The sequence below is a fragment of the Pleurodeles waltl genome, chromosome 9 (assembly GCF_031143425.1).
Source record: "Pleurodeles waltl isolate 20211129_DDA chromosome 9, aPleWal1.hap1.20221129, whole genome shotgun sequence".
NCBI classification, from domain to species: domain Eukaryota; kingdom Metazoa; phylum Chordata; class Amphibia; order Caudata; family Salamandridae; genus Pleurodeles; species Pleurodeles waltl.
This window is the reverse complement of record NC_090448.1, coordinates 1,048,782,829-1,048,927,007: the sequence shown is the minus strand read 5'-3', so window position 1 is coordinate 1,048,927,007 and position 144,179 is coordinate 1,048,782,829. Positions and strand designations below refer to the sequence as shown.

At 43.4% G+C, this 144,179-nt stretch overlaps 1 protein-coding gene across 2 annotated transcripts; it reads left to right on the top strand.

Moving 5' to 3' along the window:
* The first annotated feature begins 46,574 nt into the window (after positions 1 to 46,574).
* TMX1 (thioredoxin related transmembrane protein 1) lies at positions 46,575 to 127,050 on the top strand. Of its 2 annotated transcripts, none has more exons than XM_069208648.1 (8): positions 46,575 to 46,770; positions 63,289 to 63,404; positions 63,525 to 63,570; positions 79,957 to 80,085; positions 110,347 to 110,392; positions 110,494 to 110,595; positions 117,687 to 117,756; positions 121,971 to 127,050. In XM_069208648.1, the coding sequence occupies exons 1-8, from the start codon at positions 46,616 to 46,618 to the stop codon at positions 122,225 to 122,227; spliced, it is 921 nt and encodes a 306-aa protein (XP_069064749.1). In that variant the 5' UTR covers positions 46,575 to 46,615; the 3' UTR covers positions 122,228 to 127,050. The 2 variants fall into 2 exon arrangements, with proteins under 2 accessions (XP_069064749.1, XP_069064750.1); XM_069208649.1 differs by lacking the exon at positions 46,575 to 46,770 and adding an exon at positions 47,101 to 47,135.
* Positions 127,051 to 144,179: the final 17,129 nt, after the last annotated feature.

Below are 144,179 nucleotides of genomic sequence, written 5' to 3'. Positions count from 1 at the left end.
TTGGGGAGATTTGGAAGTCTGGCCTTACTAAGCCACTGTCTCATGGGAATACTTTGTATACTATATGGCCTAGGCAAGAGAGCAGTTTTGACGCTTTACATGGCCTTGCTGGAGGTAAATGGTATTCCTTACCCCCGCAGTAAAACCAGGTTGGATGACTGCCTGGGCTAAGTTTTGATGGCTAAGCAATGTTCTATGGCCCTGGAATGGGTAAAACATGTCTAGCACAATGCAGATATGAAATGTACACAGTTTCACTTCACACATCAAACTTACCTTACGCCACACTGTTTACACAAAATATTCCCAGGAACATTATCCCTCTGTCCCAGATGCTGCCATGATTATGCCACCTTTACCCACATGACATGGGGGTGCCCATTGTTCCGAGCTGCTTGATCCCAAGTACTGGAGCATGTCTCTGCGATAGTTGACACCCCATTCCCTTAGGAACCACTCCTCTGCCTTCTAGGGGTCACAAAGAGAACTAAAAAAATTCTCATCTTTTTCCCTCCTTCCCCTTTTTTCCCCTCCATTCTTGGTTTATTTCAGCGTACACAACCTCATTCTCAGGCACTATTATTCTGTCCTGATGATGGTCCCATGCGTATTGCTCTAAGGGTCCGAAACGTCTACAGGTAAGCTTAACTCGCTTGTTACCTCAGGATTGGTTCTTTGTACGAGTATTGGTACACTACTGATTAGACAAAGTATATTATATTTGACTGTGTATGTTCCTCATGTCTGAGACCGATATTTGTAATCTAATTCCATTGATATTTGATAATCGGTTTGTTGTATGATGATTGGTACACTACTGAACAGGCACAATACAATATATCTCATTGTATTGTTGTTATTTTATCTTCGAGGTTAATTGATACCATGCTTCGCTTGAAAAATTATTTTTTTAATTCAACTGTGTATGCATAATCATGCATTAGTCAGAAAATTGGTAATTTTCTGGTTTTGCCAATTCACAAGAATTGCTGAAAGTTGTCCCCCTTTCATTCTTACTTTTTCTTGTTTTGATCCTGTTTTCTTTTTTTAAAGATTGTCTGTAAATAAACAGTTTTAAAGTATGTTGACACAACTTCATTCTATCTCTGTGTGTAAATCCTCTTTAAAATTGTATGGTAAGGGACCCTTGTTCTCTAAAATGTACTGTTGGGGATGCTGGCTAAATAATCAAGCCAGAGCTTTTTACTCATTCTAATTAACCTTCTCCAGAGGTTGGGAGGCAACTCCAAAACTGAATTGAAATTCTCAGATCAGTGGTAGCTCTTTCATGGTCGCTCCATATTTACAAGGAGGTGTAATGCCATTTTTTATGGTGTTACACCTCCTTGTAAACATGGGCGTCTCCTACGCAGTTTTCTGCATCAGAGGGGTGTGCAATGAGTGTTGCAGTGGGCGTTCCATCGCAACATCCATTGCTTTTGACGCTACCCCAGATTTGTGAGAAATCATAAATCTGTGGCAGCTCCAAAGACTAACCCCACCCAGGGGTGGCGCTAGCATGGCAAAACGAGGAGGAATGCTTTTAGTCCTCCTCATTTTTTTGCTTTTTCCATGTGTGCTGCATTCTGCAGCACACATAGAGGAAGCAACGTGCCATGGATGATTGTTTATGTGCAGGAAGGTAAACATATTTTAACTGAACAAAACAAAGTTTCAAGTGACTTTAGAGTAATGCATGATAATAGTGTCTATCTTTGCTTTTTTTTTTTAACTGAGACATTCACTGATAAAAATGTTATAGTTAGGTGAAAATATCAGTTAAAATCAAAACATTTTAAACTCAGAAAACACACTGAAATTTTCCAGATATAGTTTACACAGTTAACTAGAACCTGTGCCTTACCATGCGGTTGTGGGTACCCTAGCACATCCAAGAGCTCAATTACAGTAAGATGCTGCTGCTTGCCACATTCAGAGTTATTTGGGTATATTCATTACATCCTTGAATATCAAGTTTGAAATAACCAATGCCTATTAAATGTCTCATTTATTATAACCAATGCTTGTTGATTATGCACATTGTATTCCACCTGTTCCAACTGTAACAGCCAAAACAATGTGATCTGTATTGAACATGTGCCACAATCAGAAGGATAATTGCTAATTTCCTTAACAAGCAACCAACTGCCTTTTCACCTGCTGCAATTGCAACTGCCCAATCTTGTGTTCTTCACAATATGATCTGTATTGATCATGTGCCACAATCAGGAGGATAAGTGCTAATTTCCTTAACAAGCAAACAACTGCCAAAAGGCACATATGCACATTTGCTTCTTTAAGGATTCTTGTGAGTCTGAGGGCTTGCTTGTTTTCATACCTATTGCTCCGCTCACCTGTTTCCCGTCAAGTTCCTTGTCCTCCAGCCTGCCTCCAGTGGAGTTCCAGTGCAAGTCAGGTTCCTTGTTCTCAACCTGCCTTCAGTCAAGTTCCAGTGTTCCTCTTTGTTTGACCAACTTCCAGTCAAGTTCCAGCATTTCTCGTCCTCTGGACAGCCTCCAGTCGAGTTCCGATGATCCTCCACCTCTGTCGGCTTCCTGCAGAGTCCCCATCTCCTCTCTGTGTTTCCTGTTAAAGAGAGAAAATAAGAAAAGTGGAGAAAAAAACCCAGTTTGGGTTCTTCTGAAAATTTAAAGCAAGTAACTTAATTTCAAGATGAAGAAAGATTAATTGCTTAAATGAAACAAAACAGAGCTCTGTCTTTTAAATAATTTATGACAATAAGAACTAGCGTGATTCATTGTTTGGGTGGCAATCTAAGATACAGCTAATCAGACATTAAGGAAAGATGTATTTCTTGTAACAAGCACTCCCCTGAGAATTAGAAGATTGGAAATAGAGCAAGTTTATCAAAACTATTATTGGAAAGAGGTTACACCAGAACACAAAGAAGTCCTTTAGTCAAGTTGATTGTTTTTGAGTTTGGGCAGTACTTCAGAGACTCTGAAAGTATTGTAAAAAGAGGAATAGACTTGTTCAGCCTGATAGAATCGTATGTAAAATATATGTCTACAATGTGTAATTTTTCCATAGTTTATGCAAGTTCAATGTATTAATGAAGTAATTATTTTGCAAACCAGAATCCTAAAAACCAGGAGCCCAGTATTTTGAGAAATCAGAAGTCCTGACTTCCAGCATGACACGCAGTCCAGGGTCTAGCAGTCTGATTCTGCTGGCCACGAAGCAGATGCTGGTATTTTCTCTTTTTCTCTTCCCAAAATCCCCTTCACCTTGAGGACTTGTGAGAGGGCAATGTACTCTTTTTTGCGGTCATGGTAGTCTGCACTGGGATTGGGGAATTATCACTGCGCCATCGGAATGCGTGGAATTCAGGTGAGTGGCTCGCACAGAACACATGCCCAGAGTTGTTATCAATGATGTAATTTGAAATTTTATGAGTGATATCATCAATAAAGTCATTGTACATGTCATGAGTGATTCAATCTTCAAGGTCATATGCAATGTCTGGACCTGCGTCCAACACCCTGTGGGCGACCCCGCTCCCAGTAAACATGATGTGAAGTTGGGTGCAGCACCAAACCCCCTGCAGAGACAGCTTTGGCTGTGTCAGTGTACAGCAGTGTACAGGGCATTGCACCCCACAGACACCCACCTCACTTTTTTGTGTTTTTTTGGGGGGGGACCAAGTCCCAGAGTCCTGTAGTGGCACCCACAACATTTCTTCTGATGTTGTGGCCCACCAATCGGCACGATCCCTCCTGCTGGACTGATCATAGTCCCGTAGGGGTGAAATGGCTGACTAGAGAAACAGATTCTTCGACCAGTCATAGCACTTTGTTTAAGTCTCAGCCCCATGGGAGTTTTGTAAATGTATATGCATAAAGGTTGGACATTTGCCCTTTCTTCAAGGTCACTATTATTTCTTTAAATAGTTTTATTATTTGACCTTCACATTGCAAAGCCATGACAATTAAATAACAGACAAACAAAAACATGTGGCAATGTCTGAATACATAGTTCATCAGACAACTTAAGTCAAAACTGTTGTTCTGTGGTGCCCTAGGGATCAAGCATCTGTTCCCTAATGCCATCTTTTGCCCCACATCTCAGCCTCCTACAAAATCTCTTCCCACTATATATACTCAGATCATCTTGTCCTGTGCCCAACGACATTCTATCCTTTTTGTACCTTATCATGCTCTCCTGCAATGGACAGTGTTGTCATAAATAATGTCATTTCAGAGGTTATCAGTGATGGTTTTAATGCTGTTATTGAACATGTCATGTGTGGTGTAATATGTGAGGATATAAGCAGTGCATAGCAAGGTTGGGAGTTATAGTTAATTTATTAGTGAGTTATAGTTACTTCAGTTAACTATAACTGGTGAATTCCGGTGTTTTTAGGTTTAAAATGTGATGTTGTAAGTGACATTTTCATCTAACTATAATGTCACTTTAACTTTTTTTCTATGACCTTTATGTTTTAATAATTACACTTAACTATCACTATCAGTTTAACGTTTGCTGTTTTCAATGATTTTCTAGGGTTTTTCGTAGTGTAACTTCGCCACAATATATCAACTTTGCAAAGGGGTGACTACTTCAAAATAGAAGACAAGCCTGTTGGCTTTGTCAGAGAGTCAGGACATCAGGTCAGGACATCGTTGCAATATCTGTCAATAAGCATTTAATGAAAGAATTTGTAACTAAAACAACATTAAACATGTGTTGCAGTCTTTCTTTTACAAACCTCAAACCACAAATGTAGCAATAAGACCAACCACAAGGGGTTCCTGCATTTTCATGTTGAAGACCAGAAGCTGCAGCTCTGGGAATGCTTAAAATATCAACTTTTTCTGAGGTCATGTTATGTAGACACCATAAAACCTAGGGTTAACTTCTGAAAATTATTTTGGGGGGATGCTGCGATCCCTGCAGCACCCTCACAACACTTACATAACATGCTGGTGGTGCCCCGGCCAGATTGGGGCACCATCATGAATGTCAATATATGTTAATAAGCCCATGAAGGGTCTTGTAAGGAGCAGCGAATAAGAAATGAGCATCTTCGGTTGCTCATTTATTATCCCTTCCTGTGTTCTTAATGATGCATTTTTATGGGTCATCTAGTCCTACCAGCGACATCCACAGCTTGTTTTCTTTTTGGGGGCCTGTAGGGGGAGCCACGCCAGCTCCCCTGCCAGCACCCATCCCAAGTGCAGCAGGAGATAGCTTGGATAGATTTCTTCTGCCCAACAGGAGCAGCTTTTGTTTTTGATCCAGCTGGGCAAGACCAATCTTGTGTTTGGAGAGTTGATGTGTGCCAGCCCATCCTCTCTCAGGCAAGGAACAACAGTGTACCAAGCAATGGCTCTCCGGGACGCTGTTATGCTGCAGGCCCCAGGTGATGAGGTACCTGGGACCATATGATGTGTGTGGGGCCCCGAGGTCTTTAGGTTGCTAGGAAGGGGGGCACAATGCGCCTGGTCCATTGCAGGGGACTTATAATTAAAAGAGTGAACCCTCTGCTGGACCACAATATTGTTTTTTTGTAACAAAAAGTGTTTTTGGCCTCTATAGGGTCTCTTTTGTGACCCCTTCCCCCCATACACACACACACACACCTAGACCCAGTCCTAGGGGTCAGGGTATCCATATCTGTCCATGTTATGTGTTTTCTTCAATTTTTTTCAGACGAGGCAACTGAGTCCTAGAGCTCTAAAATAGCTGCCACAACATCCTTGTTGGTGTTGAGGCAGCCAATCAGATGTAATCTTTTCATCTGTCTGGATCCCCCACAGCATGAAATATACATACATGTGGAACCTTAATTTCTCAAAAATACGGAACATATTTAAATCAATCCACAAAAAGCACGCTTTTTATGTGTGGAATTCTCCTCCCTAACTGTGGAGTCTCTGCAGTGGTAAACTTACTATTAGCTCGTAGCTGGTGTATCCCAAAAAACTTAAACTTGCACAAAAGTTTAAGTTTATCTTTGTGAATCAGGGCCCTAGTGCACGGTACTTTCGCACACAATGTAATACTGATTCAGACACAAGCTGTTATCTGTGTCTTATCAGGATTACTGACGCCCTTTGGATACGGCTGTAGATGTACTATGAACTATCCATGTTTACTTACTCCTTGAGGTTTTACATAGAAAGAATTGGCCACTTCAGAACGCTCTAAGACATTTGAAACATGCAGAAAGATATGTTTAGGAGTGGAATTCAGCAAATACATACATAGCGATCATCAGGGATCAAAGTAAAAAAGTGCAAAAAAGTTGACACTGCGCCCAAATACATATGATGTACACTTTGCAAACTGTGTTAAATTCCATGAGCTTCGCGTTCTCAGTGACCGCTTTATTTCCTAAACCAAACTGTGCCCAAAAATACCATTCTCTTACAAATAAGTCTGAAAAGAATGAGAAGTGTTGGCGCATACGCGCGTGGATTTAGAAACAACCAGAGATGAAATATTCCCCTGATGCATGCCAATTCCTCCATCTGTTCTTGCTGCTAATTGAAAATAGATTACAGTGAGCTGCGAGATCATCAGCTTGCATGTTTGCACATTGCCGTTTTGAAAATGTTCTCAGGGTGCCTTTGTTTCTCCCTGCATCTTTTTTCATATTATTCCCTTCATTTCTCTAAAGGAAACGGATGGCTTTTAAGTCTACAAAGGAGATAGAAAAATCACATTTTCAATGGTAATTACCATCATTATTAATACTAATCTGAGTGAAGAAAGGCTGCATGTTTGTCGAAGATAGCGTTTCTTTCCTTTCATTGAAGAACATGTTGAGTAGCTCTTATTCATGGCAAGTCTTGGGGGATAGTACAAGGAAACCTTGCCTATCCCTGATAGTGGACGGGCACAGTGAGTGCCTGCTGAGCATGCTCTATGCTTGGTACAATATGATTACTGTTCAATGCTTCACACAGCATAGTTTGGAAAGTCTACTAAAATCTCTGACACATAGGGGGTCATTACAACCCTGTTTTGGCGATTGCACCGCCAACAGGCTGGCGGTGCAATCTTGGGTATTGGTCGCACCGCCGGGGCCGGCGGTTTCCCGCCCCTTTTGCCCCAGCGGTGATAATCCGCTGCCTAGGGGATTACGAGTCCCCGACCGCCAGCCTTTTCCTGGCGGTTTGAACCGCCAGGAAAAGGCTGGCGGTACGGGGAGTCGCGGGCCCCTGGGGGCCCATGCAGCTTTTCACTGTCTGCTATGCAGACACTGAAAAGCACGACGGGTGAAACTGCACCCGTCGCACGGCCACAACACCGCCGGCTCCATTTGGAGCCGGTTCCTGTGTCGCGGCCGAGATCCCCGCCGAGCCGGCGGCGGAAACCAAGTTTCCGCCCGCCGGCCCAGCGTGGATCTCATAATGACCGCGGCAGGAGTGTGGCCGCATTGGCGGCCGCCCGGCGGACAGATCTTGACGGGTGGCTGTAGCCGCCCGCCAAGGTCATAATGAGGGCCTTAATACTTTGTTCAAAGGTGTTAATGGGAGATAACCAGTGGCAGCAGTTGATAGACCTTAGGTATTCCTGGCACTGCACTTGCCACCCCTTATCTCAGGGGTCTTGAAGATGGAGTAGGACCGACATTGAAGTGGCAAATTACAGAGCTATGGGAGCATCTTTACAAGCCCCTTGCGCCTTCTTGAGCCGCCCTAGCATCATTGTTATTTTACGCTAAGGAGGCGTTACGGAGGCCCCACTGTGCACCATATTTACAAAGTGGAGTAGTGCATGCACTGTGCCACTTTGTAATCTCTTGCTCCACATTATACCTGCGTTCCCACTCAGGATTCACAAGATTTCACTGCACAATTTTTTCTGTCATTTTTAACGCCTGCAAAGGGCAAGCATTAAAGTGACGCTCCCATAACAACCTATGGGCCTCCCTGTGCTTTGCTGGACGATATTGTGCTAATGTGTGCCATGGTGCACTGTGTAGTAGATACAGCACTATCATAGTGAAGTTAGGGGGGACGCAGAGCGACACAAGAAAAGTGGAGAATCAGAGCTGATGTGCCACTTTCTTGTAAATATGCCCCTATGTATTTATTTAGTTTCCATTCCTTGCCATTTCTCTAGACCTTTAGCAACAAATAGGAGGATACTAAGGAGCCAAGGGTGGGACCAGTAGTCAAAGGGTGTATGATACTACCTTCAATACCCTGGCATTTTGATGAATTGATGTCCAGTTTTTTTCCCCTTATAATTTTAGGAGACTTAATTGATGTATACCTGCATTTTGTAAGAGGATCACATAGTGGGTAGGGTGGAGTATAGGGGTTGAGTCTGGTTAACAACTCAGACAGGAACTGCTAGGCTGTAGCCAACATTGGGAACCTGGCCAAGTCAAATCTTCTAGGATCAGATATTGAGCCAGTATCATCATATGATTGAGATGAACCGCTTCCAATGTATCATCACTGGACAAGATTTGTCAGAAAGTACTAACTTTGTACTCTAGATCAGAAAACAGCCTTTACCACACCCTCTTTACCACTATGTCTTACTGCGGAGGTAACTATTTGTACCTTTGTCACACAGTACTTTACCACGCAGGTACTTTTAAAATAAAATCAAACATAATTTTTATGTAAGTTAAAAAAAGTGGTTTAGGTGCATGTAGAGGTGAAGGGAGATAAAGGTGAATGTAGGAGTCAGGCGTGGGTAGAGGTAAAGGGAGAGAGGGGTGATTTTAGAGTTCAGGGGTGGATAGAGGTAAAAGGAGTTAAGAGTAACTTTATTGTTCTGGGGTGGGTAGAGGTAAAGGGAGGTAAGGGTAATTCTAGGGTTTACATGTGGGTAGCGGTAAAGGGAGGTAAAGGTAATTTTAGAGATATGGGGAGGTAACAGTAATTTTAGGGTAAAGGGGGTAATAGTATTTTTTAGGGATTAGAGTGGGTAGATGTAACAGGAGGTGAGACGTAAAAAGGGGGTGTTTGAAAGGGTTCCCTAAAAAAAAAAAAAAAATAATAGAGATCACAACCAGGAACAGTTACAAATAACCCAGGGCAACCTTTTCCAAGCTCCTAAACTGGATCTGGAGTCATTAGGAGCAGACAAAAGTGGGGAAAGTGAGATTATTTTAGTAAAACCAGGCTGAACAAATCACATTTCAGGATCATACAACATCAGCTATTGCCATCATCCTCACACTATCCCTTAATTATATTACTGTTCCCTCTTCTGACCTTACAACGTTTAATGTGTCAGTACAAATCTAATTACATAAAATGATGGAAGTCTGAAGAAGGAAGAGATTTACAGTGTTTCTGGCAAGAAGAGGCTTGAATGTTGTGAAAGGCTTCCCCTGGAGTTCTTCGAGAATGGCATGTCAAATGATGCATTATACTGATGCACATTTTGTTATGTGTGAGGAGGGAAGAAGTAAAAAAACACACATCATGACTGCGTTAGGAAAGAAATAGTGTTGAAACCTAGTTAAGATCTAACTGAATCAATGCTTAGGAAATTACAGTTCTGTCAAGTGCAATGTTTTGTTTTACTGCAGAAATGCTCATAATGTTAAGCACAAATGTTTATTAAATCAAAATCAAGTCTTACACCTTCTAAGGACCCCTGATGCAGCCTGCGCAAATTCTCATCCTCATTTTGCCTTCAGTTCTTCTACCGTTGCAAACATGCTAACATTTAGGAGATTTAGAGATGGAAATCGGGAAAATTTTATTTTCTCATTAATCTGCACTGGAGTTTAGGGGGTTAACAAGGTTTTAAGGGGGAGACTTCTAAATTAGTGTTTTTGCGAAAATGTAAGAGTATAGAGATTACATCCAGTGCTGGCATGTAAGCGTTTGTATTGGGTATTCCTCCTGCGCCCTCCGGTCTTCTCCATTGCACCCTGATCCCCCATTCCCACATGCCAACACTCCTGATTTTGGCCGACAACTTTTTTAAAGCCAAAAATGGCTTCATTTAGTTTACTCCCTCCTATAACGTCTTCTGTCTCGATGTAATTTAATGTGACAATGAAATTCGCCACGATTTTATTCTACAGCTCCTTCATATCTGTTGCCACATGCTGCCATATATATAAAGGTGTACACCAAGCTGCATTGGCATACACCACAGAGGCAGCGTATGGAGCAGCTGTGGAAGTTCCCCTTAACATCAAGGCAGCTTACACGGCTGGGCAGAGCACTGTATGCCTGCACCTACACACAAACATCCAACAAGTACCAGTGCAGCAGCAGTGTCACATTACATGTTTGTCGGAAATACATGACCTAATCTGCTTTCCATGTGCTCGTTTTCTATATTTTTAAACGAGCTTGTGAATATCCTTTTACCATACATAACCAAAAATCTGGCCATTTCCAGTGCTTGCTTTTATACAGCACTTGCTTATTGAGACTTTTAGGCCCACATTTAAGAAGGGCCTATCTCCACCTAGTGTCACATTAGCGTCCTTTCTTTACTCTAATGCGGCGTTAGGTTGGCAAAAGAGCTATGCCAAATTTACAAAGTGGTGCAGTGCACGCATTGTGCCACTTAGTAAACCCTTGAGCAATATTACCCCTGCGCCAGGGATAATGTATGCAAGGGGGAGTTCCTCCAATAGAGGCCCAGAAAAATGGGGCAGTGAAATCTATGAGAGTCCACTGCACCATTTTTCTCGTCATTTTTAACACATGCTCAGTGCAGGTGTTAAATTGTGGCACACCATTGTTTATACTGGGCCTCTATGTACTTTGTAGGATTAGCACCAACATTTTTGGCACTAATCCTGCAAAGTACCACAATAGCATCAGAAATGATGATGCTATTGATCCTAACATGCGCCATTGTGCACTGCATTATTAACAACACGGGGGCGTAATGGGGCGCAAGAAAAGTGGCGCTTCATGTAATGAAGTGCCACTTATCTTAAATCTTGGCCTTAATGTTCTAACTAAGGTGGCCAACCATTTTTCATTTTGCAGATCTGTGCTCCTGCCCTGCATTTGGTTCCCTTCGCTCCTGGCCCCCTCTCAGTGCAAGGGAGGAGGATTGGAGCTACCACGGGGAAAACATGAGTGGGCAGTAAAGGCATCCAACTCATACTGTTTCAACCCTCTGTGAGCTGTAAAACAGATGCCTGTTGGTGGCTGGATGGAAGAGCAGCAACACAAGAGGTAAACTGCACAGTTCATCTTTAGAAGCTAATTCTACTATGGAGATGAAATACAGCCATAGGGCATCCCTCAGTTAAACAAACCTGAATATGTGAAAACCGTACTGGAGTTCTGCACTGAGAATATGCCTTTAGTGATTATTTTTCCACTTAAGTCTGTTTCAAAGTGCTCCAGTATATTCACATTATCTGGTAGGGGCACAGAGAGAGCATATTTTGCACAGGATTACCTATTTTGCAGATCAGACATAAGACTGCAGCACACTGCAACTTACCCAATGCCTATAAGCTTACTGCCATATCGCATTTTGGTGAGGCGCTGTCCTCACTCGCCCATTTAACAGTCAATCCTCTTTTTTTCTATAACACACTTACTTATTGGCATCTTTTCCACTGATTCTAAATACTCCTAGTCTTGCCAAAAAAGGAAGCTGTGGAATGAGTTCAAAAAGTGATTTCCCAAGAGCGCATAATTTGATCAAATGGGTAGGCCTGGATCAAAAACCATGTCTCCTGGTTCAATAGTTTCTGACTAGCCCTCTAGACCAGTGCTTCCATTGTAAAAGAATAAGTGCCGGGCCCAAGGTTTTCTAAGAAGCCCACCTGCACCACTTTCCCAATGTTGGGGATGCTAAAAACCAAGCTGTCTAGTATTTATTTCACCTCATGCCTCTGTGAACTCTGAATTTATTACTAATTGATTTTACGTGTTATGAGTTCTGAATTTGCATAGAACTAAGCTATTAGAGAAAATAATGTGCAACTTAAAAAAATTTGCCCACTTGAGTGCCCGCTATAAAATATGTAATGCTTTTAGCAGATGCATATTAATTATAATTCAAAGTGTATGTGTAGAGAAAATTCTAGTAGTGTGCCACCTTAATGAATTTATGTTATGTATTTGCTCATTAATTGTAGGCCTTAAGTTAGCGAGGTTTGGGCCTAGTTTGCACAGCCTCATGTTAAACTGAAATGTCTGAATAAAATTGTGGGAATGTATGTTCAGTAGATTTAATACATTTATTGTTCACACTGTGTTCACCAAATGTTTAGCAGGTTTCTTTAACTTTTTCATGAGAACTGCTTATTAGAATGTCTTGTATTAGTATTTGTTACAATGTTAACTTGATGCATGAGACAGTGATGTTCCCAGAAACCAACAATGGATGCACTGACTGGAGTACAGAGTGTTACCAAATTGTTACCTGATGAGCCTGACGATGGAAACAGGAGAAGAGGAGCCAATCATCGACGTGGGAAAGACAGTTTAGTTATATCTTTGTTTTGGGGTTTAATTCTTACTTGATTGATGGTAAACGTATGATTTTCTGACCAATTGTAATGTGGGAAGTTGTTTAGGTGATTTTAACTTAGCCCGACAGCACAGAGGAGACTATTCTGTTTTGGGAGCTGAGCAGTTCCTGATTACTTTATTCTTAACTTTAACTTTAAAGTTTGATGGCTTAATGATTGATGCTAATCCTTTACATCATGCTCCTTAAATGGTTCCGATTGCTTAGAGTCCCCTGTATCTGGACCATTCCCTTTCACTGTCCCTTGTTGAAGAAGACCAGACGGCTGTCCAACTGATGAAGAGAATCACAGCTTGCCGAACCATATTAACGAGAGGTATAACAAAATGCTATTGTCTTGGTTGTAGATTTGATATTTGTTTCTATGTACCAACTGCTAATTAGTTAGAGCCATAGTTAGATGTTTTTCCAAATTACTTTTGACTAAATTGTTTTTGCAGGCAAGGCCAAATATACTATTCTAATCTGAAGATTAATTAGGGAGACACAGAAAAGGCTAACAAATCATTACTAAAAGAGTTGATGTTGCTCATTTGCTGAACCTAAATGTATGTCAATTCCAATGTGCAGTTATTCTTGCTGTTAATTTGTACTGTGATCCTAGAATGTCTAATAGCCATTGGTCTAGCTAAATTTAGATTCTTTAGAAGATTTGGTCAACCGCTGTTGTTTGTGTATGTATACCATTTGGTTTTGAGACTAATTTACGTGATTTATGCATTGTTAATTTAGGGAAATAAACATTTTAACTTTTACTAAAGGCGTGGTTATTCATGGCCGAATAGGTCATGGTGCATGAAGATTATTGAATCCTGAGATATATTTGTTGATGTTTATTGATTTTGATGATGTATTTTCATTAAAGTTTGGACTTATGGTGGATTCACTCTAAGCATAGTCAAAAGGTCCATCGACCTATAACACGTCCCCTTATAAATTAATAATAAAAGACCAAATAAGGACTGACACTCTAACACCTCTTTCATCCACCAATAAACTCTCCCATCCTTATCCAGAACTGCTGTAAATTCGTTTCCATCCTTGCTTTCTCTTTTAGCCACAGTTTTTCCATATTTCTATTCTTCCCTCTTTCACCTATTGCTGGTTTTGCTTTTCTTCTTGGTCAAAGTCTGATAATTAAAAAAAAGTCCCTGTTCCCCAAAAATGTGTTGGTGCCCCCTCTAGCAACCACTGGCTCAAATAAAACCCACTAGACCACAACTGTGGTGGCAGTGATTGTAATGTGAAAGCCCAAAATTTCCTTTCCCAGGAAAATGTCACTGTGTTGTGGGCCTGGCCCAGCATCAGAATATAGGGCTTCATTACGAGGCTGGCGGTCATCAGACCGCCAGCCTCGCCTTGGCGGTCTTACCGCTGCGGACCTGGTAGTAAAGACCGCCACATCACGAGTTGTGGGGCTTGGCAGATGCCAAACCTCCACAACGCCGCCTGGCCTGCCGGTGCAGTCGCACCACCACGGCCAGTTGTGAGCACCTCTAACCCGGTGGCAGGCCTCAGCCTGCCGGCCGGATTACATTGCTGCAGACTGCCAGGCTATTCGTGGCGGGGAACCCTCCGGAAACGCACCAGGCGACAGGAATCCCCATTCCTGTCCCCGGCACACAGACCCCCACTCGTCCACACACATGCACACATCCCCCCAACCCATCCATACACTTACAAACGTCCCCTCACCCCTTCATGCATGCATGCATTCACATACACACCCCTTGGCATATGCATACATCCACACAGACACCCTCACTCACTCACAAACATTCAGACACTGTTAGAAATTGGGTCTTTTTTTGGTTGGCAGTCAGGTTACCCCCTGTCCAAGCAAAGTCCCTCACTCTAGTCAGGGTAAAGGAGAATCTCCCTCAGTTAACCCCCGCTCACCCCCTTGGTAGCTTGGCTCAAGCAGGCAGGATTAACTTCAGAAGCAAGGTGTAAAGTATTTGTACCAACACACACAGTAACTCAGTGAAAACACTACAAAATGACACAGCACAGGTTTAGAAAAATAGGTAATATTTATCTAAACAAAACAAGACCAAAACAACAAACAGGAATGTAAAACAAAGTCCAGTCTTTGTCCCCTTTCATAGGCAGAAGCAGCAACTGCTGGATAGCTCCACAAAGCACAGTCACAGGCAGGGCAGCACTTCTTCTCAGCTCTTTAGCGCTTCTCCTTGGCAGAGGTTCCTGTTGATTCCAGAAGTGATCTAATTTCCAGGGGTTTGGGCGCTCTTCTTATACCGATTTCTGCCTTTGAAGTAGGCCTACTTCAAAGGAACGTCTCTCTTGTTTGTGAGATCCTGCCTTGCCCAGGCCAGGCTCCAGATACACACCAGGGGGTTGGAGACTGTATTGTGTGAGGGCAGGCACAGCCCTTTCAGGTGTGAGTGACCACTCCTAAACTCCCTCCTAGCACAGATGGCTCATCAGGATATGCAGGCTACACCCCAGCTCCCTTTGTGTCACTGTCTAGAGCAGAGGTCTTCAAACTGGGGGGCAGGCCCCCCTAGGGGGGCATCAAGTGTTCCCCTGGGGGGCACCAGGCTCTTGTCAACAGACAGATTATGCAGATAATAAAGCAGATACATGTTTATTGCATTTTTTGAAAGTTAACAGAACTGCAATATTTAAATAAGTCTAGACTTATTTAAACATTGCCAACTTAATCGAATACTTTTGAAAAATTCTGAGGGGGGCCCGGTGATTTCATTTTTCCCACTGGGGGTGGGGTAGCATTAGCAAGTTTGAAAACCAATGGTCTAGAGAGAGGTGCAAACAACCCAACTGTCAAACTAACCCAAACAGGGAATCCACAAACAGGCAGAGCCACAGAATGGTTGAAGCAAACAACAACTTTCCCCATTTTCAAACACACAGGTGGTCATTACGACCGGCGTCCGTACCGCCAACAGGAGGCCCTTATTACGACCGCGGCGGTAGCGCCGCGGTCGCACCGCCGGGGCCGGCGGTTTCACGACGTTTTAGCCCCGGTGGTGATAATCCGCCAGGGCAGCGCTGCAAGCTGCCCTGGGGATTATGACACCCCTACCGCCAGCCTGTTTCTGGCGGTTTGCACCACCAGGAAGAGGCTGGCGGTAAGGGGTGTCCTGGGGCCCCCTAACAGGGCCCCGTGCTGCTTTTCACTGTCTGCATAGCAGACAGGGAAAAGTGCAACGGGTGCTACTGCACCTGTCGCACGGCCGCAACACCGCCGGCTCCATTAGGAGCCGGCTCCTATGTTGCGGCCTCATCCCCGCTGGGCCGGCGGGCGCAAACTTGGTTTGCGCCCGCCGGCCCAGCGCGGATGTCGTAATGGGGGCTGCGGGAGTGCAGCTACATTGGCGGCCGCACGGCGGTTACCGCCGCCCGCCAAGGTCGTAATGACCCCCACAATCTCAAAACCAACATTACTAAAAGATGTATTTTTAAATTGTAAGTTCAGAGACCCCAAACTCCACATGTTTGTCTGCCTCCAAAGGGAATCTATGCCTTAATCATATTTAAAGGCAGCCACCATGTTCACCTATGAGAGAGATAGGCCTTGCAACAGTGAAAAACGAATTTGGCCGTATTTCACTGTCAGGACATATAAAAAACATTAGTATATGTCCTACCTTAAACATACACTGCACCCTGCCCATGGGTCTCCCTAGGGCCTACCTTAGGGGTGCCTTACATGTAAGAAAAGGGAAGGTTTAGGCCTGGCAAGGGGGTACACTTGCCAAGTCAAATTGACAGTTTAAACCTGCACACACAGACACTGCATTGGCAGGTCTGAGCCATGTTTACGGAGCTACTAATGTAGGTGGCACAACCAGTGCTGCAGGCCCACTAGTAGCATTTGATTTACAGGCCCTGGGCACCCCTAGTGCACTGTGCTAGGGACTTACCAGTAAATCAAATATGCCAAACATGGAAATCCAATTACACATACACTTTACATAACAGCACTTGCACTTTAGCACTGGATAGCAGTGGTAAAGTGCCCAGAGTAACAAAAACAACAGAAACAGAGTCCAGCACACATCAACAATCTGGGAAACAGAGGCAAAAAGTTAGGGGAGACCACGGCAAGGATCTCAAGTCTAACAGGCAGATACCCCACTCATTCGCAAACATGCAGGCACACACCCCCACTCGCACTCAGACATCACCATACACGTGCACATACACGCACACAAACATTCACATTCAATCTCATACATGCACGCATTCACCACGTAGCTTCAGGGGGGTGTTTGGGGTGTTACATCCACTCTAATAAATGCATTTTCAGATAAATAGTTGGGCATGTGTGCTTTCAGCTGGGTATGATGAGATATCTGTCAAATTTCACCAGGAATGTTTGCATACACACAGACAAAAATGCACACACTCTCTCCCAGAAAATGTTGTGTTTTGTCTCTACCAATCTGAATTGCTCTCCACTTGCACTTTCCAGTAAGCCCCTCTCATGCACCCTGCTTGTCGTATTTCATCATTATGTATCAGCCTGATGGTTGGAAAATCTGAAGCTCACCACAACATACACACGCACAATCTTACTGACCAGGCCACGCCCCTGGGTAGAGATGTCAGCCACAAACACAGAGTTAGTGGAGAAAAAACGTTATTATAGAGCGACTCCGGCAACAGGGAGCTGTGCCTCCTTCATCAGCTTCAATCAGTCTGACAAGACTACTGATGAGAATAAAGAACACAAGCGCCTGTTTGGTAACAAGCAGGTTTAAAACCAAACACAGTTAATGTGAAGAACATTAACAAGAGTGAGCCTGTGTCAGTAGAGCCACATCTAACAATATGCATACAACCCCATAAAACTCTACATTACAACAGACTCACTGCCTGTACTGTACTCCCCAAATATTTGTATATAATTGGAAACAAGCATTTGCAATGCAATAGGTCTTGTATTTTCTTGAGTTAGAGCTATAGGCATTATAAATTCATAACTGGACTTTTCTTGCCACATAAATTGGTCAACCCTGCCTCATAATTTCACCTTTTCCTAACATATAATTCCAGTGGCCCAGCATTTAATTAAAGCACTTCCATTTACCCTTTTCTTCTATCTAAAAACATATACAATGATCATCCTTTATCAGAAATAAACTTTTGGCATTAGAGTGTAATGCTCAAGACACCATAACAAAAATAGAATTTGGGACGGATTGGAGGGTGAAAGAAAAGAGGGAGTTGGGAGTAAAGATGGAGAGGACAAGTGGCCTTGTAACTGTGTCATTGGCCCTGCAGTAGGAAAGGCAAATGGTTGACTGCTATTTCAGTAGAAAAATACAGCAGTAATTAGAGTTGAGTGAGGTCCATAGGTCTCTGAGCCTCAGTGCTGCTGCACCTGTTGCTCCATGGATAACTAGACCTTAGGAGAGACAGCAGATGGGGCAGAAAAAGAGAACGAAAGGAATACAACAGACAAAAAGAAAAAAGAGAAGGGGTCGCAAAGAAATGCAAGAAGGGAAAGAAAGAACATGAATATGTAAACCAACTAAGAGAAGAAATAGAACAAACGTGTGAGACAAAAGAAACAAGCATTTGCAATGCACTAGGGTCTTGTATTTGTCGGAGTTAGAGCTGTTGTAAACTCCCAACCGGATTTTTCCTGCATTTAAAGAACAAAACAGCGCGATCGCGATGTACAGTTCACACAAAGTGCGTTTATTAACGTAACCGGCAAAAATGCGATTAACGAAGCGCTCGACTTCTGCCTAGCAAGATCGCGCTCCAAAAACAGAGAAAAAGTAGTCCACAACCACAGCGACCCTCGCAAGTTTTCCGTACTTGATCGCTGCGCTCGAGGAGGGCTAACCACGGAAAAGGCATGACGTATGCGTGCCTTCCACTAATCAAAAGAAGTGGATTCTAACAGGCAAGCCAACTTGCCAATGAAAGGCACTGACATGACATTGACGGGGCTCCGAGCCCTTTTCTAATACCTAAAGCGTCTCGCTAACGATACGCATGCGCTAGCGCATGTGACGCAGGCTGGACCCTAAAAAAGGAAGAAAGTTAGCGAACAAAAGATTAAGAGAGGAAAAAATAATTAAAGAAGTGTGAAAAGGAAGAGAAAAATGAACATTAGAGAAAAAGGAGATGCTGAGAGAAACAAACAGAGAAAGAACCAGGGCATGTATATACTGACACATTTCTCATCGACATAGAATGGGAAAACCACTTTGACACTACAGGTTCCAACATGTAACTTGTGGCTTCCACATACAGAAGGGAAAAAGAGGGATTCATAGTAAAACGTGAATTGACAGATAAAGATAAGAAAAACACCAAAGAAAAGAAGGAAGAAAGAAGAAAGATCTAAAAAAAATAAAGTCAAAGGAAAGAGCAAATAAAAAAGACAAAGAAAGAATGAAGGGAAGAGGAGAAAATATTGAAAGAATGAACGCCTGATGAAGAAAAAAGAGAGGAACGAAACAAGGAAAGGAATAACCACGTTTTTGCGGTTTTGAAAGAAGAGGTAGCAAGAGGGAAATAAAAAAAGGGAAAGGAGTAGAAAGAAAGAAAGAAAGAAAGAGCAAAACTGTTAACATGTGGATTTTAAGAGCTGGAAAGAGAAAAGTGGGTGAGAAAGAAAACATTGAGAGTAAACAGAGTAAATGAAAGAAAGGAGTGAGATAGGTGGAACAGACCCTCCCCAATAAAGATGGCAGCTAAGAATAGATGTAATTGGCTCCCCCACATCCTCAAACAGAAGTCAGAGTGTGGAACAGAAGATGGCACTGCAGAACAGCAGAAGGTGCAATAGCAGCGTTGTATTTGAATCCCAATACAGCAATATTGGGGCACTTCAGATCAGGATTGGGGGTATAGACAGAGCTGTGTCCCAGCCCAGTGCCGAAATAACAGAAAGTTAGCGGGTGAGGCACGAGAAACGGAGTGCCGTGCAATTCTCGGTTTTGGAATAATAGGGCACTGCGATTTAGGGTTGAGGTGCACTGACAGAGTTGTATGTGGGCTGCAGTACTGGAACAGTAACGGGCACACAAGGTTAAAATTGAGGTATGTTAATGGAGCTGTGTGGAGCCTAGTATTGGAGTGCTAGTGTTGCCGAGTGTTAGCCTTGAGGTGCCCAGGTGAAGCTGTGAGTGGGGCCCAGAATGGGAGTGGCATTGCCTCTGAACCACAGAAGCGAGGAGTCCTGAAGGACGTGTGTGTGAGCCTTAGTACTGAGAAGAAATGTGCACTGAATGTTAGAATTGATGGATTCTGGTGGAGCTGTGGTGGTTCCCTTCAACAGTGGCGTTGGATGTTAGACTTGAGGTGCTCTGTCTGAGCTGTGTTTTGCTCTTTTGGGTCCAGTATTGGCTTGGCAGTGGGACTGAATATTAGAATAAAGTTGCTGTAAGGGAACTGTATGTGAGCGGGTTCCCAGTACAGTAAAGGAAATGACCTTTACAGGGTAGAGGATAGAGCTGCGCCAGAGTGTAATGACTGTACGAACTGAGGTGATCTGGCAGGCAGTGTGCATGCTGTTCCGGCATGGGCACGGCTGCAGGCTTGGAATGTGTAAACTGAGGTACAGTGATGGAGCTGCGCCGAGGTCCCAGTACTGGAGCAGCAGAGTGTACTGACTGCAAGAACTGAGGTGCTCGGGCACACAGCGTGCGTGGGGTTCATGGCACTGACACGGCTGAGGTTTGGACCTTGAGAACTGCAGTGCACTGATGGAGCTGTGCCCGAGGTCCCAGTACTGGAGCAGTAGAATGTACTGACTGTGAGAACTGAGGTGCTCTGGCCGACAGTGTGTCTGTGGGGTTCCTGCACTGGCTCGGCTGAGGGCTTGGAGTGTGTGAACTGTGGTGCACTGATGGAGCTGCCCCTGAGGTCCCAGTACTGGAGCAGGAGAGTGTACTGACTACAGAAACTGAAATACTCTGGCAGACACTGTGTGGCGCTCCTGGCACTGGCACAGCTGAGAGCTTGGAGTGTGTGAACTGCAGTGCACTAATGGAGCTGATCTTGAGGTTCCACTACTGGAGCAGCAGAGTATACTCACTGCAAGAGCTGAGGTGCTGTGGCATACAGCATGTGATGGGTTCCTGGCATGGCGGAGGGCTTGCAGTGTGTGAAAGGCGGTGCACTGATGAAGCTGCACCCGAGGTCCCAGTACTGGAGCAGCAGAGTGTACTGACTGTGAGAAGTGAAGTGTTCTGGCAGACACTGTGTGTGGCGTTCCTGGCACTGGCACAGCTGAGGGCTTGTAGTGTGTGAACTGCAGAGCACCAATGGTGCTCTGGCATACAGTGTGTGATGGGTTCCTGGCACAGCGGAGGGCTTGAAGTGTGTGAACTGCGGTGCACTGACGGAGCTGTCCCCGAGGTCCCAGTACTGGAGCAGCAGAGTGTACTGAATGCGAGAACTGAGGTGCTCTGACAGCCAGCGTGTGTGGGGTTCCTGGCACGGCTGAGGGCTTGAGGTGTGTGAATTGCAGTGCACTGATGGAGCTGAGCCTGAGGTTCCAGTACTAGAGCAGCAGAGGGTACTGAATGCGAGAACTGAGGTGCTCTGACTGACAGCATGTGTGGGGTTCCTGCCACTGGCACGGTTGAGGGCTTGCAGTGTGTGAAAGGCGGTGCACTGTCCCAGTACTGGAGCAGGAGAGTGTACTGACTACAGAAACTGAAATGCTCTGGCAGACACTGTGTGGCGCTCCTGGCACTGGCACAGCTGAGAGCTTGGAGTGTGTGAACTGCAGTGCACTAATGGAGCTGATCTTGAGGTTCCACTGCTGGAGCAGCAGAGTATACTCACTGCAAGAGCTGAGGTGCTGTGGCATACAGCATGTGATGGGTTCCTGGCACGGCGGAGGGCTTGCAGTGTGTGAAAGGCGGTGCAATGATGAAGCTGCACCCGAGGTCCCAGTACTGGAGCAGCAGAGTGTACTGACTGTGAGAAGTGAAGTGTTCTGGCAGACACTTTGTGTGGCATTCCTGGCACTGGCACAGCTGAGGGCTTGTAGTGTGTGAACTGCAGAGCACCAAAGGAGCTGAGCTCGAGGTTCCAGTACTGGAGCAGCAGAGTATACTGGGAGTGCAGAATTATTAGGCAAATGAGTATTTTGACCACATCATCCTCTTTATGCATGTTGTCTTACTCCAAGCTGTATAGGCTCGAAAGCCTACTACCAATTAAGCATATTAGGTGATGTGCATCTCTGTAATGAGAAGGGGTGTGGTCTAATGACATCAACACCCTATATCAGGTGTGCATAATTATTAGGCAACTTCCTTTCCTTTGGCAAAATGGGTCAAAAGAAGGACTTGACAGGCTCAGAAAAGTCAAAAATAGTGAGATATCTTGCAGAGGGATGCAGCACTCTTAAAATTGCAAAGCTTCTGAAGCGTGATCATCGAACAATCAAGCGTTTCATTCAAAATAGTCAACAGGGTCGCAAGAAGCGTGTGGAAAAACCAAGGCGCAAAATAACTGCCCATGAACTGAGAAAAGTCAAGCGTGCAGCTGCCACGATGCCACTTGCCACCAGTTTGGCCATATTTCAGAGCTGCAACATCACTGGAGTGCCCAAAAGCACAAGGTGTACAATACTCAGAGACATGGCCAAGGTAAGAAAGGCTGAAAGACGACCACCACTGAACAAGACACACAAGCTGAAACGTCAAGACTGGGCCAAGAAATATCTCAAGACTGATTTTTCTAAGGTTTTATGGACTGATGAAATGAGAGTGAGTCTTGATGGGCCAGATGGATGGGCCCGTGGCTGGATTGGTAAAGGGCAGAGAGCTCCAGTCCGACTCAGACGCCAGCAAGGTGGAGGTGGAGTACTGGTTTGGGCTGGTATCATCAGAGATGAGCTTGTGGGGCCTTTTCGGGTTGAGGATGGAGTCAAGCTCAACTCCCAGTCCTACTGCCAGTTCCTGGAAGACACCTTCTTCAAGCAGTGGTACAGGAAGAAGTCTGCATCCTTCAAGAAAAACATGATTTTCATGCAGGACAATGCTCCATCACACGCGTCCAAGTACTCCACAGCGTGGCTGGCAAGAAAGGGTATAAAAGAAGGAAATCTAATGACATGGCCTCCTTGTTCACCTGATCTGAACCCCATTGAGAACTTGTGGTCCATCATCAAATGTGAGATTTACAAGGAGGGAAAACAGTACACCTCTCTGAACAGTGTCTGGGAGGCTGTGGTTGCTGCTGCACGCAATGTTGATGGTGAACAGATCAAAACACTGACAGCATCCATGGATGGCAGGCTTTTGAGTGTCCTTGCAAAGAAAGGTGGCTATATTGGTCACTGATTTGTTTTTGTTTTGTTTTTGAATGTCAGAAATGTATATTTGTGAATGTTGAGATGTTATATTGGTTTCACTGGTAATAATAAATAATTGAAATGGGTATATATTTTTTTTTGTTAAGTTGCCTAATAATTATGCACAGTAATAGTCACCTGCACACACAGATATCCCCCTAACATAGCTAAAACTAAAAACAAACTAAAAACTACTTCCAAAAATATTCAGCTTTGATATTAATGAGTTTTTTGGGTTCATTGAGAACATGGTTGTTGTTCAATAATAAAATTAATCCTCAAAAATACAACTTGCCTAATAATTCTGCACTCCCTGTACTCACTGCGAGAACTGAGGTGCTCTGGCATACAGTGTGTGATGGGTTCCTGGCACAGCGGAGGGCTTGAAGTGTGTGAAGTGCGGTGCACTGATGGAGCTGTCCCGAGGTCCCAGTACTGGAGCAGCAGAGTGTACTGAATGCGAGAACTGAGGTGCTCTGGCAGACAGCATGTGTGGGGTTCCTGGCACAGCTGAGGGCTTGAGGTGTGTGAATTGCGGTGCACTGATGGAGCTGAGCCTGAGGTTCCAGTACTAGAGCAGCAGAGTGTACTGAATGCGAGAACTGAGGTGCTCTGACTGACAGCATGTGTGGGGTTCCTGCCACTGGCACGGTTGAGGACTTGCAGTGAGTGAAATGTGGTGCACTGATGAAGCTGCACCAGAGTTCCCAGTGCTGGAGCAGCAGAGTATATTGACTGCGAGAAGTGAAGTGTTCTGGCAGGCAGCGTGTGTGGTGTTCCTGGCACTAGCATGGCTGAGGGCTTGCAGTGTGTGAACTGCAGTGCACTGATGGAGCTGCGCCCGAGGTCCCATTACTGGAGTAGCAGAGTGTACTGTCTGTGAGAACTGAGATGCTCTAGCAGACATCGTGTGTGGGATTCCTGGCACTGGCACGGCTGTGAGCTTGGAGTGTGTGAACTGCAGTGAAGTGATGGCGCTGCACCTGAGGTCCCAGTACTAAAACAGCAGTGTGTACTGGCTTTAAGAACTGAGGTGCTCTGGCAGACAGCGTGAATAGGGTTCCTGGTACTGGCGCGGCTGAGGGGCTTGCAGTGTGTAAACGGTGGTGCACTGATAGAGCTGCCCACAAGGTCCCAGTACTGGAGCAGGAGAGTGTACTGACTGCAGGAACTGAGGTGCTCTGGCAGACAGTGTGTGTGCGGTTCTTGGAACTGGCAGGGCTGAGGGCTTAGTAAATTTGAACTGCTGTGCACTGATGGAGCTGCGCCCCAGGTCCCAGAACTGGAGCAACAGAGTGTACTGACTGTGCGAACTGAGGTGCACGGGCAGACACCATGTGTAGGGTTCCTCGCAGTGGCACAGCTGAGTGCTTAGAGTGTGTGAACTGTGGTGCACTGATGGAGCTGCACTTGAGGTTCCAGTACTGGAGCGGTAAAGTGTAACGACTGCAAGAACTGAGGTGCTCTGGCAGACAGCGTGTGTGGGGTTCCTGAAACGGCTGAGGGTTTGGAGTGTGTGTACTGCAGTGCACTGATGGAGCTGCGCCCGAGGTCCCACTACTGGAGCAGCAGAGTGTACTGACTGAGTGTACTGACTGCGAGAACTGAGGTGCTCTGGCAGACAGCATGTGTGGTTTTCCAGGCAGTGGCACAGCTGAGGGCTTCGAGAGTATGAACTGTGGTGCACTGATGGAGCTGCACTTGAGGTTCCAGTAATGGAGCAGCAGAGTGTAATGACTACAAGAACTGAGGTGCTCTGGCAGATAGCGTGCGTCGGGTTCCTGGAACGGCTGAGGGCTTGGAGTGTGTGAACTGCGGTGTACTGATGGAGTTGTGCCCGAGGTCCCAGTACTGGAGCAGCAGAGTATAATGACTCCAAGAACTGAGCTGCTGTGGCAGACAGCATGTGTAGGGTTCCTGGCACTAGCACAGATCAGGGGCTTGCAGTGTGTGAACTGTGGAGCACTGATGGAGCTGAGCACGAGGTCCCAGTACTGGAGCAGCAGAGTGTACTGACTGCAGGAACTAAGGTGCTCTGGCAGACAGTGTGTGTGAGGTTCCTGGCACTGGCAGGACTGAGGGCTTAGTAAATCTGAACTGCGGTGCACTGATGGAGCTGTGCCCGAGGTGTCAGTACGGGAGCAGTAGAGTGTACTGACTGCGAGAACAGACGTGCTCTGGTAGACAGCATGTGTGGGGTTCCTGGCAGTGGCACGGCTAATGGCTTAGAGTGTGTGAACGGTAGTGCACTGATGGAGCTGCACTCTAGGTTCCAGTACTGGAGCAGCAGAGTGTAATGACTGCAAGAACTGAGGTGCTCTGGCAGACAGCGTGTGTGGGGTTCCTGGCACTGCACGGCCGAGGGATTGGAGTTTGTGAACTGCGGTGCACTGATGGAGCTGTGCCCGAGGTCCCAGTACTGGAGTAGCAGCGTGTACCGACTGCCAGAACTGACATGGTCTGGCTGACAGCGTATATGGGATTCCTGGCACTGGCACGGTTGAGGGCTTGGACTGTGTGAACTGCGGTACACTGATGGAGCTGCACCTGAGGTCCCAGTACTGGAGCAGCAGAGTGTAATAACTCCAAGAACTGGTGCTCTGGCAGACAGCGTGTGTGGGGTTCCTCGCACTGGCACGGCTGAGGGCTTAGAGTTTGTGAACTGCTGTGCACTGATGGAGCTGCGCCGAGGACCCAGTACTGGAACAACGGAGTGTACTGACTGGTAGAACTGAAGTGCTCCGGCAGACAGCATGTGTGGGGTTTGTGGCCGTTGGCCGGCTGTGGGCTTGAAGTTTGTGAACTGTGGTGCACTGATGGAGCTGCACCTGAGGGTCCAGTACTGGAACAGCAGTATGCACTGACTGTAAGAACTGAGGGGCTCTAGCAGAAAGCATGTGTAGAATTCCTGGCACCGCTGAGGTGCTTGGAGTGTGTGAACTGCGGTGCACTGATGGAGCTGCACCTGAGCACGTGGTCCCATTACTGGAGCAGCAGAGTGTACTGACTTCAGGAACTAAGGTGCTCTGGCAAACAGTGTGTGTGTGGGGTTCCTGGCACTGGCATGGCTGAGAGCTTGCAGTTTGTGAACTGCAGTGCACTGAAGAAGCCACACCGAGGACTCAGTACTGGAGCAGTAGCATGTACTGACTTTGAGATCGTAGGTGCTCTGACTGACAGTGTGTGGGGTTCCTGGCACTGGCACGGCTGAGGGCTTAGAGTGTGTGAACTGCAGTGCACTGATGGAGCTGCGCCCGAGGTCCCAGTACTGGAGCAGCAGAGTGTACTGACTGCGAGAACTGAGGTGCTCTGGTAGACAGCGTTTGTCGGGTTCGTGCACCGGCATGGCTGAGGGCTTGGAGTGTGTGAACTGCAGTGCACTGATGGAGCTGCGCCCGAGGTCCCACTACTGGAGCAGCAGAGTGTACTGACTGCGAGAACTGAGGTGCTCTGGCAGACAGCGTCTGTTGTGTTCCTGGCACTGGCACGGTTGACAGCTTGGACTGGGTGATCTGTAGTGCACTGATTGAGCTGCGCCCAATGTCCCAGTACTGGAGCAGCAGAGTGTAATTACTGCAAGAACTGAGGTGCTCTGGCAGGCATTCTGTGTGGGGTTCCTGGCATTGGCATGGCTGAGGGCTTAGAGAGTGTGAATAGCGGTGCACTGATGGAGCTGCACCGAGGTCCCAGTACTGGAACAGCAGTGTGTACTGACTGTAAGTACTGAGGGGCCCTGGCAGACAGCATGTGTGTAGTTCCTGGCACAGCTGAGGGGTTTGGAGTGTTTGAAATGAGGTGCACTGATGGAGCTGCACCTGAGGTCCTAGTACTGGACAGCAGTGTATACTGACTGTAAGAACTGAGGTGCTCTGGCAGACAGCATGTGTGGGGTTCCTGGCACGGGTGAGGGGCTTGGAGTGTGTGAAATGTTGTGCACTGATGGAGCTGAGCACGTGGTCCCAGTACTGGAGCAGCAGAGTGTACTGACTGCAGGAACTAAGGTGCTCTGGCAGACAGTGTGTGTGGGGTTCCTGCCACTGGCAGGGCTGAGGGCTTAGAGAATGTGAACTGAGGTGCACTGATGGGGCTGCAGTCGAGGTCCCAGTACTGGAGCAGCAGAGTGTACTGACTGCAAGGACTGAGGTGCTCTGGCAGACAGCATGTGTGGGGTTTCTGGCAGTGGTACGGCTGAGGACTTAGAGTGTGTGAACTGCATTGCAGTGATGTAGCTGCACTCGAGGTTCCAGTACTGGAGCAGCAGAGTGTAATGACTGCAAGTACTGAGGTGCTCTGGCAGACAGCGTTTGTGGAGTTTCTGGAACAGCTGAGGGCTTGGAGTGTGTGAACTGTGGTGCACTGATGTAGCTGTGCCCTAGGTCCCAGTACTGGAGCAGCAGAGTGTATTGACTGCAGCAACTGAGGTGCTCTGGCAGACAGTGCATGTGGGGTTCCTGGCAGTGTCAGGGATGAGAGCTTAGTAAATTTGAACTGCTGTGCACTGATGCAGCTGCGCCCGAGGTCCCAGTACTGGAGAAGCAGAGGGTACTGACTGCGAGAACTGATGTGCTCTGGCAGACAGCATGTGTGGGGGTCCTGGCAGTGGCATGGCTGAGGGCTTAGAGTGTGTGAACCGCAGTGCACTGATGGAGCTGCACTCGAGGTTCCAGTACTGAAGCAACAGAGTGTAATGACTGCAAGAACTGAGGTTCTCTAGTAGATAGTGTGTGTGGGGTTCCTGGAACGGCTGAGGGCTTGGAGTGTGTGAACTGCAGTGGGCTGATGGAGCTGCGTCCGAGGTCCCAGTACTGGTGCAGGGGAGTGTACTGACTGCGAGAACTGAGGTGTTCTGGCAGACAGCATGTGTGGGGTTTCTGGCAGTGGCACAGCTGAGTGCTTAGAGTGTGTGAACTGCAGTGTACTGATGGAGCTGCATTTGAGGTTCCAGAACTGGAGCAGCAGAGTGTAATGACTGCAAGAGCTGAGGTGCTCTGGCAGACAGTGTGTGTGGGGTTCCTCGCCCGGCTGAGGGCTGGGAGTGTGTGAACTGCAGTGCACTGATGGAGCTGTACCCGAGGTCCCAGTACTGGAGCAGCAAAGTGTACTGACTGTGAGAACTGAGATGCTGTGGATGACAATGTGTGTGGGGCTCCTGGCACTAGCATGGTTGAGGGCTTGGACTGTGTGATCTGCGGTGCATATATAGAGCTGCGCCCGAGGTCCCAGTACTGGAGCAGCCGATTGTAATGAATGCAAGAACTGAGGTGCTCTGACAGAAAGCATGTGTGGGGTTCCTGGCACTGGCACATATAAGGGGCTTGGAGTGTGTGAACTGCGGTGCACTGATGGGGCTGTGCCTGAGGTCCCAGTACTGGAGCAGCAGAGTGTACTGACTGCAAGAGCTGACATGCTCTGGCAGACAGCATGTGTGGGGTTCCTGGCAGTGGCACGGCTGAGGGCTTAGAGTGTGTGAACTGTAGTGCACTGATGGAGCTGCACTGTAGGTTCCAGTACTGGAGCAGCAGAGTGTACTGACTGCAGCAACTGAGGTGCTCTGGCAGACAGTGCATGTGGGGTTCCTGGCAGTGTCAGGGATGAGAGCTTAGTAAATTTGAACTGCTGTGCACTGATGCAGCTGCGCCCGAGGTCCCAGTACTGGAGCAGCAGAGGTACTGACTGCGAGAACTGATGTGCTCTGGCAGACAGCATGTGTGGGTGTCCTGGCAGTGGCATGGCTGAGGGCTTAGAGTGTGTGAACTGCAGTGCACTGATGGAGCTGCACTCGCGGTTCCAGTACTGAAGCAACAGAGTGTAATGACTGCAAGAACTGAGGTTCTCTAGTAGATAGTGTGTGTGGGGTTCCTGGAACGGCTGAGGGCTTGGAGTGTGTGAACTGCAGTGGGCTGATGGAGCTGCGTCCGAGGTCCCAGTACTGGTGCAGGGGAGTGTACTGACTGCGAGAACTGAGGTGTTCTGGCAGACAGCATGTGTGGGGTTTCTGGCAGTGGCACACCTGAGTGCTTAGAGTGTGTGAACTGCAGTGTACTGATGGAGCTGCATTTGAGGTTCCAGAACTGGAGCAGCAGAGTGTAATGACTGCAAGAGCTGAGGTTCTCTGGCAGACAGTGTGTGGGGGGTTCCTCGCCCGGCTGAGGGCTGGGAGTGTGTGAACTGCAGTGCACTGATGGAGCTGTACCCGATGTCCCAGTACTGGAGCAGCAAAGTGTACTGACTGTGAGAACTGAGATGCTGTGGATGACAATGTGTGTGGAGCTCCTGGCACTAGCATGGTTGAGGGCCTGGACTGTGTGATCTGCGGTGCATATATAGAGCTGCGCCCGAGGTCCCAGTACTGGAGCAGCCGATTGTAATGACTGCAAGAACTGAGGTGCTCTGACAGACAGCAAATGTGGGGTTCCTGGCACTGGCACAGATGAGGGGCTTGGAGTGTGTGAACTGCGGTGCACTGATGGGGCTGTGCCTGAGGTCCCAGTACTGGAGCAGAAGAGTGTACTGACTGCAAGAGCTGACATGCTCTGGCAGACAGCATGTGTGGGGTTCCTGGCAGTGGCACGGCTGAGGGCTTAGAGTGTGTGAACTGTAGTGCACTGATGGAGCTGCACTCTAGGTTCCAGTACTGGAGCAGCAGAGTGTAATGACTGCAAGAACTGAGTTGCTCTGCCAGATAGCGTGTGTGGGGCTCCTGGCAATGGAACGGCTGAGGGCTTGGAGTGTGTGAACTGAAGTGCACTGATGAAGTTGCGAGTGGGATCCCCGTATGGAGCTGAAGTGGGCACTCTCTCTAAGGACTGCGGAGCCCTGGTATAGATGGGTGCCTAGGCTATAAGCAATTACAAGCAATCCTCTGCCCTTGCTCTCAGCACACTGGCAGGTACAGTTGTTAAAGAAAATCCAAGCCAAGGAAGGGCGGGAACAGGCAGCTGAAAAAGGGTGCTGAGAGCCCAAAAAGACCAAATGTGACCAAGATAACAGCCTGATTGATAGCCTTGTTTACAGCTAGGTTTAGAGGAAGAATGCTCTGCAAATGAAAAGAGAAGCTTCCCTGGACAGGAGCAGGAAACAAAGTAAAAATGAAAGTCCCCTGCAATCCAAATAAACAGGACAAAGTATAATTATAGAGTAGTTGGTCCCTGCTCCCACGCAGAAGAAGGAGGGACAAAGAGGTTTGTATGACCACAAGCAAGCAAGGATTTTTAAATGACACTGAAACTAACAAATGAAATAGCTGGAAGTCCACAGAAGATGTATACCCAAAAGTATACAAGAGGTTGTACGTTTACACTTAACCTAAAAAGTGCATAGATTGTGACACTTTTTCAGGTCCTGTGACAGTAGGTTGTTACTGGTCAGTATCCATGGTGGATAATTGTGTTTACCATTGGGTTTCAGGGTTTAAGGCTATTTCATTCCCTTTGGATAACCAAGTTGTTCATTTTGTAAATGTCTCTCTCAAACGCAGTGAGCAGTTAATGTGTACTACTGGATGCGGTAAAGGGACTGAACATCAAATCCAGTATGATTTTCAATCACACTCGACAAGCTCAATCTCTGGTGGGATTAGATCTTTTTAAATGGCCTGATTTACAGGTAGCCTTAAAGAAAGAACCCCATGAGTGTGCTAAGCAACACATTGCCCCTCAACTCCACAACTATCTTCTGATGTCTTTGCATGCACAAAGGGGCAGATTTAAGAGCCTCTTGCGCCACTTTTGCATCAGTTTAGCATCATATTTTAAACGCTAAGGCAGCGCTAAAGTGGCCTTTTCCCTGCGCCATATTTACAAAGTGGTACAATGCTTGCAATGCGCCACTTTGTAACCCCTTGTGCCACATTATGCCGGCGCCAGGAACTTTGGATGTAGTACCACTTTTCTTAAATTCGGCCCAAAGTGTTTCCATGTGTACACACTGTCCAAGCAAGTGATAAAGAAACATTGAAGAACCCTTTTTCTACCACACCCCTGTCAAGTACATTGCATCAGGGGTTAGAAAAATACATTTTAGTGTAGCGTCTGCATCACTGCACTAAAATGCATTTGTTAAGCATTTATATTGCCCCGACCTGTCTCTACGTGCGAGGCACGTTCACGAGGAGCTTTATTTAAGCACTAGGTGCACTGATAGTAAGTTAGCTCTGTGATGTCTGCAAATCTGCTGACTCAAATACACTGTGGCCTTAACTCAAAAGCCGACTGGCACTGCATAGTTATTGGCGCTGAGCTTGCCGGCCCCTAGTTTTAATCAAGCCGCTCCACGCTTCTTGCTCCATGGTACCACGTGGATTATCAGCCTATTTGTAGTATAAATAAACATAGCTGTGACCGTCCACGCAGTGCTTTGATTGGCCCAACATACATTGAGGTGAAGGGTGGCACCTATTTTCATTGTCGTGTCACCGCCAGTGCAGTCAGACCACCAGGGGTAGGTGTGACAGATCAGTGTGAGAGCTGACTTTTTCTTTGGCTCTTGTGGGCCCATTGGGTCTGGTATACTGAGTTTCACTCTTGATTTCCATGATATTACTGCAAACCATGTGTTTCAGCAAGCATAAATGCATGCTGTCTCCCACACCTTGAGCATCATACATACAGAACGTCTTCAGTTCAAATTGCCCGAATTACACATGTAGACCATTCTTTTAGCCATTTCATTTGCTTATGAGGAACACTTTTATTTTCAGTACTTGGGTTTATTTTCCGAGCCAGTCCAGGCCTGGCGGGGGAGATATTTCCTCTACGGTCTGGCTGCCAGACTGTGAACATGTATTGCTATGAATTTTCCTATAAGTTTGAACAATAACCTGTGTTTTGCTTAGGACAACTTAGGCCTTTGCAGCTATCCTTACAGTGACATCTCAGTCTAATATGTTATCAGAGCTTCTGATTTGCATATGGCTGGGTCCAAACTGGAATGGCATGGCAAGCAAAAAAACTGATGGATTAAACCCAGATTTGTGACTGTGGGTGAGTGCTTGATTTGTTCTGCATTCCGTCCATCATTTGTTGTTTTTGCTTAAACCAAGCTAGCACAGAATGGGGGAAGGAGAGTTTAAGTATGACATATATGGATTTTGACTTTGATGATACCAGTTGATCAACCATGTTAGAGGTCACTACGCCATATGCAGGAAACATGCGGTTACAGGGAAGAGGTCCTTGGACTGTGAATGTTACAAACATTAACGCTCTAAAGAAAGTCACCTCATATTATATCTGTAACTAGGCCGGCCATTGAAAGAGGGAATGTTGTTTTAATACAGAATTGGGGCAGGCTAATGCTCAAGTACCAAGCTCTATGGCACAGGGGGGCATCCCTCAGATGCCCATGGCTCTAAGTTCTTGAAACCTGGCTTGCCCTGAGCACTTATGATGCACACACCGATGCAGAATGCAAACCCCTACTTTCAGCCCAATATGCTAAATCAACAGGTCCCATTGCAGAATCAAACTTGACAGATTCCCCTCATGTTTGAGCACTCGGACAAACCTGAATAGGTTCAATGACGGTGCCTGAAGGGCGAGGAGGACTGCATACTTTGCGCAGTTCTGTACGTCGATCAGAATGGCCAATATGTTGAGGGAAAAGTCAGAGGTCATCCAGTGTTCTTTTTTATTGATACCAGTGCCACTTGTCAAACCATATAGATGGTCCCAAACCAACCCCCTTAGGGAAAAGAAGTCCAGGTTGTAGACATTTCCAATCAGCAGCACACAAAGTGTCAGCCCCTGTTCCAGCAAAGATAGGGACTATTAGGGATCATCAGTGATTTGTCACCTGCGACTCCAGCCCGGTGACTCTCCTTGGGAAAGGCTTGTTGTGCAAGCTCAGTTGCATAATCTATTACTCGCCAGATGAAGTCATATTGGAAACTCATGTGGCAGATGCTGAGTGTATCCTAAAATTACAGGAATATGAAGTTTGAATATTTCACGTTTTCACTAGAGAAGAGTTACCTATTGAGCTAAAGAGAAACGTCAATGAGGCAGTCTGGGATTTCACAGGGAGAGAGAGTGATCTGATAAAGGACGCCGCACCTTTAAAAATCACATCTAAGATTTGATGCGTTTTCCACCAGACTCATCCCTACAAATTGTCACCTGAAGTGATAGGATGGATTATGTCAGTCATCAAGGATATGTTAGAAAAGAACATTTGGAAGGAGGTCATTGGGACGTCCAGGTACTTCTTCAATTGTAGCCTTGCAAAAAGCGAACAAAAAATGCACGATAGTTCAGGACCTTTGAAAGATTAGAAAAGCCTGGGAGGTTCACTGTCATTGATTTCTGTCAGGAATTTTCTGAATTTTTCTCCATTCTCTTGCACTAAGAGAGTCAATATCTCTTTGTCTTTTGTTTCTAAGAGAAAATTATTGCATTGTGTTGCGCTCCTCAAGGGTAAAAGAGCCCTTTTTACTTTAATCAGGTCTTGAAGAAGAATCTAGAGACACTGTAGTTACCTTGTAGTTACACCTTACTCCAGTATATATCAATGACCTGTGTTACAAATAGGGTCTCTAGTTGGCATTGGTTTGCACCCTGTCCAAGTAGGGACCCTCACTCTAGTCTGGGTAAGGGAGTCACACAGCTAAGATAACCTCTGCTCACCCCCTTGGCAGCTTGGCACGAGCAGTCAGGCTTATCTCATAGGCAATGTGCAAAGTATTTGTACACACACACACATACACACAAACACACACACACACACAGACACACACAGAGTAATACAGTGAAAATACCACCAAAGTATTCCACACCAGTTTAGAAAAATAGGCAATATTTATCTGAATAAAACAAGACCCAAACGACAAGAATCCAACATACACAAATAAAGATATCACTTTTACCAAGTTGCAAAGAGTCTAAATTCAGAGGAATCAATGGTTGTCTCTTTTTAACACACAGTACCTGGGATGCATCAAAAACAAAGATGATGCAGGGAGCAGAAGAGGTGCGGTGCCAGAAAACAAAGCGATGCTTCAGTTCAGCGAGGCGGAGGAGATGTGTTGGTTCTCTCACCGCAAGAGAGATGATGCATCGGTTTCCGGTCATGCAGCCTCGGTTCCTTGCTGCTGTGCAGGGTCAATGTGAAAATGATGCCCAGGATGATGTGTGGGAAAATCCAGATGCACTGTGATGATAGAGCCGCAGTGGAACAGGAGCTACATAGGTTCTACAGACGCTGCGTTGGTTTTCAGCCACAGCAATCCGATGCCTGGATTTTCTTCCTCAGGACACCAGTTTTCAGGGACTGAATTTGGCACCACTTGGAAAGTAAGGACTCTCAGCAGAAGATGAAGTCTTTGATGTCACTTAGACTTATAACAGGAGGCAAGCTCAGTTGAAGCCCTTGGAGAACCTTGGAAGCAGGATGTAGAAAGCAAAGTCCAGTCCTTTCACTCCCAGGACAAAAGCAGTTGGCAGCAGGCCAGCACAACAAAGCAACAGGCATAGTGGCAGTCCCTCCTACAGCATCCAGCTCTTCTTTCTGGCAAAATGTCCTCAGTCCAGAAGTGCTCTGAAGTTCTGGGCTCAGAGGCCCAATACTACTCATTTCTGCCTTTAAAGTAGGCAAACATTAAGGAAAGTCTTTGTAGTGTACAAGATCCTGCCTTTCCTGCCCTGGCCCCAGGCACACTCCAGGAGGTTGGAGACTGCTTTGTGTAAGGATAGGCACAGTCCTATTCAGGTGTATGTGTCAGCTCCTCCCACCACTCTGGCCCAGGAAGACCCATCAGGATATGCAGGGCACACCCCAGCTCCCTTTGTGTGACTATATAGAGTGAATTCACAAACAGCCCAATGTTCATTCTGCCACAGACGTGTATTCCACAGCCTGGCAGAGGGACATAATGGTCAAGGCAGAAAGGGCCAGATGTAGCAAAGGGTTTTACCCATTATGTGTCTATGGGAAAATTCGTTGGTACATATGGCCCAAAATGCCCACTTTCTAAAAGTGGCATTTTCAAACTTACAATTTAGAAACCAACTTCACCAAAAGAGGTATTTTTAAATTTTGAGCTTAGACACCGCAAACTGCTCCCAATAGGAAATTACACCTAAAAGATATTTCAAGGCAATCCCCATGTTATCCTATGGGAGGGATAGGCCTTGCAATAGTGAAAAACGAATTTTGCAGTATTTCACTATCAGGATGTAAAACACACATGTCCTACCTTTAAAATACACTGCACCCTGCCCAGGGGGTTGCTTGTGGCCTACCATATGGGTGATTTATATGTAGTAAAAAGGAAGGTTTGGGCCTGGCAAGTGGGTGCACTTGGCAGGTCGACCTGGTAGTTAAGACTGCCCACACGGACGCTGCAGTGGCAGGTCTGAGGCACATTTACAGGGCTACTCATGTGGGTGGCTCAATCAGTGCTGCAGGTCCACTAGTAGCATTAGATTTACAGGCCCTGGGCACACATGGTGCACTGCACTATGGACTTATTGGTAAATCAAATAGGCCAATCATGGATAAACCAATTAACAGTACCATTTTAGACCTGAGAACTTGAACTTTAGCACTGGGCAGCAGTAGTAGAGTGCCCAGAGTCGTAAAGCCAGCAAAAAAGAAATTCAGCACAGGATCAAAACAGGTCAGAAGCCAAAAAGATTGGGGAAACCACACCAAGAGCTGACAGGTACATAAACCTGCTTGTGGCATTGATGACAAAGTAGGCTTGCAGACAAGACACAATCGCCCTACTCAACAATCTTGCTGAGAATATGTCCAAGGTTTCTCCTGAGAAATTACAGTACTGTCAAAAGAAAGTAAAATAATTAGAACATCAGATTGAGAACGGAGCCAGGAGAATGTCTTGCGAGCGCACTGAGGTAACCCTTAAAATGATATTCTTGACCACAGAAAGAAATGTGTCCCTTTTTTGGGGTATGGTTGGCTACTGCCAACAGTGGATCCCCAATTTCTCTCTTGTTGCAATGCGCTTACATCGGCTGATGCACACGGATGTCAATGATCCAATGAAAGCATGGAAGACTTCCAAGAACTCAAAGGATTACCCTGCAGTCATGAGCACAATGGGTGCGCATTGTCTTTGTTGACACAGACCCACAGAGATTCAAAAAGACCTACTGTCTACCTGTAGGCGGCACTTGATTCTGTTGCTGCAGATTTAACCGTTTGTTTCAAAGCAGTTGCAGGCGTTAGTCTAAGTATCCAACTAACCGAGGGCATTGTGAGGAATCATCTGTCAATTGCCATGGTATCTTACTCCATTGAATTTCTCCTTACTCGGACCCATATGCAGTATCTCACAAATAGTTGTCTAAACCGCTATGAGAGAATCATCTTGGCTGCAGAGAATGTGTCTTTATGATGTTGCAATGTTCTTAACCCTGAAGCCCATTTGCCCACCCCTAATGAAGATGACAATTGCGAGTATGACCACAGTTGCGTGGATTTAAATGAGTTCGGCACAAAGACTTGACATACTGGATGTCTACCTTGTAGAGTCATTTCAGACCCCGTTTGATGATGGCAGCTGCTTAAGAAACAGATGTGGTGTCTTAAGAGCAGCTTATTCTGTCTGCACCTTGAGTGGTGTTGTTGAAGCATCTCACTTGTGCCATGTTACTTTAACCCAAGTAACCAAGATGATTGCCTTTACCAGATTCTGTTGTACCTTTGACAGATTAAGAGTTGCCATTTACTCTGACATCCAGTATAGGCTGGGTATTATGCATGATTTTGGCCAATTGTGCTCCTAGAGAAGACTTTTGACCTTGTCTGGATGGTCTTTACAAAGACGTACATTCTGAATCTGTTAAATGCATTGCAATTACCCTGGCAGATCGCAGTTGTGAAGTGAGCTGCCCATGAGAATGGTGATGACTTTGTCATACACGGATATTGCTATGCGGGTGAGATGTCATTCTGTAGTGTTCTTGAGACAAGCACATTTCACTTCGGTGAAGCATGTAATGAGGAAGACATTATTTCAAACATAAGTACTGTTCAAGCATTTCATAACTTACGGGAGTTATAACATGAGGCTCCAACAATGGAGAAGGAAAAATGGGAGAAAGCTGGATGTACAAAGGATGCTAGTGGTGTATAGGTGTCAAATGATGGGACCTGATTGCATGCCTGATTGCATGCTGCCTGCCATGGTGAAGCACATGCATGGTCCAACTCTTGTAAGGAAGGATGAAACATGCTTACATTTAACCATTATTGGTATAACTCTCATTTTCGAAAAATGGCTGAGAGTTTGTACACACAATGTGTAGTGTGCCACAGACAAAGGGCTTGATTTTAAATCTAAATACCATAGAAATCAATGTTATTTAGACTTCAGCAGACAGGATGTCCGTTACTGTTGGATGGAGTAACCCCTCTGCAGAGCTCTAAATCAGGCCTAAAATGCTGGCAAAAGGTAGTAGTGACTATAAGTCACATAGACAAGTCTGATGGGCCTTTACATCAACTTCAAGTCAGCTTCATCAAGATGCCTCATTGCAACCAGCTGAGATTTGTGTTAGTTATTATTTGTTTGTTCTCTCATTGGGTGGAGACATCCCCCACCAGGAGATATCGCAGTCCGACGGAACCAGAGCTACTACTATTGAGGAAATGAATCCTCTGATTCAGTATGCTAGTCCATCTCGAATCAGATCAAGGAAGTCACTTCAGGAACAAAGTGATGCAGTTGTTATGCGCTACACTAGTAAGGGACCAGATATTTAATTGCAGTTATTAACCAGAAGCATCAGAGATTGTAAAAAGGATTAACGGGCGATCAAAGCAAAACTGGCCAAGGGAGGTTCGTCTCCATCTCTTCTATGGCCTGATGCCCTCTCCCTGCAACTGATGAGCATCAGAAGCACTCTTTGTAGAAGAACGGGACTCTCTGTCAATGCAGTTCTGATGGGAAAACTCTTTATGTTACAGTGGCTGCCTTTGTGTATTTCACAGATGATTTAGTGCTTGAATATTGAAAAGGTGATGTGCTGTGTTCTGTCTCTCACCCAGGGGTGTGGAATTTTATAAAATATCTACTTGTCCATGGAACAGGTTGCTTCTTAAATCTATTTGTCCTATAAAAACATCTACTTGTCCCTTTGGAGAGCTCTGATTTTGCCAGAGCTACTACTGTATTAGGGCTTGAATACTTTCAGTTTCAATCCCTACTGTAGCAATTTCTTAATTTTGCCACCTTTTCACAGATCTACATACTGGGGCTGGAGGAAGCAGTAAGCAGTAGTTCCAGGGCTGGAGTCTGCAAACCTACTAACTTGCATGATTTAAGGATTTTCACCAGCTCTTCTCTGATCTTTTCCCATAATAAGAAAGGTTGGAAATTTACTTCTGACAATAGCAGAAGTTGAACTTCTTCCAGGGTTGGGAAAAAGTGGTTGGAGGGAAAGTGAATGTATAAATGCTCAAAAGATGTTCACGTGAGCAAATCTACACTTGCATATTTGCCCATGCTAAAAAACAGTTTACAAATATTTTTAGGAGTACGATTTCCTGGTATACTTCTTGTGAATTCATGAAAGCCACTAATTCAAAAACATATACCATGGGTGCACTTTTGTGACTTTCTTTAAGAATTGGGTCCCTAATTAGGTCTGTCGTTAACAAAGACATTATGGGCCATATGTACGAACACATTTTCCCATAGACACAAATGGGTAAAACCCTTTGCTACATCTGGCCCTTAGTTTTTATTAAACTTCTATTTTGCTCTGTGTCAGCTGGCTACTGTGAGTGATCGTATTCTGCTCTTCCACAAGGAGGATATTGGTACACAAAGTAGTTTTGTTCAGTGCCAAGAACTACAGTGGCAATCAGTGGTGTAACAAAACTGGAGGAGACCCCTTTGCAAAGAAAATGGAGGGGCTATCTCTCCAGACTCATTCTCAGGAGCTTTGCTGAAGGGACCCCATGGAGGGGGGCTGCGGGGCCTTTATTATGCCACCGGTGGCAACATCTGCTTTTAGAGATCAAAAACTTTTTTTTGTTTTTGCCAGTGTTTGTTACAATGGTGAGGACCTGGCAGCTCCCACAACAATAAAGTTTTACAAAAGCCATGTCAAAACAAGACATGCATTGACAAAACTAAAAGACTCACTAAAAAACAGTCGGATCGGTTGGCTTTATCAGTGCTTGTTTATTTTCATGCTTCCCAAAATCTTGCTGGAAATGGTTACACTGATTTTCCATTAAGAATGTTTTTTGGAAATAATAGCATACATCAAAACATTTTACTAAATGACGCTTCAAAGAAATAGCACCTAAAGTTTCACAGTAGCAAAACTTTTTTTTCCTGGTTGCATTTTTTCTGAATGTTTTATTTTAAAAGCAAAGAATCCTCACTCTTACTTACAAGCTTCTGCAAACATATGCATTGGCCTCATATCGTCAAACATTTCAAACATCTGTGTACCCTTTTTTTTGTTTTTTACTGGGACCACTGTCAGTAGTGCAGTGTGACCTTAAAAATTTCTTTACAGCGCTCACCCTAATAATGAAGGATTTCTATTAATAAACCATAAATACAAGTTCGGACAGCATTAACATACGGACATGCATTACCTCAACTGCAGACTGTTCCAGTTTCTGTAAACTGGCAGCCAAAGTGTTTGTGCTGCAGACGGTTGGGCCTACTTGTCCCAAGGACAAAATAAGCATGAAAACTTGTTGCCCTTGATCCCAAACAAGATGTCCCGGGCGTCGGGCGATAGGAATTCCACATCCCTGCTCACCAGGTCGATCTTGCCGCCCTATCTGTGAGTCTGCTCCATGTCATTATTTGAACCTTGGAGGCTAGGTCCATGTAAAGTGGCATGTCCTGAAGTTGTATCTAGAGGTACGCTGGAGAGGCCCCTACCAGGCCACCATGATGACCAACGATGTTATGAAGTGTGCAGGTCTGCTGAATTTGGTGCATGCTTCACACCTAAAGAGAGTGAAACGAGCTGAGGAAGGGTAAGAGGCAACGTCTACAACTTCCCTGAAGTGTCCTCGCCTTGACATATCTGACACCTCAGAGGAGGAAGAGGGCCAGGCAGGAAATTTCATCTCCAGCAGAATAACAGCAATTCCACGAGCCATGTGAGGGTTCAAGTTCTACAGACAACAAAGGACGAGTCCCTGATCTGAGACTACGTATCCACAGAAAAAATGGAGGCATTTGGAGAACTGATACTGAACAGCTTGGAAACCCTGCAACATTGTCCTAACAATATTGTTGGTTGTCATAGCTGTATCTGGAGCTGGGTGGATATAGATCTCTACCTGATGGAGGGAGATGCCTTGCTAGAGCACGTTAACAAAACCAGTATTATTGCTAATAATGAGTGACCCCCACAGAGCAAGTCTGCTTATGTTCCACCATTCCCATAATGTTTTTATTTATAAAGTATATTACCAAATGTTGTCTGAGTATTCTCAGATAGTGTATATTCATGATGTTTTGTTTGATCCTATCTTCCAGCGTTTGCAGCCTAGGAGTCAGCATACTACCATCTACCTCTGTCCTATGCTTTCTCCTGCAATGTATTTGTGAATGTATTCTATAACCAAAGTTCAATAAAGCTGATTCATTCCAATTAGATTTCCCCTTAGAAGATGTACCTATTAGCAAATGTACCTATTGCCGCAGACCAGAGGGCACAACAAAGCCTTCACACTAATATACAGACATGAGTATATGATTAAATTCTTTACCCCTTTAACAAACGCTAACCTTATTAACTCTTACACGCATGAACCAACCTGCAAGATTAGCACAGATGAAAGAACATTTGTGGATGTATTAAATGACCGGATTAGAAAGGAGAGTGAAAAGGTATTTGAGGAGAAGACAAGAAAAAGTGTCTGAAGGATAGAATGGGGAAAGAAGAATGCTCACTCAAACTTAAGTTTAGATATGAAGAAAAGAGGGACATTATGTCTAGCTCCCAGACATGAAGAAAATGAGACAGTAGAGGATGTTGATGGAGCGAATGTGACCACGTCTATTCAGTTATGAACAGAACTTTTTCTGAGCTAGAAGAAAGTATTAAGGGAATACATTATGTAGGGGATTTTTTGTTGTTTTAAAGCTTGACATTCGGTTGGGGCTTTGTTATATCGGTGGGAGAGCAGCAGTCCTTTCTGCATTTGCACGTTAATTGTGGGTGAGAGGAGCAAGTTTTAGATTTCCCTGTTGCTGCTCTGGCCACCATCTGGAGCCAGGCAGCAGTCTAGTTGTTTGGGGCTTGAGAATGCCCTCACATTTTGGAAATTGTGCCAGTACATGGAAGTGCAGTGGACGCCCGCAATGGCCATGCTGGTGGCATGCCGATGCCCCTCTACGGCAAGTCTGTCGATGCTTGACCCGTGCTCAGTGCCAGCCATGCTGCCCGATATCATTCAGAGTTGGGCCAGCATATAGTCTACTCCTCTTCAGAACTTCAGAACTTCTTTCTCTAAGGTCTGTGATGTCATGTAGAGGTATGTGTGTTATCCTGTCATTATTTTACCCCCATTTGTAGATTTTGCTCTTGCTCCCTGCCACGACCTGATGGACGCCTGTACTCACATGCCTCCTCAGGAAATCTGGAAATACGTTAGGGATTCAGGCAGCACGTGGTAATGTGCGTTCTCTTCATAAAAATGCCTTGCACATCAATGATTTGCTCAGTGATAATAAATGAGATATTCTTTTTCTTATTGAAACATGGACTTCTGACAGTTCTGTCCCTGTCGCAGCTATTCTGGTGGGATACTCTATGTTACATTGTGACAGAATAGGAAAAAGAGGCAGCGGTTTAGCAATTATTTATAAAGGATCTTTTAATTGTGTTTTATCTGGCCCTGGACACCTGGGCCCTCCTCACCCCAGACGTCACCCGGAAACTCAGGGGTACCATCCCCTCTGAGGCACCCTCGAACCCATGCCCCCACCGCACCTTGAACCAAGCCAGCACCACCATTGCCCCGAACTATGCCATACCATCAACTGCTCCATCAAGACTGCCCCTTTCCTGGATGAATACAAACGTGCGGAAATAAACACACTTCTAAAGAAGCCCCGTGCAGACTCAACAGAGCTGAAGAACTGCAGACCAAACTCACTGCTCCCTTTTCCAGCCAAGGTAATCGAAAAAGCGATAAACACACAGCTTACCGAGTTCATCAAGACATACCACATCCTAGAGCCCTCCCAATCCAGATTCAGGTGCAACCACAACACTGAAACCGCACTCCTAGCAGCCACGGATGGCATCCTCGCCCAATTGGACCACAGTGAAACAGCTGCCCTCATCCTCCTCGACTTCTCTCTGATGCTTTCGACACTGTCTCATACACCACCTTGTGCACCAGACTACATGATGACGGCATCCCCAGCAAAACCCTGAAGTGGATCTGTTACTTCCTCAAAGGCCGAACCCAGAAAGTCAGGCTCCCACCTTTCACCTCGAAACCAACGGACACCAGCTGTGGAGTACCCCAGGGCTCTTCTCTGAGTCCCACCCTCTTCAATGTGTACATGACCCTGCTCGCCAACATCATCAGACACATCAGGCGCAATATCTTCTCATACGCCAACAACACATGGCTAATTCTCTCCCTTACTGATGAACCATCGACAACCAAAAGCAACTTTCACAACGGAATGAAGACAGTTGCCAACTAGATGAAAGACAGATGCCTCAAGCTCAACTCACATAAGACGGAGATCCTCATCCTGGGCCCCACCACCTGGGGCGACTCCTGGTGACCTAGTGTCCTCGGAACTGACCAATCTCCCACCGACCATGCATGCAACCTCTGCATCATCCTCGACTCCTCCCTCTCTATGGCCCGCCAAATCAAAGCCATCTCATCCTCGTGCTTCCACACACTCTGCCTGCTCTGGAAGATTTTCAAGTGCATCCCCATTGACGTGAGACGAACAGTCACCCATTCACTCGTCAGCAGTAAACTCGACTTCTGCAATGCACTCTATGCCGGCATCAACAAGAAACTCCAAGCAAGACTCCAGAGAATACAGAACACCGCAGCCAGACTCATCCTGGATGTCCCCTGCCACAGCCACATCTCTGCCCACCACAATATTGGATCTGCGAACCTCAACTACCTCCTCTCCTTCTACGCACTCCCCAGGCAGCCACGCTCTGCTCAACTGGCCCTCGCCCCATCCCAGGATCCGTAAGATCACAGCTGGAGAAAGATCCTTCTCCTACCTTGCTGTGCAGACCTGGAACACGCTGCTGCTTCATCTCAGGTGGTCACCCTCACTAGCACAGTTCAGGAAGGACCTCAAGACCTGGCTCTTTGACTGACCCGCGTCCCCCTTTAGCGCCTTGAGACCCCCTTGATGATCAGTTGCGCTCTACGAATATTTGATTGATTGATTTAAGGGAGCTCCAAGGGGCTGAATCACTCAGCGTCTGCCTTACACTATCAGCCAATAAATTCTTGGTTGGGGTATTAGTGTATCGACCCCCCTGGCTACGCAGAAGATATCTTCTCTGGACGAGTGTCTAGCCAAATATATGTTGAAATATTCAAATTTCACGGTCCTAGGGGACTTGAACATACATCTAGATTAGGCCTCAGACCAAGATGGCCTATTCAGCAATCAGCCCACCCATGTGGAGGATCATATCCTTCCTTGGTCCTTTTTTCTCAAACTGCTAGGTTGTTGTATCAGACATTAAAAAGAATGACTGGATAGATTATGCTTTTATTCATTTTGAATAAATGGTTGAACACGGCCCGAGGGCAAAAGATTAGTCCTTTCTATCTCACAGAAATTGAGCCAAAATCTTTATATCGAAGTTTAGTTCCGCTCTTGCGGAGTGTGTCCCGCACTTGAGTGGTGATATTGAATCGAATTCCCTGGCGGTTAACACTTGGTGGTTACAGAAATCTAATACAGTTGCCCCCACTAAGGAGAAATCAGTTTTGTCCATGAGTAGGCTATATTCAGCTCCTTGGTTTAGTGATGAGCTGAAGGAGCTATGTAAGCAATGTAAAAAATTGGAGAAAGAATTACATGCCCCAAGAAAAGGTTCTATATAAAAGAGGATTACATCATTATCATTGGGCAATCAAGAGAACACAAGCAGACATTTTTGCTACCTAAAATCCTGAACTGGCAGCAAAACTAAAGGCATTGTGGACACACTCAAAGCATGCAGCATAGGTCCTGTTGATGTTATTGGGTCGGCGAACTCACATGGAATCTCTTTAAAGACCTTGCCCTACTCTTTGCAGGAGTTTGCTCCCATCTCATTGGAAGAATCTACACAAGCTTTAGGAGCTTGCAAGTCGGGATCTTCTGAGGATCCCTGTCCACCGCATAGCCTTGCTTTTCACTGTGGAGCCATAAATCCAGTCCTAAATTTTCTTTTAAATAGTTCCATTCAGTCTGCATTGGTACCGAGCTGCTGGAACCAGGACAAACTGATCCCTTTGTTGAAGAAGCCATCTGCGCACAAATCGAGTTTGGCAAACTTTGGACCGATTTCCTTGCAACCTGCTTTTGCTAAGATATCAATCGCCAACTATCTGGCTATTTAGAACAATTCCAGTTGCTGCATCCTTTTCAGTCAGGCTTCGGCCCCGGTTTTAGCACTAAATACATCTTGGTGGAGCTAATGGAAAACCATTAGGCTGGTGGAGGATGACGAGAAACAGATGACGCAGCTACTACTCAGCTACTCTTAGATCTCTAAGAGGCTTTTTATACAGTATTCCACCCATTGTGTTAGCTTGATTTCAGTCATTTCTGTCTGGTAGAAGGCAATCGGTGTGAATGGCTCTTTCGGATCCTAAACCTCTAGGATTTGGTATCCTTCAGGGCTCTGCACTGAGTCCAATATTGTTATATATATATATATATATATATATATATATATATATATATATATATATATATATATATATATATATATATATATATATATATAGTGATATTAATAGGTGCTGCATGTGTGTGTGAGTCTTCATGACCCTTTATGGATGAACTTCATCAACCGTGAGCTATTGGGAGTAGGAGTCTGTGATCAATAAATGGGCAAAAGCGGAAAAGGACTGGTATTACATTTGAAGCATTGCAAAGTGACTTCTATGATGGGAAGAAAGACCTAGAAAGGTCGAAACCAAAAAGCCTGAGTCTGATGACGGCAGTTCTGTGATGACTGCAGAGAAGAGAAGTGTGATGATTTTGGAAATCATCGGTGGGATTTTGTTAAAGTGTATTGCTATTAATGTTTCGAAAATTTTGCAGAATACCCTGGTTTGTTTTTTAGATTAGGACAATTTAGGCCTTTGTAGCCATCTTTACCGAGATGATTCAGTCTAACATATGATCAGAGCTCCTGTTGATTCTGTGTCATAATAAAGACTCATAAACTTCAGTACCTGTAGCAATAAACTGTAGCAGCTGTGTAAGCCAAATTTACTTATTAAAGCATGAGAGAAACTGTCGCAGAAAGTATGATTTACTATTTACTATATAACATTTCATGTGCAGAGAACAGATGCTGAAAACACCGGATCCCTATGTATTTAAATCATGAGACTATCTTTGAATGTATTTTGTTGCAGCTGTTGCTTCTTGCTTGATTCCTCTTGCTTATAAGCCTGAGAAATGTATGCTACTGGAATTGACTAAAATACTATTAAAAAAAAGTGCAGTTACGCCACGAAAGGAGACTCTCGTCATTTTACGAAGATAAATCAATGCTAGTTATATTGAAACCTTACTGAGCCATATGCTTATTGATGTAATGCTTACTTTTGATAACATTGATGGCCCAGCTTTCTGACCGTTCAGTTCAATTTATTGAGCAAAGATTTAAACCACAACACTTCTATTTCATCCTTAAGAGAAATGTTTTGTTTTTGCTTACAGTGCTCTGCTATGTCAGCTAATTGAGTAGAACGTATCCAGCAGGGAGCACCAAAGTCTGGTAGGGACTTCAGCATTCCTATCTGGTGCACCATAAAGGATTAAATAAATATGGGCTTGTGTGCTGCCAAGACACAGGTGAGCTTTCATACAGCTTAGGAATGGACCTTTCTCAGATCTTCTGCTTATATAAATAAGCACTATCTGCTGCTGCAGCCTTGTGGCTTCTATGCCCAGCCCAGCCAAAGAATTTGGAAGACTCATGGCAAGCACTCATACTAGCACACTCCCTAGGTACTTCTGATGGCACAGTCTAGTTAGGTGAGTCATGCTGTGGCTTTGCACTGAACTCCGCTCATCTTTGCAGCATGTGTATTAACCTAGTAGGCTACCCTTACAGTTATAGTTAAATTGTACTGAAAACCAGAGGCGAGATGTTCTTAATATCATTATATCGTAAGACATACTCGTCTCTACAACTTAGTCGATGACTTTTAAATAATGCCGATCTACAACTGAATTCTTGTCAGATTAAGCATATGGCTCAATCAGCTAATCAATGAAGAAGCATTCCACTTATTAAAGAACAAACAGTCCTAATGGCTTTGTCAATCTTGTTCATCATACCTATGTATTTTTTTTTTTTTTTTAAGAAAAAAAACTGCCGTTTGACACAGAACGGAACAGCCTTTTAAAGTCACACTGGCGATCAAAATACAAGGATCCCAAGCAACAGTATCGTGTGGAAACCACATATTTGTCGTGTGCCAATGTGACTGTTTACGTGCATGCCTCAAGTTATTCGTACTACGGGACAAAACATTAGCTGTGTGACGCCAAGCTCAGAGACATGGAAACAAAGGTAGGACAAGCAAGCGGACAGACGCAGGAAGTAGTTTGCGCCTGCGCAGTGCTTTCCCCAGAGCGAACTCCCTAAACTGTCTCGGTTGGTAATGATGGCGCCCCGCAGTCAGTGGCAGGCGGTGTTCCTCGTGTTCTGTCTCGTGGTGCTCGCGAGTCACCGCTCCGTGGGGAAGAGAAGCGACGTGCGTCACATCACAGATGGCAATTGGCGCCAGATCTTGGAGGGCGAGTGGATGGTGGAATTGTAAGGGCTTTTTTGAAGGGGGCGTCCGTATCTGTTTAAGTGGGTGTGGTTGTGTGTATGTGGCGGGTAGCCTGTCCCCTGGTGAACAGGCCTGAGCATGGGGAACAGGCCCACGGGTGGCTGTGCGTGAAGCAGGGTCGTTCATTTTGTTGCTCATTTCTAGATGACGGGCTTTATTTGAGGAGACACACTTCCCCTTCTAAAGTATTTTCTAGGGACGCTCCTTAGCACAGTTCCTCTGGAGGTGACTACAAGAAGAGCCCACCGCAGCTGCTCTAGTAGCCTGGTACAGCCCAGACAAGGGGGGCTCTAAAGGCAACCCTATATTCAGTGCTGGTGCAGGAAATGGAAAAACAGAAGTTCCGGTACTCTTCATGTAAAAGTATTACGTTTTTCTTGAGAAGTGCAGGTACTCTCCCTCTCATAATAAAAAAGTGCTGGTACCGGCCCATTTAAAGCTCTGCTCAGTGCCACTGAAATTATGCGAGTGAGTTGAAGTTATGCAGCAGGGTTGACTAAATTATGTACACGAAAAGACAAATTATGTGGCGTAATGTAGCTCTTTTTTATGGTAATAATTAGTCTATGTTTTTTCAAGTGGTAACACTGGGCAAAGATGTCACCTCGTTAGTAACTGTTTAACAACCAGATGCATCAATAAACCACTGAACGATGACTAGTCAACCTTTATGAAGGGCCTACTGGTTGGGAACACTGGTCACCACGTTTTTAATAACTTATACCCCGTTTGAGTTAGAAACTATTTTATGTTGTTAAAATACGCAGATTTACGCAGAAGATAAGGGCAATGGCGGGTGCCACTCAACGCGGACGGTGGGGGGAATAAAATATAAAAAAAAAGCTTACTTTAGGGGGAGATGCGTTGGTCTCCCCTCCGACCTCTTTCTTCTTGGTTCACACAGGCACCCAGCTAATCACAATGTTGTTGACAGCAACGTGATTGGTCTGAGCGGCTTGCTTCACCGCTCAGACTGGGAGTTGGAGCCTGGGTATGTTATCCACTCTGCTGTCCAACACAGCTATGAAGAAAACATGCAAAGTGCGCACAACTGTTTGGCTGGCCCAAAATTGGCCGTCCAAAGCATCATGGGCACTTTGTGCAGCAACAGCCATCCTCCGGCCCCCTCCCTCCAGCGCAGCCGTGCCCCTTACTCCCAGGAAAAATAAAAAGATAATAACATTGTGTTATTGTTTTATTTTTCCTTTACCCACAATCCAGTGGGGTGATGCTCCTCCGCCTTAGTGGGTGTGCCACCCCTGGATATGGGATTATGTGACAGATACACCAGTTTTGTAATTATGCGGAAAACACCAGAGCTACTCATTCACGCAATTTTAGTGACTCCAACACCATCTCTTGACCTGTAAGAGTTGTAAAGAAAATACTTTTAATTAAATATCTATTCATTTTAAATATTTTTAGCCAGACCAATTGGGAAATATCACCAGTTGTTTCACAATGGATATGTTCTTACTTCCATGAATCTCTGCCAGACACGTACCTTTGCCTAACCAAATGCTCTTACATTGTAATGTAGAACTTAAGTGCCCTGTTATTCAAACCACCTATAACCTGAGTTGGAGCAGTTTATTGCACTACTGACTTGATTTTTTATTTTTATTTTTATCTTATTCATTGTCATTTTTTATGTGTTGATCAACTCTATTGGTGAAGCTTCAGTTCCCTTTGAACAATCCCATGCCTTCATAATGACACTCTACAGTTACATTTTTGTTTGTAGCAGTTTTTTGTGTATGAGAACCTTCCTAACTTATGATTACTATTTTAAAACTTGAAAGCACAATTCATTATTTCGTCTTTTTGTATTTTGAAAATTAAGTGCATTTTTTACTTTTATTTTCTTTCACGTTCTCAGCCTCTAGAGTGTTAGTAGAATGTTACATTTTGTTTTGATATATATGGACTTTGTCAGTTTTTGCTACACTTCAATGCCTGTCATTGGTATCTATGTTTAGTCTACAAAAAGGAGTTTAAGATGTTACTTATGCTTATTTTGCTGACCGTGTTTTTTAAGAGAACTGTTGACACTCTTAATAAAAAAATTAACAGGGTTGATACTTATCGGGGGTGTGAAATATAATAAAATATCTACTTGTCCATGGGACAGTTTGCTTTTTTAAATCTGTTTCTCCTACTTAAAAAAATCTACTTATTCCTTTGGTGCAATGTAGTATGGCAACAGATTGTGGAAGCAATCTTATTATATAAGAGCTCTGAAAATAGCCTCTCTGATTATGCCAGGGATAATATTACAGTAGGGCTTGAATACTAGCAAGTTCCTTATTTTGCCTCCTTTCTGCAGGCTTACATACTCGGCCTGTAGGTAGCAGTAAGCGATAGTTCCAGGGTTGCAGTGCCCTTTTGAGTCTGCAAATCTACTAAAAAGAGAGATAGATCGATACCCCCAAATTATCGCCAAATTGCTTTGTTAGATGCAGTGGGTAAGTTATTTGCAAAAAGCATAATAATCCATCTAAATAGCTGGGTTGAGGAAAATGCAGTTCTATCCGTGGAAGACGCAGGCATTAGAAAGGCACATAATACGCTTGATAACATCTTATTAATGCAACGATAAATGACAAATACGTTCAGGTTAGGGGAGGAGCAGTATATGCTGCATTTATAGACTATTCTACTGCGTTTGAAGGGTAGATAGGAAGACCCTCTGGAGGAAACTGCTCGGGTTGAGGGTTCCACCTTGCCTGCTACGTTTAGTTACAGCTCTGCACTCATCCACCTGTTGCAAAGTCCTTTTGGGAGGAGAGCAGGGTCTGTCCTCCAAATTCATCACAAAAAATGGACTGAAGCAGGCTTGCATACTGGGACCACTGCTATTTTCCCGTTACATTTACAACATGACCGCTGCTATAGGGAAGGCTGATAGTTATGCGTCTAGAATAGTTGGCCGCTCCTTTGCCTGTCTTTTAAACGCGGATGACATAGTAGTGATGGACCTTACTCCTAAAGGTCTAAATCACCTTATTGGCCACCCTGAAGCAATACTCTATGCAGCACTACTTGAAAATTAATACACTTAAATCTCAAGTAGTACAATTCATGGGGAAAATAGTTGGGGGAAAAAGCTAATCTATTTTGGTCCCTTGGGCAACATAAGCTAGAGCAGGTAAACTCATTGTTTTTTAGGTAAAATTATATCCTGCTCTCTCACTGATCAAGATCATATTCAGAATATTATCAGCAAGGACCTATCTCTAGTGTAAGGTTTAGTGGCCTTTTTGTAATTCAGTTTGCCGGCGCCACTTCCTCCATTTACTCACAGCCTACCAAGCAAAAATTCCGGCCACCCTCTTGTATGCAATAGAATGTATCAAAATCTTGAAATGGGACTTCTCGATAAAATACAAGGGTGGATTTTAAGACGTTTCACCTCCTGTAATACCTTGGCCCCAGTGGCCGCTTTAAGGATAGAATTTGGCATTAGGAATCTCTTTGTCCAGGGCCTTGCGGCGGTGGTCCAGAGGGCCCACTGTCTAGCACATAGTGAGGAACGAACTCAGAGAAACCTGGCTTTTATAGAAATCTTCAATAGTCTGAGAGGAAAATCCAGGTTTTTCAGAAATTATACTTGTGCGGTTCAGCTGTTAGAGCTGGATCCGGATCTTTCAACAACGGTACAGCATACTACTCTTTAAAAAAAAAAAAAAAAAAAAAATCCTGAAGGAGGTGACATGGTCTAAAGGTTTTTTAATGGATCAGGAGTCTTGTCTCCTAAAGAGGAGTCTTGAGAAAGTAACTAAAACAGTGACCCTCAAATATGCTCATGCCTATCTCGTGTGGAATCATTCGAATGGAGTGAGGCGCCTTTTTATCTTAATTAGATTAGATAGAGTGCCACTCAGGGAATTAATCTCCAAATGGGATGGAGCCACGAATATCTGACCTGTGCCAAAGGGGGGTACAGAACATTAAGCATTTTTTATTTGTCTGCCCTGCTTTAACCATTCACCGGAAAAAATGGCTGAAACTCCTCTTTTTGCAACTAAATATTCAATGAGCTGGGGAGGTCCTGAACGCTTTATATAAACCACCAAATGAAATGTTCTGTATTAGGATTTTTAATTTCTTTAAATCTTTTTTAAACCTCTTTTAAATCCCTCTCGATTGGTGAGTGTGGGGGGTTTGCCAGTGCTGACTCACTATAGTAATGTTGGGTCTGTGCTGGACGACTCCCTCGACTTACCTGGGAGGAGGGATCTTATAAGGATTTGTTGATTTTCAAATACGTTTTGTATAAACAAGTGATTGGTTAGAGGGTAGCATGCCTATGTTAGATCTTTGGCTTCTGGTACCAGGGACATAGGGTGATTGTTCAACTGAGATTTTAATCTGGACATTCTCATAAGGTCATCGGGGAAGTCGATAAGATTGATTTCTTTTGGAGTCTTTTTTTTAAACATAGTATTCGGGTTGCTATAGACGAGATATATGGCAAAGAGTGGGAGGGGAGGACTTTCTTTTTATGATTTTAGAGAAAGTAACTGTGAGAACTTCATTTTATATGGAACTATATTTATATTATTTTATTGCTGTGTACGTTTTTTGCATGCAGACTTTTTTGGTGTTCCAAATAATGAAATAAATACATTGAATCGAATTGCAAATCTACTAATTTGCATTTTTTAAGGGTTTCTGCCAGCTCTTCTCTAATCGTTTTCCATACTGAGAAAGTGGTAATTTACTTCTCCCAGGGATGGGGAAAATAGTGATTGGAGGGAAAAGTGAACCTGTAAATGCTCAACAGATTTTTGTTTGAGCAAATCTACACATTCATACTTGCTTGTGCTAGAAATACAGTTCAAAAATATTTTCTTGGAGTTCTGGTTCTCAAAAAATCTACTCGATCAATGGCGAGTCTTATTTGAACAGGTCGAGCTATTTTTAGGACTTACTCACCCCTTCTGGTGAGTTGACACTGAACAGGTGTTCAGTTCAGTTGAAAAGTGGAGGGGCAATAAAAGATGCCTTTAAATCTTGTTCTTCTGTCAAAATTGCTCTGTGTTTGCAGACAGAGGTCAAAAGTCTGTTTTTCTTACAATTAATTGTACTTCTGACTGCAGAGTTCCAGGACTTTGTAAGGTGAACCGTGTGACCTGCTGCTTAGAATGTAAAATAAAAGGCTATAGGGTGTCGGGTTTTACTAACAAACAACATTTAAATGTCAACTATGCAAACATTTCAAAATATATATCTGTAGTTGTAAAAGTCTTTTTTTTTCTTTTTTTTTTTATATTTCTGTGTGATGAAAACAATATTTTAATAGGATGAAAACAAATCAGAATACTGATGTTGATGTGCAAAGGATATATTTTCTGGTACACAATTTTCACAGATCATTAATACACTATAATTTTATCAGTAAAGTTGCAAGTTAGTTGAGTGGTTTTGAACATTTCTTGGAAAGTTACTGTGTGTAAATGACAATATGTTACCCCATTATTGTTTAGTAATATATTTATTAAAATTGAGTGTTTAAACAAACTGAGAAGCTGTTGTTAGTAAACTAAAAGAAGTCTTGTGTTATGTGAGCTAGACGCCATGGGTATGTGGGCTAGATTCTTTTTATGCATGCAGCAAACCTTGGTCTACTTAATCAAACAAAAGAGGGTTTTTTGTACTGCAGAAATGCTGAGCTCACACATTTGAAGGTGCAACCATATGTGAGAATGAAGAAAAAAGCAACTCTGTAAACTAATTGCCTGGGATCACACAATTTGAGACCCGTTTATGGGTCAAGGACATTAGAGCTGGGTAGATGATTTAAGTTACTCGACCTGCAGGTCTAGTAACATTTTTATGATTTTTCGAGGTCTGAGTACGATTTCCTTGACATCTTCTGTAAATTATTGTGAATTTATGAAATAATTAACTCTGCACTAATGCAAAGACATATACCATGGGTCCTCTTTTGTGACTTAAAGAACTTGACCTCTAATTAGGTCTGGTATTAACCCCTTTGCTGCCAGGCCTTTTCCCCCCTCAGGTGGCAAGCCTTTTTTTGGATATTTGGGATAGTTCGCACTTAGGCCCTCTTAAGGTTTTCTCCACATAAGCTACCCTTGCCAAATTGCATCCTTTTTTTCCCAACGTCTTAGGGATTCTAGAGGTGCCCAGACTTTGTGGGTTGCCCTGAAGGAGACTAAGAAATTAGCCAAAATACAGCGACAATTTTGTTTTTTTCAAAACAATGGGGGAAAAGGGCTGCAGAAGGCGGCTTGTGTTTTTTCCCTTAAAATGGCATCAACAAAGGGTTAGCGGTGGTAAAATCACAATCTTCTCATCTTTCAGGAAGGGGCAGAGTTGAATTAGAAAACCCCATTTTTCAACACAATTTTGACATTTTACTGGGACATACCACATTTTTACTATTTTCTTGTGCTTTCAGCCTCCTTCCAGTTAGTGACAGAAATGGGTGATAAACCAATGCTGGGTCCCAGAAAGCTAAACATTTCTGAAAAGTAGACAAAATTCTGAATTCAGCAAGTGGTCATTCGTGTAGATCATACAAGTGTTTTCTACAGAGAATAACAGCTGAAATAAAAGAATATTGAAATTGACGTGGAAAAAAACCCAGACATTTTTCTCCACGTTTTACTCTGTCACTTTTTCCAGCGATGCCAGATTTTTAAAAGCAATATACAGTTATGTCTGCTGGACTCTTCTGGTTGCGGGGATATATAGGTCTTGTAGGTTCATCAAGAACCATAGGTACCCAGAGCCAATAAATGAGCTACACCTTGCAATGGGTTTTCATTCTGTACCAGGTATACAGCAATTAATTTGCTGAAATATAAAAAGTGAAAAATAGATATCAAGAAAACCTTTGTATTTCCAAAATGGGCACAAGATAAGGTGTTGAGAAGCAGTGGTTATTTGCACATCTCTGAATTCCGGGGTGCCCATACTACCATGTGAATTACAGGGCATTTCTCAAATAGACGTCTTTTTTTTCACACACTGTCTTACATTTGGAAGGAAAAAATGTAGAGAAAGACAAAGGGCAATAACACTTGTTTTGCTATTCTGTGTTCCCCCAAGTCTCCCGATAAAAATGGTACCTCATTTGCATGGTTAGGCCTACTGCTTGCGACAGGAAACACAAAATGGACGCATCACATTTTTACATTGAAATATGACATGTTTTTTGGAAAGTGCCTAGCTGTAGATTTTGGCCTCTAGCTCAGCCCGCACCTAGGGAATCCTAGCAAACCTGTGCACTTTTGAAAACTAGACACCTAGGGGAATCCAAGATGGGGTTACTTGTGGGGCTCTCACCAGGTTCTGTTAACCAGAATCCTTTGCAAACATCAAAATCTGGCCAAAAACACTTTTTCCTCTCATTTCGGTGACATAAAATTCTGGAATCTGAGAGGAGCCACAAATTTCCTTCCACCCAGCGTTCCCCCAAGTCTCCCGATAAAAATGGTACCTCACTTGTGTGGGTGGCCGAGGTGCCTCCAAGAGAAAAATGCCAAAAACCTGTAGAGATTGAGTGGATAGCACAGCTACTTGATAACCACATATTTTTCTTTTATACATCCTTTAGGCTGACTCTGCTTAGGGGACCGTCACAAGAGAGGTATCATTTTACTTGGGAGACTGAAGGGAACTCTGGGTGGTAGGACATTTGTGCCACAGCGGTGATCCTACAAAGAAAAGTGAGGGAACTATGCTTTTTTAAGCAAATGTGGAGGTTTGCAGAGGGGTCTGGGTAAGAAAGTGTTGGGGGATCCAGGCAAGCCACACCCCCTTGGACTCCTTGGGGTGTCTATTTTTATAACATGTCTGGGTTTGGTAGGTTTCCCTAGATGAAGGCCACTCCCGGGACCAAAAACATAGGTGTCCCCTGAACACAGGTAGTGTTGCAATAGATCAATTTGATGTGTCCACCTACTTATGTGTTGTTCCAGACACAAAAATTGTGAAACGAAATGCACTTTGGTTATGTTAAAAAGACCTCTCACCCACCAACCAAGTTGGTGGCATGCTTCCTCATTGGGGTCCCACCCGAGACACCTAGCGTGTCACAGGTGTGCTGCAATGCCTGATTACAGCGGAGCAGGTTTTGTCATTTTTACCACACATACTGGTTGGATTTGGCATGAGGGTGAGTGATGGTTCAGTGGATCAAATTTTATTAACAAGAGATTTCACAAAAATGAAATGCACTGTTAATAACTGAAAGGCCAAACAATTGAACCAGTGACGCACAGTTCGTGAGCTGTAAAGCCACGACAAGGCACCAACCGCTTTACTTCCATTCACACACCTTCCATACATGACATGCACAAGACCATTCACGGCACCAGCCATGGGCCTCGCACATTACAACACTCACATCGGCAGACAGCGCCACTCAAGGGCCCATCACTTTCATACGCCACATGCCTGATACAGCAATCACACCAGCTGATGAGTGTGTGGAGTGGCGTTTGGCTGGCACTGCCAGCCAAGCGCCACCCCACGCACACCGCCAGCCAAGCGCCCCGACTCACACTGAAAGCCAAGCACCACACCACACACACTATCATCACTTTTTTTTTTTGTTTTTGTTTTTAATCAATAAAGAAACCACCAACTATAAATAAGTACAAAACTACAAACGCAAAAGCTCTAACTGAATTCATCACAGTAATGCCAACCGTGAAACTGAACATGTAAAAATATAAAACAGCAGTTTAGGGTCATGGAATTTCCGAATAATTCTTCTGTGTGTAGTAGCTCCTGAAACAGCCACCCACACACAGCCCAGGCTTTAAAGGGCAATCAGGGCAGAATATCCTAGTCTCCTTCCTGATACCTCTTTGAGCACAGACTCTACATCTCTTAGCAGGAAAGTTTTTTTTTTTTTTTTTTTTTTTTTTTTTTTTGGGCCGTCGGAGGAATGTGCTCAGCAAAGTGACAATATTTCAATCTAGCCACATCCTCCACCACTGCTTCTCTAGGAACTCTTGCCTGTTCCAGCACAACAATGCTCGCTATGATAGACTCCTGAAATTTCGCAAATGTCATCCATGTCTCTGGTGAACTTTCCTTGAACAGAACAAAAGCATTAAGTTTCCAAGTGGAACAGGTGAACCGCTAATTTCTTATACCAACCATAAGACTTATGAGCAGCAGTGTAAGGTTCCAACCTCTGTTCTACTGTATCAACACCACCCATGTGCTTATTATAGTCTAAAATGCACACAGGTTTGCGCACTTCAGTAGCTTGACCCCAAACATCTACAGGTGAAGTACTCTCATCATGGATGGTAGTTAGCATGTACACATCCCTCCTGTCTACAAATTTCAGAGCTAGCAGCTCATCATTCAGCAAGGCACTGCACTATCCCGTCTCAATTTTTTTACAGACAAGCTCTCTTTGATAGCCTTTCCGATTAGAGCGGATTGTGCCTCAATCAACAGTGTCCCCTCTGAACAACTCCTTGAACAACTGAACTTCAGTGTAGAAGTTATCTACATATAAATGGTGACCTTTGTTAAACAGTCATCTACCAAGTTCCCAAACAATTTTTTCACTAACTCCAAAAGTGGGTGGACAACCAGGGGGTTCAATATTGGAATCCCTACCAGTGTAGATCTGGAAATTATAAACATATCCTGTACTACTTTCAGACAGCATATACATCTGTGCCCTCTTGCTAGGAATGTTCTGCCTAAAAACCAAACGACCCTTGAACAGGACCAAAGACTCATCTACAGATATTTCTTTGCCTGGAACATAGATCTCTGAAAACCGATCTACCAAATGATTAAGGACAGGTCTAATATTAAAAAGACGGTCAGAATCAGGGTGATCTCGTGACAAGGCTAAAGCATTATCTACAAAATGCAACATCCGAAGAAGAAGCTCATACTGGTTACGACTCATGGTGGCAGGAAATAAAGCAGTTGCCATCAAGGAACTAGTAGACCAATATGAAGACAGTGATAGCTTCCTTATCAGCCCCATCAGTAAACCCAAGACCTTTTTCAACTCGTCCAGATTTGTGGGAATCCACTGTCTAGCTCTAGAGTGTGGCCTAAGTCTAGCATCATTGTCCCTCAAATACTGCTCTGCATACAAATTAGTCTGCTCGACAATCGCTTCCAAAAATATATTGTCCATAACAACTCAAAAAAAGTTGATGGGCAAAAAGTTTCCGTATTAACTTGACACCCTGGGAAACCAGTAAACGTAGGCAACTGTGGCTGCTCCATGTCTGGTGCAACCCATGTGTCAGGTCTTCCAATGGGAAGCCTTTCAGCCGCTGGCTACTGCACCATTGGCACATCAGTGTCCTCCTCTAAAACAGGCCCTTCATCAGCACCGAGAGTGGCTTCAACATTAGATGATTCCTCTCTGGCAGAAAATTCACTTCCAGAATTTTGCACTTCCTCCTCATGCCCCAGATGCAGAGTCAGTCTCATAATCATGGTCAGAAGACAACTCAAAAAGCACACCAACAACCTGCTGAGGAGTCATCCTACGGCTAGCCATGATCCTTCCTACAAAAATTAACTGGACACATGCACCACCAACAACGAGCACTGTGTAAGATAAGTTAAAAAAAAAGTCTAGCTTTATCACTAAGAGTTATAAACTCAAAAACTATACCACTCACTTGCCTGAAAAAGCTTGACCCACCAGCAACTACTCTGCACAGCCACAGCAATCACCAATGATATCCCACTAAAAAGAGAAAAAAAGCAAATTAGACATAAGACAACACAATAAACATTGTGCATAAATCTAAGGACAATTTCACACACAATCCTGTGTTCAGTACACCACCTACAAACATGTAATTCATGCTAAATTGGAAAAGCAGCACACATGCATATAGAAATGCTCGTTTATGTCAAATAAGTGTGTATTTCTTTGTGCCAGTATGAATAAATGTCAGCGCAAGCTGGCTCTGGCCCTGCCATGTTATCTGAAGTGAATTCCGATTAAGCATTAATTTCTTTTTATTAAAACCGCTCTTACAGATCTTAATGGCTCCGATTTTGCCCTCTTACCTATCACTATGTGGTTTCTTAATTGTTCCTGAGCTTGCTAAGTTGTAACTTCTGACCTTTATCAAAAGTTGTTGTTTCTCAAGTATTTATTGTATACATGCTAAGTGTAGGTGTAAATGATGCATGCATAAAACCTGATAAATAATGTAGCTGGCCAAATTTATTTTTCATGAGACTGATTAAAACAAAGACTTTTCAGTCTGATGTTTCTGTAGTTTTCTTCCCTTTTTTTCCATTGATTTTCTTGTATACTCTTCCTTCCTCCCTTCAATTTTGTAATCCCGTTAGTCCCTTTAATATTCCTTTCACATTTTAAAACAGCCTCTTTTTAGACATTTGTGGAATTGCCACAGCCCAGTCAGTGCCTTCCGTTTTTGATCCATGGTTTTCGATCGAATGATAATGTACAAAATACATCCTTCCTGCAATATCGTACATTTAGTCCCAGTAAACTTTTAACTGTTTGTTGCATTGATATTCTTACTAGCCTCATCTTTTTTGAAGGAACCATTTCTTTCTCGACTTTCACAAGTTCCTAATTTGCTTGACATATCTGCAATTGTATCAGAACCTTACCTGGAAAAAAAAAACTTTTCCTACTAGTTACATAATTAGTGACTGCACTTAATTCCAGAGGTAGCACGTTCCACATGTTAGTAATTTGGTAAGAAAAGGCCCCTCTTCCTTGGTGCCATAATCTAATAATATAACAACCATAAAATGATAGTCTGAAATTGATTGTGAAGAGAATGCGAGCGTATACCACCTAAGAGCTGTTATATGAAGTGGGGGCCTTTAAAACGACATATACAGAGGCTCCTAATGATTGCATGTTTATGAACTGACTGCCAGTGAAACTTTGGGGATTGTCTGGGAATCTGAGTTTTCTAAGGAAAATTTAAAAGCAGACAGACTACCACGACCTCTCCAACCTTAACATTAGCTTGGTATGATTGGCATATAACAGAACTTATGAGCCTGGCCCTTAAATGTTGAATAAAGTGGGCTTAAAGAGTAGCCTTGTGGTACTTCAAACACCAGTAGTGTGGGTGATGAATTTTCTGGTGGATATGATTTGATAAAGAAGGAAGAAATTCAGCTCATTACCCTCCCCTTGATTCCTTTCCCACACAGTCTGAGTGACACAAGGGACCTAATATCAGAGGCCACCGAAAGGTCGAAGTCACCTCTAAATCCCATTGATCTGTGTCTGCTACCTTGGCCATTGTTAACCGTAAGGAAATTTATCTTTATTTAATATTGAAGTATTTAAGGTGGGGGTTCTTCAGCAATGATTACTCTAGTCTCTTTCTACAATTCCGGAACCAGTGTTGTATTAAAAGATTAGTTCACCAGACTATATATCACTGGTGCAATGCATGATTTGCTCAGAATAAGAGTCATCCAGTGAGCCACATTTGACTATTATCATTAACGTAATAGTGCTTTCTGCCATCAGGGAAGTAAGTCCCATTAATGTATTCAGTAGTTCAGAGGACTATTTGATGTTCCCATCTCCTTAGTAGAAAGGCATACACAGCTGTTCGCCCATGGCCAGATTATGTTGGAATCCATTGTATACGTATATTTTTATTATTAATATATTTAAGTAATCTTTTTATTTGCATATGAACATTTACATGCAAAAGAAAATTACCTGTGGCACAATATAGAACTTAAGCAAACAAAGAAACCATGAATAGTTGTGACTATGGCAACCTCTGAATCCACAGCATACAACAAATAATTCCTGAGAAGATCAAAATCTCCCTTCCCTAAGACTTCATGGAGATAAATACGTTTTGCAAATGGCTCATTAATATGTTACTCTAGATTAAAATGATCTCGACAAGGTCCTCAAATCTTGTTTTGTTTGGCTAGCATTGGCAATATATATAACAGGCCTTCTTGAGGAGTATACATGGGTTTATTCATTAGAGCTCCCATTTAAATTTGAATGTGGATGCTGCTCTCTATTGCTGTGCTTTGTCTTGCTATACCAGCACTAAAACAAGGTGCACTAAGGTTTTCGGATACTGATTGGAAACTCAGTCCACAAAACGTGCAACAGCGGCAACGAGGGGATGTGTGAAACTGGCCCCCTTAGGACCTCTGCCAAAGCTAAGACAAACTTATTTGTGTGACCAAGCATGCCCCCACCAAAGAAAATAACCGTCTTGAAAATGACACGGCACGCATATTGAGAAGATCTTCCACAGCCTCTTTGAGATATAATGCATCCTATTGTGGGGCTAGAAATTAATTGGTTGGTACTGAAACAAAATGACAAATTGCCTTGGACACAAGTGTTAGGACAGTCTTCACTTTACCTATTCAGCATTTTGATAACGTTGAGTGAGTGGTAGTTTAAATTGCAGCAGACTAATTATGACTAACTCATGCTATTGTACTTTTGGAAATATTGAAAATCCTTATCGTAATATGTAGATTGATTGAAAGAAAACGTAAACTATCAGCTGTACTCTTAGAGGCACAGATGAAAACTAAATAAATTAGCAAGAATATCATTTCTGAAAAATGTAGATTTTAAAATGAGACTGTTTCTTAAACTAAAGAAAGACAGAAGGGGTCTATCTCTGAGGAATAGTTTCCAGCACAAATTTGTGTAATGCATCATGTCTAAATATTGGGATTATTTATGTAATCCTGTAGTGGAGAAAAATAGTTATTTCATGAAAGACCATGTCAGTTATCATCAGAATCAAAGGATGGTTTGACCCACGTTCTTATTGCATCGAACATCAAGGCAATGTAATAAGTGCTCTGTTGACTGCTTCATATAAATGTTAGTAACCTGTTTAGAGAAGGAACCATTTACACATTTGTTTCCATCTAAATTCATTAGAGTGTGTGAAATTACCATTGCTGAAATTTTACTGCATCGTAACAGGTTGTTCATTTAAAAAACAAAAAAAAAAACACAAAAAAACCTGGAATTCTACAGAATTTGGTTAGTGATTTGTGTAGATCTATGGGTAACAAGAAAAAAAACGCCCTGCAGTACAGAGTTTTAAAGACTAATGCCATGTATATATACGTTATGTATTTTCACCATAGTGATAAACATTTAAAATATTTAACTCCTCTCAATTAGATTGACACTTTGCCTATGTATCAGTTTGTTATTAATCCTTTTGCATGTATTCTCCAGGGGTGTGGAATTTATTAAAATATCTACTTGTCCGGGGGACAGGTTGCTTCTCAAATCTACTTGTCCTGTAAAAAGATCTACTTGTCTCTTTGGTGCCATGTAGTGTGGCGACAAATTATGGCAGCAATTAATAGCCTCTCTGATTATGCCAGGGCTACTACCATAGTAGGGTTTGAATACTTGCAGTTTCAATTCCTACTGTAGCAATTTCCTTATTTTGCCACCTTTCTGCAGATCTGCATACTGGGGCTGGAGGAAACAGTAAGCAATAGTTCCAGGGCTGGAATGCCTTTGAGTCTGCAAGCCTACTAACCTGCATGTTTTAAAGATTTTTACCAGCTTCTCTCGAATATTTTCCCATAATAAGAAAGGTTAGACATTTACTCCGGACAATAGCAGAATTAGAACTTCTTCCAGAGTTGGGAAGAAAGTGGCTGGAGGGAAAATGAACTTGCAAATGCTCAATAGATTTTCACATGAGCAAATCTACACATCGTATTTACCCATGCTAAAATACAGTTCACAAATATTTTACAGCGGTACAACATATACCATGGGTGCACTTTTGTGACTTTCTTTAAAAATTTGGGGCCACATGTAGGTAGGTTCAGATTTGTGACCTGCAAATTGCGAGTCGCAAATCCGAATGTAGGATGGTGTCCTTGACACCATCTGTGATTCGCAAGGGCTTCGCAAATGCCCTCCTCATGAATAATCATGAGGTGGGTCGCAATTTGCGACCCCCTCGCGAATGGTGGCCTGCTGGAGACAGCAGACCATCATGTCTGTGACTGCTTTTCAATAAAGCAGTTTTTTTTTGTAATGCAGCCCGTTTTCCTTAAAGGAAAACAAGATGCATAACAAAAATGAAACGTTTTCGTTTCATTTTTTCAGAGCAGGCAGTGGTCCGCAGGACCACTGCCTGCTCTGAAAAAATGTTTACAGTGACATTCACAATGGGGAAGGGGTCCCATGGGGATCCCTTCCCTTTTGTGAAAGTGTTAGCACCCATTTGAAATGGGTGCAAACTGCGATTGGTTTGCGCCCGCGGTCACAAAACAATCCTACATTGCACTGCGAGTCGCAATTAGGAAGGGAACACCCCTTACTAATTGCGAGTCACAAACCCGTTTTGTGATTCGGTAACCAGGTTACTGAATCGCAAAACTGGGTTTGTGCATCGCAATGTGCTTTTTGCATGTCGCAAACAGCGAAAGTCGCTGTTTGCGACATGCAAAAAGCTACCTACATGTGGGTCTTGGTCCCTAATTAGGTCTGGTGTGAACAAAGACATTTTGTTTTTATTAAACTTCTGTTTCTCTCTCTTTCGGCTGGCTTTACTGTGAGTGATCGCATTCTGCTCTTCCACAAGGAGCATATTGCCACACAAAGTAGTTTTGTTCAGTGTCAGGAACTACAGTGGCAATCAGTGACATAAACGAAACTGGAGGGTGCCCCTTTGCAAAGAACATGGAGGAGCCCCCTCTCCAGACTCACTCAGGGCAGGTGATGTGCTGAAGGGGCCCCCTGGAGGGCGGCTGCGGGCCTTTGTTATGCCGCTGGTGGCAACGTGTGCTTTTAGAGTTCAAAAACTTTTTGGGGGGGTTTTGCCAGTGTTTGTTACAATGTTGAGGGCCTGGTAGCTCCCACAACAATAAAGTGTTACAAAAGCCATGTCAAAACAAGACACGCATTGATGAAACTAAAAGACTTATAAAAATATGTCAGATCAGTTGGCTTTGTCAGTGTTTGTTTATTTTCATGCTTCCTATAATCGTGTTGAAAATGGTTACACTGATTTTCCATTAGAAATATTTTTGGGAAATACTAGCATGCATCAACACATTTTACTAAATGACACTTCATTTGCATATAATCAGAGAGCATTCTGGGAGCATTATACTTAGCCTCTTAGCCTAAACTTTTCAAACATGTATGTACACATATTTTTTTTTGTACTGGAACCAACGTCAGTAGTGAAGTGTGACCTTAAAACATTTATTTACAGCACTCACTCTAATAATGAAGACTTTCAAATAATGAACCATAAATACAAGTTCGAACAGCATTATCTTTTGGAAACACATTACCTCAACTGCAGAGAGTTCCATGCTTTGTAAACAGGCAGCCAAAGGGTTTGTGCTGCAGGGGGTTGGGCCTACTTGTCCCAAGGACAAAACAAACATAAAAACTTGTTGCCCTTGACCCCAAACAAGATGTCCTGGGCGTCGGGCGATAGGAATTCCACATCCCTGATTCTCATACCCATTTTGTTTTCCAGCTATGCCCCATGGTGTCCTGCTTGCCAGAATCTGCAGTCTGAGTGGGAGAAGTTTGCAGAATGGGGAGAAGACTTGGAGGTCAACATTGCAAAAGTAGATGTCACTGAAGAGCCAGGTAACTAAATAGTATTTCTGTTCTTCTAACATTAAAAATCCAGTAGTAGCATTTTAATACTGTGACTTGCGTTCAGATTTCTGAATTTTATGTTAATATTCCAAACATTTTTCTCTTTAGGGTTGAGTGGCCGCTTTATCATAACAGCTCTTCCAACTATCTATCAGTAAGTACTTAATAATGCTGTGTTCGAAAGAGAAGGTTTTTGTAGTTGCAGAGCAGCGTCTAATGGTGGCACACAAGGTTCTTCTATTTTTATTTTGTTCTTGTTTTTCTGTTGTATATTATTCCAGTGTTTGTTTTACTTGTATATTTGTGGAACCTGTATTGCTTGGCTTTTTAGTGTTTAACAGAGAATCACCCACATCCAGTTAGAATGAAAATTGCCCTTTTCAATATTTGTTGTTCAAAAAATGCAAATTCTATCCGAACTCATACGTTTTGTAATGTCTTGAGTCCTTTTTTTCTCTTGTATTGATAATAAACTGGCATGCTTTCTAGTCTCTTAAATAGCATAAATGACCATTTAATACCAATATTCATACCTGCTAAAGCTGTCATTCTTCTCATTTGATGCAAACTCTTGGCCCTCTTTTACGACAGTGTCATAGCTGACTGGAAAAATGTACTAACACAAAATAACCATTAGAAGTGGCTGGCGTTTTATCACTGGATTAAACACAAATATATTCCTTTTCCATATTTTTAATATGTTCATTCATTTTTCATTTGTGTGTTTAATCCTAGTGTATGAAAACACCCTTTCTACACTTTAGAGATTCAATTTCACTTTTTCTTCTGATTGTAGTAGTATTCTAGTGAATGTATCAGTAAGGAAGATTACAAAAAATGGAACGGTTTGTGACGTAGCAGGGTTAAAAATGATGCCCTTGTCATTGTGTAAGGGAAAGTGTAGCTGCATTTCCTGATGACCCATTTGTTTGGCTCACTTTTAATAGCGAGCCTAATTCAAATTAACTAGTGAAGACTAAAATACATCGCAGCAATAGATCAACATTGTGGGAAGTAGCTAAGATTTCCTCTTTAGCAGACCGGCAGGCCTGTAAGATAGAAAACTTCTCAGTCTTTAGAAAAGGAAGATCATAGCCCAAGCTGTAGAACTGTTAACTAAGGTGGATAAAGCTTGTATCAAATTAGTGGCACAAGCTGTATTCAAGGGAGGGTGTACATTGTGCAGTCTGTCACTGGTTTAAAATGTAAAGATTGTGTACATTTTTGAGTATTGTTCTCACTGAAGAAGTCTGACCAAGATGGCGTACATTTGAGCCTATCAGGATGCTCTCACAAACCCAATTAAGATGTGAACCATTCCAGCGTACACCACTGCAGCCATTTTCTTAATGACCTAGTGCTCCCTTTCAGCAACCTTAAAAAACTAGTATTTGTAATACAATAGGTCTCACATTTGCTTGAGTTTAAGATATTGGTGTTGTAAATGCATAACTGGACTTTTCTTGCCACATAACTTGGTCAACCATTCCACATAATTTGGTCCTCTCTGCCACATAGTTTCAGGAGCCCTGCATATAATTCTCTCCGTCTGCAACAATAAATGTTTTGTAGGAAACATGGTCATATAACCATTTAGTCAGCCCGTAGAGAACATAACCACATGAAAACAGAATGGCAGAACGTAATGCAGTGTAAACATATATTGGCCCTTAGAGGGCGTAGTGCGTTACACATTTTCAGACATAGCAAGCCTACTAGCAGGCCTACTGCAATAATATTACAAACAAGACCCTTAAGTCACAATCTCCTCGAAGCTTTAAAATAAAAGATCCAGCCAAAAGCCATTGAATGGTGGGAGAGGTCACTAATTTGTCCCCCTCTGCCCCCACACCTAGTGCGGGGACCAAGAGATAACCGAGACAGAAAGAGCATGTTGTGCAGAATGGTTAGGTGGTGGTACTGCTGTTGGAGGACCACCACAAGCTGAGTTATGGGCACAAATGTTTAAAAAAAAGAAATGCCCTGCAAAGCATTATGGGGCACGTTTCCGAGTGAAGTGAATATTGTAGTATCTTGACTGTAAGGCTCAGAACAGCCCCTAGAGGACACCGTAATAAAAATAGCATTTGTAAGAAACTCGGTCATGTAACCATATAGTCAGCATCTAGAGGGCATAACAACATGAAAACTGAGTGGCAGAAAGTAAAACAATGGAACCATATGTGTAACCCGTAGAGGTTTTAGTGCCTTACACGTTTTCAGGACTGCTGCAGTGCTATCACAAACAAGACCCTTAAAACAAACACTGCTCCCAACTGTAAAACAAAAGTTCGTCATGAGAGGGCTTAAAAAGACATTGAATGGTGGGAGTGGTTACTATTTTGGACACCATTCCCAACCTAGTGTGGTGACTTACACAGAAAGATCAAGCTGTGCTGAACGGTTTGGTGGTTGTCCCATTGCCGTAGGACCACCACAGGCTGAATTATGGGCCAAAATATTTTGAAAAAGGAATGCCTCACAAAAGCATTATGGGGCGAGGTTCCCAAGTGCAGTGACTACTGTAGTATCCACTCTCCTGATGTGCCAGCAGAGCTGCTATGAGGATTTCTGTGTTTTTTTTTCCCCTGTTTAAAATGCTCCTGTTTGTTTAAGTTTCAACTGCCAAACTTATGCATAAGTGGTACTCATGTAAAGCACTCCTCCAGTCGAGTTTGCGCTATATGAAACTTCACATAGTTATGCAAAGCGCTCCTCTGATCGAGATTGCGCTGTATGAAACTTCACATCCTCATGTACAGTTCTCCTCTGATCTAGTTTGCGCTATATATGCACCATTTAAAAAATATAATATATAAAAAAGAACGCCCCCCCATCCAGCTTTCAGCATTTGTGTGTAGACACCACAAAGAAACAGCGGCATGCCCAAAACAAGGAAGAGGAAGAAACAGCATATGGCCACACACAGCAAAGCGGCGAGGCAAAAGAAAAAAGTAGTGCACCACACTAAGGTTTATGGCTGATCGTGCAATAATCCATGTAACAGGGTCCGTCTCCAAGGCGGTTACAAAGCCTCAAGGCGGGACAAACGTAAAGCATTTACCTAAAAAATCTAGGGAATTATGAAGGGCATGCCAAAGAACAAATGAAAGTGATGGGTGTTGTGCAAGCCTACAGATATAGATTACAACATGTTGAGAGACAGCGCTTGCGCGCTGCCTAGGCTTGACCTAAAAATAATATCCATTTCCCCCCCATCAGCCTCAGTACTCCTTGTGAGTGACTCCACTAAGTATGTACCTAGCAAGGGTGTTTTTAATTACTTCCTCGGCTTTCGGCAAGGCTGACGTAGATGACCCACATTTAAATCCACCCTGTGCATGAAGAAAGAGCAGATACTTGTACAAAGAAATAACAACAAAAAAAGTGCACTACCTGTTAACAAGGCAGTCACAGGTGACTAAAATCTAATTGTGACTTTTGGAGTAATTGTTTGCCAAAGGTCTCCTGCGTTGTCAGTATTATTAAAGCACAGATTGAAAGACGAAGTACTCACTTTTAGCACTTTATGCTACTGGGATAGTATTACTGACCAGTTTAACACTTACCCCTAGGGGTGATATCGGAAAACATGACACTTCAATACCACTTAACTGATTGTCCAGTCTGTGCTGTATTTTATGGAATTAAAGTGTTTTAATACAGTTATGCTGAATAAACTACATGTGGAATATAATCAGCAAAGTAAATCTGAAACCTTCGGCTCCTTACCACCTGAGGCTGGCTAGCAGAAATAGTCAGAAGCCATCTCTTTTAGGGGGATGTATGAGCAATGTCTGATGCCCAGTGCCTGGTCAGTCTACTTGAGTTGAACTTGCCAAAGCTTTTCCCATTGCAGTTAACAGCTGGTTGTAGTGTCAGTAAATTAGAATACTCACATAGGATCACACATCATGGTTTTAGGATATATTTCTGCAAAATTACTAATTAGGCTCACACATCATGGTTCTAGGATCTCTTCCTGGAAAATTACTAGTTGAGTCACAAAATTCCATTGATTGTTCTGCCCACTAGTACAAGGGCAACAACCATTGGAAACAGCCGGGACAAAGCTGAAGACAATATGCCTTATAAAGTAGTGTCCTGAGGATTCAAAAGTTAAAATCTCTTGAACCGCCTACAAATCTGTAAAAGATTCCGTAATCAAGAGGATCTCTTCTAGCTTCCTTTCTAATTCTTCATTCCAGAGACAAAAGCATAGGTAATGTTCAAGACATGTGGGGGCAACTGGAGTAGACCCACATCCTCACCTCTGCATGGTGAGGACAAAGACAGGGACAAAGATGGCTCACAGTCACAGCAGCAGGTGACACACTTTTCATGGCACTCGCTAATGATGGCCCTCAGCAGGTGAAGGTCACTCATGAGAAGCTGGCTCTGAGACATTCTAATGACCAACAACAGCTCTCATACTTCCTCGGTCAGCTGTGCTGTTTGCTTCACTGCGTTCCTGTTTCTTCTCCAAAAGTTGACTGGTTACTCCATCAAAACATGTGTTGTGATATTGTGCAAAAGAAAAGTCGCTGTTCGGAAGGTAGATAGAAGCCAGCAGGACTCTATCCATGAACAGCATTGTTTTCTCTGCTGTGCTAGTATGTAGCTCCTCCTTGGATAATTAGAGATCCCTGAACAATGTAGTGGTCAAGAAGGCCAATAACGTATGGTCAGTCCTTGCCAATGGGATAATGTGCAGACATTCAATCTTGAGAGGTGCCTCCAATACCAAAGTGGCTTGACTGCTGCATGATTTGGGCACAGAGGAGTACTGGTTGCTGTTTTCTTCTGGGCTAGTTTGTACTTTTCCAAGCAGAACGTGTATTGACTGCAACATGAGGCCACTCGCCTAAGATGAAGATCCTGACAGGAAGAGTAGGAGGAGCTAGTATAATTCTAGCAAAGACATCATGGATTCTTTAAATGCTCTCAACTTACAGGATAAATATGAATGTGCAGGCCCCAGGTGAATCAAGAAGCTAGATGGGTGTTGAACAAAGCCAGTCACTATTTTGAAAGCTCACAAGGAGGCCAGAGGATCCCCCACCTTGCACTCAGCCAGATCTACTTACTGTCCTTATTTATTGTCATGCACATACATGTACAAACATCCTCGCGCTTGACTAGGACATGATGAAGGTAAAGTGAGACTCTGTGGTCCTTTTACACTAGATACATAAATAGGCAGTCCCCGCAGACTGACCGCTGAAGACGGTTTACCTCCTTATTGCTGTCCTTGAATGGTTTACAGGTGTCCTCCCATTGCCTGAGTGCCTAACTGCATCTTAAACTGGTATCCTGTTTTTTTATTTGGTGCAGATGACATACAAATCTAGCATGTGTGTAGGCCCGTTGACTGTAAAGTCAAGGTATACAACCTGCTCTGTTACCTAACAGGGTGCAATGTGCACACCTTTGTAGCAACATGGAACTCTGCTCACAAACAGTGGTGCTGGTAGCTACAGATTGGAATAATAGTTCTGGGCAAAGCTGTTTTTGTCTGACTATGAAAAATGAGTCAGCCGACTCACTCGTGTAAAGATCAGTGCACTCCTTGTGCTTACATGTTATGTGTGTGAGCGTGAGACTGTATAGTGGATATATAGCACATATGTTATAACAGAAGCCTGTGTAAAGAAGTTTGCTGTGGCCCATGGGATCCTTTTTGGATATCCCTTGGTTTAACATGACATAAGGTAGAGGGTGAGTTCAGCTTCCCCAGACAGTGTGAGGCCAGTGTCTGCATTCCTGGGATTAAAGGCTGGAGACTTGGACACTGAAGTGTGGAAGGATGGAAACTGGGCTGCAATTAGGTCCTTTTGTAGCTAGGGGTTGCTGATTGCAGTTTCTGGAGCACTGACATTTTGTGGATCTTGGGAGAGCAGGGAGGTCGGCAGATTCTTTTGTGTCTGCTGACATCTACTGAAAGGCTGATGACATCCAGGTGCACAACCTCTACACTCCGTTGTGCCCTTGTTTTGTATACTCCTGATGGGAACCATTGTAGGAAATCAGGTTATTAGTTGTGGTGGATGTGAGGCCTCAACAAGTTCTAGGTCCACAATTATCCCCTCGCTGGGAACCAAGTACCACATTGTAGCACCAGACTTTCTCAGTGTAGCAAAGCAGAGCAGTCCAAGGCTTAATCTGGGGACGTAGTGTGAGGTAGGCATGCAGTAGCAGCACTCAATAAACAATTGTCTAGTCTGTGCTTTGGAAAAGGGCCTTCCGAAGAAAAAAAAAAAACACACACACAGCCCACCCCACCCACCAATGCTACATATTAATTTACCAATATATACATAAAGTAGTTGTATATACTTTTGGTTACCTTCTGAAATCACGTGACCCTAAGTGGGTCGCAACCACCAAAATCACCCCCGCAATACCAGATAGAACATTCCAATAGAAGTACGTGTCATTTTCAATACATCATGCCAATTGGCTTTGTCAGGGTTACCACATGTAAAGACCATAACCTCATGCCAAAAATTACTTTCTTGTCACTAGAACATTAACCATGTTTAAGCACATTAATTTTTATCAAAATTACTGTCAGCAATACATTTTTAAAATTAAAGCATTTAAAATCAACATAGTATGCCTGTGTCTTTCTTGAACACATTTAGGCTACATAGAATGCAGATAGACTGCAACCATAGGACCAATCACTAGTGGTCCCTTCACTCCTAGGCTGTTGAAGAAAAGTTCCAGACCTAGGAATGGTTAAAACACTGATAAGTCGGGGTTGAAGCTTTTTGTAGCCCCAGAAACTGAGCGTGTTTTCCAATTCCTTCTTGGGGGAGGGAGCTGCAACTCCTGCAGCCCCCACAACTCTCCTTTAATTTGTTGCGGGTGACCCTAGCAAGATTGGAGCACCACAGGCACCAACAATAACTTCAGTAAAGCCCTCGCTGGTATATGAGGCACTCACTTATCGGCAGCAATGAATTTGTTTATGAGCTCCTTTGGCTGCAAGTCTTCTTTTAATTTTTCCTTCCTCATCTAGGGTGATTAGGCTTACCCGAGACAACCCAAGCAAGATTTCACATTGAGGGTTGCCGGGGGAGACCCAAGGCCCCTGAAACCGTGACTGGCTCTTCTGACATCCCCATTCCTCGGGAGAGGTAGTTGGCTGCATCCTCCTTTTGCTCCCGCTTGCGAGGAGCCTTGGTTTCTTGCTCCTGCCTATGGCAGGAGCATCGCTGTCCCCTTGCCCGTGAGAGCGTGTCTGAGACTGGGTGAGAGACTTTGGCAGAGCGCCTGACAACTCACCTGGACTTACTGGAACATCTTGGTCAAGGAAATAGACCGACTGTCTATCAACAGTGAACCAGCTGTTGTCTTCAGGGCACAGAAGTCCAGACTTTACTCCAACTGGTCCTTGGGGGTTACAATGGGTTCAGCATCACTGGCCCTGGGGAGACCCACTAGTTTTGGGATTCAGCTGCAGACATTTCTTAGTCCCGCAGGATATCAGGGATCTTGTCTTGCCAGCTGTCCAGGTATATGGGATAGCTGTTTGTCTCTCACTTGTGCAAGAGTTTAGAAGTGTAGGTGGAAGGTTCTAGATATCAGGCACCCCTGGCCAATCCTAGAATGCCCCTCCACTGCTATACCAACCCTCCTATATAGCATGCTGGGATAATCTAATATGGTGCAGTCAATTGCGCTACTTTCACAGCGCAACCCTGGTTCAGTATGACAGCTAATTACCAGAAGCACATTTTCCTCTCTGCGCCTTCCTCCTCAGTAGCTTGGTGAAGCACTGATACTTGCTCCTTTGGTGTGAGGAGGCATTTGTTCCCTCTGCTGCAGAGCATAATAATTAACCTGACCCAAAAGGGTGACAAAAGGCCATGAATTTGATTTTGAGCAGAACCAGTGAGATGTGACAATTTTTGATGACGTGTATATTTAGGTTCATAGGACCATCATATACAAACTTGGCGTGCATGTTTCATGCCAGTTTGATACCTCAGTTGACTGTGTGGGCCTGAGTGAAGCGAAACTGCAGTTTAAGGCATATTTTCCCCTATGTGTATAATACAGTGGTGCTGCAGATAATCCACTAACCCGTACTGACCTGAGTGCCACCTAATATAAGATCTACCCTAGGCCACCATCCATCATCTATCCTTGAAGATTCCCTTCTGCACCAAGCTACCTGTGCACAATTATCAGGTTGTGCACAACAGTAGTCTCTTATGTGCAGCCTGCACATGTGCATACATGTTCAGTTGTACCCAGCCCATTTCCCATTACTCTAGCTACATCACAGCAGAAATGCACGCAGTCCCGTTACCATGTGGTTACTGCGATTGAGATTTGAGTAGTGAATCTCATCCACAGTAAAGGTCCAAAAACTAGGTGATCAAAAAGCCAAAAATCTTGGTGAATTAAATGGTTGGAATCCATTTCCTTTCAACTTCATAATTGCTGTCTGCTGTGAATGCCATCACCTTGCGCAAAACCTTTCTGTGCGCTGAAGCTTGAAAAAGGTGTATAAAAAGGCACAACCCCAGTCAGGTTCTAGGACCTTAGATAGTGGAAGCATATCTCATTTTGGTAGAGGAGCTTTAAAACGGGATCCAAACCACCTCACTTGGCTCCTGTCCTAAGTGATTAAGGAAAGGATTGCTTTTCAGGGCCCTCCTCCCAGAGGTGAGGAAACATTTCTTGAATTCTCTGCAAGTTGCTCCTCCGAGAGGGAACAAGAGTGCCTATCCCTGTAAGAGGAGAAACCCAGCCATGTTCTCTTTGCCATAACCTGAGGAGCCTTCACCCAATGCTGAGTTGTGTGTTGTGCTATTGTTGCTGCTGCAGCCAAGTACTCAGCCCTTCTCTTCTCCCCGATGACCTGGAGGCTTCATGGAGCCTCCAATATTCAAGAAGGGACAACTTGTGAACTTGGCCTCCCTTGTCACATCTCGACATCATCTGAGAGGCGGGGCCTTCTCTGTGTACCTCCTTCAGCTGCTGGAGGACTGAGTCATGTGACTTCGAAGAGCATGGAGCGACCACCACAACACTAAGTGGTGCTTTGCCACGCAGATGTTTTGTATGGAAGGCTGAGAGTCTCTATCTTTCCCTAAAATTACGTAGTAAAATCAAGCCAATATGCCGTCTGAAGTTTTAGTAAGAAACAAGATTGAATGGACCTAAAGGTCCCCTGCATTGAGCTTTTTGTCTTACAAGCATAATAGTGTACTTGCACCAGAGTCCTTTCTTGTGTGAGTCTCTTAAGTAGGTGTCCTGCATAGATTAATGGGAGTCACAGCTGTAGCTGGATAGTGATTGAAGTATACAGGGATCACTACCCACGGATTAGAGGATTGATTAGGGAGTGAGCACTATATGCATTCGTATAGCCCACCAACCCCGTTACTGTGCCTCATTCCAAAGTATATTATTATGTTTTGTTATATTATTAAAATACTACTTTGACAAGAAGAGCAGTGAGCTGTACACCATCTTATTGTGCCCATTGTTTGATTGTTTAGTCATAATTTCTTAGCTAACTTCCTTCCCACCACATTAGCTGCCTTAGCCTTTAGCTCCCTTGTCACATATAGAATGGGTGTACTTGGCCCCACTTGCAGAGCCATAGTTAGAATGAACCATGGACAATGGTGGCAAATGGCCTTACCCGCCATGGTTGTGGCTCTGTAGTATCTGTCTGATAGCTTATATGATTAAACTCACTAACAGCAAAACAAAGTGAAACTGCAAAAAACACTCGGGTCAGGGTTTTCCAGGGCTATGCGATTGATGTTCTGGCCTAACTAGCACATACACGCATTATCTGATGTCCCCACACACACCCCTTCTAACAGCCCCAAACACTTTCTTCTGATCCCCCTGAGAACAACCAGTAGATGACCACCTATAGATATAAAACACCCACACAAACCATTGGACACCCTCATGCACATCCCTTCAGATACCCCCTACCCCAACTCACAAACCATCAATCACAAGAAACTCCCTAAACACCCAAACTGCCATCAGATAATTCCATGTGATAACGTGTCCCAATCTAGTTAATTTATTCACTCTGGGACTCGTTTTAGGCCAATGAATCTTTTGACCCTGATTGAAGACACCTTAGGACGAGATAACTAATCAACATGTCAATCAATAAGTCAATAACGTCATCAATAGCCACCATGCCAAATCAATTAGATTAATCAATAACATTAATAAGACTCGTAAACCACCATGACTTTTCAGTCATGAATAACCACACCAGTTTAGTACGATTTTGTGGTGTTTATTCCCTATTGATTACAATTCTACTAGTAAGTTTATTAGTCTCAAAACCATGAAACACATCAGCATTGTAATAATATGACAACTCGAAAAAGATTTCATCAAAGCAAAGATGACGAACGTTAGAACATAGCACGATGTCAAAATAGGTTAACCTTAGCAGAGTATCATTAGTGCATCATTCAACAAAGCATTGATTCAGTCATTTGTCTATTTGCGTCCGTTTAGTGAACCCCTTAACTAACCTCGAATTAGCATTGGCATGTTGGGCTTCGTGCAAAACAATTTGGTAACACAAATTTAGAAAACCATTTAACTATGTTCTCTGTCAAAAGAAGCAGTTGGTACCTAGAAAGGAAAGGCAAACAGACAATTAGAATCTCATCATCATATAGTTACCCTCCGTAATGGGTCAGCATACAGAGTCAATCTTCATCCTCAGGACATCAGTTGATTCGCCATCTGCCAGGCAGCACAGCGAAGTTCAGCAAGACGGGGTAAGTAGGGACACTTCGCTCATAAGGAGGCGAAGTATAGAACGGGCAAGATAAGGGCGAGGATGGTTTGAAGAACCAAACAGCAAAGTCTCTAGGCAGAGTGACCGAGTGTCTGGGTCATAGCAGAAGTTCGCAATGGCATCTCCTAATGGCTCTTCGTGTCAAAGGTTTTTATCCCTTTTCTGTTGTACAGTCCCCTAATTTCTAATTGGGTAGGGTTGGCACCCCACTATCTCCGTCCAATGGGTTTCCAGTGGTGGTATCAAAATTGTCACCCCATAACAGTTCTCACGTAGTTTATTGGTTCTTGTGATTGACATCTCCAGCGGGTAGAATGTCCGGTATGATTTCATACTCTCGTGGTCCTCTCGCATCCTCAGTCAGTAGGTCCATTGTCTGTACCGGTTTAGGCGACCTTGTACCTGTAACGAGTCTACACTGTTGCATTCAGCAAAAATGTTTCCTTGAGCAAGTCGAATTTCATGAGAACTGATCTACTACGGTTACACTCATCTTTTAGCTTTAGAAAAGTACGAGTACATGTACTTCAGCAAGTCAGCACACTGCACGTTAGAAAAACACATTTAATATAAAACCGGGCAGCTAGGCCTTGACTCATGCTAACTAAGGCCCAATGATTTATTAGCAAAACTTTAACATATAACTCTTAATATTAGTGTAAAATCATACATTAAAGTATTATTATTTCATTATTAGTCAGCTTCTTTAATCATTGTATACATTGGCGGCCACTTCCCGTGGGCACATTCCAAGCGCATGTTTAGCAATAACATGTTAATAAATTTTCTATGCGGCATTATTATGCATTAGGTCATAAACATTTCATGTTAATTTTGAGTATAAGAGCTATGCTCCCTCACATGCATGATCTGACACTTGGATGCAGTCTCTAACCTCAGAGCATGATCACTCATCTGCTTCCACTGAATCCCATCAGATGAAAACTGCGCTGTTTGGGAGGCCCGATGCTAGCACATTGGGGCAGCAGTGCACAGCAGAAGGCTCTAGCTATAAGGGCAAGGGTTCAGAAGCTGCATCTGACCACCGGAGGTCATTGGAATGTAGCGCAGGAATATGGGGCAGCAGAACACGAGCTGTTACAGATCCAGCCAACGGAGGACAGTGGTGTATCTGGACAGGCTATCCAGCGGAGTCTTGGTGTGACATAGCCTGGCACCATAGGGATTAGAGCGGCTTTACTGGGCAGTATACATAAACTCAGTTAACACTACACAAGCTTATAATATTGGCATGTGAAGTAACATACCACCACCTAACCTCTTTAACCTAAAATGATAAAACAAACCCAAAAACTTCCATAATAAAATAAAGAGTTATGGTTGAGTAATACTTTGATAGTGGCTGTGCCACACAACCAAAAAAGACACAAAACTCAAAAATAAAGGTTTTTTCTCGATCTCATCTTTCATCACTGATATGAATTAAATATAGCTGACACCATTACATCACATACTTTGAAAGGTTCATGCAGTAAACCTAATGAGTTCTTAAATATAATCCTACCTTCATTAGTAGTGATTAAAACTGTTGTATTATTCAACACTAATTTTACATAGTACACTAAATAAGTGTTGTGTCAGTAACAATAAACAAATCATAACTTTTTTTACATGAATTGAAATATATACAAATGAAACTGATTTTTGTTAATCAAAATACATAACATTTTAATTTTCTCCTGCTCGTTACCAATGTTACTGCAACTACAGTATCCAGTGGTAGTGCACAGTCTTTACATAGCACATTTTTCATTGAAATTGCCATTTCATATGCACAGAATTGCAATTTTACTGATAAAACTAAATTGCCCACGAATGATGTGTAGAAATCGGATTTCAGTGAATACTTAGCATTTGTGCATCACCCAGTAAAGTGTCTTGATTTGTTTTGACCCAATTAAAATCTTTGTTTCCATCACACTTCAGAATGACAGATGTGCTTCTTTTTTGCTTTCCTAACTGCTGAATATGTACAGTCATTTACAGATATTTTCAATTTTTTGTGTTACGAAAGAAATTACATTCTACAGCCTTTCCTTTCATATTCCCTCTACTAGCAAGGTTGTCACATAATTCATTTTACTTTTCTTTCTCTGGAAAGTGAGAGGAGTTTGCAAACACAAATCCCCAGTAATAAAAACAAGCAGCAATTTGTCATAAAACCTAGCCTGACATATACCTTAGACCCTGTCTTTGATACTCTGCAAACATGAGTCGAATTTAAAGGCATCTTTATTTATTGTTTGAACCTTCATGACCCACCAAAAATTGGGTAGCAACCCACGGTTCATAAAAATACACATGAACATGAAATAGTTGTATGTCACTTTACACATTTAAGAACATTGGCAATCCAAACAAACAAAATAAAAATAGTAGGCCTTCTGATACATCTCTAAACTAACATTAAAACAGATATACAGGTTTAGATTCAACACTTAACATTTTAATCCTTTCGTAAATGTGGGTTTGAATTAAAGTCAGCGTTCTATGTCAGGTGTGAAGCATAAGGCCAGTTGTAGTTTAAGTTATGACTTCATGTCTTACAAATTCTATTTTGGGCACTGCTACAGTCAGTTCATTAGTCAATCCCACCTTTGTTTTAGCTTTACATTTTTTGGGATGAAATATATATATTGATTTGTTGCACCAGTGAAAATGTAGCCTATTAAAATATCACTTACATCCTAAATTACTAAAGTGCAAATGTAAAATTCCATGTTACTACAGCACTACATGTTCATTGACTTGCGAAAACACTGCTGAATGCTTCAGTGGTTCAAATCTAGAAACAGTTGACAAAAAACAACTTATGCCAAAGTTGTTTCTCCTTTTATTTCACAGCATGGATTTAACCATTTGTGCTGTATCGTTAAATACCTTTCTTTATAACTATTGTACTTGAACAAAATAGCATGACATGATTTGGATCCACTGTCCACAATTTGTTTAAATAACAGTGTTTGAGGACAAAATAACCAGAAAAGTCAGCAGCCCATAAGTCCAAGGTCATGTGATATGTCGTGTTGTCTTTGTGTTCACACTCTTCCAACCAAATGACCATGAGCCAGCACATGTTCCGTCTCAGATGGGACTTTTTCAATGCTGTCTGTAAATAACAAATATAAAGACAGTATAAGTGAGACAACTTGACATATGAAATCTGTTAATTTTATACATGAGTTGCATGCATTGCATGCTGTTGATGGTGCAAGCAGAACTTAAGTGTATCGTAGAGAGACTGTCATAGCAGACTTTTAATGCTTCTTACACATGCCAAGCGCTGCAGCGCTATTAGAACAGTATCCGACAGGCCAATCAAAATGTAAAAAGAAAAAAGAGGAAAAATACCATGCTGTGTGTATGGGCCGTACCTGAGATAGAGCACCCGTGTTCTTTGGCAAAAAGTGACCTGAAACCTCGAAACGTGCACTAGAGAGAAAAGGAAGTGTGACCTAAAAAGAAGGGAATATTGGCAAACATACTAAATAAACCAGTGAAGAGTAAAAATAAAGGTAATTGTGACTATTATTATGGTTTGAAATGGCAAGTGGTTCACTAAATTTTAGAACATGATTCGGTCCAAAAGAATTTAGTTGAGTTATGTATTAATAATAAAAAGGAAAATCAGTAAGAATTTCATTAGTTGATTACCCTCGCTAAAGGACTCACCTTGTGACTACAAACTGTATTTCTTATTCCTCTAACAATAGTACATGAAATAAGATGATGTAGGTGCCGGAGTACGAGTTTCTTCTAGGTGATCTGTAATGGAAAAAAGGGGAGTTCATTAAGAATTCATGTTCAACTGTTAATTTATTGGGAAAAAGGGTAATAGGAGACCCACCTCTCCTCTGCCTATTCAGCTTTTGGATTCTCCCTAATAACAAATGTAGTAATTCTCTTCTGTTTATTATCCATATTTGAAAGCTATAAAGCAAAATGAAGAATATTAAAGCACTATCCATAAAATAACACGAAGATACCACATAAAATGTTTGTCAAAACCCACTTCACAATGAAGTGGTGGTGCTGGGCGACACTGGCGTAGAGAGACCTGATAAGCTGTAAAATAAATTGGCCATCAACCAAATTGCTGATTTAAGACTTATAGTTCAAATGATTACTAAGCCACCGATTGTTCTGGTAGAACCCATCCCACGCAGTCAATGGGGGTAAGGCGGTAGGGTAGTTGCTGCATGACTATAATTCACCTGGCACAGAAATAAGTTAGTCAGATGAGTTGACTAAATATGTATCACTCCTGCCTTATTTCTTATCCGTTTAAAACAAAGCCACAGTAGGATTAAAGTACTTTGAGCACTCTAAATTGCTCATTGAAAATTACCAGTAACGGGAACTGTAAGCCCATCTAGTTCATGACTTGCATTTTCTTTTTTTTATTTGGTGCATGTGGGTTTATTTACACTGCACACCAACCCCTTTATTCAAGTCCTTCCCTACAACAGGGAGAGGTTATTAAGCATTACAGAGCTGTGTTTGTGCTCCCACCGTTAACATACTTTAAATAAAAGAAAGCATCTCCAAAACATTAAATAAAATCTTACGGTAAGAGTGAGGTGAAGTTATTGAAAGTTACAAGGCTATGTTTCTTAATGCTCCCACTGATGACCTACCTTGAATAAGCAAAACACACCTGAGTATCTTGAATTGATTAAGAACCATATGCTCTGTAGAACTAAAGGGGGGACTGTGCTCAACAATAAACTGTTATGTCTCTGGGTGTAAAAGTGTTTGCCATTTTAGTGCAGGAAAGGTATAAACAGAGCAGTGAACAAGCAATAACATGCGTATGTGCTCCAGAGATGCTAGACATTAGATGATATGGAGCGGACTTTAGAAAATGCTGCTTGATATCTTGCAGATTCCATTTTAAAATCATTTCATAGAAAGAAATTACACAGGCTGAATTTCTTGCAGATTAGTTAAGTGGTGCCAAACTAAATACAATTTAACACTTTTCTACTTCCCCGCTTTCCTCGATGACTCTAGATAAAAAAATGGGCAAACTGTGCAAAACTTAGTCCCAGTTCTGGTGTCTTGTTTCATTCGGGTTCAATGGACTGCACTTAAGCTCATAGCAAACCAGTGGTTTTATGATTCCCCTTCCCCCAGCCTCCCCTCAGCACACCACTATGCCTATACAAATTAACCCTGAGTGGTTCTGCACACAACCTGACGTATCAAGAGTGTGCTAATTCTCTTCTGCGTTCGTAAACGGACAAAAGAAAGATGTTTTCTGTGTAATGAACTGGGGCTGGTGATGGCTACTTTGAAGTTGTGAAAGACTCAATTTCCATTTAAACAACTTGTTGGTTGCCTAATAACTTTGACTCTTATTCGACGAATCAACACAAAATTTGGAAAATAACACACATGTGACAGTTTTGTGCAGTTACCTTCAATCAGGTTGGGAGGTTTTACGGCTTGCCAGCAGAAGCTTTCCTTCCAAGCAGTGCAATGCAAATTTGGAACACAGTAGGATGACTCCAAACGTTGTTGTGTTTAGTGGTGGAAAACGTAAGGCAGGCCAGAAAAATTAGAGCAAGTGATCAGTGCTTCTCTACGACATTATGTTTCCCAATGTCAGTGTACAACAGCTCACAAGAGAACTAGCATGTGAAAATATTGCTTAAGTAAAGATTGGCCTTGTAGCTCTAACCTGTGATACTGACAGTGCTTTGTTTCTCCCAGCTCTAAAGATGGATTATTTAGAAAGTACCAGGGCTCAAGGAATGAGAAAGATTTTATCAGCTTTGTCAGCGAGAAGGAATGGGAAAGAATTGAACCAGTGTCATCTTGGGTTGCCCCTTCTTCACTTTTGTAAGTATCAAAGTTATGTTTGTGTCTATGCCCATGAAATGGTGATGGTTTGAGTCACTTTTTTCTTTCCACGAAGGCAGCTATGTTTGGTGCGCTCAGATTATTTGGAAAAATAAGGAAAATATGCTGTCTAGTGTTCTCTTTCTCTGTGCTACTTGATTGTGGTGACCCTGAAATAGTGTAACTATAATTTGAAAACCAACAAAGAGACATGCCACAGAGAAATAAGAGCTACAATCTTCTAGTTTTGAAGCGCGCAGAAGTTGTTAAATGACAGCGCTCTCCAATGTTGAAAAGACCACATGGCACTAAAGGGGAATTAAATACAACATTGACGCCCTGTATCATGTGTGTTAAACAAGTGCTGAATTTGCTGGGACAAATGGTTGAAAACATCTTGACTCTCATTCCAACCTAGATAATATACTGGAGCACCATCTAGAAGGCCAATAGTGATTTGCTTTGTAGTATGTTCTCATCAAGAATGACAAAACCCTCTTTCAGGTCTAAATGATAAAAACATGCCTATAGATTGTTTCTTCGACAGACATTGCACCATCCCAAGACTTCTCTTTCATAAGTGATCTCCAGATCTAACACTCCCCTTTCTTGGGGAACAGGTAATCTTATTATATTTACATGCTTTACCTTGGCAATCAACCATTAGTTTTAGTGTGTCCTGTTAAGTAGCGTGGAATGTGAATTTCAGCAAGAGTGGGATCACCATATCTTTCTTTGGTAGTGCAAATAATCTCCGCTTTATTTGAATTTGAGATGTTACAAGGCTCTATAAACGTGGCTATGGTGAAATGTTATACCCTACAGTCTTCTAATGGCCAGTGCTCCCTGTCGGATTTTAATTTTTTTGTCAAGTGATGCCTCTGCCGGGCTGTTCACTTTCACCAATTTCATTTCTGGTGTTAGACAAGACCTTATACTAAAATTATGTGTATAATAATTTTACTTATAGGGCTTTCAGCCAGTCCTCTTTATCCATTGTTGTGCCAGCCAGTTTGTTCTTCCAACACTGCACCATAAAGCATTTGCCAGTGGGGGAGCCTACTTCAAACATTGGCTACCTTCACAGTAGATGACGGCACTCTGCTCTTATGCAAGGAGCACGTGCACACACAAAGTAGTTCAGTGGCAAGGACTGCTATGGCAATGTTTGCTTTTTGAGACAAAAATATTTTTGCTTTTTTCCATAGTATTTTAAAAAAATGTTTGGCTTGATAGCTCCCACAGCAAAAACATATTTTAAAAACTAATGTGACACAAGCATTAACAAAGCCAAACTGCTGGGAGCTAATGCCAGACAAATTGGCTTTGCCAATGCTTGGGTTATGTCTAGCTAGACTACTTAAACAAGCAGGTAGTGCTGAGTATCATACTGTTTTAAATGTTAACACCTATTGCAGATTGTTTAGAAGTGCTCCTGTGCTAGAGTTGTATTATGCCCTTCAGTGCCTGATTGTAGTAGGTGGTGCTTAGCAGCTTTAATATACAGTTGGTTTTGCCACCTTCCCTTGGATAACATTCACCATGTAGTAAACTGACAATTTATACCCAATCTAGCTGTTCCATTTTCTTATTTTTTGCCTTTTTCCTAAAACCTCAGTGCTCCTCTCTCTCTCTCTCTCTCTCTCTCTCTCTCTCTCTCTCTCTCTCTCGCAAGTTAGGTAGGGGAACTGCCTTGTTGTCACTCACAGAGGGATTTTATTAGAACAAAGCAGAGTGGCCTTCTCTTAAACTCAACTGATCTCCTCAGCTGACACATGGCTGTATCTCTTCCTCAAACATTACGCTTTGTAATTCTGACCATATCACACACCAAACACACATTGTACACTCAATAAGTGCTACCATGAAGGATAACTCAATAAATGCTACCATGAAGGTTAATAATAGGACAGCCCGCCACACTTTTCATACACAGCAAACTATTAGACTTCTAGGTGGTTCCAGACATTTTCTCACTTTCTGTGATGGAGTTCTGAAGCTCTCATCTCTGTCAAACACAGATCTATATCCTCCCATCCCCTCCCCTCCCCTAATAAGAAGCATTTTGTTGGGCAAAACTGTTTCCCGGCACCTGCTATTGCGTCCTCCCAACCTCGCTGGCTTAACCCTATGAGCTTTTCCAAACCTGACCCTGACAATAAAAATGATGCACCTTACAATTTAGCACTCTACAGGGCTAACATTTGCAGTTTTCAGACAGTTACCTTTTGAACCCACCGTTTTACTTTCATCAAAGACACACATCGGGGTGTTCACCAAAAACAGGCCCAACATTTTTGATCCCCATTTACCCTCTTGCCTTGGCTTTTTCTCCTAAATAAAAGAATACAAAGCATAGATGTACTCATTATGGATTGATCTTCAGCCCGTGCATGTGTTAAAACTTACTAAAACAATAGTTAGTATTGCAAATCTAAACAGATCTATAACTGAATTGTCTTCTCAACCTCTCTCTTAGCCTCAGCTTCCACCCTTGACATTGTACCAAGAGTACCGTATTTTCCGGCGTATAAGACGACTTTTTAACCCCTGAAAATCTCCTCAACAGTCGGGGGTCGTCTTATACGCCGGTATACGGCGTGCTGAAACTTCAGGGACAGGCGCCCTGTAGCTGAGCCACAGTACGCTGCATTTGGAAATCAATTCCAAGCGTACGATGGGTTCCGCGTCCCACAAGATTCAGTTACTTGTGGACATGGAGCTGATCGGTCTTACCGTATGCCGAAATCCTCGCTGGCAGTTGTCTGGGCAGGCGCGTGCCCCAGGCTATTCAAAGCGCGTGATTACGGTACCATAGAAACAACATTTGTTTTCTGTTTCTTTCTTCTCGCGCATGGCACATATTAGGAGATTAGCATATAGTAACTGCCATTTTGGATTGGAATATGACAATATTATAAAAAAATATATATATTTTGACCGCATTTAACTTTGGTTGTACTGCAGTTTCAACAATCTTAAATTTAATATTCATTCTCCGTGATTGGCTGGTTGTTGTATACTGGGATTGGTGATTCTGAGGGAAGGCAATCTATCTGGTGAGCAGATACATGTGGTGGTGAATAGCACCAGTACCAGTATCTGTACCAGTTCATACAGTACAACCCCAGTACATACAGTACAGTATACAAATGGCTAACAGACAAGACCCCATCATGGCTCCACCAGCAAGAAGAAAGAAATATGAAGCCGGTTTCAAACTTAAAGTTGTAAACTTTGCCATGGAACATAATAACTGTGCTGCTGCAAGACAATATGGAGTAACAGAAAAGATGGTTCGGGACTGGAAAGCAAATGAAAAAGCATTAAGGAGTATGCCAAGGGGTAAGTGTGCATTAAGAAGAGGCACCCCACATTGGCCAGAACTCGAAAAACATGTAGCAGACATGGTGAATGAGCATCGCAAAAGCGGTTATATAGTGACACGAAATCAAATACGTTTGTTTGCCCTTCAGGGGGCCAAATCTAACCCAGATCACAGCAACAGATTTAAGGCCACTGTATCCTGGTGTAGTAAATTCTTCGAAAGGCATAATCTGGTACTGAGGCAAAAGATGAAAATTGCACAAAAATTACCTGCAGATCTTGATGCCAAAGTAAATCGTTTCCATCGATATCTAATACAACAGTGCAATAAACTTGGCTATGCGTTTAGTAGTATCGGAAATAAGGATGAAACTCCAATGAATTTTGATATGGTTGGAAATAGAACTGTCCATCCAAATGGTGAAAAAACAATTTTAATTAAAACAGGACATGAGAAGTCCAGTTTTACAGTGGTACTAGCATGCACAGCTGATGGTGCCAAACTGAGGCCAATGATTATTTTTAAAAGAAAAACAATGCCGAAACTCAGGTTTTCTGTTGGTTGTTTTATACATGTACATGAAAAAGGCTGGATGGATGAAGAAGGGGTAAAGCTATGGCTTGATAATGTATGGAGCAGGCGACCAGGTGGACTTATTAAAAAATGTAGTCTACTGGTATAGGATATGTTCAGGGCTCATTTAAATCCCAGCACCAAGCAAAGGCTGGCAAGAATAAACACAGATGCGGCAGTTATTCCTGTAGGATTGACATCGTTGGTACAGCCACTGGATGTGTGCCTAAACAAGCCATTTCAAGATCGCATTCGAGAACAGTGGAATGAGTGGATGGTTAGCGGCGAAAAGTCATTTACAAAAGGTGGAAACATGCGTTTCTCCACAGTTGGATGTTTTGTGCAAGTTTGTCATAAAAGCCTGGAATTATGTTGATGCAGAAACAGTAATCCAGTGTAGGAAGTTGGCTCTGTATGTGCTATTTCAAAGTAAGGAATAGCATGCACAGAGTCCAAGGGTTCCCCTTAGAGGTAAGATAGTGGCAAAAAGAGATAATACCAATGCTCTATTTTGTGGTAGTGTGGTCGAGCAGTAGGCTTATCCAAGGAGTAGTGTTAAGCATTTGTTGTACATACACACAGGCAATAAATGAGGAACACACTCTCAGATACAATTCCAGCCAATAGGTTTTTGTATAGAAAAATATATTTTCTTAGTTTATTTTAGGAACCACAGGTTCAAATTCTACATGTAATATCTCATTTGAAAGGTTTTGCAGGTAAGTACTTTAGGAACTTTGAATAATCACAATAGCATATATACTTTTTACATAAAACACATATAGCCATTTTAAAAGTGGACACAGTGCAATTTTCACAGTTCCTGGGGGAGGTAAGTTATTGTTAGTTCTTGCAGGTAAGTAAACCACCTACGGGGTCCAAATTGGGGTCCAAGGTAGCCCACCGTTGGGGGTTCAGAGCAACCCCAAAGTTACCACACCAGCAGCTCAGGGCCGGTCAGGTGCAGAGGTCAAAGAGGTGCCCAAAACACATAGGCTTCAATGAAGGTAAGGGGGTGCCCCAGTTCCAGTCTGCCAGCAGGTAAGTACCCGCGTCCTCGGAGGGCAGACCAGGGGGGTTTTGTAGGGCACCGGGGGGGGGGACACAAGTCAGCACAAAAAGTGCACCCTCAGCAGCGCGGGGGCGGCCGGGTGCAGTGTGCAAACACGCGTCGGGTTTCCAATAGGTTTCAATGAGAGACCAAGGGGTCTCTTCAGTGTTGCAGGCAGGCAAGGGGGGGCTCCTCGGGGTAGCCACCACCTGGGCAAGGGAGAGGGCCTCCTGGGGGTCACTCCTGCACTGGAGTTCCGATCCTTCAGGTCCTGGGGGCTGCGGGTGCAGGGTCTTTTCCAGGCATCAGGATTTCAGAGTCAGGCAGTCGCAGTCAGGGGGAGCCTCGGGATTCCCTCTACAGGCGTCGCTGTGGGGGCTCAGGGGGGACAACTTTAGTTACTCACAGTCTTGGAGTCGCCTGGGGGTCCTCCCTGTAGCGTTGTTTCTTCACCAGTCGAGTCGGGTCGCCGGGTGCAGTGTTGCAAGTCTTACGCTTCTTGCGGGGATTGCAGGGGTCTTTAAATCTGCTCCTCTGGAAACAAAGTTGCAGTCTTTGCTGAACAGGGCCGCTGTTCTCGGGTGTTTCTTGGTCTTTTGGAAGCAGGGCAGTCTTCTGAGGATTCAGAGGTCGCTGGTCCTGGGGAAAGCGTCACTGGAGCAGTTTTCTTCTGAAGGAGGGAGACAGGCCGGTAGGACTGGGGCCAAAGCAGTTGGTGTCTTCTTCTTTGCAGGGGTTTTTCAGCTCAGCAGTCCTCTTCTTCGTAAGTTGCAGGAATCTAGTTTCCTAGGTTCTGGGGAGCCCCTAAATACTGAATTTAGGGGTGTGTTTAGGTCTGGGAGGGCAGTAGCCAATGGCTACTGTCCTTTAGGGTGGCTACACCCTCTTTGTGCCTCCTCCCTGAGGGGAGGGGGGCACATCCCTATTCCTATTGGGGGAATCCTCCATCTGCAAGATGGAGGATTTCTAAAAGTCAGAGTCACCTCAGCTCAGGACACCTTAGGGGCTGTCCTGACTGGCCAGTGACTCCTCCTTGTTTTTCTCATTCTCTCTCCTGGACTTGCTGCCAAAAATGGGGGCTGGGTCCAGGGGCGGGCATCTCCACTAGCTGAAGTTCCCTGGGGCATTGTAACACGAAGCCTGAGCCTTTGAAGCTCACCGCTATGTGTTACAGTTCCTGCAGGGGGGAGGTGTGAAGCACCTCCACCCAGAGCAGGCTTTTGTTTCTGTCCTCAGAGAGCACAAAGGCCCCCACCACATGGGGTCAGAAACTCGTCTCTCAGCAGCAGGCTGACAGAGACCAGTCAGTCCTGCACTGAACAATTGGGTAAAATACAGGGGGCATCTCTAAGATGCCCTCTGTGTGCATTTTTTAATAAATCCAACACTGGCATCAATGTGGGTTTATTATTCTGAGAAGTTTGATACTAAACTTCCCAGTATTCAGTGTAGCCATTGTGGAGCTGTGGAGTTCGTTTTTGACAGACTCCCAGACCATATACTCTTATGGCTACCCTGCACTTACAATGTCTAAGGTTTTGCTTAGACACTGTAGGGGCATAGTGCTCATGCACATATGCCCTCACCTGTGGTATAGTGCACCCTGCCTTAGGGCTGTAAGGCCTGCTAGAGGGGTGACTTACCTATGCCACAGGCAGTGTGAGGTTGGCATGGCACCCTGAGGGGAGTGCCATGTCGACGTAGTCATTTTCTCCCCACCAGCATACACAAGCTGGCAAGCAGTGTGTCTGTGCTGAGTGAGGGGTCCCTAGGGTGGCATAAGACATGCTGCAGCCCTTAGAGACCTTCCCTGGCATCAGGGCCCTTGGTACCCAGGGTACCAGTTACAAGGGACTTACCTGGATGCCAGGGGTGTGCCATTTGTGGGGACAATGGTACATTTTAGGTGAAAGAACACTGGTGCTGGGGCCTGGTTAGCAGGATCCCAGCACACTTCTCAGTCAAGTCAGCATCAGTATCAGGCAAAAAGTGGGGAGTAACTGCAACAGGGAGCCATTTCTTTACACAAGCCCCCCCAGCCCACAGGCCAGGAGACTCAGCCAAAGCTGGGAGAGTCTTCCTAGTCTGTCAGGCGAGGAAGAGTAGAGGAAATAGGCTGGTTTGTTGCAGGGCCTACTCTGCCTTACATCCTTCTGTTCAGGTCATTCCCTCTGGGGTACTGACCCACTTCCACAGTGATAGGACCTAGTCTGAATTGCCTCTTGTCTGTGTCTTACCCATTCTCTTTATTTTGGGGTTAGAGGTATCCACCTCTGCTAATCTTATCTTAGCCAGGGTCACCCCTAGCTTACCCAAAGAGGTTACCCAGAGCTGGAGTAACCCCACCATGACCAACAGGGTCAGGGGGCCTAACTTGCTATTTGGCATAGGGTCTGACCACCATGCCAAGGATATTGCAGCCATAAAGGCTAACACCCAGCAGAGGCCACTGACAGCTGTCAGTGCCCAGAACCACACCTTTAGCTCTTCACCTACAAGGGAAGGGGCTAAGTTACAGGCTTCTTTGGGTTCAGGGTGCCTGTATTCTGTATTAGAGTGGGGGGTTACCACATCTTGTAGTAAACACCCTTCTTCCACTCTTTCTTCTGTTAGCTGAGGAGCCACCCACTCAGGCTTAACAGTTGCCTGACTAGCCAGGACTTCTTGTGGGTCAGGTTGGACTTTACCAGTGCCACTTTTGGAGTTCTCCCCTACTGGAGCAGAATCTCCTTGGCTTGCTGGAACCTTGGCTAAAGGTTGTCCACCCTTCCTACACTGTTTTCTTTTCTTTTTCTTCTGGGGCCTACTTGCAGTTACTGCAGAGGCAGCACCTCCAGAATCCTTGGGAGGGGACTGGCACTGGACCAGTTCCTCTCTTGGGCTCTGACTAACCTCTGGGTAGTCATTTCCAAGGAGACAATCAAGGGGGAGGTCTGTACTGACTACCACCCTTCTCCAGCTAAAAGTACCACCCACTTCTATGGGCACAAAAGCCACAGGCCTATCAGTGACCCTGTCTGGGCTAACTCTTACTCTGGCAGTCTCACCTGGGATGTACTGGTTTGAGAACACTAGCCTGTCATGCACAATAGTGTGACTGGCACAAGTGTCTCTCAGGGCAGTGGCTGGGATTCCATTCACCAGTAGGTGGTGGAAGTGTCTACTTCCCTCTGGAATCTCCAACCCACCTGTTGGGCCCTTTTTCCAGTTGAAGGCTATGAAGACCTCCTCATCTGAGGAGTCGTCCCCAATGGCTACACTGGCTACCCCTGGGATTTTGCTAGGGGGTTTGTTTTTGGGACAAGAAGTGTCCTTGGTGTGGTGCCCTGTCTGTCTACAGTTATGGCACCATGCCTTAGTGGCATCCCAGTTCTTACCCTGGTATCCACCTTTGTTTTGGGTTGTGTCATGGGGCCCACCCACCTGTTCTGGTTTTTGGGGGCCTACAGAGGACTCTTTTTCTTTGTTTCTAGTGTCACCCACTTTCTCCTGGGGAGGCTTTGTAACCCCTTTCTTTTGGTCACCCCCAGTAGAAGTTTTGGTTACCCTAGTCTTGACCCAGTGGTCTGCCTTCTTTCCCAATTCTTGGGGAGAAATTGGACCTAGGTCTACCAGATACTGATGCAACTTTTCATTGAAGCAGTTACTTAAAATGTGTTCTTTCATAAACAAATTATAAAGCCCAACATAGTCATGCACTTCATTTCCAATTACCCAACCATCCAGTGTTTTCACTGAGTAGTCTACAAAATCTACCCAGGTCTGGCTCGAGGATTTTTGAGCCCCCCTGAATCTAATTCTATACTCCTCAGTGGAGAATCCAAAGCCCTCAATCAGGGTACCCTTCATGAGGTCATAAGATTCTGCATCTTTTCCAGAGAGTGTGAGGAGTCTATCCCTACACTTTCCAGTGAACATTTCCCAAAGGAGAGCACCCCAGTGAGATTTGTTCGCTTTTCTGGTTACACAAGCCCTCTCAAAAGCTGTGAACCATTTGGTGATATAATCACCATCTTCATATTTAGTCACAATCCCTTTAGGGATTTTTAACATGTCAGGAGAATCTCTGACCCTAGTTATGTTGCTGCCACAATTGATGGGTCCTAGGCCCATCTCTTGTCTTTCCCTTTCTATGGCTAGGATCTGTCTTTCCAAAGCCAATCTTTTGGCCATCCTGGCTAACTGGATGTCCTCTTCACTGGAGTTATCCTCAGTGATTTCAGAGATGTTGGTCCCTCCTGTGAGGGAAGCAGCATCTCTGACTATTATATTTGGAGACAGGGCTGGAGTGGCCCTGTTCTCCCTAGTTAGGACTGGTAGGTGGGAATTTTCCTCCAAGTCACTATCTTCATCCTCTGTGTTGCCATCCTCAGAGGGGTTGGCTCTTTCAAACTCTGCCAAAAGCTCCTGGAGCTGTAGTTTAGAAGGTCTGGGGCCCATTGCTATTTTCTTTATTTTGCAGTGTGACCTCAGCTCCCTCATCTTAAGATGGAGGTAAGGTGTGAGGTCGAGTTCCTCCACATTTATCTCTGCACTAGACATTATGCTCCTAAAAGTTGGAATACTTTTTAAGAATCTAAAACTAGTTCTAGAGTCTAATTCAAACTTTCACAAAACTTTTAAACTCTAAAAGAAATGCTAACGGGGACTAACACAAGGCCCTAGCAGGACTTTTAAAAATTTAGAAAAATAGTTCAAATTGCAAAAATCAATTTCTAATGACAATTTTTGGAATTTGTCGTGTGATCAGGTATTGGCTGAGTAGTCCAGCAAATGCAAAGTCTTGTACCCCACCGCTGATCCACCAATGTAGGAAGTTGGCTCTCTATGTGCTATTTCAAAGTAAGGAATAGCATGCACAGAGTCCAAGGGTTCCCCTTAGAGGTAAGATAGTGGCAAAAAGAGATAATACCAATGCTCTATTTTGTGGTAGTGTGGTCGAGCAGTAGGCTTATCCAAGGAGTAGTGTTAAGCATTTGTTGTACATACACACAGGCAATAACTGAGGAACACACACTCAGAGACAATTCCAGCCAATAGGTTTTTGTATAGAAAAATATATTTTCTTAGTTTATTTTAGGAACCACAGGTTCAAATTCTACATGTAATATCTCATTTGAAAGGTATTGCAGGTAAGTACTTTAGGAACTTTGAATAATCACAATAGCATATATACTTTTTACATAAAACACATATAGCTATTTTAAAAGTGGACACCGTGCAATTTTCACAGTTCCTGGGGAGGTAAGTTATTGTTAGTTCTTGCAGGTAAGTAAACCACCTACGGGGTTCAAATTGGGGTCCATGGTAGCCCACCGTTGGGGGTTCAGAGCAACCCCAAAGTTACCACACCAGCAGCTCAGGGCCGGTCAGGTGCAGAGGTCAAAGAGGTGCCCAAAACACATAGGCTTCAATGAAGGTAAGGGGGTGCCCCAGTTCCAGTCTGCCAGCAGGTAAGTACCTGCGTCCTCGGAGGGCAGACCAGGGGGGTTTTGTAGGGCACTGGTGGGGACACAAGTCAGCACAAAAAGTGCACCCTCAGCAGCGCGGGGGCGGCCGGGTGCAGTGTGCAAACACGCTTCGGGTTTCCAATAGGTTTCAATGAGAGACCAAGGGGTCTCTTCAGCGTTGCAGGCAGGCAAGGGGGGGGCTCCTCGGGGTAGCCACCACCTGGGCAAGGGAGAGGGCCTCCTGGGGGTCACTCCTGCACTGGAGTTCCGATCCTTCAGGTCCTGGGGGCTGCGGGTGCAGGGTCTTTTCCAGGCGTCGGGATTTCAGAGTCAGGCAGTCGCGGTCAGGGGGAGCCTCGGGATTCCCTCTGCAGGCGTCGCTGTGGGGGCTCAGGGGGGACAACTATGGTTACTCACAGTCTTGGAGTCGCCGGAGGGTCCTCCCTGTAGCGTTGTTTCTCCGCCAGTCGAGTCGGGGTCGCCGGGTGCAGTGTTGCAAGTCTCACGCTTCTTGCGGGGATTGCAGGGGTCTTTAAATCTGCTCCTCTGGAAACAAAGTTGCAGTCTTTGTTGAACAGGGGCGCTGTTCTCGGGAGTTTCTTGGTCTTTTGGAAGCAGGGCAGTCTTCTGAGGATTCAGGGGTCGCTGGTCCTGGGGAAAGCGTAGCTGGAGCAGTTTTCTTCTGAAGGAGGGAGAGAGGCCGGTAGGACTGGGGCCAAAGCAGTTGGTGTCTTTTTCTTCTCTGCAGGGGTTTTTCAGCTCAGCAGTCCTCTTCTTCGTAAGTTGCAGGAATCTAGTTTCCTAGGTTCTGGGGAGCCCCTAAATACTGAATGTAGGGGTGTGTTTAGGTCTGGGAGGGCAGTAGCCAATGGCTACTGTCCTTTAGGGTGGCTACACCCTCTTTGTGCCTCCTCCCTGAGGGGAGGGGGGCACATCCCTATTCCTATTGGGGGAATCCTCCATCTGCAAGATGGAGGATTTCTAAAAGTTAGATTCACCTCAGCTCAGGACACCTTAGGGGCTGTCCTGACTGGCCAGTGACTCCTCCTTGTTTTTCTCATTCTCTCTCCTGGACTTGCCGCCAAAAATGGGGGCTGGGTCCAGGGGGCGGGCATCTCCACTAGCTGGAGTGCCCTGGGGCATTGTAACACGAAGCCTGAGCCTTTGAAGCTCACTGCTAGGTGTTACAGTTCCTGCAGGGGGAGGTGTGAAGCACCTCCACCCAGAGCAGGCTTTTGTTTCTGTCCTCAGAGAGCACAAAGGCCCTCACCACATGGGGTCAGAAACTCGTCTCTCAGCAGCAGGCTGGCAGAGACCAGTCAGTCCTGCACTGAACAATTGGGTAAAATACAGGGGGCATCTCTAAGATGCCCTCTCTGTGCATTTTTTAATAAATCCAACACTGGCATCAGTGTGGGTTTATTATTCTGAGAAGTTTGATACTAAACTTCCCAGTATTCAGTGTAGCCGTTATGGAGCTGTGGAGTTCGTTTTTGACAGACTCCCAGACCATATACTCTTATGGCTACCCTGCACTTACAATGTCTAAGGTTTTGCTTAGACACTGTAGGGGCATAGTGCTCATGCACATAAGCCCTCACCTGTGGTATAGTGCACCCTGCCTTAGGGCTGTAAGGCCTGCTAGAGGGGTGACTTACCTATGCCACAGGCAGTGTGAGGTTGGCATGGCACCCTGAGGGGAGTGCTATGTCGACTTAGTCATTTTCTCCCCACCAGCACACACAGGCTGACAAGCAGTGTGCCTGTGCTGAGTGAGGGGTCCCTAGGGTGGCATAAGACATGCTGCAGCCCTTAGAGACCTTCCCTGGCATCAGGGCCCTTGGTACCCAGGGTACCAGTTACAAGGGACTTACCTGGATGCCAGGGGTGTGCCAATTGTGGCGACAATGGTACATTTTAGGTGAAAGAACACTGGTGCTGGGGCCTGGTTAGCAGGATCCCAGCACACTTCTCAGTCAAGTCAGCATCAGTATCAGGCAAAAAGTGGGGGGTAACTGCAACAGGGAGCCATTTCTTTACATCCAGTCTTTCAAGAAGTGTGGCATATCAAATTCATTAGATGGTATGGATGACGACTACCTGTGGCAAGATGAAGAGAAAGCCGAAGCTGAGAGCACACCATCTGATACGGAATTAGATCCATACGATGACTGCTTTACAAATGTACCACAAGATGTAATTGATTTACTTATGATATCAGATGACGAACAGGAGGATTTTGAAGGCTTTTAAAGAGAAACTGTCAGGCCAGCAAATCCTGTAAAAATAGCTTGGAGTTATGATGGGCGTTGCTGACTCGACAGGGACTTGCCCAGCACTTGCTCTCTCTCTCTATTGTTTGTTATCTTCCTCCTATCATCATCAGTTCCAGTTTGGTTGACAACTTAGAAAACAAACAGCATGGCAGTTCCCATGGGTTTATTGTCTTATCCTTCCTTTCAGCTTTAGAGTGAACTAGGAAAAGTTTAATTCACTTGCACTGTTTTATGTTTACATGTTTGATAACAAAGAGCCTTATGTTTATAAGTGACAGTTTTCCTACTACGTACCTGCATGTCATAAGCATTTGAATTAAAATTACCATAATAAAATCAAACCTGATGTTTTTTAATTTTTATTTGGTGTGTGTTGGAAGAGGGGTAGTCTTATACGGTGAGTATAGCCCAAACCCTATATTTTAACAGGAAAAGTAGGGGGTCGTCTTATACGCCCAGTCGTCTTATACGCCGGAAAATATAGTACATTTGTCCGAACACCGGATCCAAGCTAGTGCTTTGATTCCTGATAACCACTTTTGGGCCTTCAGTACCATTAACCACAGTTCATTTCTTTCTTTGTGAATTGCTGGTTGAGTGAAGAACACTGACGTGGTTCTTTATATTTCTGTCCAATAGAAACCTCTGGGTAAAACTTGAATTTTTCTCTCCTACTGCTTTGTTCTTTTATAAGCCAGATTTTGGTCAGCACCAAAATTCTTTTATATCACTCAATTCTTCTGCGTTTATCTGGTACCCTTGTGAGCGTCCATGCCATCTGTCTGTTTTTCCATTCACTGACGCTCAGTACCCCTCAGAATAATGGGCTAGTAAGGTCATTGCTGGCTAGTTAGGAACTCAATCCCAAAATTAATAGCTGACTCTTTGCCTCATTAGACCTGTGAGAGAACCTGGGGATCCTTACAATTTTTCCTTGGATACCTCCATCCATAGGTTCAGTGCTTCCTCAACACTCTCTATAGTAAAAGATTTGCAACAAGTTGTTATCTTTATTATACATCTATTTTTTCTGTCTCAAGTAAGTGCTGTCCCAAATAGCTTATTTTACCATCGTAGGCTACCCTGTGTAATCCTGCTTTTGCTGATTCTGCACTGCCATATTGCCTTTGTCTTAGCTGTTGTATTCTGCTTGGACAAACACAGTAGCATTTGTGCTGGATACCCATCTCGGATGTTAAATTTCAAAGAGCACGCAAAACAATCTGCTTTTGTCTCCGTCCTAAAATGAACACATCACATCACCTCAGTCCTAATTTCACTATATTAGCTCCCATTTAGGTAGCTGGTGTTTTGTAAAATTATCTACCTTGGTCAGAATGCACGCTTTTGACGCACACATGGTTACCTCAGCAAATTATAGCTATTTTTCCTCCTCTTTTATACTGGATCTCATCTCGTATAACCTTTAAAAAAAACAACTTTGTTTTGGAACCTTGGTTGTGTGCATATTAAGCCGCATACTGCCATCATTCCTCGAGTGAGGACCTTCCCAATCATCTTTACCATGTCACCCTCTCAAATAGTCTCGATTTGAGCCTGCTTCTGGTGTATGAGGTCTAGATCTAAAAGTTTTGAGCATTGTTTTCGATATATTTGTGCTGTTATTTTTCAAGTCATTTTATTGACTCTGGGTAGCATGTACCACAATGCTGTGCCTTTCAGCCACGCATGTTGTGCCATTGACCGTTTACAGCATCTGACTCATGTAATCCCTACCTCCTCTTTGGGGCACTGGTCATGCAGCACATGCATGTTCTCTGTGTTATCATGAGTACAAGATTCCTCTGGAGCTATATGCCTCGTGTGACGGTTGCACTGATCTGTAAAGAAATGTTGTATTTCATCAGCAGGAGGATGAATTGGGAGATAAGTAACACGGTCTTGACCAGAAGGCATGGTTTTGGTGACCCTTTCTGCTGATCAGGTAGCTAGGCATTACTTCCTCATACTTTCTCCTATGTAGGTGACATTGTTAAGCCAAGGGAAGGTGAAAATACCAGTCACAATATCGTTTTTGTCATGATACCAAACAAATTGATACCAAACAAATTGTTCCAAACGGACCTTTTTATCATGGCACAGTGTAGAAGCATGGAGCAGATGGAATCGAAGGCCCATTGGAGGCCACATCACACGATTAGAGGTACTCAAGCACTTGTGATGTAAACGCTGTTCCTCTTTTGAACATTGAGGTCCCAAGACACTAGTGTGCCAAAGGTTTAAGACACTTCTTGTAGACTTGGCGCTTTGCATATTGCACTGTCTCAGTCTGTGAAAATGACTGATTACACTGGATTCTTGCACCAGGGGTTAAAGCCCAACTCCTCCTCTGTGCTTTTATCTTTTGTGCTTTTAGCCTGAGCAAGTAAGCTTGTCGCCTGACTCCTTGTCCTTCCTTTTGGTTGAGCCAAAGTACTGCTCTGTTCATGGAATAAATGGGAATGTAAGTGCCACACACTCAGCTCGCTGAGACCCTCAGCATAAAAGACGTTCCCGGAAGTTGACAAAACAGTGTTCAGACACACCACTAGTTCTCTTTTCCCGCTCTCCTGAACACTTTAAGTGGAGCAAAAGCCACAAAAGCTCCCACTGAGCAACATTTTTCCTGGACATCTGTCGTTTTGGAAGGGTGACCCAAAACCTGAGGTGTACCACACTAAGCAGTACGTGACCTTAATACCTTATCAGTCAACATCTTAAAGTAGCATGTGGTTTTGCATAGTCACCGAGCTATTGGGAGCATCTGTCTGCAGCAGCTCAGAAGAGTGCTCAGTCCCTGGTCGACTCTTCCTTTGCATCTCCTCTCTGAAGAGTAGTGGCATCTGTAGCATGCAGATTTGATTTGCCTGGTCCAGGAGCAGCTGAATCTGGATTACAGAAGTTCTCTCAGCTCCCCTCGATGCTCCTGTAGGCTTTGCCCCCATGCTGTCCTAATACTCAGTACTACTTGTGCAAACAGCTCAAAGCATCGGCCCCATTTAGCCCAGTACCATCTTTCCCAATCCATGTGCTAATCTTAGCTCCTTAGGTGTCCCTCTTTTGGACCCATCTCACTAGAAGCTTCATCAAGGGAATCCAGGCACAAATCTAGAGGCTGGTACCAATGGCCATTAGGACATGCTTTTAAAAGGGATGCCATGCCATCTTGGCAAGATGTTGAAATACTCTCCATTGAGACATTTTGCCTGGTCAGAAAATGATGACATCTAAGATGTGGTGGACAAGAAGCCTTAAAGCTGCCACTCAAACCCCCAAAGGGTAGCTCAGGTCAAAATAGTGGAGGTGCTCATATAGACACAGGATATTTGGAGGACACTCTTCTCTGAGCTTATTTCATAGTCACTGGATATTACGTAATGGGTCACCCCAAGAAATCCACCATCCCTGGTTATGGTAGTGATTGTGACTTCCCTAAAGAGTAAAACAATGTCCTTCAGCCGGGACAAGGTGGCCAGCTGTTTAGTGCTAATAAAGTTTTAGTCCAAATGGTTCTAATGTAAGTCATCATACCAACTCCATCTTGGCTCCATCTGGGGCAAGGGTTTAATCATCCCACTCAGTTTCTGCTGGCCTACACTCAGTTTATAAGATCATGCTCACCATAGGCACGAATAGCTGAACAGTAGCTGCTGATGTCCAGGGATTTCATCAACATAGCAGGTGAAAACAATAACTCTATCCTGGCCACCCCCAGAAAACATGTTCTCGATCTCCGTATTGGGGTTGGGGGGGAGGGGTGAAAAATAGTTTGGGCACTCGAAGTAGGATATACTTCACCAGTATATGATCGGCACTGTCACTGCTAAGTCATGAGCTCCATGCATGCAGTACTGCTAAGATCTTATTCTCTCTTCCAAGACCTCTCATATGGAAGACGCTGGCAAAATGTTACCATAGGAGAGGAACCAGTTGATTATCCCAAGCTCAACGGAGGTCAAGAAATCCCAATGACTGATCTAGATACCAACTCATATCCTCTGCACCATCTCATAGCCCATGTCAGTTTTGGAGAACTTTCTCTGTTATTACCAGTGCACCTAAATACCCATTGATGCCTGGGTCTTTTTACATTTAACAATCGTTTTGTATTGTTTAAACAAACTCAGTTTTCATGAATACACTGTTTCTTAACATTGCATGCCAATGTGAATGTTAGTTTTCAGTGTCGTGTAGATTTAAATTACATGTAACAGAAGACACTACATACTTATTCATGTAATCCTCTAGTAAAGTATTTTATGATGAACTGTCACTGGTGCAGTTTGTGTGTATCAACCAGTTACTATTCCAATAAACGTGAAAAATTTGAACACATAACAAAACAATTTGAGCAGGCAAATCATATATTCTACCATATATAATACTTTGTACCTTACAGAGTTTTTCGGGTCAATTCAGTTTGCATTCCACTTGCTGGTTGGTGATCGTGTGGGGAAGGAGGAACAAAGAGCTCCCATTGTACTACCATGAATGTCTACTAGGCCCTTCATCTTATACTGTTCTTCTGCTTCACTGTGTTACGGAAACTGGCACTGTCCAGTACTATCTAGATACAGGCACGATTCAGTAATCTCATCCCATGCATATGCTATCGTGCACTGTTGTATACCCTTTCTTTCTTCCCTTTTGATGATAGCTGCTAGACCTGGCATCCTTGGAGTGGTCTCCACTGTCTTTTTTGCCTCTACTTCCTATGTTTTGACTGTGTGCTGGACTTTGTTTTTGCTCGTTTTGGTACTCTGGGCACCTTACCCCTTTTTATCAGTGCTATAGTGCAAGTGCTCTCAGTATAAATTGTATGTGTAATTGGGTTTTCCATGCTTGCCATATTTGATTCACTAGTAAGTCCCTAATAAAGTGCACTAGAGGTGTCCAGGGCCTGTAAATCAAATGCACTTTTTGTGCCACCCTCATGAGTAGCCCTGTAAACATGACTCAGACCTTCCACTGCAGTGTTTGTGTATGCAGTTTTAAACTGACAATTCGACCTGGCAAGTGTTCCCACTTGCAGGCCCAAACCTTCCCTTTTTATGCATGTAAGGCTCCCGTAAGCTAGGCCCTAGGTAACCCCATGGGCAGGGTGCAGTGTATGTTAAAGGTAGGACATTAAATGGTGTGTTTTTACATGTCTTAACAGTGAAATACTGCCAAATTCGGTTTTCACTGTTGCAAGGCCTATCTCTCTCTCATAGGTTAACATGGGGGCTGTCTTTAAATAACTTTTAAGTGCAGTATCCTTTTGGGAGCAGGTAGAGATGTGGAGCTTGGGGTCTCTGAGCTCACCATAAAGTTGTTTTTTAAATTGTCAGTTTGAAAATGCCACTTTTTTGAAAGTGGGCATTTTCTTGCTTAAACCATTCTGTGATCTGCCTATTTATGTATTCCCTGTCTGAGTCAGACTGACAGTTGGGCTGTTTTTGAATCTCCACCAGCCAGTGACACAAAGGGAGCTGGAGTGTAGCCTGCATATCATGATGGGCCATCTGGGCTAGAGAGGAGCTGACACACCTAATGGGCTGTGTGTGCCTTCACACAATGCAGTCCCAACCCCCTAGTGTGAGTCTGGAGCAGGCCTGGGAAAGACCGAGACTTTCCTTTTGAAGTTTACCAATTTCTAAGGCAGAAAGGGGTATAAGTAGTGGACCCAAAACCCTAGATTGCTTCTTGATTAAAGAGGAACCTCTGCCAAGGAAAAGAGCTGTAGGAGGAGTACTGCCCCTTTGTCTGTGACTGTGCTTTGCTGGGTTGGCCAGCAGTTGCTGCTTCTGCCTGAAAGAGGACAAAGACTGGACTTTGTGGTATATTCCTGCTTGTGAAGTGTCTCCAAGGACTTGAACTGAGCTTACCTCCTGTTTTGTAATCTCCGGGCCATCAAAGATTTCCCCTACCGGCACTTGGGCTCTCTTGCTGAGACTCCTACCCTGCAAAGTATTGTCCTATCCAGTCCCTGAGCCCTTGAGAGGTGAAGCTGGTGGAACCAAGACTGAAATCCACACACAGGAGCAGTGCGGGAAAAATTCTGACACACCACCTGCAGCGCAGCTGAAAAATGTATGCACCATCTGCATCGTGGCTGGAGAAACTATGCAATACCCGCTTGCGGCTGCTAACTCAAACCCCACGCAACGCAGTTCCTTCCTCGTCATCGTGCAACCACATTTTACATGCATCATTGTCAGGCGTCAAATTCAGCGTGAACCTGCCTGGACCCGAGCTGTCTGTCTGGAAATCGATGCATTGTTCTCCTGCGAGAAAGGAAAACGACGCATCGTCTCACTTTACTTGTGTGTGTTGGATTTTTGTCTTTTTGTTGTGTTGTTTGATTAAGGTAAATATTGGCTATTTTTCTAAACTGGTGTTGTCTATTTCTTTAGTGTTTTCACTGTATTACTGTGTGTGTTGGTACAAATACTTAACACATTGCCTATGTGTTAAGCCTGACTGCTTGTGCCTAGCTTCCAAAGGGGTGAGCAGGGGTTATTTTAAGTGTGGATTTCCATTGCCCTGACTAGAGTGAAGGGTCCCTGCTTGGACAGAGTGCAAATTGACTGCCAACCAGAGACCCCATTTCTAACAATAGTACTTTCACAGTCAGTCCATGTTCCACGTTATTTCCTCCATTTCAATGTGCCTGGCCCTCTCAAGCTCGTCCAGTTCACAAGTACTTGGTGCCTGTCCAGGACAAGGATCAAATATGCAAACCTACTAATCCCTGAACCAGCTATGGCCCTCTGAAGATGTCCCAAACATTGGCTCCTCCAGTACCGTATCCCAGAGCTCCATGAGGAAGGGGCAACCCCAGAATATGTAAAAGAAATCTGCTCCCTTCTCACCGCACCTGGGACAGCTAGCGCACACAACAAGACACAAGGTTAATTCTTTTATGGGTGATGTGTACTCTGTGGAGATAATAGTGCTGGATTATATAGAGTTTTGTGAGACCTGATGGGTCTGCTTTAGAACTGTAGCTCCGTCTCCAGCAGTGATTTAAACCCTCATAGTCTCAGACTATTTATAAAGCAAACTCAACAACTCAGGAGATTGAGAGGCTCTCTTTTTAGACACAATCAAGCCAATCCCACCCTTATAAAAGTGGCAGAGTTATAGTACTTCTACTGTTTATTTGAAAATAAAGAATTAAGGACTGTGTGTGATCTTAGACCTTCGGCATGCCTGCTTCCTTACATTTGTAGATGAGAAACATAGAAAGTACCTTTATTTCGTGGTGGTGGGAAACCAATATTTCCATTGCAGAAGACTGGGATTCAGTTGAAATGCTGCTGCTTGGGTTTTTAACATGATCCTGTCACTGGTGGGCGCCTTTGTGGGACAGGCAGAAGTTCAGTTTCTGTCTATACTGTCATCAAGGCAGCTTCAAAGTAGGATGTGAGGTCTAACTCAGTCGCTCTGAACCTTTAAACAAACATGGGTTCTCCACGAACTGCCAAGGGCCATGTTGGACCTTAGCCTGGTGAAAGCCTGAACAAGGTGTTGTGGGTCACTTATTGACCAATCAATACCATAGCAGCATCTTGTTTTCGAATGCATTTGGCATTACAGGCATTCTGCTAGGGGCCATCGCATCTTTTTGAGCTCCACTTGCGATTGCTACATTTTCACCTTGTAGTAGCGGAACCAGATCATTGACACAAGTTAAAGCTTATCCTGGGCCGTCTGTCCTTGGGTCCAACTTTGGAACGTTGGACAGATGCTGACAACTTTTTGATGGGATGTTCATTATTCTTAACCTCCATTCAGTTTGTGTTTACCATGCAGTAGACATTTTGCCTGGAGCTCACTATTAGTGCCTTCTGAGTCATATTGAATATGTTGAAGATGATGCCTTTTTACACTAAGCATATTCCTATTAGTAGTGCAATCCAAATTTGGGATATTCTGTGCAGACCATTCTACAGACTTCTGTGTGATGAGCTGTTAGGGCACCTAGTCTTCATAGTTTGGCCGCATTTCAGTTCTTTGAGAATGACCATTAGAACCTGCCTTGCGGTGTTAGATTTTACATTGCAGGGTTCGAACATCAGATCGGACAGTCTGCGAGGGCTTCTTTGGTCACTACACCACTGTAAAGTTCTCTAGTGAGTCACTGACTCAATTTTTGAGGCACAGTGTCGCTGCCCATAAAGATGTTTGCAATTGATCTGAACCAAAAGTGTGAGCAGTTTTCTTTGTGGCTGGGATAAGGGGCATACTTCAATGTAGTTAGCCTTGGCATCGCCAAATTAGATTTTTAGATCAGCACCATCTCCTTAAAAAGGAGCACATAACACTTTGCTGAAAGAAGAGTCCTTCTGTTTGAGCATTGAGCCCCCATCCCGAACATGCTGGATTAATGATGGACTTTTACCATTCCAGGATGCTTGATAGATAGATTATATTCATGAGCAATTATTGTATCCTGATTTATTGTAGAAAATATGGATCACATTCCTTAAATGTAATAAAGATACTAGCAAAGACAAACATAACTCTAGATAATATTATAAAAACATCAAACCTTATAATCAGTTAAATCCTATAAGACTCTTAGAATTTAAGAATTGGGGCACTACATAGTTTAAAGATCATCGTTGGTCGCGTGATTGTAATGAATGATGTAATGCATAAAATCCCTCCCTGGGGAGGTTGGGTGAAAACCCCACCCCACCAGTGCTAACAAGATTGCATTCTCCTGCCATGTACCTTTCAGAGACATATGCCAGGGAACCGGATCTGTTCTCAGGGCCTGTATACTGCCAAATTTGAAATGGAAGTTCCCTGAAATTTGTGTAAGCTTTAGCTACCTCAGTTGGGCCCTTTACCATCATCCTTTCACATGTTGATTGCTGCTAAGTGTACCCACAAGAATAGATGTGAACCTGTAAATCACATGGTCATTTTGTTATTCTGTCTCCAGGCTGTTTTCATTATTGTAATTCTTCCGCAACTGGCCTCTCATCCATGCGTCATAAAGGGTTTGTTTTTAAAAGAAGGAAGGGCATTTGTGTAGGGATGGAGGTAAGGCACGTCTACAGTATGTAAGGGTGCATGGTTTAGTTACTCAAAGCTCTTGTCCACAGCTATAGAAGTTTCTGGTTCTAAAAGCAGATGAGTGGGTTGACCGCACGTTGTTAATAACAAAAAACCTGCAGACTGAGACCCTCACGAATTCCGATGGGGGCCAGTAAAACTCGTTATGAGCCCAGGGGAATGAGATCTGCGAGATTTCCGCAAATCTTTTTATTCTCACACTGGTATTCTATCAGAAAGCAGCTGAAATTTCTGTGAAACTCTCCGGAGAAATAAAGGATTACTGTGGAAACAGAACCGAATTTATAGATTTCCCTGGTAATTCCTTACTTCTTAAGGGGAAGCGCGATTCGGTGGCGGAGGAGGAGGCCGCGGCATTTTCAACAAGGGCAGGAGCCCTTTAAATCACATCTTGCGCTCCCGCTCCGCGGGAAGCGCGATTCGGTGGCGGAGGAGGAGACGGCGGCATTTTCAACAAGGGCAGGAGCCCTTTAAATTACATATCACACTCCCGCTCCGCAGAAAACGCGATTCGGTGGCGGAGGAGGAGGCGGCGGCATTTTCAACAAGGGCAGGAGCCCTTTAAATCACATCTCGCGCTCCCGCTCCGCGGGACAAGCCCGGGCCAAGGGCCACCCCGTCTGAGAACTTTCTCGCAAACTCAGGACTTGGTACGTAAGTCTCCAAACAGGTACTGCATTTTTCTCCCTTGACTCCCCGTGACTATATTTTTGTAGCCTGCATCTCTGCTCTCTTAAAAAAAACAACAAAAAAACACTGGGATAAATCCGTTTACCTCTCCTTTCCTCCATTTTCCTATAAATAACTGTTAGTTACCATACCCCCTAGGAGAGCTGCTATTTCGCAGCCAACTACTAGAGAACTCCTGTGCCTAAGGCAGTTAGCAACAATGGGAAAAAGGAAGCAATCTAGCGTAAACGACATTTTGCTTAAACAAAATCATACGTCAATTTTGAAATTTATCTCAGGAGCTATGAGGGAAATCGAAAAACAGATTACTAATGTTGAGGGAAAAATACTCACCCAGAATAGGCCATTAGTACCCCTTAATCCCCCCCCCCATTAACAACAACTCCTGATCACTCAGCAAAGCCTTTTGAAACTGGAACCCAGAATATAAACACAAATGGTTGTATTCAAGACGTAATTGATTTTATTTCAGACGGAGATGAGCACCCTCCCTCACCAAAACGTAAGAGGAAACCCCAACTAGCAAGGAAGGACATACCATCTGAACAAGAACTGCCTGTTAATGCTAGAGCTGGCTCTCTGAAAGTGCAAATTAACATACCCATCCAAAATGCTCAAACTCGCTCTCAAAACGTAAAATCTGATCATAAGAACACACCCCACACAGTGAAAGGGAAAACTAGTGCTGTAGAGCTGCCGACTGCTTTAGAAAAATTAGTTAGCTCACGCTTTGATCAAGTAATAGAACGCCTAACTCAATTGGAGGGAAAAATTTACTATTTGCTCAAACATTGAACCCACAATTAACAAACCCACTAGTCTCAATTACACGGCAGCTTTGCGATACTGATCCTAATGCTAGCTCCCCTGCAACGCATCAGATCCAACCACCCACTCCTCAGATTACTCAAAGACAAGCCGACCCTTGTGTCTTACCCGATAGAATTGGTAATGCCCAATACCATAAAATGGCGCCAAAAAGTGTGGAACACGTAACTATTCCTAAAGTTTACCAGGGCACCCCTTTAACAGGGAGAGACATACTTGACCTCCCGCCTGCGGCAACCCCCTATGTGGCAATTCTTGCCAATGTTCCCACTCTATCTGGAGCACAGGGGGAATCATGGACACCTATGAGGAACAAGGCCCTAAATTGGATTGCAACCCGTCTGAAACCTGGTTTGACAAATAAACTTTTTGAAGACATTAAGATGGTTAGAAGGGTGAAATGGGTGGGTAGAAACCCCAAAATATTTAGGGGCGATTGTGTAGTTCTTTCATTCAAAACCCCTATGTTGGTCGAAGACATCTTAAGAAATTTAAAGCCACATCAGATTAGTGATCATGGCGTTGCCCTGCTTCCCTTGGGCTTTTTCTATACGAGTACTAAAGGCCATGACGGTCCTGGCCTTGGTCCTGAGGACCAAAGAACCAGGCCTGAGTCGCAATATACGATTCCCACTGTGAATAGATTCTGGGGTCTCAGCATGGAAGACACAGATTATCTATTATCTGATAAGGAACCTCACAGGTTTAAGCACCCTATAGAAGCACCAGACCTCGTCTATTTGGGTGCTGACAATTCGGCAGTAGACCCTGGAGAAGAACGATTGGACATGGAATCTTCCCCTAGACATTCTGCCAAAGATTAACTGTTTTCAAGAGCCCTGCCAAAAAAAATCCTTACCCGTGCATTGACTCCATTCGAACATATAGAAAGCAATATCACCCCAGGGAAAACTCAGGTAATTGATAAGTCCCCTGCGGGCCAGGCTAAAAAAATCTATAGAGACCATTTCTCATTTTTATTTTGGAATGTGGCTGGCCTCCGATCTAAAGTGGAGAATGAGGTCTGGTTAGAATATATCCAGTGTTTTCCCTGGGTGTGTCTTCAAGAGACCTGATCTGTGAACCCGATTCACATAAATGGCTATAGGACACTACATACTCGTGCCGTTCTCTCTGCACGGGGCAGGGCTAAGGGCGGTTTGTGTACCTTTATATCTAATAAGTGTGATATAATGAAGGACATTGTTTTAACATCTAATATGTTTTATCAAGTGGTTACATGTGACTTAAAAAATATTGCACAATTGGTGGTCATCAATTTTTATAACAATGTACCTCTTCAAGACTTTCGATCAGTACTTAACCTCCTTCAGGACGATATAGATCGAGCTTGTGATTCCTCAAATAAACAGTCCTATATTGTGTGGGGAGGCGATTTTAATATATATCTGTGTCCTCGATCGATTAAGGGCCTCTGCCCTTATGCCCTTGACGGCGATGATGATCCATTACACTTCATACACAATAATCCAGGCAATTTGTTGAATGAAGTTCTATTTAGCCTTGACCTTATCCTGTGCAATAGCCTGACCCATGGAAGACCACAACTGAAACCCACCTTTAATGGCAGGCATGCCAACACGACAATTGACTTTATTTTACTTTCCAATAACCTTCTTCCTTATGTACTTGATTATAACATTCAAGATACCATATTTAGCGACCATAACCATCAAACTGTAGGCCACACACTTCCCCAACATATTCCCATACATAGGGAAATGGAAGAGATAGTAGAAAATATTGAATTAGGAGCAAGAAACGGTTATACTATCCGGTGGTCAGAGATTGAACCCGCAGGTTTTATGAAACGACTAGTGATTAATCATCTTAAAGAATTTAATGCTTGCCTCGCAGATAACACGAGTCCACGAGATTGTATTGAGGCCTTTATCGTAATTGCTGCTGGCATAAACAGTCCCTTAAGGCAAGTTTCAGCAAACCGAGATCGAAGGAGGATAAAGGCTGGTTTGATGCTGAATGCACACAAGCCTGTAAGAATCTAAAACGTCACTTACACCTACAAAATCCGGATAAATGCCAATTAAGTCTAAAGAGGAAGGAGTATAAAAATGTCATAAAGAAAAGAAAACAGAACTTTAAAAATGAGGCATGGCAATCCCTCCATGACGTAAGCCTCCGGAATGATAATGTTAAGTTCTGGAAAATTGTTAATTCCCCACTCCTATGGGATGGAAAAAAAACAAAAATTGAAGAAGAAGAGTGGGTTGCTTTCTTTTCTGCCATATACTCCTCTGAAAATTTGGCATTGGAAACAAATCTCCCTAAATTAGACTCTTATGCCATCATTTCATCATTTACTTTAAATGAGGTCACTGACTCTATCAATGCAAGTAAAAGTGGAAAAGCCCCAGGCCCAGATGGAGTTCCAGTTGATATCTACAAATCTAATGTGCCTCTCTGGGGTCCACTATTGACGCAGGTGCTTACGCGCCTGTTGTTCAACAACTTTCAACCCAACCTGGGCTGAGTCTATAATCATTCCAGTTCATAAAAAGGGAGATCGCCATAATCCTGCATGTTACCGTCCTATTTCATTGCTCGACACACTTGCAAAGATTGCGGGACGCATCATCTTAAATAGATTACAAGATTGGACAGAGGAAAATCACACTCTCTCTGATCTACAATACGGGTTCAGGGCTGATATAGGGACAACGGAACAGGCTCTTAACCTAGAGATCATACTTGGTAAATATACAAGGGCCAAGTCCGGAGCCCTATACCTTGCATTTGTCGATCTAACCTCCGCATTTGACTGTGTGGTGCACTCAAAATTGTGGCCTATCTTGCTGGACATGGGGGTTGACACTACCATAGTCCACTTTATTAGGGAACTGTACGCTGGGGCAAATGCTAAGGTTCGCTATGGGCGCCAGGGGGAATGCACCTCACCTTTTCCCATTGAACGAGGGGTGCGTCAAGGCTGTGTGTTAGCTCCCCTACTGTTTGCCCTATACATTAACAGCCTAGAGGGGACTCTATCCGATGCCTGTGGTGATCTCCCACAAGTAGGCCCTCGGAAGATCCCTGCACTCCTGTATGCGGATGACGCTGTTTTGATGGCCCACTCCCCAATCGCTTTGCAAAGATTAGTAACAACCTTTGATAATTGTATGGATGCCTTGGGTCTTCAAATTAATCACACTAAAACCTTTTCAATGGCATACTCCAGAAGTCGCATAAAGAATTGTCATATTGACTTAAAAGGCGTGAAACTAGCCGATACAGGGACATTCTCGTACTTGGGTATTGTGTTCGATGACAAAGGCACATGGGTACAAGCTATAAAAGCGAGAAAACTGCTATTCACAAAAACCGTTATGGCGATAAACTTTTCGAAAAGGGTGGGGAGAGCAACTCCTAAAGATATGATGACCCTTTCCAACGCGAAATGCGTTTCAGTAGCACTGTACGGGGCAGGACTTTGGGGTTACCGGGACTGCACTACCCTACAGCTGACTGAAAACGCTTTTCTGAAAACAGTTCTAAGCGTTCCGCAATCAACCTCAACATTAGTATGCCACTCAGAAATGGGAGTAACATACCTTATACAGGGAGTGCAGAATTATTAGGCAAGTTGTATTTTTGAGGATTAATTTTATTATTGAACAACAACCATGTTCTCAATGAACCCAAAAAACTCATTAATATCAAAGCTGAATATTTTTGGAAGTAGTTTTTAGTTTGTTTTTAGTTTTAGCTATGTTAGGGGGATATCTGTGTGTGCAGGTGGCTATTACTGTGCATAATTATTAGGCAACTTAACAAAAAAAAATATATACCCATTTCAATTATTTATTATTACCAGTGAAACCAATATAACATCTCAACAATCACAAATATACATTTCTGACATTCAAAAACAAAACAAAAACAAATCAGTGACCAATATAGCCACCTTTCTTTGCAAGGACACTCAAAAGCCTGCCATCCATGGATTCTGTCAGTGTTTTGATCTGTTCACCATCAACATTGCGTGCAGCAGCAACCACAGCCTCCCAGACACTGTTCAGAGAGGTGTACTGTTTTCCCTCCTTGTAAATCTCACATTTGATGATGGACCACAGGTTCTCAATGGGGTTCAGATCAGGTGAACAAGGAGGCCATGTCATTAGATTTCCTTCTTTTATACCCTTTTTTGCCAGCCACGCTGTGGAGTACTTGGACGCGTGTGATGGAGCATTGTCCTGCATGAAAATCATGTTTTTCTTGAAGGATGCAGACTTCTTCCTGTACCACTGCTTGAAGAAGGTGTCTTCCAGGAACTGGCAGTAGGACTGGGAGTTGAGCTTGACTCCATCCTCAACCCGAAAAGGCCCCACAAGCTCATCTTTGATGATACCAGCCCAAACCAGTACTCCACCTCCACCTTGCTGGCGTCTGAGTCGGACTGGAGCTCTCTGCCCTTTACCAATCCAGCCACGGGCCCATCCATCTGGCCCATCAAGACTCACTCTCATTTCATCAGTCCATAAAACCTTAGAAAAATCAGTCTTGAGATATTTCTTGGCCCAGTCTTGACGTTTCAGCTTGTGTGTCTTGTTCAGTGGTGGTCGTCTTTCAGCCTTTCTTACCTTGGCCATGTCTCTGAGTATTGCACACCTTGTGCTTTTGGGCACTCCAGTGATGTTGCAGCTCTGAAATATGGCCAAACTGTTGGCAAGTGGCATCGTGGCAGCTGCACGCTTGACTTTTCTCAGTTCATGGGCAGTTATTTTGCGCCTTGGTTTTTCCACACGCTTCTTGCGACCCTGTTGACTATTTTGAATGAAACGCTTGATTGTTCGATGATCACGCTTCAGAAGCTTTGCAATTTTAAGAGTGCTGCATCCCTCTGCAAGATATCTCACTATTTTTTACTTTTCTGAGCCTGTCAAGTCCTTCTTTTGACCCATTTTGCCAAAGGAAAGGAAGTTGCCTAATAATTATGCACACCTGATATAGGGTGTTGATGTCATTAGACCACACCCCTTCTCATTACAGAGATGCACATCACCTAATATGCTTAATTGGTAGTAGGCTTTCGAGCCTATACAGCTTGGAGTAAGACAACATGCATAAAGAGGATGATGTGGTCAAAATACTCATTTGCCTAATAATTCTGCACTCCCTGTAGATCTTATTTGTGTTCAACAAATTTTACTTTGGCATAAAGTATGGACCTCTGACCCTACGAGGCTGAATAGGGCTATCATAGGAGATGCCCTAGCACTTACTCACTCGCTCAAAATCCCATGGCTAAATTACATAAAGAATTTTCTTACTAAACTAGGCCACCCTGAGTTGTATTCTACTCCAGATGAATTGAAAACAATTTCCAGGAAAGACTTGAAAAACATTTGCCTCACCCACCTTACCGAATCGAGATGGGATGTGGAGGCAAATAAACATAGTGTCAGGAGAAACCATATGATACAGCAAATGAATGGTATGGAACCATACTTATGTAATGTTCTGAACCCAAGACATTGGTTCGTCCTTACGCGTTTGAGACTAGAGTCCTTTCATCGCCTCGTTAGATTTCCCTTGACTAATGACTGGTCTCCACAACTGGAAAAATGCCCTTGCGATAATGTTTCTGATCAAAATACAATGCATAAACTCCTTTTTTGTAAATATTATTCTATTTTTAGGAAAATGTATGTGACACCACTTTTAAAATTAATGCATTTTAAACAATGTCGCCCAGCTTTTTTGTATCTTTTGTCCCTTCCGTCTATCATGGTTTGCAATGGATTAGCCTTATTCCTGTGTTCAGTGATTAAGGCCAGATCATACCTTGAGGTAAATGAGCAAGATTTTTAAGCGTTATATCTGAGATCACCCCACCTGTTTTAAACCAATTGTTTATTAACTTCTTTTACTTTCTTCTCTTTTACTCTCTTATCTGGTTGTACCCATATTTATACTTACATGCATTTTTAGTATTCTCTTCTTTCGAATATCGTTTTTATGTACAATGACTTTTATGATTGTTAAAATCAATCCAATAAAGTTTTTTTTGATGATGATGATGTCCTTTGAGTAAATCCAGGCGGCTGAAGTTGCTCGGAGAATTACCATAATACAATGAGGGCCCTTCAACTCTAAAGGCACATTACTGTGGCATTCCATTAGATTCCAAGTTGACTTTCTGAAGTGTTTGAATGGGCTACAAATGCACATTGCAGCATGAACTGTGACCAACCACCTTACCATGAAATTGACTCCTTGGGTATCACCAGTACGTCTGCGTCTTAGCTCCTGTGAAAAGTACTCTGAAGGCACATTGAGAATATGTGAAAACTATACTATACTATAATATATATATATATATATATATATATATATATATATATATATATATATATATATATATATATATATGTTGATATTTATATGGCACAAACCACTGGAGAGCAACAGAGCTGCACCAGTAAAGGCACTCAAGTGTGGATAGCACCAGGAAGAGAGAAATCATGATTTAAAAGGTTGATATCAGCCTGAGCTTAGTTTTGTTTTTATTGTCTTTCGTTTTTTTGAGCCCCAGATTTATTTTAAGCATCTATTAATCATGGGATTGAATCTATTTTACTATTTCTTGACTGTCCTGTTGTATGCTTCCCCCCTCTATATTGAGCCTCAGAGACGTCCATTGTGTGTAAGAAAGAAACACTGAAAACAAAAAGCGTATTCAGACTTATGAAGGCAAATATTTAGGCTGCACAGAACCTTGTAAAAAACATTTTTCTGAGCCTACAAGCTATTTTCTGTTTAAACAGCCCATGATACTGTCTTACATACGTGCAGGCTTTACCAAGGAAACACTTTATAGGTGATAGAGAGAAGTGTATGTTTCATACCAAGTTATTAGAGGGTCAGATTGTCTTTTATAATGCTTAAACATTTTTCTCTTGTTCAGGCTGTGAAAATGTTTTTATTCCCCCTAACACTGTTTTGCTTTTATTGCAGAATGAGTGGCATGTCTGCTTTGTTTCAACTTTCCATGATGATAAGGGTATGTGATGGATCTTATTGGTTTAGTGGTGACCACATACATCCAGCGCCCTACTCCGTTCTGCTTCAGTAACTAACTTTGTTCTATTTCCTTTTGTTTAGCAATGCCATAACTATTTGACAGAGGACATTGGCATTCCTGTCTGGGGATCCTATGCTATCTTTGCTTTAGCTACACTGTTTTCTGGCTTGGCATTAGGCCTGGTAAGTAAATAGTGACTACACCTAATAACTACTGTACTTCCATTTAGTTTATGTTCAGACGCTGAAGGTCCACACTCTTTCACTGTATTGAGTGCATGCCATGCTGTGTTTGTTTTGAATGATGTGTTTTACTAGCATGCTTCTCTTTTCTACCATTTATGTATATTGGCTCCCTGCTATTTATAAAGTCTTCGAAGAGTTGACCAGTTAAAACTACCACATAGCTCTTTCCACACACTTTCAGGGTCCTTCATTGTTTTCTTTAAAGTCTGCAAGCAAATAAGTCACACTTTTATAATACTATAATTTCTTGTCATTCCTGGTTTGGGTTTTTGTAAATTGCTGTGATCCAGCAATTCTAGACTAAAAGCATTTTAGCCACAGAAGGAATAGTGTGCTCTCAATGTAGTATGTGTTTTCCTTTATTTTTGGGTAGCAGACTTTATAAGTGATAGAAAAAAAAATGAGATTAATAATTTTGAAGAATTTAATCTCCAAACAGCATGCAATAGGACTTATGTTCTTCTGAAACATAGGTCATATGTTGTGCCTTCCATAATCCTTTAAGATCTGCAGACAATATAAAACATAAATCATGAATCCAAGATCATCAAACCTTCGCCAGATGTCATAGATTTTTTTTAAGGAAGGCATGTGGCCATTATTTGACCAAGCTCTGGTTAAATATAGCCCATGCCTTATTGAAACTTAGCAAACCTCCTAATCCATGATCTGAAGAAGTTCAAGAAGAAAATACCTCTTCCATTACTTTATATAATGTGCTTGGGAATTAGGCGATATACAGCCCTTCTAACTATGAGCTGTAATCTTTTGCCTGACTATCTTGCAAAAAATATTTTTTTAATTGAATAGGCATGGCTCACTTCACAAACAATAGTAACAAAAGTAGCAGCCAGGTTCAAATTGTTAATCAAATACACACTGCCAGTTGACACAGACTTCTGGTCAACCAATGAGTGAATACATTGAGGACTACTACAGTGTTTGACAATCCTTTGTTTTCTAACATGCAATTTGCAGGTCAAACAGCTGTGGTGGTAATGTTGTCAATATGCAAAGATTGGGGTGATCTTACCCTTGTGTGGTAGAAATGGTAGGTTCAGATATCCTTTTGGAAGATTTGCTGTTTGTGCCAAGTGGATAAAATACAAAGAAGATTTATACTGTGCTTTTTAGGGTCGAGCGCGCAAAGCTCTCTGTCCCTGGTGTAATCTCTCTATGGGCTTTTAACCACCCCCATCAGTTAGGTTGGTACGTGGGCTTGCCTTTTTAAATTCGCTTGATTTCATTAGTGAAAGGCATGCACACATCATGCTTTTTTCCTGGTGTTGAGCCCTCCTTGAGCGCATTGGCCAACTACTGAAGGCATATGAGGCTCGGTGTTTTCTCTGTGGTTTCTGGACTACTTTTTCTTTTTATTTCGTAGGCAGCGTGATCTTGCTGGGCAGTAATCGAGCAGTTTGCATGACATCGACCCTGTTACATGGATAATTGAACTTTTGCTGATATGTTTCACTGCAAGCAAACTTCTGTTTCCTTTTGTGTGTTTTCTCTGTGCTCCTGGCTGCCGTCAGCTCGCTTATGTGAAACTGTTCTACTTTTCAGTTTATGTGGCAAGAAAAGTCCGGGTAGAAGTTTAAAATGCTAATAGCTCTAACTTGAGCAAACGCGAGACCCATTGCTTTGCAAATGCTTGTTAATCATGAAACCTTACAAGTGGAAGGGGAGCAGCCCATCAAATAGTCTCAATGGCGAAAACGGAATGATGTGTATGCAGGTACTTTTAAAATGTGTTCTGCATGAGGCACGAATACATTTGAAGTTTGATAAAACTCTTGAAAGCTTAATTGCCAAATTACTGGAAGATCATCTTTAAATGAGAACATCTCCAGTTGCGACCAGAGCCACAATCCAGTTCTCTGGGGGAATGTTGAGTTCTCAAAGTACTCATCCCCCATGGGTCTGTACGATCTTACACACATAAGAATATTATGCTAGACCTGGTGAAAAGTTTAAACTGTCCTGTAATGGAAGTGCTTTGTGTGTAATCTGGATATAACCAGTTGATTCAGGAAAAGGTTTTGCAAGGAAGAAATTTTAAGGCAGAGGCGACCTCTAATCTCATCATCTTGAAAACACCTGATCTGTGGTGTACTCAAGGATCAGTTTCCCTGGAACATTAACTACTACGGATGTCTTGTAATTATTTATTTGTATGAAGGGCTGAAGTGTAGGTTACTAGTATGGGCCACCTCATCATTGGCATATGCTGAGATCTTGGAGGCCTCAGCTGATTTAGCAAAACATACCTGAAATGTCTTTAGGCCTGATTACGAGGCTGGCAGTCCAAGGACGGCCAGCCTCGCTGTGACGGTTGGACTGCCACAACTGTGGTGGTCCGACTGATACATTACAACCCTGCTGGCCGGACCTGCCAGAAGACTGCTGTCCTTGCCAGGAACATGGTTCCTGACTTGGTGACGGTGGCCTGAGTTGTGCTCAGCTATGTCAACACTGAACTCAGCGCTGCCTGGCTGATTACAACTCAGCTTTACGCCAGCCCCTGCCATGGAAAGGCTCTGTGGAAAAGCCAGTGCCGGGGGCGAGTGGCGCTCTACATTTCCATCCACATGGCAAGGGCCCCCCTGCCCAACACCGTCGGACTGCGCACCGTCTGCAGTGCGCATTCTGAGGGTGCTGGAGTGCTATGATATTGGCCTCGGGTCCCTTGAACTGCGTTTTACAATGTTCCCACCGGTCAGCCCGGCAGGAACATTGCAATACGCTCGAGAGGGACATCACCTCCCTGGCGGTGGTGTCCCCCCCCTGCAACTTTGGCGGTCCTGCGGTGGGACCACCAAACTCATGAGGCTCTTTGTCGTTGACTGGATAAATGCTTCACTTACAAGGCAAATAGGATTGGCAAAAGTGAGCACTCCTAGTGAGTTCCTTGCTGAATCTCAAAATCAGTCTTTGAGTTGTGCTGCAGTATTTGAACCCAACAAATAAAGCTCTCAGGGCTAACAATCTCTTTCATAACTATGTTAAGGACATCACAGTTAGCTTGTTTAAAAGCTTTTTCGGCTTTGACTAGCATAATTTCCAAGGATGTTGAGTAATCTCCATGCCTTTAATAAAGACAGCAGTAGTTTTTTTTCTGCAATGTGTCCCTGTTGCAGTGTGATAGAATTCACCACAGTGGTTAAATGCAAGCCAAGGATACAAGCATGGATGTCGCTGTTAAACAAGGTGGGCAAGATGATCGTAGAGAGCGAGAATCCTATTTTAGGTGGTTTCTCTACATTCCCTATGCCAAATACTTAGCAAACCTTTGTGCAGAATTTAGGCAGTCATATGTGAAGAGGTATCCTAGAAATCAGTCAAGCCTGCTGACTCTACATGGAAGGAAGAGGAGGTACTTTCCCAGATCAGACAGATGTGAATACCTAGGGTGAACTCGATTGTCTCCTTGTAGTGGTTAATTGTGGGAACTTTGATATTGAGACTCCCTTTCTTCACAGTGTTGACTAGCGTTTTTCTGGTGGTAGTTAGGTCCTAGTAAACCCCTTGTAAGCGACAGGGATGTTGCATTTCTCTGATGACAGTATGTGTTGGAGCAAACTATTCTTCTGTTGTGTCGGGTCCATCTTCGTGTATGAGATATTTCTTTCCTGATGTTGAGATTATGGGCTGGTATTCTTTCTGGAGGGGAACAGAAATGTGGAAGTAGGCCCACCTGACTCCATGACACTCCACTATTGTAGGAAATTAGTTTGCAGAGTGTTGTTAGTCTTGAAGAATTCGGGTCAACCGTGAATATATCTTTTCAGCACAAGTAACAACTGAATGCTCTGTGTTCATCACATTTGGGGTTAGGGAAGTAGTAGTGATACATGATACCCCATTTGGCCTTGCTAATTTTGGTTCTCAACTACTGATTGTTACCAAACCACTTCCTACTACTTATCCAGCAGAGTCTGGGAGTGAGATTATTTTTCAGTCCTATCGTTAATAGATTTGTCTTGACAAACTAGTTTGTGAAAGCCTTATTCCTGAAATCTTGGAGACAAGGCAACAGAAAAACTCATAAGATTCGAGCAACAGCTCTACAGAAGATCACCTTATGATCCTTGAATGGTGCCCTGACACCAGCATTGAGCGTTGGTGTTGTTACAGCCAGCATTTGCTCTCTTGAAGGGCCCTCTCCCAGGTGCAGAATGAGTGGTGTACTAACAGGGACACAGACAACATGGGTCATTCTTTCTACTAATTTTCACTGCTGACTTGCTCACCTAGGTTGTACTTTTGGATTGTGCCTAAGACTAACCACAAAGACTGCACACATTGTGTTCCAGAAACTACCTTTTCCCCTTGAAAGTGTGCTTTTGGAGGTGCGTACTATGTATGCAGCAATTCCTGAGTAACACTCAGCCCATTCTTGATTAATTCTTTGTTTATGCACCTACTTCTGTAATATGGTGTGGATGTAAGAAAGCGCCTCTTTTGCATGATGCTCTACCTGCATGCAGATGAAGGAACACCAGATACATACAAACACGTTGATGGAATGTAGTCAGTCAATTTTACTGGTCAATTACTAAAAACCTTTACAATCATAAGGTTGTAAAGCATGTAAAACAAAATTACATAATAGCAAGCTTTAACAGCATCTAAAGCTATGTGCAAATCATGCACAATACACTGTAACCCGCAGGAAGTTCAGAATTTGAGGATAATGTATTTTCAATTAATGAGAAACGTTTCTTCCAAATTCATTAGTATTTACCATGAAAGAAAAATGAATAATAAAATCTAGGAAAATAACTAGAAGCAATGTGTTCAATAACGTATATTAGTTTAGCAGCAAAAAGCTATTCGTTTACCATAGCAAATTAATCTCAACCCCTCACTAGGTAGGTAAAATGAAATTGACTTTAAAATTACCCCAGAACTAATTAAGTAAAAAACTGCTGATCATGTATAGCATAATAAAATGCAGTTGATTCAGTATCTTCAATAAGTGATGTATATTCTCCCTGATAGAATAACAACTAAAACATAGATGGAATGTGCATTATTGAAAGAGTTTCACAAGTGTGCAGCCCCTGATACAATGCAAAGTGTTGAGAAGAACTGCTACAACGATCATTGTACTGGCATGCTTGTTTGGTAAACAGGCCTCTAAATTACTTTCAGAAAGACCAAACCCATTCAGAACATCTGAACATCTTGTTTGATAAACCCATGATGTTCTTTATCAAAGGTGATGTCTTCTCCAAGAACTTGTAATTGTTCCACCATACCAAATGTAGCTTAAGACAAGGTTCCATTGCAGACATTTCTAGACCAGTACAGCCAATGTGTGCTTAGCAAGAATTACTATGTGAAAATATGCTGCTTTCTTCCAGGATGTTGGGTGCCTTATCTGCTTTAAGGCTTGTTGAGTATACAGTGTTCCTTTCCCAGTGCCGCTGGCTATGTTATCAAACACTCAGCTAGTTGTGATGGTAATTTTTCTTGTGGATCACATTGCCCATCAGCTAAATTTGCATCATGATCGTTTAAAATGGTGCCTGTGTCGATGTGCAGCAATGACTGCAGATGTATGGCGGCAAGAAAGCTCCATTTTAAGTTTTATCAGACTACAACAGTTGGCCACGTGGTCAAAGAATTTCCTGAGTGTTTTGAGTACCGGCCTCATTTTCGCAAGCATTCCATGCAGGCCAGATTTGTGGAGGAGGGCGATAATATATCACATGTGGACTACATCCCGTCTTGGGCACAAATGCATGTATCTTAGTAAGTTGCAGTTGGGCTCTTGGTAAAGTTTCTGATGAGTCTGCTTGCCTGATCTAGTCATGGAGTTGATAGTTTCATGCTCCTTCCATTTCTTAATTATTCTCTTCACCAGACTCGATGATGATTAAGACGGTTCATATTGTATGCCATCACCTGATATGCGGCTTCCAGAGTTTGTTTGACAGTTCCTTAGTTCTCAAGGTTTAGTCTTGCTATGAAATACATATTACATATGAAAACACCTACAAATGCTGCTGTATTTATCCTGAACCATGTGAATCATTCCAGTTTAACAGGGGTAGAGGCCTGTTAATTTGGTGTGTGATCTTATATGTGACTGATCTCCAACATGGTTTGTAATGTGAGCTACTTATGTTCAAAGAAACTCCTACCAATCTACATATATTATTAACGTTTTAATAGTGACCACAAAAGACAAGATTACATTAGTGGCCAGCATAAGCAAGATTTCTAGCAGTGATCACCTCAGTTCAGGCAGGGTTGTAAGTAGTAATGTTAAAAAGGATTTGCCAATTTGTAATGCCTCTGTATGGGTAATACTGTGTAAAATAGCGCCATTGCTGCTAATCCCCCGAGCACTAAGGTATTAACATTATTAATAATTCTCACCAAAGCCACATAATAATTCTCTCTGCTTTAAATGTATTGTGGAAATTGAGTTGTTTTTGAAACATAAGCTTATTAGTTCTTTAAAAAAAGTTACATATTTCTTTCTCAGATACACACTATATTGATTATAGTATATATATTAATTCACCAAGCAAAAGCTTCTCATTTAGAAGGCTGGGCAGCACACATGAGAGCTACTTACTGGGAGCTAAATAGAGAGCTCCCAGTAGCTCACCAGCTTCTCGTTGGAGAAGCCTGGTTTACACTGTGCTATTTTTGGATTGCTGTTACAATCAGCTGAATATATACCCAAAGAAGGCATCTCAGTTTTATAATTTATTTACATTTTTTTTTTTTTAGTTTATTTGTTAAACTTAAAGGGTATGTGATTGTTCTACTAAATAGCTGCAAAAACATTAATATGTTTTAATTCCAGAATATAAAGCAACAAAAGGTAAAGATTTCAGTCGGGTAGACTTCGATAAGAACTGTATAAATGGGTCAGGTTCGTTATCACATAACCACACACAAATATATATGTAACATTTAAAACACAGATCTTTAGGTCTGTTCTGAAATAATAATTTCTATATTGGATTGTTTTGTTAAACTCAATTTTGGACTATATTTTTCTTTCCTAGATAATGGTATTTATAGCGGATTACCTCTGCCCGTCGAGAAGACTCAGACCACCACCATACACTTTTCAGAGTAAGTACAATTTTTTGTTTATCAGCTGTACTTCCAACACAACCACATTAATTTACTGAGGAAATACATTATTGTAAATGTTAATATTTTTGTTAATTTTTGTGTGTATGTCTCAGTAGTTCAACTTAGTGAAATGTTCCTAGACATTAATAGCACCATAAATGTGAACAACCTCTTGCTTGCCTTTCTCAAAGTCCTGATGAAAGATGAGGACCTCTGTGATGTTCTGGGAAAGATAACACTGGCAGCTAAATGACTAATAAAGACATTTTTTCATGAACAGTGACAGGAGATGATGTCTCAGTGTGGAGGTTCTCAACTCAGATCATAAACTGGACCAAGTTTGGCACATGTTCAAAGACTCAAGCAATTCCATTTGAATATACATTCTATCAATTAAAGGAAGAGCTGACAGGACTGAAGATTAACAGAACGTAACTCGCCGACTCTCTTTCAGTGAATAGCTAAAATCCACTTACGTTTGTCCGGGGTGTGGAATTTAATGAAATATCTACTTGTCCCTTGGACATGTTGCTTCTTAAATCTACTTGTCCTGTCAAAAAATCTACTTGTCCCTTTGGTGCCATGTAGTGCGGCGACAAATTGTGGCAGCAGTCTCATTATGTAAGAGCTCTGATAATAGCCTCTCTGATTATGCAAGGGCTACTACTATTGTAGGGCTTGAATACTTGCAATTTCAATCCCTACTATAGCAATGTCCTTATTTTGCCACCTTTCCGCAGATGTACAGACTGTGGCTGGAGGAAGTAGTAAGCAATAGCTCCAGGGCTGGAATGCTTTTGATTCTGCAAACCTACTAACTTGCATGTTTTAAGGATTTTCATCAGCTCTTCTCTAGTCTTTTCCCATAATGAGAGAGGTTGGAAATTTACTCCTGACAATGTCAGAAGTAGAAGTTCTTCCAGAGTTGTGGAAAAAGTGGCTGGAGGGAAAGTGAACTTGTAAACTCTCAATAGATTTTCATATGAGCAAATCTATACATGCATATTTGATCATGCTAAAATACAGTTCCCAAACAGTTTCCAGGAGTACAATTTCTTGGTCAACTTCTGTAAGTTATTGTGAATTCATGAAAGCCACTAATTCAAAGACATTTAGTGTGGGAGAACTTTTGTGTCTTTCTTTAAGAATTAGGTCCCTAATTAGGTCTGGCGTTGACAAAGGCATTTTGTTTTTATTAAACTATTATTTCACTCTCTATCCATCGTCTGGCTTTACTGCTCACAAAGTAGTTTTGTTCAGTGCCAGGATCTACTGTGGCAATTAGTTGTGTTCAAAACTGGAAGGTGCCCACTGCAAAGAGCATGGAGAGCCCTCCATGCCAGACTCACACAGGGCAGGTGCTGTGCTGAGGAGGGCCCCTGGAGGGGGGCTGCGGGGCCTTTGTTACGTCACTCGTGGCAATGTGTGCTTTTTGAGACCAAACATTTTTTTTTTCTTCTGCAGCTCCCACAACAATAAATTGTCAAAACAAGACACGCATTACCGAAACCAAAAGTCTCACAAACAATGTTACATCAGTTGGTTTTGCCAGTGCTTCTTTATTTTCATGCTTCCTGTAATCTTGCTGAAAATGGTTATACTGATTTTCGATTATGAATATTTTTGGGAAATACTAGAATGCGTCCACACATTTTACTAAATGACGCTTCAAAGAAACAGCACCTAAAATTTCAGAGTAGCGAAATGTTTTTTCCTACTTGCATTTTTTTTTTTTTTTTTTTTTACATTTTATTTTGAAAGCAAAGAATCATAATTCTTGCTTACAAGCTTCTGCAGATATTTGCATCTAATCAGAGAGCATTGAGGGAGCATTATACTTAGCCTAATATTGTTAAACTTTTCAAACTTGTACATTTTTTTTTTTTTTTTTTTTTTTTACTGGAACCACTGTCAGTAGTGCAGTGACCTGAAAACGTTTATTTTCAGAGCTTACCCTAATAATGAGGGCTTTTCATTAATGAACCATAAATCCAAGTTTGAACAGCATTAACTTACAGACACACATATTACCTCAACTGCAGACAGTTCCATTCTCTGTAAACTGGCAGCCAAAGGGTTTGTGCTGCACGGGGTTGGGCCTACTTGTCCCAAGGACAAAATAAACATGAAAACCTGTTGCCCTTGACCCCAAACAATATCTACTGGGCGATAGGAATTCCACATCCTTGGTTTGTGGAAACCTAAAATCAAGAGACCCCTTTGTTACGGGCTGGTATATTTTGGAAACATTAATAAAATATACAGTGCTGTAAATATTCGGGCTTCGATGTCATCCTCTTTTTGCCTAAAATTGACCGCATGTTGTTCCATTCTCTGTTGGACATAACTACAAGAATGTCCACTTATCAATACATCCAGATTAGATTTTGAGCTGTCTAAGTCCAACTTGTAAATAGCCACCATTGGCTCAATACCACTAGTTCATGCAATCGGCATGGAACCCTTCACGCTGTTGCTTGTGCCTACATCAGTCATGGACAAAACATACCTTACATTCTCCTGAGGAACCTTTTACAAATCTGAATCCTCTCCAAAGTTCTCCCCACAGACTTCATCCACACACCCTCTTCATAATACAGCAACTTTCATGTCAGCAACTTTGTCTCAGTTTATAGAAACCGGTGTATTTCTACTAGCTAATGGATTTTATATGTTGATCTAATAAATGGTGTCACAGATAATCAACTTTTTGAACATAAGGTGACATTTGTCACACTTTACTATAATATCATAAAGCCTCAAGTTGTTTAAAATCCTAATGAGAGCCTCTAGGTGTTCCTGAACTGTTTTAGTGTATAGTAATATGTCAGCTGCATAGGCCATGACCTCTTTCATCTGTGAGTAGTTTAAAGATAAGTTTTTGGAAAACTGAAGCTCCAGAGGCTAGCCTTAATGGCGCCTGTAAAAATCTAAAAACCCTAAAAGGAACATTAAATGCTGTCAGTCAATGGTACTCCTCAGTGAGCTCGACTTGTTAGTAAGCAGCTCTTAAGTACAGGGTTGACAAGAACTTAGCTGCACCAAGTTGAACCAACATCTCCTGAATTTTTGGTGGGCATAATAATCTACAAGAATCGAAAATATGCTTCTGAGTGACCTTGGGTCTGGGCACAACCTTATATCGCCTGTCTTTTTCTGTGCTATGGTGATCGGAGAAGAGTCAGTGGGCTTGATGGCTTTGTTCTGGCAAAGCTTTGATAAATGTTCTTTCGGTTGTTACCTGCGACTCTAGGGCAGAACATAAATCCTTCGTACTAAAAGGTATTGTCTCATTTTTCTACATTATTTTGTGCGTAAGACCCTCTCTAATCTGTCCTTGAAAATTTCCTTTGAGATAAGAGGCAACCCAGTTATCAGTCACCAAAACGCAATCCTTAAATTTGTTTTCATCTGATTACCAAAGGTTTAGCCAATACAAGTTTTAATTTATCATAACCAGAGCACACATGAGACAGCAGTCCAGTACATATTTGGGCCAGAAATATCTGGGGCAGTTTCCTTCCAAGACTTGTCATGTCTACTGTGTTCTGATATTTGGTCTATCATGCACAGGAATCACCATGTGACGTCTGGCGTTTCACATATGTATCTCACCCAAGCCATCAAAATCCCCCTTTTTTTATTGACACTTGTTCAGGGCTGGCCGTCATGATCTAAACTTGGCACCCTCTCTAGCAAATACTCTGGGTCCAACATGATATCAGTACATCCCACCAGACCATCTTTATACCCTCAAAGCAGGCTGCTACAGGACTGCCAGATAACCCTACAGCATAAGCTCCTATTATTCTCTGTGGTAAACATACCCCTGAGCACTTCCTACAGACTTACGCTAATCTGCCAGATGTACATACTAATCTCTTGGTGAGTACAAATCATTCTTCATAAATTCCAAGCATGTTAAAAATGCAGAATTTTAAATGATGGTTCTTGTTATTTAAAGGTTTTCTTATCTAGTGAAGACTATTCATTTTAGATTGTTTCCCCCTAGTAATTGTTTTCCTAACTGTACAATTATTTTGAATAACTGCAAGCATTGTACATCTGTCGAAATTGTTGTCTTCATATACAACACATACTGTGTAGCCTTTTCCAAGCCCCGTGAATCTGCATCTCTATGCCACATAATTCAAGTACCCTCTGTTTCTGTCAACTTATATGGGCTTTATACTGACTTTTATTCTTTAAAGGAAAACTGAGCCCCGAAGCAGCAAAAATATTTAAAAAGTTGGAGGATGAACAGGAGACAGATGAAGAGGATGTCTCTGATGATGAACCAGATAAGGACAATGCCTATGACGATGAAGCTGATAAGGAAGATGTTTCTGATGATGGTGCTGAGGACGACGTGGATAATGATGAGCTGGCAGGACGAGACTATTCACCAAGTTCTGTTCGGAAGCGCCCTGTTCACAACGTGGCTGAAAATGATGAACCAGAACTGTAGTTATATAATTGTTTTGTTTTTTTAAAGTATTTATACATTAGAGAGGCTGATCTGTTAAGAGGCTTGAACTGAGGCAAGTGTATGATCCAGCCTTTTCTGTGGATTATAAAACATCCTGGGATAGATATTCAATTTAGGCAAATATGTCCTACTGCAGCCATGTTCACCATGTTGTGAGGGAAGAGTAGAACAAGCAACAATGTCAGGCAGTGTGCTGCATGACTATTTCATCTGCTTGATATTTTCTCAGATCTGTATGAAATGTTAGCAGTACGTGTTGACCACACTGGGGAATATAAGTATGAAGTCGGTGTACCTTTCTCCTCAGATGGTGCACTTCGACTTTTTAAGAGCAACAATAAGTGTGTTCTCTTGAATATAACGACTGTGAGCCCAGCATGCTTTCATGTACCCTCAAAGAGGAGCTAACAACTTGATTGTTCATGTTTCCAAAACATCCAAAGATGTATTGAAACTAGAAAATCAGACCTATTTGCTACATGTTGAACTCGTGTCACTTGTGTTGCTTCTTAGGTAGTCTAACGAACCCATCTGCAGCCAATCTATCCCAACTTAACGTTCATTTGGGTTCCATTAGTTATGATGTTTTGTCAAGTCATGTATGCACACAGACTTTGAAGGACATTAAGATTTAATTATTTCTCTAAGCTTGTAACGCTTGATTTTGTGTTTAAAAATAGCTAATAGCTATGCCAGGGTTTATACTGAATTTTCATGTTCCATAGTCTGGTTGTGGTCTTCTTTTTTTTTTTTTTTTTTTTTACATCAGTTTCTCATTTTGTTCCTCTTACTACAGTTGTCAGCCATGTTTTTCTTTCTTAGGTCCAGTTTTAAATCGGCATCCAGTTTGTTAATAAGATACTGAATAATGAATTGCCAAGTCTCACCCGTCATCCATTATTTTGAAATGCCATCATGGCATATTGACATAGATAGGTACAGCAGAGATCTGAAAAGGAACTTATGAAATTCATGATACTGTTTTTCACTCATGCTTTTATACAATAATCTGTCTTTCCGTTGTGGAAGTGTTTTGGTCAGGTGCACAAAGAAAGGAGATAGGGTGACTAAACAGAAAGTGATTAACTTTCTCTTTTTCCTTGCCCATAGCAGCCCTTAAGAAAGAATTCCTTTGATTCCTCAGCACATATGTGCATCCTCCCACACGCCTACAGATGTACACATATCCCTCCGCACCTTGCTAATGTGATGAATCGCCATTGCTGATGTTTTGTTCTGTCATAGTACTAATATTCCATTCAAAACCCCTGGAGCAACCCTCCTTACTCTAACTCCAGGCACATATCTGTCTCTGCCAACTTAAAAAAAACAAAAAACTTTGTGTCCCCTCCGACAGGGATAGTCCATTTTTTGATGTTGATAGCAAAATTTCCATATTTAAATAGAAATAATCAAGTATGAGCTCCCATTTCGGAAGAACAGAATATGCGAAAAACTGCTGCCTTCTGTAACAAAATTCCTACTTGCTATTCTTAGTTTTCTTTATTACTTACCTCTTTTCATCCAGGCTTGGTACCCACCCTTGTTATTTTCAAACACTTTTCAACTTTTACTCTACATAGTTGCTGTAACTTAAGTAAAGATTTTAGTGCAACCATTAAGGTAGTATTTCCCTGCTCTAAGGTTGCCATTAAATATTCAATTTTATAGCCTTAGCAAGTTTGCTATCTTTACAGATACTTTCAGGTAACTGGAAAGTACAATGTATTTCGTATACTTTTTCATGTAGTTTCAAAGATGGCTTCTTAGAGCCCCTTTAAAACGGCCTGTTACTTAAGAAACGTTAAATCCAAAAATGGTATTACTGATAATGGGTGGTTTTCCCATTTCCTGGTCATTACAGGTTTTGACATCTTGAAGTGGGGGCGGGGGGAATGTTTACCATAATCTGTGTTAATACACTGATTTCCTTGTGTTTTTCCCCAATTCAGGTCACCTTTCTGCATATTTGCACTTTATTTTTTGCAAGCAGATATGCGTTGTGAGATGCTGAACCATTTGTAATTCTCTTTCTGCCAGAACTGGGATTACCAGTTCAAATGGACAATTTGAAATGGAAACAATGAGCCATTTTGATTTTTTAGGCCCCCCAAAAGCTGTTGTATAATTTTAATAGTTAGGGATTCATAGTTAAAAATAGCATCCACCTTGCTGTAAGATAATCCATAAGGACACATCATTTTGTATTTGGCCATTGCATTATGCCATATAGACGTTTCTGGGCACTTAAAATCCTGTTGTGCAGGAGAGAATGCTATATACAGTGACATGTGAAGTTGTTATGGGTTTCCTTTAATATTTTCTTTGGGGTTTTTTAAACTCTGGAAATCTGAAATGCACTTGGGTTCCTTGCAAATATAACCTACATAGCCTGGCCTGTTGACTTGCAGACTTCTGCACTAACCCAAGTATCATGTTGTACATTCGTGAAATCTTGCCAGTGCTGTTATTTTATTTCACATATGGGTAACCAATAAATGTATTTAATTTAATATGACGTATTGCGCCGCTGAGTTAATATTTAGCACAAGCAGTTCTCTTCACTGAGGAATTCTCTTGTTGTATAGCACACAAATAATGGATAGAAACTGAGCTCTGTTTCGGTGTGTCTACTTTCCATCAAGCTGATATGTCTTCACTGTAGTTATGATTTTTTCTTCCATTAAAAAAAAAATACCTGCACACCAGTTTTTTTTATTTTTTTATTATTGGATTCTGATTCTCCATGAAAGTCCTTTTATGTTCTTGGCATGAACAATTTCAAATTTTGACACAAAGTAAAAATTTGGCAGTGGCATCTTCTTTGCAATACAACAAAGTAACACATTTGTATTGCAGACCAAAGCTAAATAAAAGATGTCTGGCTTCTTCTAAGTCTGGTAGAGGTGTTATGCTTTCTGGTTGTGTGTGTGTATATAGATATATATTTTTTTTCAGCATGGATCTATTCACAAACGCCAGTTAAGGGAAAGCAGTATTGGGGTTAGAGGGAATTATATTTTATTGCTCCATGATTCCTTTGGTGTAACTTGCAATCTTCCTTTACGTGTAATACGGACATGGCTACTCCTCACTGTATTTTATATTATCAGCAGAAGTAAGGCTTGTTAGCAATTTAGTTAAAATCAAGTATTCCCGAATCCCCTGTGGCTGCTTCTGTTACGTAGCTCGGAGTGGTGTGATTTTAGGCATGCTGCTTGGCTCAAGTGGCATTTGATTTACATGTCTTTTTCTAATTTCACCTGATGGTTATATCTACTCGTTGTTTAGACCAAGCATGGGAAAATTGGAATTAATTTTGGTCATTGACCCTAATTACATTTTACTTAGAGACACGTAGGCTGTGCTGGCTTAGGCTGAGCTGGCGTGTGTTCTTGCTTGCATTCTTGCTCCATTGTCATTCATTTTTGCAAGTTTTCCTTTTTCAGTGTATTTGATGTCTTGTTTTCACGTTTTTGTTTGTGGTAAACAGTCAGTGTGTAAATAGTTTGTTTCTCACAGTTTTAATGTAAAATCTAATTTGAATCAAACATTCGGTTACAAATGTATGATATAGATGTTTACATAATTTTAATTATTAAGGTTTTGAGGGTTGTTTTTGGTTTTATTTTCTCAAGTCCTAGTGTGAAGGAGGATTTTAAGTTATTGTCTGTACATTATTTTGGAGATAAGTCCTCGCACTCCTTTTGAGTTCTGTTTCAGCTATTTTGATAGTTTTATATATACTGGATATGCCACAATTGGCTGCAGGAAAGAAAAATGCCCCTTCTTATGGTCCAATGTAGTTGTTTCAGTGTTTAATATATATTCATGATGAACAAAGTCAGTTTCCTACTTTTGCACATTTTCCATGCTAGACATGTTCTTCATACAGCACGCATGGACATCTGCAAAGCATTCAGCAACAAAGTGAAAATGTTTGTTTTTATTAGAAAAATGATATACGCTACCTCCTCACTTGTATTTATGCACCATTCTTAGTTGGTATATTTCAGCTGACAATGGGCACAGTTGCATTTATGCTAAAAAATAACGTCTTGGTGGAGGTTTTAGAACCAAAGCCTTTACTTCATCCTGTATCTCTTGCTACCAACAATCCCATTTAAGTATTTGAGGCCACATTTTTGAAAAATATTTGGTTTATCATGTTCATAGATTTTCACCCATAGTTTCAAAAGATTTAATGAAAAATCCCAATAACTGGCAAGTTCAATGGTGATCTTAAATAGTTTTCTTAAGAAAAGCACCATTGTGGCAAAAGTGGTTGGATGCAAGTGTAAAGTGCCTTATTCGTTAAAATTCTATTATGTGTAGTACTACTAGCACAGGTTGGTATTCTGCCTTCCTAAAAACAATCCTGTTTTTCCACCTTTGACTAAATTAGTTTTCATCAACTCAGTATTTTGTGTCCAGTAACATACCACTTGTCAATATGTGTGTTTGCCTTTGCAAACTGTTACCAAAAAACTGTGTCTCTGTACATGCAAGTGTTCTGGTGCCATGTGGCATTTTGTGGTGTGCTGAACTACTTGTTTAAACCTGAACTGATTGGAGGTGTATTCTGTTATATTTCTTGTTAAATAACTGTGCTATTGAATGTTCAGTTTCTTTCAAAGAAAATCAACATCTTTCTAGCAATTACAGTTGTCCATATTGTCTGTGTTTTCTAACCTCAAGTTGTTTGACGCAGAACTGAGTTTACTCTGGTTTTGAAACTGCAGTGAAACTTCTATTTTTGTAAAAATTCTCTGATGCGATTAATAAAGTCAGTCTGCTTTGGAGTTTGCTTTGGAGTTTTTTTTTTTTCAAGCTCTAATAAAATAAATGTTAATTTATTATATTTAAAAATATATAACTAAATGTGATAGACATCTAGTGGCAGATGCCTTACCTTAGAATTTCCTCCAGCGTCAGTCTGGATCTGAAGATTTTTCTCCAGTAGTACCCCTTCGCCTTGTTAGGTCGCGTTCATCGGCTCCATGTCCGTCGTCGGCGTCATCCACGCCGGATATGATGTCGTGATCCTATATAGGTGCCCCCTTGGCACGCTGCCGTCAGTTCTCTTCTTTCTGCGCCAGCCAGCGCTGAGCCAAAGAAAAAGATACTCCCCAGTCACTTTGTGATTGTTCTTTTTTGACTGTTTGTAAAAGTGTTTTTGGGTATCTTTACTCCTGGTACATCGAGGGATCTCTTCTCTCAAGACCGGGTTCATGCCCTGCAGGTCCTATCATTGGGTAATGTCTGTGAGGGATCCGCACCTCGTCTGCCTTTGGTTTTGGAGTGTGACCATGACCCGAAGTGCCTGGCCATGCATCGGAAGGCTTTAATGAAGTGGTCCCTAAAGCTGAAGGTGGCCTGGCGCTCGACTCTGCGTAAGATGCAATCTCAGTCAAGGGGAAGGCCTCTGGATCGGTCGCGGAGTCGACCCTCTTTTTATGAGGCCATGTGCCTCATTTTTGTGCAGCCCGACTGCTGGAGCGCCTTCAGGCCCCGCAGAGTGAGAAGGGGCCCCTTTGGGTTCTGCACCAGCAGCTTCGGCTGTGAGTGCCACCAAAGGATCCACTCCTGGATCCGGATGAGCATCAGTCATACCACCTCAACCTTTCCTGATGCCGGTCCTGACAGTGACACTCCTGGTGCCGCCCATGCCCTCTGATGGCACCAATCCGCACAACGACCTTCCCCTTCCCTCCCCTCCCCCCAAAGAAAATCCTCATTGCTGACTCCGTCACAGCGCCGGCATGGACCTTGCCCCCTATGTCAGATCCTGAGCCTTATTCTTACGGGCTAGGTTGCTGTGAGGAATGGGATGGGTCGCTGGTCCCTTTGGAATACCAGCTCCGAGATCCCAAGAACTGGCGTACGGACCTGGGTGAAGCCAGTGGACTGGATATCTCCCCAGATACTTACATGCTGTCTCACCCTACTGTGGCTACAGGGGAATGAGCTTCATAATCATTGGTGGTGTGGTGTGGAGAGCAGCCGAGGTCCTTGATCTTGAGCTGCCTTCGGTGTCAGTCAGGACTAACCTCCTGACAAGTGCTTCAGCCTGGAGCTTTAACTTCTGTACCCCTGCTTCCTTTTAACAAAACCCTTATGGATGTCCTACCAAGTACCTGGTCCAAACCCAGCACAGGGGCTCCTGTGAACAGGAAAATTGCCCGTGACATCGCCCTGCACCGGGTGACCAAGGTTTCCTGACACAGCACCCCACCCCTGAGAGCTTGGTTATCCAGGCTTCCACCCCCCCAGGCCGCATTCCCTTCCGCACCCCAGATAGGGAATCCAAGAGGCTGAACACACTTGGGAAGATGTTTTCTTTTGCCAGCCTGGCATTGTAGTCCATGAACACTGCATGCCTTTTGGGCTGTTATTCCCACACGTTGTAGGATATGGTTCCGCATGTGCTGCCACATGCCCCGGAGATGGACCAGGCTGTACTTTGCCAAGCAGTTGCTGATGAGAGAGATGCAGCAAAGTTCATGATCTGGTGTGGACTGGACACAACCTACTCACTGGGAAGGGCGGTTGCGTCAACAGTGACCCTGAGGTACCACACCTAGTTGAGGACATCTAGCTTTTATGGGGATGTCCAAGACAATTCAATGCACAAATAACAGATGATGGGCAAACTGGAATGGCATGGCGAACAAAAAAACTGATGGATTAAACCCAGATATGGGGGTGAATGTCCGATTTGTTCCTCATTCCATCCATCTGTTCTTTTTGCATTTGTCGCTCTAAGTGGGGAGAGTACGCACAGATGTGGGTTCCATGCTCGCTATACCACCAGATTCAAGCTAGCCTGCCTGATGAGGAGGAGGGTGTTTCTAGTCCAGGGAGGGCTCGTCAGTGAATGTTTGACTGTTCACATGGGGAGCAGGATCAAGAATGATTTGGCTGGGTCCAAACTGGAATGGTGTGCAAAAAAACGGATGGATTAAGCCTGGATCTGTGACTGGGGGTGAAAGTTTGATTTGTTCTGAATTTTGTCCATCATCTGTTCTGTTTGCATTTGCCACCCTAAGTGGGTTGGGTATGCCCAGTGAGAGCTGACAGGGCAGCAATGACCTGCAACCCTAGGAGCTTCCAACGGGAAAGGGGTGGTGCGATGATAAAGACAGAAATACAAGGACTTCTGTGTATTTGGATTTCTCTACTCCGGGCATTGCTGGGCTCAAGAATATCTGGATTGTGGTTCTGGATTCAGGATACTGACAATCTGGATTATTCAGATACAAGGGTCTGGACTCACATTTTCATATAATGAAACCACACTTTGAAACAGGAAAACGAAACATATCTTTGGCGTTTGCTAACGTCAAATCAACATACCAATAATTGACACTAGAAACATTTCCCAGTGTGATTCAAGAATTATCATGAACTGCAATTATCATGTAGAAGGGCTTCCACTGAGCGAAAATAACTGGGTTAGTCAAAACAATGCTACTTCAAATTCTTCAGTAGTTCACAAGTTCAAGGTTCATATGCAAATATGCAATAGCAAGCTGATTATAGTTCTCTCAATGGTCCCAGAAATTCTTCAGAACACCAACATTGGATTTTGGCTGAGAAAACACGGATTGAAAACCAACTATGATCTCAAGATCCAGGAAGGTGCAGCTTTTGCAAGAAATACAACTTTTCTTTAATGTCTTCTCAGTCACAAGATTGAGCCGAATATTATTGCTTACTTTAGGAAACTTTGATTAATCAGGGCTGCTCAAGATTCCAAATTAAACAGAAAAACTTGTTACCTTATTTGGGATGACTCGTTTGTTTTTGCCAGTGCAAGAAAGCACAATGCAAGAGATGAATTGCAAGCTTGCCCGCCTTTTTCAGGTACTGTAGAAACTGCAGAGAAGATCGGAAATACTAGGTCGGGACTCAGGAAGCGCGTCACTGCTTGGAGAAGCCTGTTGCTGTGAAGGTATTGATTCTGCTGCAAAGGAGGGACTGTCACTGCGAAGGGAAGGATGCTGAAGGCTGGAGATAGGTAAGTGTTGCTCCAAAGTTAAACAAGGATTTAATCTGAAACACCTGCTTTTATAGCTGGCCCGACCAGGTGCAAAGAAAAACATGGGGAAAACAGAGGAACTAGTTAGTCATTATTGTGATTGCATATGTTTCTCAACTGTCTTTTTTCCATTAGGAGGATCAGTTAAGGAACTAGCAGTTGTCAACAGTTGACGTGCTCCCTGGATTACGGGGGGGGAGGCCCAGGTGTTCAGAAGTTATCTTGACCGCAAGCATTGGTCTATATCTGCTTTAAACATTGCCATTATGTTAATAACTGAGTTGCTAAGCTGCACAAGTTTTCAAAGGCATAACATGATTCAAACTGGTACTGTGATGAAAAGAAAACATTTCTGATATCACTCATAAGGGGGAGAATGAGGCATAACTAAGCCCTGCTCACAGCTGAGGCCATGACAGATGCCCCTTCCAAAGACCAACCAACAGGCCGAGTTTTAGTGGGGTTCAGAGCATAGAAATGTTGGATCAGACTAGGGGCATGGAGAAAGGAGGCTGTTCCAAAGAGCGTTAAAATACATTTTCCCTCAGATGTGTTTTGTGTCTAGGACACGTTGTGCCTAATAGTCTTTATGATCTACTACTACCAGTGGGGGAGGAGGTATATCCTTTCTTGTGTGTGGATGACTTGGTTTGTTTTGATAAGAGAAACATTAAACACTGGATGTATAGCATATTCATCTGGTAAGAGCAAACGTACTGAGACAGGTGTCAGAATATCAATAATTGGAAAAGGACCTATGAATAGTGGTTTAAGTTTCCTTGGGCCCTCAAGTTTGAGGTTGCGAGTGGATAACTACACCATATCTCCTTTCTTATGCTTTGTTTCTGGAGTTCTATGTTTATTTGCTTGTGCTTTCATGATTTGTTTGTTTGTGCTAAACATTTACGGGATTGTTCTTGTGTTTCTTGTAAAGTGAGTAACATTTCAGAGACTGAAGGTATTAGTTCTGATGAGTTGGGTAACATCACTGGAAGAGACCGTGGATGATAACCGGCGAGGAAGATGCCATTCTGAAAAAAACACCTTGATGACCAATAACTCTTTCTCTGCCACTGTGTAGTTTTGTTCAGCAGGGAGTAGCTTTGGACAATAATATGCTAAAGGGTGCAGATGGCTGCTCTTGGGATTTCTCTGAGATAACACCCCACCAGTGTCTATTTGTGAAGCGTTCACCTCAACTAAGAATGGCTGATCAGGATCTTAATATGACAGAATGAGACCTGTTGTGAATTTTTGCTTTAAGGTTTGAAAGGCCTTTTCAGCCGCTTCTGACCACAAGAATGTTGTCCTTCTTGAATAACTGAGTATTTGGTACCACAATATCTAAAAAAAATATAAAAAAAACCTGCAATAAATCTCTGATAAAAGTTGGCAAAACCAAGAACTCTTATTGTAATACCTTCCGGGGACAGATGGTAACCCAGAAATTCCACTGACCTAGAGTGAAATGTACGTTTTATCTGAGTTTTTAAGTATTACCAAATATAGGTGGGCTTAAGACTGGCCGATTCCCTTTCTGTAAAGTATCCCTCCACTATGTAAATTTAGTTTTGCTTCTGGTTAACTCCTCTCTTAAATTTGCATTTCCTTCTTTTAGATGTTGCGCTTCTATTGGAAATGCGCGCAGTATCTCAGTTATCTGGGAAGTCTCAAAAGGGATCTTTGCTAGGCTTGGAGTAAGGTGTCCATGGTGATGCCTGTGCCCAAAGGGAACACTATATTTGTGGCTTAGCCTTCTGTTGCGAGCCACTCACCTGAACTCAGTGGTTCTGATGGGGCGATGATAAACCCAAATCCCAATGACCACTGGCAGTGCAGCGGTGAAGGACACATTGCAAACCTAGGAGTTTCCAAGGGGAAGGGGAGCTGAATAAGAGAGAATGGTAGAAATACCACTGCCTCTATGTATTTGAATTTCTCTACTCCGGGCACTGCTGGGCTCAAGGACATCTGGTTCTGGATTCAGGATACTGACAGTCATGATTATCCTGATAAAAGGGTCTGGATTCAGATTTCCTTGTAATGAAACCATACATTAAAACAGGAAAGAAAACACATCTTTGGCATTAACTAATGTGAAATTAACATACCAATAATTCATAGTAAAATAATTCCCTAGTGTGATTCAAGAATTATCATGGAATTATCATGGACTGGAATTATCAAGTACAAAGATTTCCACTGAGACTGTTGTATAGCTATTTTAGCCATGTTTTTAGACACGTTATTTTAGCAACTAGACCTGCGGTTTGTGTGCTTTAGCCCAGTTACATTTTATTCAGCTTCATTGTATTATTCTAGCATAGGCCACATTTGCGGCTTCCGTTTTATTCTCTTTATCTGGTTGTTCCTTCACCTAGGAAAGCATTGTGTCTTTAGCAAGACATTCTTTTCACTTTGTGCTTTCCTCAAGGTTGCAGCTAGATGAAGTTGCTGGCAAAGTGGTACGCTGTGTCTCCAAAATTCATAGAAACATACACATCCTTAAGTGGGGACATTTTCTCAGAACATCAGCTGTCTTATTATAAAAACACTTCTCTGTCCCATACATGTTAGAGGGAGATTCCAGCCAGATGATCACGACCCCATGCTGATTGCCTTCGCTACAGCTGTTTGTTTAGAATATCAGATCCTCGGCCTACATGGGGATGGTGTCTTTCTAAACAACAGGCTTCCTTGCTCAGGTGTGGAGGATCAAGTCTTCCGAGGAGGGAAACCTGAAGGGCAGATTAGGGCTTAAAAACGCTGTGCTCTATCCTACTTTAGGTAGGAACCATATATATTACTCATAGTGACATGTGGGACTTTTTCTGTGTTTCACTCTTCTTGTCACCATTTTGCTTCTATCGTGTTTTATCATCCTAGTTATTGCAATTAAGTAAACCTTATTGAACCATTCTCTACCTCTGCTTGTTTTTACATGCGTGAGACTAATGTAATTGAGAGAAAATGATGCATTCTGATCGCCCACGATTTTCCTGAGGAGTCATTTTTGTCATGCGCCCGGTTGCCACAATTATCCCTGCTCTTGGGCAGAGGTGAGGCGCTACTAGTTAGCCGGAAACCCACATTAGGCTGACAGTTGTCACATGGTGTGGAATTGGACTCAGTTCCCCACAATTCAGGTGATTCTGCCGCCCAAATCCAGAAGCCTCATTGGGATAATGAGAGCCTATGTGACAAGATAAATAACTGAGTTAGTCACAACAAAACTACCTCAAATGTTTCAGTAGTTCAAGAGTCTCAAGAATTTATGGTTAATATGCAGATATGCAATGGCAATCAGATTATAGTTCTCAACTGTCCCAAAAGTCTTTAGGACGCCAACACTGGATTCTGATTGAGAAAACATGGATTGAAAACCAGCTATAAGCCCAAGATCCAGGAAGGCACAGCTATCACAAAAAATACAACATTTCTCTTATGTCCTTTCAATCATGAGATTGATCCGAATATTATTGCTGGCTTTAGGAAAGTTTGACTGATCAGCGCTGATCAAGATTCCAAATTAAATAGAAAAACTTGTGTTACCTTATTTGGAATGACTCGTGTCTTTTTGCCAGCGCAAGAAAGCGTGATGCGAGAGATGACTTGCAAGCTGCCCACCTTATCCAGGTACTGTGGTAGCTACTGAGAAGATCGGAAATACTAGGTCGGAACTCAGAAAGCGTGTCGCTGCGAGGCCTGTCACTGTGAGGGTATTGATGCAGCTGCGAAAAGAAGACTGCTTTGCGAAGAGAAGGCTGCCAAAGACTGGAGACTGGTAAACGTCGCTTCAAAGATAAACAAGGCTAATCTGGATTAAGTCTGAAATGCTGGCTTTTATAGCCAGCCTGAACCAGGTGCAAGCAAACACATGGGGAATACAGAGGAAGTCGTTAGTCATTATTGTAATTGCACATGTTTCTTAACTGTCTTTTTTCCATTAGGAAGATCAATTAAGGAACCAGCAGTTGTCGACCAGTTGACATGTGATTCCTGGACTACCTGGGGAAGGCCCAGGTGGTTGTAGATGGTTAACATGTGCTTCCTTCATTACCTAGGTGGGGCCCTGGTGTGCAGAAGTTATCTTGACAACAAGCATTGGTCTAGAACTGCTTTAAACATTGCCATTATGTTAATAACTGAGTTGCCAAGTTACACAATGTTTCAAAGGCATAACATTATTCAAACTGGTACTGTGATGAAAAGAAAATAATATCTCTGATATCCCTCATAAGGGAGGGGAATAAGGCATGCCTAGCCCTGCTGACAGTTGGGAACATGACACTCGCTATGCCACCAGTTTTAAGATACCCTGGCTGATGAGGGGTGATACCACAAAACTGGTCCCAGGATGCTTGTTTCCGGTCCAGGGAGGAGCTTCCCTGACAGTTCAGGCTGGACTGTTCCCAAGGGGAGCAGGGTCAAGATTTGCATATGGCTGAGTCCAAGCTGGAATGGCATGGCTAGCAAACAAATGTATGGATTAAACCCAGATCTGTGATTGGGGGGGATGGGATGAATGCTTTTTTTTTTTTTCAGCATTCCATTCATCATCTATTCTTTTTGCACAAGCCAATTTAATGGGCATGCTATTTGATGGCACACGTCTGTTCAGAGCACTTCAAGGATTCCCGTGCTAAGGCAAGGTCCTTGGGCCTTGCAGTGACCCCTTGTCCCCTCAGTCTGCTTTCCCCCAATTTTGTAGCTACGAAAGGGGCGCCCAGCCACGTCTGTTTCCTAAAGCCACTGTGCTGTGCACACTGTTCAGCCTCTGCATGGTGGGGATCGTGGGATCCACCATCCTCGTGGATCAGAGAGACCGTGGTATGGCCAATCCCACCCCCTGCAGCTGCCTCCAAACCTTCCTAGACTGATGATTCCCACAGGGGACCAGTCAGAGGTAGGATCTCCTATCACCTGCTCTGCTGGCAGTCAATCACATCAGTCAGGTGAGTTTTGCAGATAATCCAAAAGGGCTACTCCCTCCCCTTTGCAACCACCCATCCATCCATGCCACCATCCTATGATCGGATGACAGAGGATCACCTGGCACTTCTCCAAGAGGAAGTTCCAGCTCTCTTGGCCAAGGAATCCATATAGAGGGTACCTGTGCCACAGGTAGGTCGTGGTTGTTATTCCCACTACTTTCTGGTGCCCAAAAAGGACAAAGGCCTCCGCCCTATCCCAGATCTTTGGTCCCTCAATCTTTCTCAAGAAGTAGAAGTTCAAAATGCTCACTCAGGCTCATGTTCTGTCTGCCTTGGACCCAGGAGAATGGATGGTAACGTTGGACTTGCAGAGTGCTTACTTTCATATTTCCGTTTTGCCTGCTCACAGAAGTTACTTGCGGTTCCCAGTAGGCGCTGAGTCCTTTGAGTTCACTGTGCTTCCCTTTGGCCTTACCAACGCCACTTAGGTGTTCACCAAGGTGATGGCTGTGGTCACAGCTGATCTGCCCAGATTAGGGGTTTCAGTCTTCCCCCATCTTGATGACTGGCTGTTGAATGTGGGCTCCCACTATCAGACTAGAGCGTACCTCCTGCATTCGCTGGGGTTCACTATCAAAGTGCCAAAGTCTCATCTGACTCCTCTCAGACGCACCCTTTCATTGGAGCTGTTCTGGACACAGTGCAGTTTCTGGCTTATCCTCCTAAGCGGCAAGTCCAGGATATGCAGGCTATGATACCAATCTTTCAGCCTCTATCCTGGATCTAGGTGAGAATGACTGTGAGGCTGCTGTACCTCATGGCCTCCTGCATCCTGCTACTGACACATCCTAGGTGGCATATGCAGGCTCTGCAATGGAACCTGAAGTTCTAGTGGGTGCAGCAGCAGGAGAATCTCTCCAACATGGTCCAGATCTCAAAGAGAACGGCGCGAGATTTGCAGTGGTGACTAACGAATCAGAGGCAGAGCCCTCTCCCTTTCCCAACCATTTCTGACATTAGTGACAAATGTGTCACTCGTAGGATGGGATAGCCACCTTGGGGAGAAACCGAGATCACAGGTATCTGGTCTCCTTCTAAATCCATATTCCATATTAAACTATTGGCTCTCCCGGCATTCAGACTGGCATTGAAAAAAAAAATCCCTATCTCAAAGGAAAGGTAGTGCAGGTGTTCACACACAATACCACAACCATGTGATACTGCAACAAGCAGGGCAGGATGAGGTCGTGGATCCTTTTTCAAGAGGCTCTGTGCCTCTGAATTTGGCTGGAACAAAAGGGCATTTCCTTGGTGGTTCAACATCGGACGGGATCTCTGAACGCCAGAGCAGACAAACTCAGTTGACAATGCTTGGTTGATCACAAATGGCGTCTCCATTGGAGATGGCGCAAGGTCTCATTCAGAGAGAGCCTTGGTTAGAGCTGTTTACCTCTGCAGAGAATTTGCAAAGTCAGCAGTATTGCATGTTGGGGTTTCCAAGGCGGCAATCGCTCGGCGACACTTTTCGTCTCCAGTGAAACTCAGGCCTCCTGTATTCCTTTCTGCTTATACCTCTTCTACTTAGAGTTCTCAAGAAGATCAAGGACGACCAGGACCAAGTAATCCTTGTGGTCTGGACTGGGCAGAAAGAGTCTGTATCTTGAGCTACTGATCATGTCCATCAAACCGCTAATCAGACTGCCCCTTTGGGAGGATCTTCTGTCGCAGCAGCATGGGAAGGTTTTCCACCCGAACCTGACCAGTCTCTGCCATCTTGCATGGGGGTTGAGAGGCGGCAGTTGACAGCTTTTGACCTTCCGACCAAAGTCTGTAATTTAATCTTGGCAGCAAGGCCTTCCCTCCACCACAAAGGTATCTGCCTGTTGGAAAAAATTTGTGGGTAGGTGGCACTGGTGCAGTGATGGTGTCTGGTTTTAATTGGTCCGGAGTCCTCGCAGTTGTCTTGTGGTGCCTGCAGGATGCAAGGAAGTAGCTCCGCTGCTCCACAGGCGTTCCTGAGTCTTTATTGAAGGCAGGCAGGCCTCCCAGGCTTTTGGAGGCACAGCAGCTTGCAGGACGTGTTAACTTGGCAGGAGCAGCAGACCGGCCGGCAGGGCTGAGCCTAAGTCAGGTGCTTCTTCCTCAAGCTTACCTTTTGTGGCTCTTCAGTGCCCTTCTTCGTATGTCAGCAGGAATCTGACTTCCTGGTGCCAGGGGCTCTCCTAAATAACTACATTTAGGGGCGTTTTGGGGAGTGCATGGTAGTAGCCAGTGGGCTACTTAGTCCTGGGGTCACTACAGCCCCTACATGATCACTTCCTGTGGAAGGTGGGCATAACCCTGTCCCAGAGTTCCTAAATCTGCCAACACCATGATGGCAGATTTCTAAACGTTGTGTCCACATCAGGCAGCTCACGTTAGGGCTAGGATTGACCTGATGGATTGACGCCCCCCACTGAATACTATTCGGCCTGTCCAGATGCCAAAGGGGCCCTGGGGCAGGGGGTTGGCATCTCTCATGTTAAGACAGATCTGCATACCAAGAGTGGTGGCCTTTTTTTCATAGCCCCTCCACCTTGGAATGCATCCTGTTGGGTGGGGTGTGTAAATACCTCTCCCAGAGCAGGCTTTATGATGGACCCCCTGAGAGCAAAGACTCACTCTTGGAGGTCAGATTTGTGTCTGGTGGTGGCAGGCTGGCTAAAACTAGTCAGTCCCCACACGGGTTGTTGGTGGGTTTTCAGGGGGCACCTTTTAGGTGCCCTCAGGGTGCATTTATTAATACATCCATCACTGGCATCAGTGATGGTTTACTAATATGAGATGTTTGATACTAACATCCCTAGTTCCAGTGAAACCATCATGTAGCTGGGGAACTCGCACTGACCACCGTTCAGCCCATGTACTTGAAATGGTTTCTCTGTTCGCTCCCTGTGTCTAAGAATCAACAGACATAGCCGGGGCACATCTGCTCAAGCAGGTATGTCCTCACATGCAGTGTAATGCACCCTGCCTTAGGACTGGAAGGCCTGCTGTAGGGGGTGACTTAAATAAATTGCACACAGTGCTAGGGGACATGGAGCACAGGCGGTGGTTCATGTCGTGTTTTCACTTTTAGCTTCACCAAGACATGCAGCCTGCAATGGAGATCTGTGTGTGCTAGGTGAGAAGCCCCTGAGGGTGGCACAATACATGCTGCATCCCTTTGGGTATCCTCTTTAGTATCCATGCCCTAGGTACTATACGGTACCATTTACTCAGGACTTAGAGGGAGGCCAAAGTTATTGCCAATTGAGGAACAGTGGCACAGTTTTAGGGAAAGAGATCTGGCACTGGGGCCTGGTTAGCAAGTAACAGGAAATCCCTGTACTTTCAATCAAAATTACATCGAAAACCATGCAAAAAGTGGGGCTGAGCATGTCAAAAAGAGACACTTTCCTACAGTTTTCATTTTCGGTAAACATTTTATTTTAAAGAAAAGTCAATTCCTATTGTTAGCAGTTTGTTGGAGAAGAGTGGTCCTTAAAATAAACCTGTTATCAACGTGCTTCTGGAACTGAAGAAGAAGCAACATAAGAGTTTACCCGCATTACTTTCTATTGCCCCTCAAACTAGGGGGTTGGCCCCGTGCACCCATCCCAGCCAACACACCTTACCTGCAGGATGGGGTGGGTGTGAACTCACTTGTGGCAGCAAAATACTGGGGCAATAGTGCGTATAGCACTAAGGATACTGAGTGGATTTTGGGTTTGGGCTGGTCTCAGGTGTGTAACAGACAAGAGAAGGGCAGGCTGTATAGATGTGAGGAAAAAAGGTTTCCCTGGAAGATAGACTCTACTGATGGTTAGTCTCTAGTCCTACCCACTTCCTGGAAACGAACTGATAAGTAGACAATGGCACAACCTTTGACATAAGCTTCACCCTCTTGAACGCATATTTGACGAGTACCACAGAGGCGCCTGTCCAAGTGGAGGCTGTCTTTCATAGCTGGGTGGGGATATCTTGCCATGAGAGGAGCAGTGCAGCCTACCATGATTGATATGTGGTTTTAGGTGATTTTGTGAAAGCCAGATGTTCCAGATAACACTGAGTTGTGCTGTCTTGACGAAGATGAGCCCTTCATTTAGAAAACGTACTGTCCTCATTGTGAATCGATAATTCCATTTGAATAGACCTACAATTATTGTTCTGCTAAGCCTGCCCTCTTCCTTTTTATGAGTGCTGCCAGGGTCTCTGTATAGACCACTGTTACATGTTCACACTGACACTGTACAGTATTGGGCTTAAATTCTCCATCATTGAATGTTTCATAGTTTCATGTGCTTGAATCATCATCATGCTGGTAATTCCTGTTAACTTTAAGTGACAGTAAACTGTGTTAAAATGCCCAGCAACGCCGTTTAGTAGCACATCAACATCATTTGAAATAACACAATATTCAACTATTGAGCTGGAGTTGCTGAGTGCTAGAGGCCTCAAAAGGGTAACCAATAAACCTTTGTGGGCTTGGGTACTTGAAAGTACTACAAGGGATTTAATTCTGTTCAAATACGCACATAGATAATAGGGGTTGAAAAGAGTTTCAAGTACATCAACGATGCCTGATTTGATTTGTAATAATTTCTGCTCATTCGTTTTTAATAGGGACTGCAGGTCAGACCTACAATATGGTAAATTTATCTGCATTTTAAATGTGTATGGGGCTGTCTTTGTTTTCTTTACCATCCGTCCTTCGTCTCATGGCCAAAGACACATGGAGACCAAAATGTAGACTCACTACCCATCTTCCTGAGGAAAGTCTGAGGAGTACAGACTCTTTGTTATGTGAATTTAACATACAACCTGTAAAACTCAGAAAGCGGGCACCCCGTATATTGGCATATGTTAGAAAACATTACAAATCAAACATTACAAATCATATCAGGCATTGTTGATGTATTTCAAACTTTCTTTTTAATCCCTATTATCTATGTGCGTATTTATGTTGCACTTTGGATATACACGGATTAAAAGTTGAAATTTTGCATCCAATATAATTGGTTTGATTATTGATACCTGCAGTCTTGATGTGTTCTTTCTTTGATTAATGATTGTTTAAATTTACTTTTGAAATTAAATTCAGAGATCGGAAAATTGCATCATTAAATATTTGTAATTCAGTGAAACTTGAACAGAATTAAATCCTTTGTAGGCATCTTTACCTGTTCACTTCCTAGAGGCCAGCACAGTTCATATTTTTACAGCATATGTGATGGAGTCCTTGGGAAGAGCCCTGCTATTACCTGTGTTTGACCTTCCTTTGCTACATATTGACTTCTACTTGGTCTTCCTTGTAGTTCAGCCAACCCGAACTTCAGCTTCAACTAAGTTTCATACTCTTATTTTCTGGTCCAAGAGAACAGTCTCGGCTGTCACTATGGCAGAGAAAGAACAAGAAAACTCTCTTCAACTCCTGCTCAGACGTTCTTTGGACAAAAGAAGATTTTTACAGATAATCTGCATAATCAGTGCATTTATTGCCTTTATCCTTCTTACAAGGTGTCCTGGTGTGACATTAAACATTTCACTCCACAACACTAAAGGACAAGGAAATTATATTTGCTCTCATCTGGAGAGGAAAATGTCCTCTTACTTAGTGCATGGCCACTCACCTGGGGAGATTCTGTGACAGGTGCTTCTCTGAACACTTCCAGGGAAGGGGTGCAAAATATTAGGCATGTGGAAATTCCTGTTCTGGAATTTAACTCTGAAATGCCTGCCTGTACCTCCTCTGAGAATGAGATCAATCCTTGTCAGACAAGGCTTCAGAGAAATTATAAAAAAAGGTAAGAAATAACTTGCACTAAAAATGATGCGAACACTCATCTCCTCTGACACACTGTGAATAATCTAGTCCAAATCGTCATCGACATGACCCTTCTTTTTATGCTATTCTCACCAACAATGTCTACAGGCAGTGTTCCATTGTATCCAAGGAGATTCCGTTGATACCATCAACAGTGGCCACACTCTTGTCAGCACCAACTCCAGTGGCGCTCTCTCTTATGGCAACCACAACCACACCAACAATAACAATCATACTGCTGAGAGTTCTTTCAACAAGAGAATTACTTTTTTCCAGCTTTGGAATCACATCTAGCATCTTAATATTCACCTTTTAAAGGTTTTTGAGCAAGTGCCAGTGTATCTCCTGGGCTGATGTAAGCGGCCAAGAACAAGCCTCAGAAATGCGTCCATTACTTACGATAATGGCATTACTTCTAGTCCTACTCACTCACCTTCCTTTCCACCAATGAGGCTCCCTGCGTCCCCCTAGACCCCTCTCTTCCCCTTAAAAAATCCCCCCCCCACCACCTCCAGTACAGAAACAAGCCCAAACAGCAACTCAGGCGGTCCGTACCGGGAGGGCGGGAGGGAACGGAAAGGAAGGCGAGGGAGTAGGACTAGGAGTAATGCCATTATCGGAAGTAATGGACGCATTACCTCCCGTCCCTCCCTCTCCTTCCTTTCCACCAATGAGACATAGCAAGAGAAAACTAGAGACGGACACTGAGTTGCAACAAGTTTAATCACAACCATAAAAGGACACCGGACAATCACCCCCCATTACATCATAGAGGACAAGACACAGTGACCCAATACCGACTCCAAACCGCCCAAGTCCGCCAGTCTGTAATGACGAACAAAGGTAGAAGGTGAGGCCCAAGTAGCGGCCCTGCAAATTTCCACCACAGAAGCGCCCTGCAGTTCCGCCACCGTAGCAGCCATACCCCTGGTAGAACGGCCCTGTATCCCCTGGGGTGGAACAACCCCTTTCAAAGAGTAAGCCACCAAAATCAGAGAGCGTACCCAACGATTCAAGGAAGCAGTGGACGCCTTCTCCCTCTTCCGAGCCGGACCGAAATGAACAAACAGGGAATCACCCTTCCGGAAAGGAGCAACCACCCGTAGATATTCCAAAAAAGACCGACGTACATCCAAAGAATGCAACCGAACCTCCTCATCCGAGAAAGGATCTGGACAAAAAGCAGGAAGGATAACCACCTGTCGAGCATGGAAAGCCGAATTGACCTTGGGAACAAACGAAGGAACCGGAACAAGCTCAACCCGATCAGGAAAAACCTTACAAAAAGGAAAAGAGCAGGCCAACGCCCCCAACTCCCCCAAACGACGGGCTGAAGTAACGGCCACCAGAAAAAAAGTCTTCAAAGATAGATGACGTAAGTCACAGGAATCCAGAGGTTCAAAGAGAGGAACAGTCAAAGCATCCAACACCAAAGAAAGATTCCAGGAAGGAAAAGCCCGCACTGAACGAGGAAACAAGTTAAGAAGGCCCTGGAAAAACCGAGGCATCAAATGACCCATCCGACAGATTACACCACGGACCCCTAAAAGCCTGAATCGCAGCCCACTGCACACGCAGGGAAGCCACAGACAAACCCAACTGGGCCCCATCCTGCAGAAACTGCATCACCTCAAACAGAGAAGCTGCCGTAGGATCCAACCTATGCCGCAAACACCAGGAAGAAAAAACTTCCACTGCCGACCATAAGACAGCAACGTGGAACAACGCCGCGTCGCCAGCAAAGTAGAACTCAAAGCGACCGGAACCCCTACGCTCGTCAATCCCCTCCGTTCAACTTCCAAGCCGCCAATTGCAACCGCCGCACGACCTCATCGGGAGGCAAGGAAACTCCAGAGGCGAGGGACAGAGAGGGAGAGTCCACATGTGACCGGATGCCATCAACCGAAGCAACGGAAACCAATTTGCCCGTGGCCAATGGGGCGCGATCAAGAAAACCCTGGCCTTCAGAAGGCGTACCCTCACCAGAAACGCACGGAGCAACTGGAAGGGCGGAAATGCGTACAAAAGATTCTGAGGCCAAGGACACAACATCCTGTCCACCGCCCAAGCCTGATGACAATGAAACCGGGATCAAAAAAGCCTCACTTTCTCATTCTCTGGGAAGGCAAACACATCCAACACCGGAAGACCCCACAGGCGAACCAGGCGACAGAACAGAGACAATCGGAGGGAGAAAAGCTGAGACGAAGGAATGACCCGCCTCCGAAGATCCGCCTGAACATTGATCACCCCCTGAATGTAGGTGGCTCGCAGAGATAGAACCCACCCCTGCGCCCAAACAAAAATGTCCCTCACAATGCGGAACCGCGACCTGGTCCCTCCCTGCCTTTTCACGTAAGCCTTGGTCACCAAGTTGTCTGTCCGGATAAGAACATCCAATCCCTTCAGGGATTCCTGAAAATGAATCCGAGCAAGAAGCACCGCCTTCAACTCTCGCCAATTTGAGGAGCGTCTGGCCTCCAGAGGAACCAAAACCACTGGACCTGAGCCGACCCCAGCCAAGCCCCCCAACCGGAGAGGCTGGCATCCGTCATCACTACCACCGGGCGAGGAGGAGATAGACACCCCCAAACGAAGATGAGCCGGCACCAGCCACCATCCCAACTCCCTGCGAACAAACCCCGCCACAGGAATCCTTGTCCGAAGAGAACTCGACCCCGGAGACCAATGAACAAGAAACCAGTTCATCAGGCAAAGAAGATGAAACTGTGCCCACTGCACAAAAAAAATCACTGACGCTAAATTACCCTGCAGATGCAACCACTGAAGGGCTCTGGGAGCAGGCTGCAACAAGATCGACAACACCTGTGACTGGAGGCACAACAACCGCTTCTCCGACACAGTCACCAAGCCTTGAAGAGTCAGAAACCGGGCCCCGAGAAAAACCAGATCCTGGGAAGGGACCAAGTCTGACTTTCCCCACTTGATTAAAAAAACGTGATTTTGCAGGACCAACAGAACCCAGGCGCATGACTCCTTAACAACCTGAGTGGGAGCTTGAATCAGAATATCGTCCAAATAAGGAGGGACAAACACCCCCTCGGAATGTAGAAGCGCTACCAGAGGGGCCAGCACCTTGGTGAAAATCGG

Bases quoted from the DNA above. Each gene is read 5' to 3' on its own strand.
- TMX1 (XM_069208648.1), top strand. From the start codon at position 46,616: ATGATGGCGCCCCGCAGTCAGTGGCAGGCGGTGTTCCTCGTGTTCTGT. The intron at 63,571-79,956 runs GTAAGTACTTAA...TGTTTCTCCCAG, and splicing joins GCTCTTCCAACTATCTATCA to CTCTAAAGATGGATTATTTA. The intron at 110,596-117,686 runs GTAAGTAAATAG...TTTCTTTCCTAG, and splicing joins CTGGCTTGGCATTAGGCCTG to ATAATGGTATTTATAGCGGA.